The 128,199-nt window shown below is 39.1% G+C and overlaps 5 protein-coding genes, 2 long non-coding RNA genes and 1 other non-coding gene across 11 annotated transcripts; 3 read left to right on the plus strand and 5 right to left on the minus strand.

Annotated features, from left to right (window-relative positions):
- Positions 1–44,528: 44,528 nt before the first annotated feature.
- Positions 44,529–47,870, minus strand: LOC130986811 (uncharacterized). The gene is made up of 2 exons (XR_009089402.1): positions 47,453–47,870; positions 44,529–45,014 (listed from the first exon to the last, which is right to left on the minus strand). It is a non-coding gene; the product is annotated as an uncharacterized LOC130986811 (long non-coding RNA).
- A 14,169-nt stretch (positions 47,871–62,039) lies between these two features.
- LOC130986805 (uncharacterized) lies at positions 62,040–66,143 on the minus strand. The gene is made up of 2 exons (XR_009089398.1): positions 65,662–66,143; positions 62,040–62,397 (listed from the first exon to the last, which is right to left on the minus strand). It is a non-coding gene; the product is annotated as an uncharacterized LOC130986805 (long non-coding RNA).
- A 970-nt stretch (positions 66,144–67,113) lies between these two features.
- LOC130986768 (methionine--tRNA ligase, cytoplasmic) lies at positions 67,114–76,412 on the minus strand. Its single transcript, XM_057910285.1, has 17 exons — positions 76,076–76,412; positions 75,489–75,633; positions 74,068–74,221; positions 73,771–73,926; positions 73,375–73,605; positions 73,070–73,213; positions 72,803–72,893; positions 72,583–72,689; positions 72,322–72,436; positions 71,045–71,163; positions 70,878–70,943; positions 70,600–70,728; positions 70,346–70,489; positions 70,126–70,246; positions 68,202–68,443; positions 67,999–68,100; positions 67,114–67,597 (listed from the first exon to the last, which is right to left on the minus strand). Exons 1-17 carry the CDS (start codon positions 76,200–76,202, stop codon positions 67,367–67,369), a joined length of 2,424 nt encoding a protein of 807 aa, XP_057766268.1. The 5' UTR covers positions 76,203–76,412; the 3' UTR covers positions 67,114–67,366.
- Positions 76,413–91,079: 14,667 nt separating this feature from the next.
- Positions 91,080–91,165, plus strand: TRNAY-GUA (transfer RNA tyrosine (anticodon GUA)). The gene is given in 2 exon segments: positions 91,080–91,116; positions 91,130–91,165. It is a non-coding gene; the product is annotated as a tRNA-Tyr (tRNA).
- LOC130986797 (actin-related protein 2/3 complex subunit 4) lies at positions 91,102–96,675 on the plus strand. Of its 2 annotated transcripts, none has more exons than XM_057910339.1 (8): positions 91,102–91,406; positions 91,541–91,606; positions 91,786–91,838; positions 92,523–92,550; positions 93,682–93,756; positions 94,408–94,512; positions 95,374–95,463; positions 96,423–96,675. In XM_057910339.1, the coding sequence occupies exons 1-8, from the start codon at positions 91,404–91,406 to the stop codon at positions 96,510–96,512; spliced, it is 510 nt and encodes a 169-aa protein (XP_057766322.1). In that variant the 5' UTR covers positions 91,102–91,403; the 3' UTR covers positions 96,513–96,675. The 2 variants fall into 2 exon arrangements, with proteins under 2 accessions (XP_057766322.1, XP_057766323.1); XM_057910340.1 differs by lacking the exon at positions 96,423–96,675 and adding an exon at positions 95,808–95,858 and having other exon boundaries at positions 91,249–91,406.
- Positions 96,676–108,592: 11,917 nt separating this feature from the next.
- LOC130986800 (glycine-rich protein 5-like) lies at positions 108,593–109,799 on the minus strand. 2 transcript variants are annotated; one of them, XM_057910343.1, is made up of 2 exons: positions 109,671–109,799; positions 108,593–109,080 (listed from the first exon to the last, which is right to left on the minus strand). In XM_057910343.1, the coding sequence occupies exons 1-2, from the start codon at positions 109,762–109,764 to the stop codon at positions 108,767–108,769; spliced, it is 408 nt and encodes a 135-aa protein (XP_057766326.1). In that variant the 5' UTR covers positions 109,765–109,799; the 3' UTR covers positions 108,593–108,766. The 2 variants fall into 2 exon arrangements, with proteins under 2 accessions (XP_057766326.1, XP_057766325.1); XM_057910342.1 differs by having other exon boundaries at positions 108,593–109,089.
- A 4,793-nt stretch (positions 109,800–114,592) lies between these two features.
- Positions 114,593–117,116, plus strand: LOC130986796 (stress response protein NST1). Of its 2 annotated transcripts, XM_057910338.1 has the most exons (3): positions 114,604–115,114; positions 116,791–117,024; positions 117,072–117,116. In XM_057910338.1, the coding sequence occupies exons 1-2, from the start codon at positions 114,710–114,712 to the stop codon at positions 116,977–116,979; spliced, it is 594 nt and encodes a 197-aa protein (XP_057766321.1). In that variant the 5' UTR covers positions 114,604–114,709; the 3' UTR covers positions 116,980–117,024; positions 117,072–117,116. The 2 variants fall into 2 exon arrangements, with proteins under 2 accessions (XP_057766320.1, XP_057766321.1); XM_057910337.1 differs by having other exon boundaries at positions 114,593–115,114; positions 116,791–117,116.
- A 321-nt stretch (positions 117,117–117,437) lies between these two features.
- LOC130986791 (alkaline ceramidase-like) lies at positions 117,438–122,630 on the minus strand. Its single transcript, XM_057910329.1, has 3 exons — positions 122,252–122,630; positions 120,196–120,526; positions 117,438–118,248 (listed from the first exon to the last, which is right to left on the minus strand). Exons 2-3 carry the CDS (start codon positions 120,447–120,449, stop codon positions 117,735–117,737), a joined length of 768 nt encoding a protein of 255 aa, XP_057766312.1. The 5' UTR covers positions 120,450–120,526; positions 122,252–122,630; the 3' UTR covers positions 117,438–117,734.
- Positions 122,631–128,199: the final 5,569 nt, after the last annotated feature.

Here is a 128,199-nt window from a genome sequence, read left to right on the forward strand (position 1 = left end):
TATTTATATTTCCAGAATGTTTTTAAAATAAAAGTAAATACGACTCCTAATCAATTCCTTAATCAAATACACTAATGAGGTGGGCCATAATACTTTATCACTTAAACTACCATCCTTAATCTCCGTGCCCAAATGAAATGTGTCTTCATTATTGGGACGAAGGGAGTATTTTTTAAATTAAATACAAAATTTGTTTTTACACTCACTAAGGAGGTGATTGGTATGGTGGAATGGAGGTGAGAATGAAATGGTGATTCCTACCTCCATTCCATTCATTTGCTTGGTATAGTTTTCGTTTAGGAATCACCATTCTTAAAAAAATCATCATTCCTTTACATATGGGAATCACCATTCCTTCCCCCAACATGGTATTAGTCATTCCATTCTATTTCTAATTCACCTAAATTTAAGTTTTGACAAAATTACCCTTATATATTTTGCACCCCCATCCCCACCCACCCCACTCCACCCCCCACCCTACATTTTTTTTTAATTTTTCTCGCCACCCCACCCACCACGCACCCCCACTCCAAGTTTAAAAAAAAAAATTTCTCGCCTCACCCACACCCCCCAAAATTTTTTAAAAATTTTCTTGCCACACCCACACCCCACCCATCCCCTCCCCCTCCCCCTCCCCCCTTCCCCCAATTTTTTTTAAAATCTTTTTTCGTCACTCCCACCCACCTTCCACCCCACCCCCCAATATTTTTTTTTTGTCGAAAAATCATTTTTTTCCAAGCTTTATTGACTCGAGATGCATGGTTCAGTTTTATAATATGCATTATTCTGTTTTGCAATATGCCATGTTTATTGACACAATATGCATGATATTTCTCGCCACCTCCACCCACCCACTCCACCCCTAAACAGGAAAATGAACTATGCATATTGCGAAACAGAACAATGCATATTATAAAAATTTAAAAAAAAAATTGGGGGAGGGGTGGATGGGTGGGGGGGAGGTGGCGAGAACAAAAAATTGTTGGGGAGGGGAGTCGTGGGGGGGGGGGGGTGGGGTGTGGGGGTTGCGAGAAAGTTTTAAAAAAATTGTGTGTGTGTGTAGGGTGGTGGTGTTGAGAAATTTTTGTTAAAATATATATATAAAAAAAAACAAATTTCGTGGGTGGGTGGGTGGGTGGGTGGGTGGGGTGTGGGGTGGCGAGAAAAATAAAATAGAATAAAAATGGGGGAGGAAGGGTGGGTGGGGTGGGAGTGGGGGTGGCAAGAAAAATTAAAAAAAAAAATTAGTCAAGGTTAATTTAGTAAAACAAAATAATGGGTAATTGGTGTATAAATACATGAACTTTACTCACTTTTTGGTTTTTAACATGAACTTGAAAACCTTGGTGTAAATACATGAACTTTGGATTGTATCAATTTTTAACATGCAAATTTTTGAATAATTGTAAATCAACCCCTCAAAAAACACAAATGTTCACAAATACCCAAAACAAAATTTTAAGCCAAAACACCCTGTTGAATTCCTTAAATAATCAGATAATGGCCCAACATGCTTCCGTAACAATTCAAAATTATTCTAAACATAAACCAACATTATACCTTTAGTCGAATGGTCTTCTTTAGGAGTCAGTACTTGTTGCGTTGTACGGACCGTCTGCCCCCAAGGCTCCGTCCAACCACGCGCTCGCAAGGGATGGTTGCAACCTTCCTCCTTCACTAAGTTCCGAAGAATAATATTTTATTGGAAAATGAAAGAATTTTTTTTTACTAAACCGGAAAGTTGAGTAGGACAAAGCGTTTAAAGAGGAATTATAAAATATTTAATTTATTTCATAATATCTCCCTAAGGGAGGAGACAAACTTGTTTAGCTACTCATTGGTAGCTGATACTTGTATACATAAATAAAAGAAACTAAAACTAGAACTTGAAAAACTTTTAAAAATAGAAAATTTAAATACAAATATAATTTCTAGAGAGAGAGTGTGTTTTTGTGTGAAGGTGTTGTGATTTTCGGATGCCCTCTTCTCTCCAAAGCTTGCCCTTTTATAGAGGTCTGATGCCATCCATAATTCTTGGTGGTTGGCCTCGGATTCTTCTCCACCGAAGCCAGCTCATGGATTGTGACTGCCACCTTCTTTTGTCGGCCATGATTGCCGACACTAGTTAGTGCCTTCACATGGAGCTGAACCTTCCTTTTATTATCTTGTGATAATTGTTGGTAGGGGCCAACTGCTTTTTCTTCCACTCAGCCTTGTTTTTTGCCTTTTGGTGAGTGGAGCTTCTATAGGATTACCCACTTCCGTCTTTTCTGTCAGTGGGTAATTAGTCTGCATCCACCCACTTTTGTCGTTTTTCTTTTAGTGGGTGGTCCTCTTGTCTTGAGTTACATGATTCCCTTTTCCTTATCGGGCATCTTACTTTTTTGGTGCCCGAGGTGCTCGTCCTTGTGGAGTCCTATGCTCCTCATACTCGTCGGACCGAAATTTCTTTTTGTTAGGCTTCGGGAGGAAGCCTTTTTCGAACTCTGGTTCCTTCTGCGTAGGACACTCCGCGCAGATGTGATCCACCCAATGGCCTAGATGAGCTATATTGCAAAACTTGCAACGGGTCTCTTTGCTTCCCGCCATCTTGTTGCGCCAGAGTGTTTGCCTTTTATCGTCAAAGGCCTTCTCGGCGAAGCTTGTGGTTGTTCCAGTCATGGTATTCAACAAGAACGATCCAAGTCCTGAATTATGAGAGAACTTGAACTTGTATTTTACTTTGTCCATCTCTGCGAAACAGACCCATAATCCCCATGCACGTCTTGTGGAGATTTGATCCTCCGAAAAAGTGGTGATAATGGAGACTTGGTGCTCTGGTGCCTTAATTCGGTTTAAGGCCTTCGTATCGGGTCTCCGAAGCTTAATGAAATGAAAAGCTTCGTGATTACCCTTTCCTGCGGGCTCTGGTGCTGCACTGAGAAAATACAGTTCCAGAACGTCTCCCCTATTAAGGGATGGGTTGTTCGACCAGGCATCGTAAACGGTCTCTTGGATCCATCTTGGTAGACCCTTGATTTTGCTGAAGGCTGGCGACATAGTATAAACTGAGGCTAGCGCCCCAAATTCATACCACTCCTTGACCTCCTGAGGATTGGCCCCGGTGGTCATCCAAACACGAGGATATTTTCCTCCAATATCAACCCGGCTATATCCCAAATTAATGCCATTCCTGGTATTAAGTTTCTCCCATCTAGACTGGTACACTGCCAAACAGGAGATATTTCAATAGTGTTAGCATCAATCTTTGATTTGCCTGTCAGCGGCCTAAGATTGACCTCTCCCTCTTTTACCTAAGAGGTGGAGGGTTGACATGTTGGTTCGGGCGATAAAGCCTTAGCAACATCTTTTTCTTAAGGATCCGGTTTTGACACCTTAACCTCAGAACTTGTGCTAGGGGTACTTGAATCCCCTGCTACCGGTAATCCAGCCGGTACGGTAATGCCTGCTTCGATTAGGGGAGCCCTGATCCCGCGCAGGAGCGGCTTGTGGATTGCCTCATGAAGATTTATCATCTTCTTAAGACATTCTTGTATGCGGTCAGATACTTTGGCTTCATCAGCCGTCTGCATCCTTCCAGCTTGTTTGGCATGGAGTACACACTCTTGCCATTCTTGTTGTAGCATCTCCATGTTTTCTTGGAGCTGCCTCTGGTTTATGATGATGGCGTCAACCTCACTTGGCTCCATCCCTTGTTAAGAAATCTGCAAGAACATTATCATCAGATTTCAGAATGACAATATCAAAATCATAATATTGGCATTCAGCTTGCCATCTAAGTAATCTAGCCTTTTCAGGTTTAGATTCAATTTTCTTGGTTAAGAAAGCCTTAACGTTAGTATTATCGACTTTCAAAATGAATTTCTTTGCAAGTAAGAATAGCGGCCATTTTTTGAACGCCTTTATAACTGCATAGAACTCCTCGTTGATGTGCCATCGCACAGCCTCATTGTCGGTAAAGAGACCACTACAGTATTTGCATGGTTTCTCACCATAAGGGGTGATTTTTGTGAGCACAACTGCCCACCAGGAATCACTCGCGTCGGTGTATAGGACTAATTCGTCCTCATCTTGTGGTATTGAAAGCTTTAGGAGATTTTTGCAAATCTCTTTTAGTTTTTTCATACCCTCGCGATGCTCCTCCTTCCATATGAATGGAACATCTTTCTTCAGTAGTGGACTGAAGATTTTCCTATGTTCTGCAAGGTTTTTGATGAACATCCCGGCAAAGTTAACAACTTCAAGAAAGCTTTGAAGCTGCTTCTTTTCCTTGAGATCATCTGGAAACTTCTGGACTTTTTCCACTATATGATCTTGCATAATTATTCCAGTTTCATCGATCTCGATTCTCAGGAATTCCATCTTTTGGGTAGCAATGACTGTCTTCTTTTCAGACAGCACTAATCCTTCTTGTTGACAAACATCCGCAAAGATCTCCAGATGCCTGACATGTTCATGAATATTTTTTGATGCAATAAGAATATCATCAATATAAACAAACATGAATGAAGAATAATCTTTGAAAAGATTTTTAAATTTCTCCTCTTAGTTTTCGTTTTCTTTTTTGTCTTTCTTTGGTCCCTTTGCGGGCGTTTTCCACAGTTTTTTGTTTTGCTTTTAGACGGTTCCTTTGTGACCCGGCCCTTTGCTAGCGTCTGTGCTCTCAGGGGTTTTCAGGTCCTTTTTCTCTTTTCTTTTTAATAAAATTTCTATTTCAGCTTTGGAATATCTGAGGCGTGTTGGCTAGCCCCATTGGCATGACATTCCAGACATAATGTCCTTGTGGAGTTGAGAAGGCTGTGAACTTCTTACTTCTTTCCTCCATGCGAATCTGGTAGAATTCCAATTTGCAATCAAACTTTGAGAATACCTTTGCACTTCTAATGCAGTTGATAAGGTGTTCTCTGCTCGGGATGAAATATCCATCAAACTCAAGAATGTCATTAATTCATTTGTAATTAATGACCAGTCTCGGTTTTCCTCGCTTGATCTCCCCATGATTTCTCACCAGAAATCCAGGACTGCTATAAGGCGAGTTCCCTGGTTCGATCAACTTCAAATCAAGGTGTTCCTTGATTATGCTCCTCATATCCTGCTGATCTTGGGTGTTCATCAGGATAGGTCTGAATCTTATGAACTCATGCTCCTTTCCAGTTTTAACTTTCAAGGTAGCTTTGAGTTGGTTCTTGTCCCACCATGCCAAATGAACCTCGTGATAACACTTCTGGATTCTCCTTTTGACGTCGGCTATGGACACCTGTTCTTCCTCCCTAATATCTTTGTGTGATATCAAGAAAACTTTGACGATTTGTGTTTTTTCCTCGGAGAGATCTGGAAATCCCTCGGCTCTGCATTTGAGCAGAACATCTCTGAATCTCCGTTGATCTTTCATTTGTGGTCTCCGGAGTCGGCCATCATCTCCGGAGTCGGCCATCATCACCACGCTTGCTGCGAAAGTTGATTGGCAATGATCGATTAAAAGCTCCTTCGAGCCTTTGTACAATGATTTTGTGGTCACAATTGGTTGTGAACGCCAATCTCCTAGCCTCATTGTCCTGTGTGTACCTCTTGAAGGTTTGCAGAAAATTGTTCCCGAATAATATATCTGCTCCAGTATCATGGAAATAGATTGATGGGGTTTTGACCTTGTACCAAGGTGTTTGGCCTGCTCCACCAATCAAAATCTCCGTCTGTTTTACTCCTGATGGACGCATGCGCCCGTCGCCCGGCCCGCGGTATCAAAATAATTTGTGTATGCCCTAGACGGACAGTACACACTCCTATTGCTCGCAACCAAATAACAGTCTTGGCAGCAAGTATAGGGTCGATCCCACGGAGAGTGAGGAACTACTTTACTCTTCGGGTGCACAAATTGAGTTGTCACGGTCTCAACCTATTTATCTGCACAAGTAAACTTAAACAAAGATCAAATGTAACAAGTAGGGGTGAGCAGTCGGTCCGGACCGGACCGACGAAACCGAGGACCGAATTTTCAAAAAAAATTGGACCGAACCGGACCAACTGAAACCTTAGGACCGAACCGAAACTGGACCGAAATCGCCATCGGTCCTCGGTCCGGTTCGGTCCAGAACCGACCATTTTTAAAATATTAAAAATTAATAAAAATATTAATAATATTAATAAAAATATTAATAAAAACATTATAAATTAATAAAAATATTAATAAAAATATTAGAAATTAATAAAAATATTAATATATTAATGAAAATATTAATAAAAATATTAGAAATTAATATAAATATTAATAATATTAATAAAAATATTAATTATATATTTAAAATATATATATTCGGTTCGGTCCGATTTTTGTCGATTTTGGCCTCCCCGGGACCGGGACCGAACCGAAATATTTTTGGTCCAAGAAAATAGGACCGGACCGGAGCAATACATGGACCAAAACCGACCCGGACCGAAAAAACCGATCGGTTCGGTCCGGTCCGTCGGTTTTGGTCCGGTTTTGCTCACCCCTAGTAACAAGGGGTAAGGTTTACGGTTAGGTCATAACTGTTGTCAATATTTATTTCGGTCATAGGCATACTGATGATCCGTCCATGATCCGTATAGACTCAAGGCGTGGCCCAAAGACATTGGGGCGTTTCAAGAGGCTATACTTCACATTTAGGATGGTTGAGTCCATTGCGATCACTTGGTCCGAAGGTCACACAATCCCCGGTCACAAGGCAGTCCTTCACTCCTCCTTAGATAGTAGTCGTACTCGTTACTCACCAAGTATGACCCTCACCAACCTTCTCTCCCGAGGTCCCCAACTCTACACTTTGAGTGACACATGCCTCCTGGACACAACCATTTCTGGCTTGTTAGCCGACCAGTCATAGCTATGCTACGGCGCAGAAGTTACCTTCCTCGTTTGATAACCATGGCTTGATGCCTCGTCACAGTTGATGGATAGTGTCTAGAGAAGCCCAAGACTGAGGAAGGACAGTGTATCCCATCAATCCTTTCCTCACCTTCCGGATCTACAACTCCTTTTGTTGACGCTGCTCAGCTACTCGGTCGTGGGTTTACCGATTGTCACGCCCTGGTATACCCTGGCCTTTGCTTGACACGGACAGCGTTTTACCGAACAGAGATCACCCGTTAGGCCCCTACTGTCCATGGTTTGGCACAGATCCGTCTGGAACCACAAGACTCAACCGAAAGAACAAATGCCTCACGAATGTTTACATATTGACAACAATTATTTCCACCCCTTAAACCTCACCAAGGGAACTACTCACACATATTGAAAAACGTAAATGCAAAATAAAATAAACACATGAATGAAAGAAAATTTGAAATACTTGATATAAAAAATACCTAAGGCAACAACCTTGGCTTTGTTCGTCACAACGGAATTGAAATACAAAAAGCAACTAAATTGTTTGGTGCGAAAAATATAAAAGAACTAAAAGTAAATTGTTTCTTGGTGAACTAACTAAAATCTAAGTCTAGAAGAGTAATCCTAAACTCTAGAATGTAAATTTTGCTCTCTGAAATTCGTACGACTCCAAAAACTCTCTGTCGCTGCTGTCAAAACTCTGTCAAACTCTATGTAAAATTGCCCTCTGCCAGCCACACATGCTGAAGTTTATATAGCAATTCGGTAAACCCTAGCCGGCAGACCAAATCTAGCAGATTATTTCCTTCCATATTTAGCTTGATCCTTGATTTGATATGATAGATAATGGATCTCCAGCAGATTTGGGGTTGACTCCACATTATTCCACATCCTTCCATTGCTAGAATTCGCCAGAATCTTCCGGGCAATCTCCTCCACACGTCTTTCTATATATAGCTCCAGCTGCTGACTGCTGTTGACGGGAATGGTCTTACTAGCCTCTTTCTTCAGTTGGCCTCATACCAGGTGGTACACTTCGGAGGTTCCCGCGCCTCGAATGGTTCTGAGGGGTACTTCGCCTAGCTCTCTTCCTGGTTCCTATATAGCCCATCTGTGTTGACTGCGACTGCTGTTATGGCCTTACCAACTGCTTCCTTCGGTTAGCCTCACACCAGGTGGTACACTTCGGAGATTCCCGCGCCTCGAATGGTTCTGAGGGGTACTTCGTCGAGCTCTCTTCCTGGTTCATATATAACCCATCTGTGCTGACTGCGACTGCCGTTATGGCCTTACCAACTGCTTCCTTCGGTTAGCTTTCTACTAGGTGGTACACTTCGGAGATTCCCACGCCTCGAATGGTTCTGAGGGGTACTTCGCCGAGCTCTCTTCCTGGTAAGTTTCACCTCTTGAAGCTTGGATAGTTTTATTCCGGTAATGCCCATTCTGACCACATTTCGTGCATATGCCTTTTTTCGAGCTTCCTCCTCCTGAATACCTATTTTCTCCCCAAGACGACTCAAAGTAAACAAAAGAAAGAGAAAAATAGGGCCAAATGGTCCAAAAGTCGAAGACGCATCACACCTACACACTTAAACCATACTTGCCCTCAAGTATGCAAGTGGATTCACAAAAGACGCTGACGAAAAGAGAAGAAAGAAAAGAAATAAAGACTCAAGACACGAAACTGCACAGTTATCAGTTCAGATCAAACATGCATGCATCATTCGTAATGTCATACCGCAAACCATTGAGCAGAAAAATCACATGTAGAGATAGTAGTTTCTCTCACACACTCAAGTGTATGGCTAAGTGTATACTCTCATACTATGCTGCATTAGCTCACCTATAGGCTTGATCACGGATTCATAGCAAGTGTTCAAATTGGTATAATTCATCAAAGGGTCTTTTAAAGGTTGTAGTGGGGCATACGGAGTGGAGGTAAGGATTTCTGGATAAGTAGCTTAAAAGTTAGTTCCAGTCATACCGACCTACCTTCTTTAGTACTAGCACTCCCACTTCATTTTCTCCCTTTATTCTTGGCACAGATTATTTTAACTTCTTCAATTCCAGCAAATTATTTGTATCATCATTTTTTGTGCCCAGACCATCATTTCTCAAGTTATGCTTTTTCACTTAGAACAATAAACTTCCCTTTATCTTTTGCATAGTGTGGAAGTCACACATTTTCATCCATTTCATTTCAAGGGCTTACAAAAGAATTTTATTCGGCTTAAAGTGGTTTAGCAAAAGTTTATCATTTAATGCTCAAGGAGATAAATCTGGGGCTCTAGATTGAAGAAAATTGCCCTAATCATGTAAGTTATACCAACTATTTAAAATCCAGAAATAAGTTCTAGGGTTGCCAAGCAGCATAGTCACACAGAAAGTAAATGCAATTTTGGCTCAGATCTCACAGGTGGGAGTATTCAGTATGCTCACTACTGCTATCATGTGATCATGCTCATCATACCAACAAACCAGTCAAACCAAATAGCATGCCTGAATCACCAACACCAACAACATGTGCAGACAGACTCTAACTCAAGACTCAAAAGAAAAATAAAGACTACTAGGGAGAGAAAACTTATTCATGGAGTGTAAGGACTCGGTGGAATGCATCCCGAATGTCCAACAAAATTTTCTTGACATCAGTATGGCGTTGAGATCATGTGTAGCAGCTATGGAGTGGTGGAGAGTGGGCGAATGAATTTCCCAATCCTTCAAAATGCAAAGGTCTTGCCAGTCGGACAGACCTTGACCAATCATACTGCTGATGTGGTAATCCCTTGACCACCTACTGTATCTCCACTGGCCCCACCTACACACTTTGCTTCGCAAAGTGGGCTTTGATCTTCAGTGCATAGGATCCAGCTCAACTCATCTGCAAGGTTAGTCCTCCAAGAAACACAAAGCACAAGAAAATAAACAAAAATGAAATAAAACAGTAATGGTCATACCAACGAAATTATTCTGGGTTGCCTCCCAGTTAGCGCTCTTGTTTATTGTCTTGAGCTCGACGTTGCCCATCCCTACATGAGTTGGATCAGGTTGGCCTTCAAGTTCAGGTCAGCCGGGTATGCCAGTTGATGTATGGCCTGCGGGGCAGCAGTTGCCATCCCGCGTCTCGCCGTACCGCAACACACAGTAAGCGGAAGATGAAAAGTGAACAGTAAAATTATTGCGCGTCACTATCCGGCAACGGCGCCAATTTGATGGACGCGCGCGCCCGTCGCCCGGCGCGCGGTATCAAAATAATTTGTGTATGCCCTAGACGGACAGTACACGCTCCTATTGCTCACAACCAAATAACAGTCTTAGCAGCAAGTATAGGGTCGATCCCACGGAGAGTGAGGAACTACTTTACTCTTCGGGTGCACAAATTGAGTTGTCACGGTCTCAACCTGTTTATCTGCACAAGTAAACTTAAACAAAGATCAAATGTACCGAGGGGTAAGGTTTACGGTTAGGTCATAACTGTTGTCAATATTTATTTCGGTCATAGGCATACTGATGATCCGTCCATGATCCGTATAGACTCAAGGCGTGGCCCAAAGACATTGGGGCGTTTCAAGAGGCTATACTTCACATTTAGGATGGTTGAGTTCATTGCGATCACTTGGTCCCAAGGTCACACAATCCCCGGTCACAAGGCAGTGCTTCACTCCTCCTTAGATAGTAGTCATACCCGTTACTCACCAAGTATGACCCTCACCAACCTTCTCTCCCGAGGTCCCCAACTCTACACTTTGAGTGACACATACCTCCTGGACACAACCACTTCCGGCTTGTTAGCCGATCAGTCATAGACATGCTACGGCGCAGAAGTTACCTTCCTCGTTTGATAACCATGGCTTGATGCCTCGTCGCAGTTGATGGATAGTGTCTAGAGAAGCCCAAGACTGAGGAAGGACAGTGTATCCCATCAATCCTTTCCTCACCTTCCGAATCTACAATGCCTTTTGTTGACGCTGCTCAGCTACTCGGTCGTGGGTTTACCGATTGTCACGCCCTGGTATACCCTGGCCTTTGCTTGACACGGACAGCGTTTTACCGAACGAAGATCACCCGTTTGGCCCCTACTGTCCATGGTTTGGCACAGATCCGTCTGGAACCACGAGACTCAACCAAAAGAACAAATGCCTCACGAATGTTTACATATTGACAACAATTATTTCCACCCCTTAAACCTCACCAAGGGAACTACTCACACATATTGAAAAACGTAAATGCAAAATAAAATAAACACATGAATGAAAGGAAATTTGAAATACTTGATATAAAAAATACCTAAGGCAACAACCTTGGCTTTGTTCATCACAACGGAATTGAAATACGAAAAGCAACTAAATTGTTTGGTGCGAAAAATATAAAAGAACTAAAAGTAAATTGTTTCTTGGTGAACTAACTAAAATCTAAGTCTAGAAGAGTAATCCTAAACTCTAGAATGTAAATTTTGCTCTCTGAAATTCGTAAGACTCCAAAAACTCTCTGTCGCTGCTGTCAAAACTCTGTCAAACTCTATGTAAAATTTCCCTCTGCCAGCCACACATGCTGAAGTTTATATAGCAATTCGGTAAATCCTAGCCGGCAGACCAAATCTGGCAAATTATTTTCTTCCATATTTAGCTTGATCCTTGATTTGATTTGATAGATAATGGATCTCCAGCAGATTTGGGGTTGACTCCACATTATTCCAGATCCTTCCATTGCTAGAATTCGCCAGAATCTTCCGGGCAATCTCCTCCACACGTCTTTCCATATATAGCTCCAGCTGCTGACTGCTGTTGACGGGAATGGTCTTACTAGCCTCTTTCTTCGGTTGGCCTCATACCAGGTGGTACACTTCGGAGGTTCCCGTGCCTCGAATGGTTTCGAGGGGTACTTCGCCTAGCTCTCTTCCTGGTTCATATATAGCCCATCTGTGTTGACTGCGACTGCTGTTATGGCCTTACCAACTGCTTCCTTCGGTTAGCCTCACACCAGGTGGTACACTTCGGAGATTCCCGTGCCTCGAATGGTTCTGAGGGGTACTTCGTCGAACTCTCTTCCTGGTTCATATATAACCCATCTGTGCTGACTGCGACTGCTGTTATGGCCTTACCAACTGCTTCCTTCGGTTAGCTTCCTACTAGGTGGTACACTTCGGAGATTCCCGCGCCTCGAATGGTTCTGAGGGGTACTTCGCTGAGCTCTCTTCCTGGTAAGTTTCACCTCTTGACTATTGGATAGTTTTATTCCGATAATGCCCATTCTGACCACATTTCGTGCATATGCCCTTTTCCGAGCTTCCTCCTCCTGAATACCTATTTTCTCCCCAAGACGACTCAAACAAAACAAAAGAAATAGAAAAATAGGGCCAAATGGCCCAAAATTCGAAGACGCATCAACTCCCTTGGATAAGAGTAAAATTCTTTTGGAGAAGTCTTGTGCTGCAATTCGAGGCAATTCTTCTTCAACTTCTGCTGGAAAGTCTCCTCGTTTTGCTGTACAAATTCCTGCTCCTGAATCAACATAAGCAGCAAAATATTCTGCTTTGAACTTCTCGTATAACATCCCTACAGAGATGTATATTGAGAATGAACTTGTCATTGGATCAGCAACCTTTTTTCACCGATTGTAATCTCAAACCCACTTGCATTCCTTGACCATGGTTGATAATTGTCAAGGAAATTTCATCATAAAATCAGGACGTCCGCCTCTTGTCCGGCTTTGCCTTCGATCTGGATTTCAAAGCCTCCAATCTCCAGAATTCCAATATATCGATTGCTTTCTGGATTTGCCAAATAATACAACGTGTTGCAAGGAAATTGATTTTTCCTTTCGGTTGTATCAAACTTTATGGAAACACTTCTCCATCCTTCGGGGCACTTCAGTTTTACTCTTATGCCTTGAAGTGCTGCTTCCTGAATTGCTTTTCTTTCGTAGGAATGAGAAAAGCTTCTTTCCAAAGGCCTTGATGTAAGCCTTTCTCCCTGGAATGACAATCTTGGCGCTCTTAATCTGAGACTTTGATCGTAGTTCAGCACCTGCTTGTCTCCAATTTGGATGTCAATTTTCCTTATTTGTGGGATTTCGACTTGGTCAGGGCCAATAGCTTTGGCCACCTCCTTGCATATTTATGGGATTTCAATAAAATCTTTTCCCAAAAATAGATTCGTGTGGTGAGAATTTGATAAGGCATATGAAACTTGATATGTAATCGAATATGGCCTATTTCCCCCTGTTAAAAGCTCATTCCTCTTGAAGTCCTGATATAGTGTCATGGTTCGGCTGAAGGCTGCATCTTGGAGATTATAGGCGATCTGTGGGTATAACTCGGCTATAATCTGCTTAGCATAAAGATTGCCTGAGAAGGCTCCGAGTACTGAATCTCTTGCATTTGTGACTCTCTTATCACAAATCGCAATGTCGATTGGTGTATCTGTTCCTGGATAAAGAGCAGATATGACCACCAACTGAATTGCTCCGATATGAATCCATTTCATCGTATTTGCGACTTCTGGCTTCATTTTAGTGAGATCCCTCCGCACATCTTCGGCTGGAATTAACTGGATCTCTACTTGATTGTTTGTCAATTCTATTGGAAGTGACAACTCTCGACTCGTTGTGCCGAAGTAGACATGATGCCTCCTTTTGAATGGACTTAAGCTCTGTATAACTTGATCCATTCTTCCTCTTGAAAACCCCTGGAATGTTTGTATATCCACGGTTTTATTCTTAATTTTTTCCACGAGTTTATCCACCACCTTTTTCTGTGGGATCAGAGAGTGACTGGTATATCCCTTCTGGTTGTCCTTCTGTAGGTGGGTAACAACCTCGTCTTCTTTAGTCTGACTCGTCTTCGGATGATTGGTCACTAAATTATTAGCATAAAATACCGCAACTAACACGGTGCAGTTGTAGCAAAAATCATAAGTAACCGAATATCGTATCCACAGGGATTGACACAAGGAAACTACTTTATCTACCTCCTAAACAGACTAACAGTAGACAGGCAAACGAAAGTAGAAGGTTTAATTATCTTAAACTAAAACGCAAATAATAAATAAAAGTATGTAGGAGAAAATTCAAAGAGTAAAAGCAACTGATCCTAGGGCAGTAAATTCATTAACTAAATTCATGCAATAAACCTATTAATCCTATGTACCAGTTTAATCCAGTTATGATGAGAGATCACTTAATTAATCAATTACTCTCGCTAGAGCAGCAACGATCGTAGATTAGTAAATTATCTATCTCCGTTAGGTCTCAAGAAAATCTACTAACTCCCAATAGCTCCTAAGAATAGCTCCCTATGATCCACCTATCTCTGCTAGGTCTCAAGGTTAAAATCATATCATACATTCCTGAATCCACTAAACAGTTATCTCCGCTAGGTCTCAAACCGAATAGCTAAACATGTAAACTATTGATCAGATAATTCACAAGAAATTAAGCACCAGGAATTATGAATCAGAAACTAGAAGGCACAAAGGTATTAACAAATAAATCACATAAATTCAATCAACTATTTACAAACCCTAGAATCAGCTAAAGGAAATTAGCTAGACATAGTAAAATAAAGCATAAACATAATTAAAAAGAACGCAATTGTAAAAACTGAATTATATAAAAACCGAATGAAAACTGAAGTAGCGACTTGAATCTTCAATCTTGATCCAAGCCTTGAAAACTAAAAAGCTAAAATATTCTAAAGCTAAAAAAACTGAAAATATGAATGCTAGGGTTTTCGGTTCTGTCACTCGAATAGGTCAAAGGAGGACCTATTTATAAGCTTCAGATTTCCTTCGGATCACCATGGAAGTTGCCATGCAAAGTAGAATTCTAAAGGTAATAGAATTGTGTGAAATAAGGCAACTCTCCAGCTGGATGCGCGCTCCGGAAAAACTCTCCCACTCGTGCCGAATTCGCAGCTCTCGCCAGAGGAATGGATGTCACCCGGGAAACGGGTCGCGCCAGAAAAATGACGATTTCTCTGGTATCGCCAGTGGAATGGTATCGCTAGCGGATTCATGATTTCTCTGGCTATCGCCAGAGGATTCATGATTTCTCTGGCTTCTCGATTCCGCTGTAATGGACTTTTGCTTGGCTGTTCTGACTATTGACTCCTCTGGTGATAACTTCGCTACACTGGCTTCTCGATTTCGCTGACTCCAGAGAAATGGTGATTTCTCTGGCGATTGATTCCTCTGTACTGGTGAGTTGATTCCTCTGACTCTGGCGCTTCTCTGCTCTCGAGATGTCGGTTCCTTTGTTCTGGCATTTTTCGCTACTATGGAGATTGGTTTCTCTGACGCCAGAGGAATGGTGATTTCGCTGCACTAGACTTTGATTTCTCTGGAGACTAGAACACCTAGAAAACGCCAAATTCATCCAAACTTCTCCAAAATTGTATTTTTCCATCTCGAAAGCCTAAATCTCTTGCAAAGCATAAAATACACCATAAACGCACCAACTTCCAGAAGATTATCTTAAAATACGCACATACAAACCCTTAAAAATAGTGTAAATTAAACATAAATCAATGATCCATCAGTCATTTCCAAATCCTCAGAGCTAAAGACTTCTTCTTGCTCGTATATACTCTCATCGGATGATATTTCTTCGAACTGATACACGGGTATCAGTTCCTCATTGTAGAGGGCGTCTTCGATATCCGGTGTGGATTCAAATTTCCTTATCCCTCTTTTCTCGTTGTCTGGGCAATTAGTAGAAATATGCTCTTTTGCACTGCATGTCCAACAGTTGCAATCTTTGAAACTTTCATTGGTTTTGGCTTGGGTACGCCTGAAAGTTTTTCTTGCCGGGATTCGCTTTTGAAATGAAAACTGGCTCCTTGATGGTCCGCTCCGTTGGCCTTATTTGTAGGAGCGAGCCTTTTGTCTGGTCCACATAGTTCTTGGCTTCCAAGAACTCCGCCTTGTTCTTGATCTTCTTTCATAGGGTTGATACCTATGTTTCTTCCTTCTCCTTTGTTGATACAGCAACTCAGCTCCAATCTCTGTTGGAAGGTCAAGATTGTTGCACATTAATAGAGATTCTTTATTGAGTTTTCTCAATTTCTTGAGGTTTCTCTGGTCCGCCGCCTTCTGACACCATTCGGACAGCTTCTTGTGAACATATGACATCCTTCTTGATGCACTATCAAGTGGATATTCTCCTGGTGATACGTACTCGTTGATGAGTATCTCCCTCCATGGACTCGGAAATTTTGTAAAAAAGAGGTCCCTGGCGGTTTGATCATCAACTAACCCCATATGAACATATCGGGCATAAAGGCGCAGAAATTCATCGAGAGCTTTTGGCTCTAGCACTACCAACCTTAGAATGTAAAGTGCCTGTCGATATTTTTTGCGCTTCTCTTCTGCTGATGCTTCAAAGAAACCCATTCCAAGAAAATGGATTTTGATTTGGTGGGCGGCATTTTCAAGGATTTCCAGAGCTGATTCTTTGGTGAACAGCTCATTCTTCGCCTCTGTTGATGCCTTATCCCAGAATTGTTTTACCATGCCGGCAAAACTTGCCTCAAAGATTTTGATGAATTCATTTCTATCACATTCTATCGTGGCAATCACAACCTTCATAGCTGAAGCCCAGTCTTCGATGGGAACTTCCCAGTCTTTGAAGATGGCTTCATCAAGGTTGAGAATCAATCCATATGGGTGGATTGGTTCAAGTGTAGCCTTCCCTACAAGAGTGTCCTGCATCTTGGGCCGGCGTTTTCTGGTTCGTTGATAATGGCTCGAGTCTTCACGAACCCTTCCTCCCCTGAATGATTCTTCTTGTGGGTGCTCTGTTTTAGGCACCTCCCCTCCATGGTTCATCTATAGATCAACCATTTTTAGGTTAGCAAATGATTCTGCTAACTCATGTAGATCTTCTAATCCGATTCGTTCAGGGTTATTCGTGTTTTTTCCCTTTCACGATTCGGATTATGTCCTCCGGCTGCAGTTCCTTGTGATGAGGAGTGAGGATCCCATGAGCCATCCTACCCCAAACAAGGACAGCGGCGCCGACTTAGCCCCGGAACACACTCGACTCAAGAAGCGTGAATACACCACACGATCGTCGAAATAATACAACGGCGACGATTAATGTCGGCGCAGACTAAGAAAGAAGCTGGTTTAAACCCCAGGCCCACTCGGATCGAAAGAGGCAAAGCCATATCATAAAAGATAGCGGCGCCGTCGAATGTCTGCGCAGACTAGAGAGGACAGCGCAGCACTAAAGCGACATACGGAGAAGACCTAGGGAGTGGAAACAACCAGCAGTGAGAGTTGGAAAAGAGCACGTGTTCAACAAAAAGCTGCAAAATAGTTAGAGGGTTTGTTAGTGGAGAGAGAAACGTTCACGTACGCCGCATGTGGAGTACGTGAACGACATGAAAAGCCCCTTTTACCCTTCGCCCTAATGTAATCCTATAAATACGCTTTGTAAACCAATATTTCAGAGATGCAATTTTACCTTAAGAAATCTCATCTACAAGTTTTCAAGCAATTTCTCTCTCACACTGCGATACAGGTTATTCCGACGTCCTTTTCCGACTAGTTTAGATAGGTTTGAACGTTAGACTTCACCAACTGGCGCCGTCTGTGGGAAAACTGGGCTAAGGCGTGAGATTTGAGAGAGTGTCTGAGTGTTCTTATCCATGTTTGGTTTAGATCTGTTCATCCTGGCGTAAATCAAAGGGAAGAAGGGGGGTTTCGTTACCAAGCCTATGTTTATGGCTATATTTTTCACCGCATTTGAGGTTTATACGCAGAAAGGGATGGAATAATCAAGTGATTTGTGCATAAATGTTTAACATGGCTTATTTTGCGTTTATAATTGATGAGATGTATGTTTGTTGTTTGTATCGGCAATCCACTGGGATTTTCGGGATCTTGGTGGCCTCTGTCACCTTGCATGAATGAAGGGGAAATAGCAGGGGAAGGAGACGGTTTATTCAAATATTTTTTGGGAACTGTGCCATTTTTGAATTTTTCTTTGGGAACTATGCTATTTTTGAATTTTTGAACTTTTCTATACATGCCGTGCATTATTGTTACTTGCATAATTTTGATGCATTCCCGGTGCGATACAGAGAGGTAACTCTCTTTCCGTGTTTCTGATGTTTCACTGTTTATCTTGGCTAACCTGTGTGCTTTTCCGAGAGCATTTTCTACCGGAGAGGACCTTCCGTTGCGAAAATGTCCTTTACCTAATTATGAACGACGGAAACTTTGTTTCACCTTTTTTTTGGGTTTATTTCCTAGAAGAGGGGGATGTTCATCTCAGAAGAACTTCAAAGAGGATTTCTATAAATTCCTTTCTATCTATGGATTTCCGTACATTTAATCGAGAATCGTTCCATGGGCCGAAGTTCGTGGGTTTTTCTGGGGCTTATCTTTTATTATTGGAATACTTATAGGCCCACCTACCGCCGATATAACACAGCGACATCTGCGCAGCCCGCCTGCGCTGGTATACTTCTCCAACCTTGACTCATTATTTCTTATTTTACAGTGAACAGGTACTTCACAATGGCAACTCATCAACACTGCAAGGATCTAAACAAGGATTTCGAGGCCGCTGTAGGGAACACATCTGCCAAACCTACTGACGACACATCGACTAAGGGAGTCGACTTGACTGGGCTTACTCCGCCGGGTTTCACTACGATCAACAACATGATCCCTGCTTCCGTACAATCTAATATGGGAACAAATATGCCCGTCGTGGCTACTATCACTACAGCACCAGGGCCAACCAATGTCCCTATCAATGACCAAGTTTTGGCTATGCTCAACTATGCGACTATTCGCTCTTTAATGGGTATTACTCAGCCAGCTGTCTCACCAGAGGGAATCATAACTGCTCAGAAAGCAGCAACCGCGCCTGCGCAGGCAGGGGGAGGAGAGACAGCGATGGCCGCTCAGACAGGAATAGACAGAGGAGAAGAAGGAGGAAAGAACAAGCGGAAGTTTATTACGAACAGTGTCTAGATCGAAGATGTGACTGATTCAACCAGCGGGACCACTCCGCAGCGCAGCTTAGGAGCACACAAGGACAATGACAGGCTGAAGGAAAAAGTATCTTTCCTCCGAGACCAGTTGAAAAGTCTGGAGACAGAACTCAGGGAGCACGATCATAACACGGAGGTGAACAAATTCCCCGACCAACACGGACTGAGACCTGAAGAGCCCCGGAGGGAGCTCCTCAAAAGAAGTCGGTGCAGGCCGAATGATACCATATTCATGAGAGACCGGGAGGGACACCACTCCGACATCCCTATATCTGTAACAGCCCGGCTCCAGAGTTGACGGCTGTCCCCACAGACCAATACGAGTCTTTTCTAGCGTGTTTTGTCCTCACTCGCACGCTCCCTCAGAAACTTCCCAGGGGGTCACCCATCCTGGAATTGCTCCAAGCCAAGCACGCTTAACCTTGGAGTTTTTCCGTGTGGGCACCAGAAAAGAAGATGCATCTTATTGATATGAGTAGCCCAATCAAATCCTTTAAGCTCTCCTCGAATATGCAGTCCCATACCTGCATATTCTCGGAATCCCTCTCGTTCGGGTGTGTTCCGGTTCATCCCTGCGCCCCTCCGCTTGGAAGTCTTAACCGGAGCCGCTCTTTGTCCGTGCCTCTTTTTGCACCGGCGATCACTCCGCACTTCGTCCCCGGGCGTCACAGGCCCACCAGCTTCCGCTTGGTTCGTCCCCGAACCACACCGTACTGGAAGAGGTTCGGCTCTGATACCACCTGTAACAGCCCGGCTCCAGAGTTGACGGCTGTCCCCACAGACCAATACGAGTCTTTTCTAGCGTGTTTTGTCCTCACTCGCACGCTCCCTGAGAAACTTCCTAGGGGGTCACCCATCCTGGAATTGCTCCAAGCCAAGCACGCTTAACCTTGGAGTTTCTTCCGTGTGGGCACCAGAAAAGAAGATGCATCTTATTGATATGAGTAGCCCAATCAAATCCTTTAAGCTCTCCTCGAATATGCAGTCCCATACCTGCATATTCTCGGAATCCCTCTCGTTCGGGTGTGTTTCGGTTCATCCCTGCGCCCCTCCGCTTGGAAGTCTTAACCGGAGCCGCTCTTTGTCCGTGCCTCTTTTTGCACCGGCGATCACTCCGCACTTCGTCCCCGGGCGTCACAATATCAACACCTACTCACAAGAGCCCTTTCTCAGAGGAAATATTGTTGGAACCCCTACCAGCAAATTACCGCCCTATCTCATTGGATTATGATGGCACCACTGATCCGGAGGTGCATATAGCCCGTTTCGAGGGGTTGGCGGCGCTACATCAGTATGGGGAGGGAATCAAATGCAGGATCTTCGCCACGACTCTATCGGGCATGGCCCAGCGATGGTTCCACAATCTGAGAAATAATTCTATATACTCATACGATGATCTTCACCTCATGTTCATGAGACAGTTTGCCAGCGCAAAGCGGGTTGGGAAAACACCCATTTCCTTGATGGACATCAGGCAGGAACCACAAGAAACACTTCGTGAATATGTGGCACGATTCAACACAATCGCGTTAGACATACCAGACGCCGAATCTCAGATTAAGTGGTACGCTTTCGCTAGAGGGTTAAAACAAGGCCCACTCTTTGAGGCACTCCAGATCAAGCCGCCCACCAGTTTCGAAGACATCATGACAATAATACCGGGATACCTTCAACTGGAAGACGCTAAAATGGCAAGAAAGGCAGAGGCCGATAAGCTCAAACCTAAGAAGCAAGACAGCGCAGACGCTGGTGAAAAATACATCCCGAGGAATCCCTACCGAGGTCTACCTCCCAGAATCTCAACGATGGCCATCGAAGCTGGAACAGGTTCATTAATCACGGCGCAGACAGAGAAGAGGGAAGAGCGCGATGGTTACCGAGATGATTTGCAAAATCCAACTCAATGGAATCGTCACATAGACGAAATTTTCCATCAAATCAAAGAAGAGAATTATTTCATAGCTCCAAAAGATTACCAACCCGGAGCCCCAGCCCCAGGCAGGAACAATTTGTTATGTGAATATCACAACCGTTACGGTCATCTCACCCGCGAATGCGGACATTTGAAGCATCAGCTGGAAATTTTGGTCAGGAAGGGGTTCCTGGATCAATACATAGAAAGACCACGAGGCTCATATAGAGAGAACCGTTACGATGAACGTAGGGATGATGAGCGGCGCCGGCGGGATGACACCCGCCGCGACCATGATGACAGGGAAAGAAGACACAGACATGAGGAGAGAAGGAAAAAAAGAAATCATAGACGAGACAGCCAAGATAGACACAACCCCGCAAACCACGCCCAGTATGACAGAGAGGTACACATGATTACAGGAGAAAATAATATACCAACATCTAACAGGGCCAAAAAGCAATTAGCTCGCACGGTCAGGTCTGGATACTATGACAAAGCTGTCATGACAATCAACACAGCGCCCGATGAACCGATAATATCCTTTGGACCAAAGGATGCTAGGTCTCTATTCTATCCTCATGACGACGCCTTGGTATTTTCTGCCAACGTGGCCAACGTATTGGTACACCGCATCTTTGTTGATTCAGGCAGTGCCGTCAACATCTTATATCTAGAGTGCTGGCAGGCAATGGGTTTGGAGGCTAAGCTAGAGCCCGCTATGGCTCCTCTTTATGGGTTTTCAGGGGAATTAGTCCTACCGGTGGGAATAATTGAATTGCCAATGACGATAGGGCAACCATGGGGAAAAAAGACCCGAATGGTCAAGTTCTTGGTCATCGACGCACCGAAACCCTCTTACAACATGATCTTTGGGAGACCGGCGCTGAACTCTTTTAAAGCAATCATCTCTACTCTTTACTTGAAGATGAAGTTCCCCTTGGAAGGAGGCAAAATTGGTGAAGTGTGGGGAGACCAGGCTGTGTCGAAGAAATGCCATGTACAAGTATTAACTCAATACTCCGGACAAAAACGGGAAAGGTCAGTACACCAAGTAGAGGCAAGCAAGAAGGGAAAAATTGGAGTGATCACGGCTTCAGAGCCCGAGCGGAGAGAGATCGCAGAGCTGCAAGGGGGAAATGATAAAATACCCCTCGTCACTACCAATGATACGTGCATGGTTATTGAGCTTTTCAAGGATAAGGAGGGATTTACTACCAAAATCGGGGCACATATGGAGCCAGAATTGCAAAGAAAGGTAATAGCTTGCCTGCGCAGAAACGCTGACGTATTCGCGTTCACTACGACGGACCTGAAAGGAATCGACAGAGAGCTAGCCGAGCATCATTTGAACGTGGATCCCACGATCAAGCCAGTCAAGCAAAAGAGGAGACACTTCGGTACTGAAAAGGATGCTGCTATTCGATAGAAGATACAGGCGTTGTTAGAAGCGGGACATATCATAGAAGTGCAATACCCGGACTGGGTGTCAAACGCTGTTATGGTGGAAAAGAAGGCTAAGACTTGGAGGATGTGTGTGGACTACCGGGACCTCAATGCAGCCTGTCCAAAGGATTGTTACCCATTGCCACGGATTGATCAGTTAGTAGACGCAACGTCAGGATGCGAACTTTTGTCAATGATGGATGCTTACCAAGGGTACCATCAGGTTAAGATGTACATGAACGATGTTATTAAAACAGCATTCGCAGTCTGCGCAGGGATCTTCGCATATGTGAGTATGCCATTTGGACTAAAAAACGCTGGGGCTACTTACCAGAGAATGATGGACAGAATCTTCAAAGATCAATTGAAAGAGAATATGTCGGTCTATGTAGATGACATGCTGGTACGCAGCACTGAAGCACGCACACATGCGGACGACTTGGAGAAAATCTTCTCGGTGATACGAAGACACAAGCTCATGCACAATCCGGCTAAATGTACTTTCGGGGTGCAGTCGGGAAAATTCCTGGGATACAAGGTTACGCCTGAGGGGATAGAAGTGAATGCAGACAAAGTTAGAGCTATTATTGACATGACGGTGCCGCGGAACATCAAAGAGATACAAACACTGAACGGACGAATAACTGCACTAAGTCGGTTCATATCGAGGTCAGCAGAAAGAAGTCTGCCCTTCTTCAAAATTTTGATAAAGGAAAGTCGATTCGAGTGGAGTAGCGAGTGCCAGCAAGCCTTCGAGGACCTCAAGGAATATCTCAAAGGACTACCCGTCCTGACCAAACCGATACCAGGGGAGCCACTATATCTATACACTTCGGTGGGGGTAGAATCTTTGAGCGCTGTGCTAGTGCGGGAGGAAGGGGGTACGCAGAAGCCAGTTTATTTCGTGAGCAAAATCATTCAAGGAGCGGAGATCAGATACACCGCAGCGGAGAAAACAGCTTACGCTATCATGATCACGGCGAGAAAGTTGCGCCCATACTTTTTATCACACAAAGTTATCGTCAGAACAGCGCTGCCTTTTCAACAAATCCTGGGGAGGCCAGACCTCGCATGAAGAATGGTAAAATGGGCCATTGAGCTGGGCGAATATGACGTGGCGTTCGAACCGCGTACAACCATTAAAGCATGGGCCCTAGCTGACTTCATTCAAGAGACCACGAGATGGCCGTTGCGAGGACCATGGACGGCGCAGGTCGACGGTTCTGTCACCAAAGAGGGGTGCGGAGTCGGAATATACATTGAATCGCCAGAGGATGGAACCTACCAGTTTGCGATCAAGTTCGAGGACAAGCTATCAAATAACGAGGCAGAATATGAGGCAGTGGTAAGGGCTGCCCACATCTTGAAGGAGCTCAGAGCATACACAGCAATAATCAAGACCGATTCGCAACTGGTAGCCCAGCAGTTGAGAGGCGAATGTGAGGTTCGCGATGACAGAATGAGAGCTTATTATGATCGGATGCAGCAACTCAAGGAAAAGTTTGAAGAACTGAAAATAGTACAAGTACCCCGAGAAGAAAATCGAAGGGCTGACTTGCTAGCAAGGATGGCCAGCGCCGTTGAACATTCATGGAATGACGAAATCACACTCTTGTTTGAACCAAAGAAGAGCCCAGGGATTCAAGTCTGCGCCGTCGAAGTGGGGGATGATTGGCGAGCCCCAATTATTCATTTCTTACGTACAGGAGAAAGAATGGATGGAGACACAGCAAAATACGCTAGATATGAGAATTTTTGTTTGATCAGTAACCAGCTTTATAAGAGATCTTTCACAAACCCGTTCCTTAAATGTTTATCATCGGAGGAGGCAGAATTCGCTCTAAAGAAAATCCATCAGAGATGCTGTGGAAACCATGCAGGATACAAAGACCTGACCAGAAAAATCATCAGAGCAGGTTTTTACTGGCCTGGCATCGACAGGGATACCAAAGCTTATGTAAAGAAGTGTGAATCTTGCCAAAGACATGCGCCAAGAATTAACATCCCGGGGGAAGAAATGGGGGTGATGTACTCGGCATATCCTTTCGACAAATGGGGAATTGATATCGTGGGTAAACTGCCAACGGCGCCGGGAGGAAAATGTTTCTTGATAGTGGCAGTAGACTATTTCTCGAAATGGGTGGAGGCAGAGGCTGTAACAAGGGTGGATGAGGCCACCGTCGAAAAGTTCATCTGGAAAAACATCTGTTGCAGATATGGGGTGCCCAGAGTTCTAATATCAGATAATGGAGCACAGTTCACTAGTCAAAGAATCGAGGATTTTTGTTCAAGGATGGACATCGAGCAGAGATTCGTCTCAGTAGCCCATCCCCAAGACAATGGTCAAGTTGAGCTGGCTAACCGCACTATCTGTGAGGGAATCAAGAAAAGATTAGAAAGAAGCAGAGGACGATGGGCAGAGGAATTGGACACGGTCCTGTGGGCGCTGCGTACCAGTCCCAAAACAGCCACAGGAGAAGCCCCGTTCACTTTGGTTTATGGCTCAAATGCGGTCATTCCAGCAGAGGTAAGGTTAGAATCACATCGAATTTGTACATATGATCCGGCGCAGAATGAAGAACTGCGCAGGCTTGAGCTGGACCTCATAGATCTAAAGCGAGAAGAAGCCCAGGTCAAGGCTGCCAAGTACAAAAGCATCATTAAAGCAGGGTATGATAAGAAGGTCAAGCAGCGCCGATTCCAGAAGGGCGATCTGGTACTCAAGCGCGCGGATGCTCTGAAAGCTACCGGGAAATTTGAAGCTAACTGGGAAGGACCATATATCATCACCGAAGTCTTAAAAGGCGGAGCCTATCATCTGTCTGATCAAGAGGGGAGAGCTCTCGAGAGGCCGTGGAACATCAATCACCTCAAGAAATTCTATGTGTGAATCTTATTCATGTCCCATCATTATGTAGACCAGATACTCTTTTTCCCCACAGGGGTTTTAATGAGGTCTGGGGCCATGGTCGTCATCAATAATGATCTATGGTTTTAGGGGAAATTCGCCTCTTATGTTTTTCTTCAACATAATTTACAACACAGGTTAAGAAGACGACGCAAGCACAATTCAAGGCATTAATTGCACAAATTCAAGGCATTAATTGCACAAATTCAAGGCATAAATTGCACAATTCAAGGCATAAACTGCACGACGAGGGCATTAATTGCACAAATTCAAGGCATAAATTGCACAATTCAAGGCATAAACTGCACGACGAGGGCATTAATTGCACAAATTCAAGGCATAAACTGCACGACGAGGGCATTAATTGCACAAATTCAAGGCATTAAATTGCAAAATTCGAGGCATTAATTGCACAAATTCACGGCACAAATTCGAGGCATTAACTGCAAGACTTAAAAAATGATGGTCCAGGTCCCCAGTCCACGCAGACCGAGGTCCCGAGTCTGCGCAGACAAACATTTTGTCCAAAGAATCAGCCAAAATTTCCATGGTTGAACCAAGAGTCCGAACATTCTGACGAGCATGGGGGTGTAGAGCATCAATCAAGATTACGGTCCTAGCTGTCATTCGGAGAGTAATCCGATTTGAGAAATATCATTGCGCAATAGCAACAGAGAATTTATAAACAACACACGACATTTACAAAAACAAAACGCGAAATAATGAATGGCTACAAAGAAGAAGAAGATACCAAAAAGGAAAGATTCATACGAGAGCCAAACAAATTACAAATTACACCAGTTCTCGTCAGATGAAAGTCCCATTACAAATATGAAGTTTTCAAAACCAGAAGAGGAAGCGTTCTAGCATCTAAGGGTTGGAAGGTGGAGTTGGGGGTTTCTCCATCTGTATCTCCTCATCCGTGTTGCCACCACTGTCCCCACCGGAAGGTTCGGGCTGCGGAGATTCATGCGCGGAAGAAGCCGGCGCCGCCACGATCACGGGAGCTGGCTCATAGAACACTCCGCCACCTGGGTAGTTACCCCGAACTGATCGGATACGAGAGCGGATCTCGTCCATATAAGGCGTCCTAATAAAGGGCCGAGCAGGCAGAGTAGGCGGAGGGTTAGCACCGCGGCCCATCACAAACAAGTTGATGGCCTTGTCTACAATAGGGAACCACCACTCGGGAGTCGGTGGCGAATCAGCGCGGATACCCAAAATTTTTCCAAGAGCATTGGAATCAATGGCATGCAGCACCGCATCATTTTCGCACAAGGCTCTCTGCTCAAGAGAAGCTTGAGTCAAGTTAAGAGTAATCTGGGTAGACTCCTTGACAAGCCATTTCAACGCTGGGGCAGCAGCAGTCAGCAATTCGGGGGTACAGGTGAATGCGATGATGGTTTCTTGCAACATGATACGCAAGAACGCATGACCCTCCGGGGAAAGAAAATAGCGCAGCCGGTGTTGCTTAATACCATTCTGGAAAGCCGCGTTTTCTTTCGCCACGATCTCCTGCCTGAGGGCAGCCAACTTCTCCGCATGATCTTGGGCGGCTGCTGCAAGTTCTTTTTCCTTCTCATGCTTCACACGCGCTAACTCTCCCTGAACCCGAGCCAACTCCGTATCAACGGACAACCTCTCAGCCTTCAACTTCTCGTTTTCCTCTCGCAAACGGCGAGCTTCCTCCTCAGCAGTAGTACATCGGGCCAGCGCCGCTAGGAACTCCTTATCTTTGGCCTGGACCTCGCCCTCTGCACGGAGAAGACTTCGAACAACGGCCAAACATTCAACCCTAGCCTGCGCAGATGATATAACAAAGGAACTTAGGGAACACACTGATTTATGCTTAATTGTTCTAATTTTAGGGGTTTGCATGTGCATATTTTAAATTAAATCTTCTGGAAATTGGTGCGTTTTATGGTTTGTTTGATGCTTTGCAGGAGATTTAGGTTTATGGATGGAAGAATGCAATTTTGGAGATTTTTGGGCTAAAAATGGTGTTTTTAGCAGACATCGACATAGCAGAGCTAAGTGCCAGAGTCAACTCATAACTGCCAGCGCTGACCATTTTCAACTCAACTCATAACTGCCAGCGCTGACCATTTTCAGCTCCGCCCATTCTTGCCAGCGCTGACCATTTTCAGCTCCACCCATTCTTGCCAACGCTGGCCATTTTCAACTCAGCTCATAACTGCCAGCGCTGACCATTTTCAGCTCCGCCCATTCTTGCCAGCGCTGACCATTTTCAGCTCTTCCCATTCTTGCCAGCGCTGACCATTTCCAGCTCCGCCTATTTCGCCAACACTGACTACCTTTCCCAAGCATAATCATAGGAGTTCACTTTCCATAGCTATGTTTATTCTTTCCAGCTCCGCATATTCTTGCCAGCACCATTACTTTCCAGCTATGTTTATTCTTGCCAGCACCGATTACTTTCTAGCTATGCTTATTTTCATCAGAGCTAGGTCTATAAATAGGGTTTCATTTCTATTGTAAAATCACCTATCTTTTGCTATAAGTTTTAGACTCCATCTTTGAGATCTCTTGGCATCCGAACTTTAGAATTTATTGCTTTCATAGTTCTTTTTCATAGTATTGAAAATTCATTGTTTTTAGTTAGTTTTCGATTAAGTTAAGTTTTTAGTTATTTATTGGATTGTGATTGCGTGACACAATTACACGTTCAAGACATTTACGGTATTTCGTATTTCAATTCAATTTATTTTCGTTTAATCATGTTTATGTTTTTAGTTCATGTTTATGCTTTCTTTTTAATTATGCAATTTAAATTATGCACTTTAGTTTCATGCCTAGATTAGTTTTATTTTTAATTTACAAGTACTTAATTTTTTAAGTTAGATTTTATTTAAGTTGTTTTAATTCTGCCTAGGGTTAATAATTTAATTCGCCTAGTAATTTTACAATTTGGTTTTAATTCAGTTTTAAGTTTCAGTTCTAGATTAATAATCAAACTCTTTACTGCTTTCTTTTATTACTTTTTCCACGATACTACTAGAAGCCCTTTAAGACTTTCCTTGAGAGATGACACTGGTCAACTTACCATCACTAGAATGTCCTTGTTCTATTGCAAGTCAAACTAGAGGTGTTCTAGGTTGAGTCAATTTTTGGCGCCGTTGCCGGGGAAAGTTTTAGGCGTTTTAGTTGTGTCGTTTTTACTTGCTTTATTTAATTTCCAGTTTTTCTCGGTTTTATTTTTACGTTTCTTCCACTCGGTACGCGTAATCTGTTTGTTCAGTGTTATGCATGCAGGGACGCCGTAGTCTTAAAGGCAAATTGGTGTCTCCAACTGACGATTTCTACTCTGGCTCTGAATCTGAACCTGAAATTCCAGAGCACATCGTAGAGACAAAGGAGAAAGAGGCCAGCCCTGCCTTCAAGTTCTTCGCTGCCGAAGTCAACGCTGCCAGCTCTGCCGAAGTCAACGCTGCCAGCCCTGCCTTCAAGGAGGAAGAGGCCAGCCCTGCCTTCAAGTTCTTCGCTGCCGAAGTCAACGCTGCCAGCCCTGCCTTCAAGGAGGAAGAGGCCAGCCCTGCCTTCAAGTTCTTCGCTCCCGAAGTCAACGCTGCCAGCTCTGCCGAAATCAACGCTGGCAGCGGTGCCGAAGTTCGCACTGCCAATTTCAGCACAGACCAAGCCAGCCCTGCCAACTTCCGCACTGAGCAGAAAACCACCAAGGAAGAAACCAGCTCTGAACAGGACAAAGTTGAGCAGAATTTAAACGAGGAGAAGAAGAAGATGGCCCAGAACATAGAATACATGGGAGACTTCACCAGACCTGTGATTGGAGATACCAACACGTCGGCAATCGTGCTCCCCACTGCTGTGAGAAACTACAATCTCAAACCAAATGACTCGAGTTTACTGTCGGTGTTCCACGGGATGCCAAGCGAGGATGCTCTGCAATTCATCCGGGATTTTTGCACCCAAGTGCAAACAATTCCTTTGCTTAGTCTCACGGAGGACCAACTCAAGCTCAAGTGCTTCCCCTATGCACTTAAAGACCGGGCGAGGACGTGGATGCTATCTCTGCCACCCAACTCAATCACTACGTGGGGAGATGCTTGTGAAAAATTCATGCTGAAATACTACCCAAGCCATAAGACACAGGAGCTGAGAACAAAAATAATGGAGTTCACCCAAGGAGCGGACGAGCCTTTGCATGAAGCTTGGGAGAGATATGAAGAACTCCTCCGTCAATGCCCTCAACATCAATTCACTAATGTTATGTTGATGCAGTTCTTTTACGATGGGTTAGTGCAAACTGCCCAATTTATGGTGGATAGCACGGCAGGAGGTAACATAGCTCGGAAGACAGCAACTGAGTTAAAAGGGATTTTCAAAACTTTAGCTGAGAGCTCCCAACAAAAATCCGTCCGTGGAAGAAGAGTTGAAGCCAGCGCAGTGACGAATCAATTTGAAATACAACAACAATTGGCTTCAATCATGCGGGACGTACAACAGCTGAAGATGGGCAAGATGGATACACCTTCCGTTCCGGTGCAGAATTCAGCTCTGCAGAATGTAGCGCTGCCGACGCCAGCTCTGCAGAATGCAGAACTGCCGATGTCAGCTCTACCGAACCCAGCTATGCAGAATATGGAGCCTTGTGGTATTTGTGGAGATTTCAGCCACGGAGCTAATGAGTGCCATAGAATGGGAGAGTTTACTCCGGAAGGACAAGCCGAGGTCTATGCGGCACAAGGATTTCAAAGCTATAATCAAGGGCTAAGTAGACCATATGGGCAGAACATGAATCAAGGGCAACAGAATGTCAATGGAGGATGGAGAAGTCAACCGAATGCTGGATGGGGAAATCAAAATTTTGGGGGGAATCAATACCGTCGACCACCCCAAATGGGCTACCAACAGCAACCACAATATTTCCCTTCGCAGCAAAGCTCCTCTCAACCATATAGACCGCAATACCAACACCAACAATCAGCCCTGCAGCAGAGTGCACAGCCCATTCCACCACAGAAAACATCCCTAGAGGATACCTTGCAAGCTTTCATGGAGATTAGTAAGCAAAATATGGAGATGACTAAGCAGAATATGGAGTCCCAAGCATCTACCATAAAAAGGCTTGAAACAACTGTCGGTCAACTTTCCGGTACTTTGAATCAAATCCAACAACAACAGCAGCCCGGAAAGTTTCATGGCCAACCTGCTCAGCCGCATCAAGCTCTAGCTGTAACTGTTCTTCGTAATGGTAAGATGGTGGATAACAAAGTGGAAGTGCCAGCGCTGCCAAGATCATCCCTGACGAACTCAGCATTACAGAATCTCTCAAAGTCAAAGTCAGCGCTACTGCAGTCAACGCTGCCGAATCCAGCTCCGCCGATGTCAGCACTGCCAAGTCCAGCTCTGCCTAATTCAGCTCTGAATAGCTCTGCCTTCACAAGAGCAGAGCTGCCGAGCTCAGCACAGCCCAGACCAGAAATGCCGAGCTCAGCTCTGACCAGCCCTACCAATGGAGAGAAGGCAGATCAACAAAAAGATGGAGAGATGGAGGAAGAAAAGGAGAATAAACTTCATAAGTCTACCACACCCTATCGACCTCCGATCCCTTTTCCTAGCAGATTGAAGAATGAAAAGCTGGATAAACAGTTCGCCGACTTCTACAACATGCTTGCCAAGGTGAACGTGAATCTTCCTCTCCTTGATGTGATCAGAAAAGTACCGGCGTATGTGAAGTTTTTCAAGGAGTTGGTTTCCAACAAGCGAAAGTTCGGGGACAATGAGAAAATTTTAGTCTCGGAAGTAGCGACCTCAATCATGCAGCAATCCTTACCACCAAAGCAGCGCGATCCAGGTAGCTTTGTGATTAATATTGCTTTGGGAAATGGTAAGAAGGCCACGGGTATGTTAGATCTGGGAGCAGGAATTAATTTGATGCCTTACTCTATTTTTCAACAATTAGAGTTAGGTAATTTGAAATCCACTCGCATGTGTCTACAACTAGCTGATAGGTCTGTTAGGTACCCCCGTGGGATAGTAGAGGATATTCTGGTTAGAGTCGGGGGTTTGATTGTGCCTGTTGATTTCGTAGTGCTTGAGATTGGGGATGTGCATGAGAATGGTAGAGACCACACTCTACTATTAGGAAGACCCTTTATGGCGACCACTAACACTTTGATTGATGTTAAACATGGAACTATTAAAATGACGGTGTTAGGGGAGTCGGTGTCTTTTTCGGTGCATGAAAATCGTGCAATGCCTTCTACGAATTTCATAAATGAATGTTCATATATAGATGCTATTAATGGCTTGGTTGAAAAGGTATTTATTTAGGAACAGGAGTATATGGAAGCTTTTGCTGGATCGGCCGACATGGAGGAATTAGCTAAGGAAGCTGAAGAATCAGCGCTGCCTGAAGAGTCAGCGCTGCCGCAGCCAGCTCTGCCGACTCCCGCGCTGCTACAGTCAACTCTGCCGAGCTCAGCACCCTTCAGCACTGCCCAGCCAGCTCTGCCACCCTTTAGCGCTGACCAGTCCGCTCTATCGAGCTCAGCGCTGTCCAGCCATACCGAGCTGCCCTTTGATGAACAGATGGAAACCAAGAGGTCAGCGCTGGAACTAAAGGAACTCCCTGCCAATCTCAAGTATGTATTTTTAGAAGCAGGTGAGGAGAAGCCAGTGATCATATCTTCCACGCTGACTTGGGAGCAAGAGGCAGCGTTGCTCAAGGTATTGAAGAGAAACAAGGCAGCGTTGGGATGGAGCCTGGCAGACATACGTGGCATAAGTCCAGCCACATGCATGCACAAAATCAACCTAGAGGAGGGAGCAACACCCAAGCGAGACGCCCAGCGACGATTGAATCCTATTCTGATGGATGTCGTGCGCAAGGAGATCCTTAAGCTGCTGGCCGAAGGGATCATCTACTCTGTCGCTGATAGTGAGTGGGTGAGTCCCGTGCATGTCGTGCCAAAGAAAGGAGGAATGACGGTTGTGCGCAATGACAAGATGGAGTTGGTACCGACGCGTCCTACGACGGGGTGGCGGATGTGTGTTGACTGTAGGAAACTCAATACCGTCACCAAGAAGGATCACTTTCCTCTCCCTTTTGTTGATCAAATGTTAGATCGTTTAGCTGGGCATGATTTTTATTGTTTTCTTGATGGTTTGTCAGGATATTACCAGATCGCGATCGCCCCGGAAGATCAACTCAAGACTGCCTTCACCACTCCTTTTGGGACGTTTGCATGGAAGAGGATGCCGTTCGGGTTGTGCAATGCACCCGGGACGTTTCAACGATGCATGATGTCCATATTCTCTGAAATGATTGGTAAATTTGTGGAGGTTTTTATGGATGATTTTTCGATTTTTGGGCAGTCATTTCATGATTGTTTGACGAAGATTGATGTAGTGTTGCAAAGGTGCATTGAAAGTGGCTTAACCTTGAGTTGGGAAAAGAGTCATTTCATGGTTACACGTGGTATTGTCTTGGGTCATGTGGTGTCTAAGCATGGACTAGAGGTCGACAGAGCTAAAGTGGAGGTAATCCAAAAGTTACCACCCCCTATTGATGTTAAAGGAATTAGGAGTTTCTTAGGTCACGCCGGTTTTTACCGACGTTTCATTAAAGATTTCTCTAAAATTAGTCAACCTCTATGCAAACTGCTAGCTCAGGACATTCCGTTTAATTTTGATGACTCTTGCATGAATGCCTTTGAAACATTAAAACTAAAATTGAGCTCTGCCCCGGTGGTGATTGCGCCTGATTGGTCATTGCCCTTTGAAATTATGTGTGATGCGTCTAACTCTGCTGTAGGAGCTGTGCTAGGTCAGCGTGTGGATAAGATGTTACGCGTAATTTACTATGCTAGTTTAACTCTGAACAGTGCACAAGTAAATTACACCACTACTGAAAAAGAGATGCTTGCTGTGGTCTTTGCCTTAGATAAATTTCGTGCCTACATCATTGGGTCTAAGGTTATTGTTCATAGTGACCATGCTGCGCTGCGATATTTGATGACTAAACCTCAAGCTAAAGCTCGTCTGATCCGTTGGGTTTTACTGTTGCAAGAATTTGATGTAGAGATCAGGGATAGGAAAGGGAGCGAGAACCATGTAGCTGACCACCTTTCACGCTTGGATAATCATCGAATAGAGTCGAATCTTAATTGCATCCCTGAATCTTTTCCTTTTGAGCAAACATATGCATTAACCTTTGACAAGTGCAGTGCTGCAGAGTCCAGCTTTACCGAGCCCAGCTCCACCGAATGCAGCGCTGCCCAGCCCAACGCAGCTCAGTTCATCCCTGCGAGCCTTGTCGAAGTCAGCGTTGATAAGCTCAGCGCTGTCCAGCCCAGCACTGCCGAACTCAGCGCTGCTCAGTCCAGCCCTGCGAGCGCCGAGCCCTGGTATGCCGATATTGTCAATTACTTAGTTTGTGGTATTCTACGACCTGAGCTGACATCGCAGGAGAGAAAGAGATTTTTAGCTCAGTGCAGACACTACTATTGGGAGATTCCTCACCTCTTCAAGCTTGGAAAGGATGATGTCATTAGACGGTGTGTGCCGGCAGAGGAGCAACAACAAGTGTTGAAGATGTGCCATGAAGATCATTGTGGTGGACACTTTGGGGGGCAGAAAACAGCACATAAAATTCTTCAATCAGGTTTGTTTTGGCCTTCCATTTTCAAAGATGCACACATTTTCACTCTTGCATGCGATAGGTGCCAGAGAGTAGGAAATATCGGCCGCAGGAATGAGATGCCTCTCCAAAGCATATTAATTGTCGAAATTTTCGATGTGTGGGGCATTGATTTCATGGGGCCATTTCCTACTTCACATGGGTTTCAATATATTTTACTTGCTGTAGATTACGTGTCCAAGTGGGTTGAGGCTATTCCCACGCGAACATGTGATGCTAATGTGGTACTTAAGTTTGTGCAAGAGAACATTCTTTCTAGATTCGGATTTCCTAGAGCCATCATTAGCGATGGAGGCAAGCACTTCTGCAACAAGTTGTTTGCAAAGCTCATGAAGAAGAATGGAATCACGCACAAGGTAGCAACACCTTATCACCCGCAGACCTCTGGCCAAGCCGAGACGAGCAATCGGCAAATCAAGGGAATTTTGGAGAAAACAGTTCAACCCTCGCGCAAGGACTGGTCCGCAAAGTTGAATGATGCTCTTTGGGCGTACAGAACTGCCTTCAAGGGCGTGCTTGGGATGAGTCCGTACCGTCTCGTCTATGGCAAGGCCTGCCATCTGCCGGTGGAAATTGAGCATAAAGCTTATTGGGCGATCAAGGCTGCTAACTATGACTTGGACTCTGCTGTGAAGCAGCGCACGCTACAAATGGAGGAGCTAGATGAGCTACGCAATGAGGCGTATGAGAATGCGAGAATTTACAAAGACAAAGTGAAGCGACTCCACGATCGCCGCATTTGCCACAAGAAGCTTTGCCCTGGAATGAAGGTGCTCTTGTTCAATTCTCGACTTAAGTTATTTCTGGGAAAGCTGAAATCCAGATGGAGCGGTCCATTTTTACTCATAGAGGTGTTCGAGCATGGTGCGGTAGAGCTGTTGAACGAGCACACAAAGGAGAGTTTCCGAGTGAATGGCCATCGAGTGAAGCCGTACTACGAGCACCAGAGCTCGCCTATAGAGGTGGAGTCTCAAGCTCTGCACAACCCTAGCTGAAGTTCAACTCTGAAGTCGGGCTGGAGACTTTAACTCTAGCGCTTAGTGGGAGGCAACCCACCTTTGGTTTGTTTTTAATTTTTATTTTTCTTTTGCTTTCTTTGTTTTCGTTGTTTATTTTGAGTCTTTCCTCAGTTTTGGTTGCCATGTGGATACTTTGATGTTGGCGTTCATGTTTTGACTCCAGCGCTGCCAGCGCCTTAGCTCCAGCCCGCCCATTCGGTTGATTTATGCTGACCAATTCCATCGGCATTGATTTTTGCCACCCGCATAAATCAACCGAATTGGTCAGCGCTGCAAGAACTCCTCCGCCACCAGCTAAGGTCAAGAATTGCCAATAATGGCTAAGGGAGAAAAGACGCCATAAAAGCCAACGCTGGCAAAAGAAAGGAAAATAGCTGAAGGAGTCAGCGTTGGCAAATAAAGGCAAGGCCGATTGAGTGAAGCAGTCAGCGTCGCAAATTTTGGGGGAAAGAGTATCTTCAAAAAAAAAAAAAAAAAAAAAAAAATGGTCAGCGCTGAAAATAAGTGAGCGTTGAAAATGAACGATGGATAAGGTTGCCAACGCCGACAAAGGGAAAAAGGGAGCCAACACTATAAAAAAAAAAAAAAAAAAAAAAAAAAAAAAAAAAAAAATTATTAACTCCTTCGTCAACACCCAACCACCCGCTGACCAGCCCGCCACGGTGAGCCAGCGCTGCCAGCACCTACGCGCAAGCCCGCCCAGCCACGCCCCCGGCAGCGCTGCCACCAGCCAGCGCTGCCACCCGCCAACCGCAGCCCACTCCCGTCAACGCTAGCCCGCTCAGCGTAACAATGCCGCACGCCAGCGCTGCCACCTCGCCACCGCAGCCCACCCCCCGTCAGCGCTGCCAGCACCACCATCCGCACCCGCCCAGCGCTGCCAAGACCGCCCAGCCACGCCCCGGCAGCGCTGCCACCCAGCCAGCGCTGCCAGCCGCCAAGACCGCCAGCCACGCCCCCTGCAGCGCTGCCACCCGCCAGCGCTGCCACCCCGCCAGCCACGCCCCGCCCAGGCGCCCAGCCACACCGCCAAACGCCAGCGCTGCCAGCCACCCCGCCCAGCCACGCCCCGCTCAGCCACCCGCCACATGCCAGTGCTGCGAGCCCCGCCAACCGCACCCGTCAGCGCTGCCTCATGCCCGGCGCTGCCCAGCGCCTTGCTCTCGCACACCACGCCAGCGCTGCCGCATGCCGGGGCTGCCCTCTCCTCGCCCAGCTCTCCACCCAAAAAAAAAAAAAAAAAAAAAAAAAAAAAAAAAACTACAACCCCAATGAATCCCTCTACGCTACCATCATCCACAAGCTCGCCCTCGCCAACAACTTCGACGTCATCGAGTCACTGATGCAGCAAATCAAGGCCGAGCGCAAATGCCGCCTCTCCGACAGCGCTGACCATCTAGCCCGCTGCGCTCTGCTAAATGCCAGCGCCTTCGCTCTCCAAATTCAACACGGTAGAACGTCAGCGCTGCTACATGCAAGCGCTGCCAGCACCTTCACTCTCCATTTTCAGCACGGCATAACGCCAGCGCTGCCAAATGCAAGTGCCTTCGCTCCCAAAGATTCGGCCCTGCTGCCACCCCGCCCTGCTGCGCCCTTCACCGGTCAGCGCTGAACTACCCAAGCGTGGGGGAACTCGTTAGGCGACTTGATTTCGAATTTGGCGATGGCGTTGAAAGGCGGGGCTGACGGCGCGCATTTGGCGATATCCAACTGCTTCGTGGTGTCGCTCTTCAACACGCTGAGTCAGCACTGCCTTTCTATTCTGCAACTATCAATGCTGCCACTCTCCACTTGCAACAGACAAAGCCCTTTCTTAACCGCCTCTCACGATGCTTCAGTTTTTCAATGCCGATAATCAGGGACGTTTTCTAAACTATTCGTATTTCTTTTCTTCCCTGAGGACATGGCATGTTTTTAGTGTGGGGGTGTTTTCTTATGCTTATATTAAATAAATAAAAAAAAAGGAATAAAAAAAAAATGGCGAGATTAGTCTTCTATGCTTAGTTTTTGGTCTTTGTCTCATGCGAATTTTTATGAATTTGTGGAAGAGAAGATGGTTTTCGATGTGCATTTAGGGTTTGTGAATGAATGGTGGTTATTCTTGTTTTATTTTTAATATGCGTCTCTTGATTATGCAAAGAATTATGAGTTTTGTTGCAACATGATTGTAAGTTAGTAAAACGTGATTTGTCCGGTAGATACTAGAAGGAGTATTGTCAGTGTGATTACCTACGATTGTATCTTATCTGTGAAATGTGAAAAATGTTGGACGAATTGCCAACTCTGAAAATTCCAGCTCTGAAACATCTGGCCTGTTCTGAAAACATGACAGCTCTGAGTCTCTGCTCCTCTAGACTAACTATGAGCATGGGAAACCACGTGAAAAGACTTTGGATTACATCCAAATGGTTTTATTTCATGAATTTTGGCTCAACTGTTGAAAATCTTAAGCACAAAAAGTGTGAAAAATGGGGATATTGATTATAAAGGTGATCACATTAGGGAATTCACTTCTAGCGGAGAATCGGGTCTGATCGAATTACTTGCATTACTCTTTTGTTGCGTCTTAAACTTTGAGTTACTTGCATGATCAAGAGATGTGTGTTGTTGATAAAATTTTGAATTGACTTTGTGAATGTTTGGATGGAAATTTGCATTGTTGAAATCAATCTCTTCCTAGGATTCATATGGATTTTGCTTGAGGACAAGCAAAAGGCTAAGTGTGGGGGGGTTGATTTATGCTTAATTGTTCTAATTTTAGGGGTTTGCATGTGCATATTTTAAATTAAATCTTCTGGAAATTGGTGCGTTTTATGGTTTGTTTGATGCTTTGCAGGAGATTTAGGTTTATGGATGGAAGAATGCAATTTTGGAGATTTTTGGGCTAAAAATGGTGTTTTTAGCAGACATCGACATAGCAGAGCTAAGTGCCAGAGTCAACTCATAACTGCCAGCGCTGACCATTTTCAACTCAACTCATAACTGCCAGCGCTGACCATTTTCAGCTCCGCCCATTCTTGCCAGCGCTGACCATTTTCAGCTCCACCCATTCTTGCCAACGCTGGCCATTTTCAACTCAGCTCATAACTGCCAGCGCTGACCATTTTCAGCTCCGCCCATTCTTGCCAGCGCTGACCATTTTCAGCTCTTCCCATTCTTGCCAGCGCTGACCATTTCCAGCTCCGCCTATTTCGCCAACGCTGACTACCTTTCCCAAGCATAATCATAGGAGTTCACTTTCCATAGCTATGTTTATTCTTTCCAGCTCCGCATATTCTTGCCAGCACCATTACTTTCCAGCTATGTTTATTCTTGCCAGCACCGATTACTTTCTAGCTATGCTTATTTTCATCAGAGCTAGGTCTATAAATAGGGTTTCATTTCTATTGTAAAATCACCTATCTTTTGCTATAAGTTTTAGACTCCATCTTTGAGATCTCTTGGCATCCGAACTTTAGAATTTATTGCTTTCATAGTTCTTTTTCATAGTATTGAAAATTCATTGTTTTTAGTTAGTTTTCGATTAAGTTAAGTTTTTAGTTATTTATTGGATTGTGATTGCGTGACACAATTACACGTTCAAGACATTTACGGTATTTCGTATTTCAATTCAATTTATGTTCGTTTAATCATGTTTATGTTTTTAGTTCATGTTTATGCTTTCTTTTTAATTATGCAATTTAAATTATGCACTTTAGTTTCATGCCTAGATTAGTTTTATTTTTAATTTACAAGTACTTAATTTTTTAAGTTAGATTTTATTTAAGTTGTTTTAATTCTGCCTAGGGTTAATAATTTAATTCGCCTAGTAATTTTACAATTTGGTTTTAATTCAGTTTTAAGTTTCAGTTCTAGATTAATAATCAAACTCTTTACTGCTTTCTTTTATTACTTTTTCCACGATACTACTAGAAGCCCTTTAAGACTTTCCTTGAGAGATGACACTGGGTCAACTTACCATCACTAGAATGTCCTTGTTCTATTGCAAGTCAAACTAGAGGTGTTCTAGGTTGAGTCACACACATCTAAAAAAGCGAAAATAGAATAAACGAAAATAAGCCCACCGTCTCAATCGTCATCACAAGGCCATCTGCCATTTGCTGGCGGTTCAAGGACTCCCGAGCTTGAAGATCAGCCGGAGCAATCTGGGCGATCATTTGAGATCGACATTCTTCACCAGTTAGATCTCCAAGAACACGAGGGGCGATCCCCGTTCCAAAGGACACCCCAACATCGCGGGAACGGTGAGGAGAAACAGGCATCTGAGTAGAGGAGGTAGCATCCTCTGAATATAATACGATGGTTTTCGGCTGCGCCGCAGGCGTCGTGGTTTTCTTTTTCTTCTGCTGCAACTGCTTCTTAGTCGAAGCGCCTTTTCGTTTCTTCAGAACTGGAGGATCATCCTCTTCCACATTTCTGGTATCCGCATCGCGAAGCCGGAGGGGATTAACTAGGGGGCGTCGAGAGCCGGAAGACCCCGCGGCAATGGCTTGCGCGGCGCCGCCTACAGTCTGCGCAGCTGGAGATGGTTCAACAGCACCACTCTGAGAAAAGTTGAAACTATCAATGACACCGACCGACGGGGTTTTCCACGTATCCATACCTAACACAGAGCAAACAAAATGGAAAGCACATCAGAAACACAATCCAAAGAACAAATCAGACATTCACAAGAAATAGGAGCGGACGTAAAAGCAAAACATGACAAGTATTAATGTTAAAACACATTTAATACCCTCGGGAGATAGGGGATAGCGGGAGAATAAGCCCGCACCGGCCAAGACAGAGGGTCTAGTCACCAGCACCTTCACATCCAAAACTTCCTTGACCCGGGCCTCGGCCAATCGCGTCAGAAGAATATGTTCAATATCAGTGACGCGCGCAGAACTAGAAGGGGTGAGATGCTTAGTTTCATGCCATTGAAGTTGGGCATCGGCGCCGATAATGTCTGGCCAAGTGCCATTTCGGGTTTGGACAAAGAAATATTTATCTTGAAAATCTTTGTCTAAAGAGGTCATTTTTTTCATAAAAGCCATATAACCCCCAGCCTTGGAGGTGAAGTTATAATGGGACCCTGTTCGTTTCAGAACATGGGTCTTATGGAATAGGGCAGCGCTGTAAGGATAATTGTTAGCGGCGCAGACTATATGTAGCACATGGGCTCGACGAATAGAAGAAGGAGAAAGTTGAAAAAAGGGAATGCCATACAAATTACATAGTTCAATCAAAAAAGGAGAAGGAGGAATGCGCAGTCCAGCATCAACTTGATCGACCCAAATCGGAATAACATCAGGATTAATGCCCCGGAAAGTATTAGGCATATCGGAATCAGGGTTAGCGGGATTCTGGATCCGGATTTTGTAATCCGAATCACCAACATCGATACGAAGGGCATCCCTTATCATCTTCATGGACCGGGTAGACAGAGTGGATTGGGGGAGTGCAGACGAAGCGGCCATGGATAATGCAAAGTTGCGAACAAGAAAACAGCACGGAGCGAGAAAGGGGAAGGAAGGGGGATGATGAAGCCGTTAAAAGGAAAAAGTAAAATATCGCAAAGCTAGAGGAAGGAGAGAAGAGATACCTGGTTAAACCTAGCGACAGGGAGGGCGAGAAGAGAAAGGGGAACGACCGGCGGGGGGAAAGGAGAAACCGAAACAGAAAAAAAATAGCAACAGAAAAGTGAAGGAAGAAAGAGAAGAAGGAAAAGGAGAGAGAACGAACATTTATAGAGGAGGTGGATTCGAAAAGACCGAAAAGGAGGGAAATCATTAGGGTTAAAAACTTTAAGGGTCCAGATTTAATCACGAAAATGGCGGTTGAAAAGGGAGGGTGTAGATCGAGTCTGGGGCTGTGAAAAGACGGGTACAGGGAATAGCAAAGGTGTCAGTCATTAAATGACAAGATGTCATAGACAGAGGAAAAAACCATACGAAGACAAGAAAGCACCAAACGCTCAATACAATTACAAAAAGAAATTCAAAAACTTCTCATCCCAGAAATACCAGGGAAGCGGTGCCAACTGAAGCCTGCGCCGTTTAGAGGAAACCCGAAGAACCAGTGTAGCCACGAAAATTCAAAGCTCTCTTACGGATTCCACCAGGGGGGAGTAGCTGACGAGGAACAAGGATCCCATCAGCCATCTTACGGATCAGCGGCGCCGACTTGGGGCCCTCAACATACTCGGCTCAGAAGACATATTTGACAAGAAAGCAGCGCAGATCTAAGGCATCATTGATTGAGAAAGAAACTGAACCAAGCTCTAAGCATACCTGACTCAGAAGAGCAGAATCGCGTCACACAACGATCAAGGCAAAGTAGCAATACCGATACAAGTCGGCGCAGACTAGAATAGGGGAAACCTGATTTCAAGCACAGCTACGAAAATTCAAAGCTCTCATTTTCGTAGACTAGGGGGGAGCAGCTGATGAGGAGTGAGGATCCCATCAGCCATCCTACCCCAAACAAGGACAGCGGCGCCGACTTAGCCCCGGAACACACTCGACTCAAGAAGCGTGAATACACCACACGATCGTCGAAATAATACAACGGCGACAATTAATGTCGGCGCAGACTAAGAAAGAAGCTGGTTTAAACCCTAGGCCCACTCGGATCGAAAGAGGCAAAGCCATATCATAAAAGATAGCGGCGCCGTCGAATGTCTGCGCAGACTAGAGAGGACAGCGCAGCACTAAAGCGACATACGGAGAAGACCTAGGGAGTGGAAACAACCAGCAGTGAGAGCTGGAAAAGAGCACATGTTCAACAAAAAGCTGCAAAATAGTTAGAGAGTTTGTTAGTGGAGAGAGAAACGTTCACGTACGCCGCATGTGGAGTACGTGAACGACATGAAAAGCCCCTTTTACCCTTCGCCCTAATGTAATCCTATAAATACGCTTTGTAAACCAATATTTCAGAGATGCAATTTTACCTTAAGAAATCTCATCTACAAGTTTTCAAGCAATTTCTCTCTCACACTGCGATACAGGTGATTCCGACGTCCTTTTCCGACTAGTTTAGATAGGTTTGAACGTTAGACTTCACCACCTTGGGCGCTGCATCAAGTGGTAGTGGATAGGTTGGATCTTTGGACCATGTATTCCGAATTTTTCCGGAACATGGCTTCCGTCTTTCAATATCCTCCACCTTCTTCTGAATATCATGCAAGAGTTTTAAGATTTCCTCTTGTTTGAGTGATATTTGGCTTATCTCCATCGGTAGATTATACAGCTTGATGCCATAATATTCCACCGTTCTTTAGATCTCCCGCAAGTTGATATTGTCGGAAGAGTTTGGCTCGATCTTTTGATAAGCTGGAAAGGTTGTTCCAGCTTTGTCCTTCTGCTCCATTAGTCGTGGGACTGATGGGCTTCGTCTTTTGTTCGTTCAATCGTCGTTCTGATCCCGACGATCCCCATTAGAGTTTCATGGTAAGATTGAATACCCGTGATGATATCATGAATAATCTCTTCATTTTCTTCGCGACGAATGTTCGTCACGAGGGCCCGATTATTTCAGTTGAGATCGTCCAAAAGACGAGTAGTTTCTCTCTCCAAGTTTCGAAGAGAATTCCTGTATACAATACATCTCGGACACTCGTCCGGATCCATAAATATTTAATGGAGTCTCCTCCCACATAGGTTAATTATAAAATAAATTAAATATAATATAATTCCTTAATAAAAACCCGCTCTGATACCATTTTAACGGCCCGTCTCTTATCGACGGGTGATTTATGCTTAATTGTGATAAATTTTGGGGTTTGTATGAGCTTTATTTTAAGATAATCTTCTGGAAATTGGTACGTTTTATGTGTTGTTTTATGCTTTGCAGGAGATTTAGGTTTTATAGATGGAAGAATGCAATTTTGGAGATTTTTGGGCTAAGAATGGCATTTTTAGCATAGCTCTGTCGACAGAGCTGAGCTGCGAGCATAGCTCTGTCGCCAGAGCTGAGCTGCGAGCATAGCTCTGTCACCAGAGCTGAGCTGCGAGTATAGCTCTGTCGCCAGAGCTAGCCAGAGCTGAAGGCCCGCGCCAGAGCTAAAAGCCCGCGCTGCAGAGCAGAGCAGAGACGCTCGACAGAGCAGAGCTGCGAAGATAGCTCTGTAGCAGAGCAAAGCCAACATCTCCAGAGCAGAGCGGGAATTTCCAGAGTTGACATCTCCAGAGCAGAACAAGTGTTACAGAGGAGAGTTAAAATATGCACCAGAGTAAACCCGGAAGAGCAGAGCTAAGTGCCAGAGTCAACTGCCAGAGCTGACTTTTCAGCTCTGCCCATCTCGCCAGAGCTGACTTTTAAGCTCTGCCCATCTCGCCAGAGCTGACTTCCAGCTCTGCCATGACCGCCAAAGCTGACTTCCAGCTCTGCCATGACCGCCAGAGCTGACTTTCAGCGCTGCCACGATCGCCAAAGTAATTTGACAGCGCAGAGCTAAAGTTCGACGGAGTCAATGTTTGCAGAGCTGACTTTTCAGCTCTGCACTTTTTTAGAGCTGACTTTTAGCTCTGCCTTGCCGCGGCAGAGCTGCGAATTCGGCAAGAGTAGGAGTGTTATCCAGAGCGCGCATCCAGCTGGAGAGTTGCCTTATCTTGCATGATTTTATTGCCTTTAGAGTTCTACTTTGTAAGGCAACTTCCATGGTGATCTAGGGAAATTTGAGGTCTATAAATAGGGTTTAGTTTTTATTGTAAAGACGAATCTTTTGCCCTAGTTTTTGTCGCCTTTGAGAATTGCTCTTTCCTTGGCAGCCGAAACTTAGGATTTACTTGTTTTCTTAGTGCTTTCATAGTTGTCGACTTTCATTGTTTTTAGTTAGGTTTCGATTTAGTTTTGTTTAGTTTTTATTCTTGGCTTGTGATTGCGTGATACAATTACACGTTCAAGACGTTTACGGTATTTCGTAATTCAATTCAATTTATTTTGTTTAATCATGTTTATGTTTTTCGTTCATGTTTATGCTTTCTTTTTAATTATGCAATTTAGATTATGCACTTTAGTTTCACGCCTAGATTAGTTGGTTTTTAATTTACAAGTATTTAATTTCTTAAGTTAGGTTTAAATTAAGTTGTTTAAATTCTTGCCTAGATTAAGTTTAAATTCGAATCAAGTTAATTTATGTTTAAGTTTAGGTTTAAGTTCCAGTTTTTAAAATCAAACTCTTTACTGCTTTCTTTATTGCTTTTTCCTGCGATACAATTAGAAGCCCTTAAAGATCTTCCTTGTGAGACGACTTGGGTTAACTTACACGTTACAATAGATCTCGTACTATTGCGAGTCAATCTAGAGGTGTTTAGGTTGAGTCAACAGGTTCCCATCAAAAGGCACCTATCAGTTTGCCACCCCAATGCACCAACCTAGAGCACGAGTGTTTTGCACAAGTGATAAGCTCGACAGGTCGATTTGGGTGACTTACAATGGACACCTCCTACGGAGAGCTGCGCTTCGGGAACGACCTCACGCAGTAGAGGCTCGGAGTTTTTTATAGGCTCTGATACCATTTCTGGTGAGCGTGGGTGTAAAGGATCCAAAACAAGGCATTTAGCAATTTTGAAGAACAAAGTGGGGTATTTGTATAATAAATTTAAAAATGGGGTCATCTTTTGAATATTCAAAATTTAGATGATGTCAAATTTTGACAAACTTTAAAGTTCATGTATTTATACCAATATTTCAAAGTTCATGTTAAAAACCAAAATTGATCCAAAGTTGGTGTATTTAGGCACCAATAACCTCAAAATAATTACATTCCATTTCTAGAATTTATTTTTTAGCTACCAATTATAGGAATGGAATCAAACAAGGAATTACAATTCCATTTCATTTGTATTCCTTATGCATACCAAGTAAATGAATCACCAAGGTTTGTCATTCATTTTCTCCCTTCATTTCATTCCATCGTACCAATCACCTCCTAAGTGCTCACATTTTGAGTGAATTGTTTAGGCTTTTTGAAGATACCCCGACTTTCCTTTCCTTTCTTTGAACGCCTTATTAGATGAAGGATAAGACGACACAAGTTATTATACAAATTAAAGAAAAAGGCATGAAACAGTCTAGGTAAGTGGCTTGGTGGAAGTGTGAGTGTTGGGGTAAGGGCAGCATCGACAATATGGGGCAAAACCACAGCACCCATAACGGCAATGAAAACGTCCGTCACTTTCCATCTTTTCACCTTCTTTACCTGAAATCAAAGTCATTAAACATTAGTCAATTATTATGAAGTGAGTCCAATGAGATTTAGTGTTTCGTAATTTTGTGTACCAGTGTACCACTGTGCCCCATTATTATACTTCATCCCTTCCATGAAATTAATACATTTTTCCATTTTGAAATGTCCCTAAAAGATAGTTCACTTTTTTAATTAATATTATATAAAAATATTATTTTATTAAATTAACCTTATTTAGTGTTTAACTTAAATGTGAAAATGTAAAAAGTAAAAATACATATAAATTAGTATTTTTTTTTAAAGAACATTAAATGCATTTTCTTAATATGTGTAAAAAGTGAAAGAGGACTAAATTGGTTGAACGGATGGAGTATTTATTATTTTTATAATATATTTTATAAAAATAATTTTATTATAATATTATGAATTATATTTAATTTTATATTCAAATATTAGAATTAAAAAATTATGCCCTAACTTTAGATTTATCAACTTTAATAATAAATTATCAAATAATAAAAATAAAAATAATTATATATCCTAACTGGATGGAATAAATCATAAATAATAACAAAACATTAAACTAAAGGATACAAATTTTGAAACTTAACAAAAAACTAAGATGAAAGAAAATAAAATAAAATAACAAAAATAACGTAAAATGAGACATCAAATATAGTACACTAGATTTCAAGTATATTACAACCCTATATATCTCAATTTCATAAGAGTTCTTTATTAATTCAAACAAGACAGCTATAATACAAAAGTGTCTAATATACATTTAGTAATGATCTACATTGGAATATTTGTGACAACCTATAAAAATCGACGTCTCTCTCTCTCCAATCATACGGATAATATATGAAACACCGATTTGAATACATTTGAATAAAATAATTTTACATTTAGCAAGCTGTCTTTCATCATAAGGCGAAGCCTCACTTCAATGTTTTTGTTAACCTCGGGCACAAAGAAGACGTCATGTTCTTAACAGCAGTTTGGATCTGTGTTGTTTGGTGCGTTTGGAAGAAGAGAAACGAATGCATTTTCAACCAAGGCTCTTGGATTAAGGAGAGAATAGTTTCTGAAATCAAGACAAGAATTTGGGATTGGAGCTTGGCTTTCAATCTGAAACTGAACACCTCTGATTTCTGCAGATGGAATGCAGCGGTCTGTTTACATGGTTGAGTTTAGTTCAGTGGTGTCTTGCTTTCCCATGTTTCTTCCTCCTCTTCTCCTTTTGTTTCTTGCTGTCTGTTCTGTATCTGGTACTGCTTGTACCTTCTCTTTAATAAAGCTTTTTCCCTTATCAAAAAAAAATATAAAATTATTTCATTAAATACATTCTCCGTATTATTTGTGACTCGTCTTTTGATACAGAGATTTAAAAAATGTGTAAATTAAACAAAATAAATTTTTTGTTCATAAAAAATAGCCATAACGAAGGACGACACGAACTTTAATAAAAATAATTATATTTACTATCAATGGCGAAAGGATTCTGTATATTAAAATATAGTATTAATAATAATAATTAATTTTATTGTAAATGAAGAAAATGGTTTACCATGTGATAAAAAAAAATTAAAAATAAAAATATACTAATTTTTGTGAACGTCTCAAGATAGTAAAAATGGATTATTATTTTTTTTATGGACAAAAAGAGTAGTAGAATTTATAGGTTACTTTCTGTAGGATTTTAAAGGATTTCGAAAGTTTGGGTGTATTCAATCCAGACTTTTAAAAGTCTTTTAAAATCTAGAGGTATTCAATCTAAGTTTTTTAAAGTCTTTTAAAATCCAAAGGTATTCAAATCAGACTTTTTAAAGTCTTTTAAAATTAGGTGATATTCAACATTTCATGAATTTTAATAATCCATGGATTCTGATGGATTTGTCAAAAAAAATACAAAGAACGAAATCCGAGCTTCAGACTTGAGATTTCGATGAATTCCTCTAAACTCCACACCTACCTCCTCTGTCATCCATGTCTACCCCTACCTCCTCCCACCTCTTTTTCCATATAATTTATTTTAATAATTGTCTTTAGGAATAATTTATAGTTATATGTTAAGTCGAAAGAGTTATAATATCTACCTGTTAAACTTTAAAATAAAAAGTATATTGTGTATTGGAACTATTATTAAAACTTTAAACATCGAAATTAAACAAGTTATTAAAAATTTATCAGAAGATCATTGAAGATTATATAACTTACGCTAATTTCAATAGTTAACTATTGAAAAAGAAAAGATCAAACGAGATAATTCCAAGTATAGCAGTTAAATTAAGTATAATAACTATAAATTGTTCCATCAAATTAGTTGAAAGAACCTAAAAATAAGTCTTATACAAAGCAAATAAAGAAAAGAAAAAAGATACTATGTTTACTTGAGCTGAGAAAATCATGTTATTAAAAATTATGGAGAGTTTGAAGAAAGTGCTTACTTGGCAGTCTATTGAGTTGTCGAGCGTCTGTAACTTGTGAGGAACTGAGAAGACCCATTAATAAGAAAAGAGCCATAATTATAATTCTTGTGGAAGCCATTTGTGGAGAAGACCATCAAAGTATTTGTCACAAAACTCAATTGGGATTTAATTAATTTATTATGAGCAAGCAGGTTTATATATACAAGCAGGTTTATATGTCACAAAAGAAAGTGCTTTTGTGTGCTTTGTCATATGTAGCTCGGGAATTTATTTATTTATTTATTTTGATTTTTGTGTTTATGGAAATTTTAATTTAGATTTTATCATCTATACTTTCAGTTTCGTTTCTTCTTAGGGCGTGCCTCTAATTATGAAAGTTTTTGTCATCTTCTTCTGCGTAAGATTTATTTTGTGCGGCAATTGTTGGACAAATGGAATCCATATGCAGATATAATTGAAAGATATTTTTTCAATTGCTGGAAAATAGTGTGAAGGGCTTCCAATTCCATACAAGTGTTAGGCCTATTTTCCACAAAAACAAAAGAAATTTCCACACAATTCAAAATGAAGTTTGGGCAACGAGAGATTTCGGGAAGATTCTGATCCAACGAGTTGTAGGCAGCTGGATTAATGGTGTTTTAGATTATTTCTTCTTTTAGACTATATCATTAATGACAAAAACTTGTGTTTTTTCTCTAGTGCATCATACGAATGACAGCTGTTTTGAATACGAATGACAGCTGAGTAAGATTTATTAGTTATTTTTCCTAATTAAAATTGCCACATTAATGGTGGGCACGTTATACTTGCCCACGGTGGGTAGGTGATCGGTTCTGTAAGTACTATTGGGTTCTAAGTACTATTGGGTTCCACTGGGTATCTAAATTGGTATATTGGGGGAGGAATATATCAATAGGCTATTTTCGAATCTGAAAATTGAAGTGAATTGTGCAGTAAAGATCAATTTGAAAGAGGGTTAAGACTAACACTGATAATAAGTCAGTAGGGTAACTTTAGTTTGAGGAACTGGTCAACAAACTGAAGTTCAGATGACGTATCAGTCTTATCAGTTTTCATAATTAGAGTAGTGTTAGAAATCCTACTGATTGTCCTTAGACTGATCAGTTGGACTGATAACACTAATGCGGAAGCAATTTAAGAAATAACCTTTAGTGAATCAGATTATCAGTTTTAAGGTTTATCCTTTAATTTATCAGTTTCAGTATGAATAGGGTTTGTGTACAACTATAAACAGAAATACTGAAAGCAGTAAACAACACAAGGATTTTTACGTGGTTCGGAATAACGATTCACACCGACAATCGATTCAGCTCGTGCTTACGGGTGCACAACAAACCTTAGCTTCCTGGTGCTAAGTAAATCACACGTCTAGCTTACGGGTGCTAAACAACCTAGAACAACTAAGATAATTTATGTTATCAGTAAAGACTGATAGTTACAACAAGGGTTATTCTCTTCTTCGATTCAAACTTAGAATGCAGTGAGATTAGCTTGACTCTTGAGTTCGACAGAGCTTCGGCTTTATGCGTTGAATCGGTGAAGAATGAGGTTGATCCTTGAGTTCTATTTATAGGCAGCGTCTGGAGAAAAGATCCATTGGAGGAGGTTTTTCTTCATTTTCTGCCGTTGTGACTCAGATTTGAAGTCTGGCTCAGGTTCTCAGACTTCGGTCTCCTTAAACTGAAAGTAGGTACCGCCCTTGCTTTCATAGGAGATGGTGTTGCAGAATAAAGCAACATCAAATGGGAAACTCTGCACTCTGAATGACGATTTTGCATATATCCGGATTAAATGCAATTTGTAATGGCAGTCAGCAGCTTACTTTCGACGTGGCTATGATTAAACTGAGCGAAACATTCTTAGACTGAAGAATCAGTCCGGATCAACAATCAGTCCGAGGTTTCTTCTGTTATTCTACTTCAGCATCAGTCGGTGCTTTAACCAACATGGCGTAAATCAGTGTTTTTCAATCACTAGTACTTCAGTGATAGTCCTTCAGCTGAGTCAGTAGTCTTGATTCTGTTGGTCTTGAGTCTTCAGTCTTCAGAAATTCAGTCTTCAGTCTTCCTGGTGAAGCATGAAATCTTACCCTAATTAAGAAACGATAAACGAGACAAGATGTACGTGGTTCGATCATAAATGATCTACGTCCACGGGAGTTCTTCGTTGGTTTCACTATACTTTGAGATAGTATTTACATATTACAAGTGTTGCTCAGAAATAAATCATCCTCCCTAATGCTAATGCTAACCTTCTATTTATAGATGTGATAGTAAACCCTAAAGGCCTTAGGCCCATGAGCTTTGATAATTGGGTTTAGGCCCTTTAAGACCTTAATACACTTTAGTACTGATTTGACCCATCTGCGCTGTCCTTCGTTGCCCGTGTTGAGTAGTTCCTTGAGCTGCGCAGGCGAGTCTGCACCGCTAGGTCCCTTCGTCTACGCTGCCAAGTTCGTTTCTTCGTCTACGCTGCCAAGTCCGTTTCTTTGTCTACGCTGCCGAGTCCGGCTCTTCGTCTATGCTGTCAAGTCCGGCTCTTCGTCTACGCTGCCAAGTCCGGCTCTTCGTCTACGCCGCCAAGTTCTGGCTGTGTAGCTCTTTGTCTATGCTGCCAAGTCTGGTTCTTTGTCTACGCTGCCAAGTTCTGGCTGCGCAGCTCTTTGTCTACGCTGCCAAGTCCTGGCTGCGCAGCTCTGCTCTGGCCACGCAGCTTTGCTGCCCTGTTCTGGTCTGCGCCGCTCTAGCTGCGCAGCTCTGCACTTTGGCCAAGACTGATTGACTCTTCGTATTCATTTGTTAGTAAGTCTTTTTAATTAGACCTGCGCTCGTTAGTTCCTTTGATAATAATAACAATAATCAGGTAAAGTAGATTTAAACTACTAAGCACAGCGCTGATGAGTATTCCAGTCCTCATCAGCTACTCCCCCCTAGTCTGGTTGAACTGTGTCTTCTTTGTTCAACCAGTGATGCGTGATATAGAGTCGGCGATGTGCTGCTCACCCGAGTAGGGTCCAAGTGTTTTTTAGCCCTGTAATTCATCCCGAATCGAGTACTTGTAAGCTTGCAAAATAATCAATGATAGAATAGTACATCCCTGCCAATTTGTCAACACAAAAATATCCCAACTCGGTCAAAATATTTAGAATAACAACAAGAATAATAAGAGTGAAGCAACTCCCTTTCGAACGTGCTCGTTGAGCCGTTTTTTGATTATTATCATTGTGCTCATGCTAAGGCAGCTCCGGGAGCTTTGTACATAGGCAGAGGCGGCGAAATTCCCCGAACTTCTCAAACTTCAAAGCATAATCCCCTAATTCATCAAGAATTAACATAATGAAAGTAGATAACTTAGCTTCCTCTTGTATTAGTGTTTATCAACGCCGGAAATTCAGCGCAGGCGATGAGATGGACCGGTATATGGCATTGACCTGGTGAAGAACAAAGAATGCGCCGCAGCGCTGGTGAAGAGCAAAGCATAACATCACAGCGCTGGGAACTTTGTTGTATCAAGATCAATAAATCCCATAGAGTTGAGACGCTAGAGTAATTTGTTTGGCTTGGTGATCATAAAAACTGAGACTTTGTCATCCCAGCTAGTTCACCTCAGTGGTGGGTGTGAGTTGCCGACGACGTGATTTAGATTTCGAAAGGCGACATCTTCGTATGTCAAGGAGCTCTGAAGCTGAGAGTGCATCTTCAATAATATCAGCTCATCTTCATCACGAGCGGCGACAAAGGAGAGAGGCGGCGCTGGCTTCGTTGCCGAGCAGCAACAAGCGAGGAAGGCGGCGCTGCCGAGCAGCATCAAGCGAAAGAGGCGGCGCTGCCGAGCAGCAACAAGCGAGAGAACAAGTTAGAGAGGCAGCGCTGCCGAGCAGCGACAAGCGAGAGAGGCGGCGCTGCCGAGCAGCACCAAGCGAGAGAACAAGTGAGAGAGGCGGCGCTGCCGAGCAGCGACAAGCGAGAGAGGCGGCGCTGCCGAGCAGCACCAAGCGAGAGAACAAGTGAGAGAGGCGGCGCTGCCGAGCAGCGACAAGCGAGAGAGGCGGCGCTGCCGAGCAGCACCAAGCGAGAGAACAAGCACGAGCCCCTTTCCCTTAGGTTTTGAATTTTTTTATCCCTAAAAAATAGGATACAAGACGTGATGGGGGTATACACCCCCTTTTCCCCCCTAGTGTCGTGCGCGTACTTTAGAAGTCAAGCACGATTGTCGCAGACCTGGAAGAGCTGAGAATGCACCCGAGTAGAGCTGAAAGGCTGGTGCCGAGGAGTAACCCAAGAGAGCGGTTGAGTTGTCATTTAAGGCTCGTCCCCTGTCGATTAGGCATACATGATTTCCTGCACTCGTTAGGTAAGAACTTGACAATCTTTGTAAAAATAGTAAAGACAAAGTATTTCAGCGCTGCAAATGAACCAAGATAAAATAGAGTAATTTTTCCTTCGAATTGTTTGGATGTCATCAATGATGACTAACTTAAGGCTCAAATATCCGCAGAGCGGCTGAGTTGCCACTTAAGGTTCATCCCCAGTCTAACTTTTGCGGCTTACGATGTTTCTGCGCGGAGCATAAACATTGAGGCCTTCGTCGCGCAATTTATGCCTTGAATTTTGCAATTAATGCCTTGTATATTGCAATTAATGCCCCTGTCGTGCAATTAATGCCTTGAATTTTGCAATTAATGCCCCGAAGTTTTGCAATTAATGCTCCGAAGTTTTGCAATTAATGCCTTGAATTTTTGCAATTAATGCCCCGAAGTTTTGCAATTAATGCCCCGAAGTTTTGCAATTAATGCCTTGAATTTTGCAATTAATGCCCCTGTCTAACTTTCGCGGCTTACAATATTTTTGCGCGGAGCATAGACACTGTGAACTGACAACGACTCGGACATTCTGCGCCGACCGAGATAACTGAGATAACTGTTTTCCCTATACTTGAAATAGCTGCTCTGACTGCGCTGAGATAGTCACACTGGTTGCGCTGATACAATCGCACTGACTGCGCTGATATGATCACTCTGACTGTACTAAGATAGCCACACTGGCTGTACTGGGATAGCCGCACTGGCTGCGCTGATATGATCATTCTGACTGTACTAAGATAGCCACACTGGCTGCACTAGGATAGCCGCACTGGCTGCGCTGATATGATCACTCTGACTGTACTAAGATAGCCACACTGGCTGCACTGGGATAGCCGCACTGGCTACGCTGATATGATCATTCTGATTGTACTAAGATAGCCACACTGGCTGCACTGGGATAGCTGCACTGGCTGCGCTGATATGATCACTCTGACTGTACTAAGATAGTCACACTGGCTAAGATAACTGAAATATCCGCTACGCGGCTGAGTTGAGATAGCCGCACTGGCTGTGCTGAGATAGCCGTACGGGCTGAGAGATAGCCGCACTGGCTGTGCTGAACTGAGATAAATGCCGAGCTGGCAGTCCCCAGAAATTCCGGTCAGCGCTGTCGCGTACCGCCCACTAATTCGAGAGTTCTCGTGAATAAATATAAGTGTGGAAATACCCATTTTGATGGCCCTTGTAAAGAACAAAGTAAAACTAGAGCAAAATTAGTTCAAAGACAGATTCGAAACCAAAGATTATAACCAAAGCAAGTAGACGAAGATAAGGATGAGCCAGAGTTGGCTGCGCTGCTGAACCGCGACGAGAGGGAAAGGCAGCGCTGGCTGCGCCGCTGAACCACGACGAGGGAAAGGGCAGAAGTAGTTGGCAGAGCTTCCTTCTTTAGTTGATGCATTGACTTGGTATTTTCTCTTTGATTTGCTTCCTACGCTTCCTTCTTTTCAAATGACTACGAAGCTTGCGATCAGCATTTGCATCGTCTTCCTGAACCGCGGCGAGGGGAAGAGGCAGTGTTGACGTGCTGTCGAACCGCGATGAGGGAGAGAAGGCAGATGCGCTGCCGTGCTGAACCGTGGTGAGGGAAAAGAGGCAGCTGCGCTGCTGAATCGTGGCGAGAAAAAGAGGCAACTTTGACATGCTGCCGAACCGCGACGAGGGAGAGAGGCCGCTGCGCCGCTGAACCGCGACGAGGGAGAGAGGCAGCTGCGCCGCTGAACCGCGATGAGGGAGAGGGCAGCGCTGTTGAACCACAGCGAGGGAGAAGGCAGCGCTGACTACGCTGAACCACGGCGAGGGAGAAGGCAGCGCTGGCTGCGCTGAACCACGGCGAGGGAGAAGGCAGCGCTGGCTGCGCTGAACCACGGCGAGGGAGAAGGCAGCGCTGGCTGCGCTGAACCATGGCGAGGGAGAGGGCAGCGCTGGCTGCGCTGAACCACGGCGAGGGAGAGGGCAGCGCTGGCTGCGCTGAACCACGGCGAGGGAGAAGGCAGCGCTGGCTGCGCTGAACCACGACGAGGGAGAAGGCAGCGCTGGCTGCGCTGAACCACGGCGAGGGAGAGGGCAGCGCTGGCTGCGCTGAACCACGGTGATTGAGAAGGCAGCGCCGACTGCACTGAACCACGGCGAGGGAGAAGGCAGCGCTGGCTGCGCTGAACCACGGCGAGGGAGAGGGCAGCGCTGGCTGCGCTGAACCACGGCAAGGGAGAAGGCAGCGCTGGCTGCGCTGAACCACGGTGATTGAGAGGTGCGGCTGCGCCGCTGAACCGCGGCGAGGAAAAGGACAGCGCTGGCTGTTCCAGCTGGCCTCCGACGACGCCGTGGGTGTGGCGTGGAACGAGCGGGTCTTGAAATTCTGGCCGCCATATCCATCCGTAGAGGAGACCGACGAGAGCGTATCATGCGGCATGGGCTGCTTCTTGATCATCTCTTTGGGGTCTGAAGTCTCGCTGAAATACTTCTGCACGTCGAAGATGCTTATCTCCGTGTCGTCGACGACGGCAAGGATCTTTTGTTGGGATTTATGCTCGTTGGATTTGAGGTATGAGGAGAAAAATGCATCTTGGAAAGAGGTGGCGTTGTGTGGGGATGAAGAGGAGCTTCCAAGACACCAAACATGGGCTACAGCCTACAGCTGCTGTGTGGAGCTGTACTTGAAATTTTTGACCATTGATGCTGGACCCATTGCTGCTGAACCGCGGCGAGGAAGAGAAGCAGCTGCGCTGCTGAACCACGGCGGGGGAAAGAGGCAGCTGCACTGCTGAACCATGGCGAGGGAAAGTGGCAGCGCTGGCTGCGCCGCTGAACCGTGGCGAGGGAAAGTGGCAGCTGCGCTGCCCTGCCGAGCGGCAACAAGAGAAAGAGGCAGCCAGAGCTGGCTGCGCTGCCGAACTTCTATTGCTTGATTCCGATAGGAGGAATTTGACATTTCTTGTAATGAAAGCTCAAGAGCGGCGGCGGTGCTCGCCGGACTTCGATCATAGCAAAATACTGGTGATCTGCTTTGAAACACAGAGAAGTACAAAGAAATATTAAGCTTTATCAAGATTTGTATGAAATTATTGAGGAATACATATGAGTAAGAAATTTGGGGATTTTCCCCTATTCCAAACAAATCGAGAGAGTCAGCCCAGAATCACAGGTGTTTATCGATCCCTAGTTTGGGATCTTTGTTGCCGATCGAATCGACAAAACTCAGGAAATAACGTTAGTAATCGTCGATTTGCTGTGAGAGATTTAGGATTCTCGATCTGGGCATGGCGGTAATCGCCGATTTGAAGAGATTTGAAGAGATCTGGGTATTGACCAATTGGTGTATGACGATGAACAGTAACCCTCTCGATGAATAATGATGAACAGTAACCCCTCCGATGAACAGTAACCCCTCCGATGAACAGTGCTCCCGAATTCCCATTTTTAGAGGCTCGTCGGAACTCACGACGTTGCCCCCTTTCCCACAGACGGCGCCAGTTGGTGAAGCATGAAATCTTACCCTAATTAAGAAACGATAAACGAGACAAGATGTACGTGGTTCGATCATAAATGATCTACGTCCACGGGAGTTCTTCGTTGGTTTCACTATACTTTGAGATAGTATTTACATATTACAAGTGTTGCTCGGAAATAAATCATCCTCCCTAATGCTAATGCTAACCTTCTATTTATAGATGTGATAGTAAACCCTAAAGGCCTTAGGCCCATGAGCTTTGATAATTGGGTTTAGGCCCTTTAAGGCCTTAATACACTTTAGTCCTGATTTGACCCATCTGCGCTGTCCTTCGTTGCCCGTGTTGAGTAGTTCCTTGAGCTGCGCAGGCGAGTCTGCACCGCTAGGTCCCTTCGTCTACGCTGCCAAGTTCGTTTCTTTGTCTACGCTGCCGAGTCCGGCTCTTCGTCTACGCTGTCAAGTCCGGCTCTTCATCTACGCTGCCAAGTCCGGCTCTTCGTCTACGCCGCCAAGTTCTGGCTGTGTAGCTCTTTGTCTACGCTGCCAAGTCTGGTTCTTTGTCTACGCTGTCAAGTTCTGGCTGCGCAGCTCTTTGTCTACGCTGCCAAGTCCTGGCTGCGCAGCTCTGCTCTGGCCACGCAGCTTTGCTGCCCTATTCTGGTCTGCGCCGCTCTAGCTGCGCAGCTCTGCAGACTGATTGACTATTCGTATTCATTTGTTAGTAAGTCTTTTTAATTAGACCTGCGCTCGTTAGTTCCTTTGATAATAATAACAATAATCAGGTAAAGTAGATTTAAACTACTAAGCACAGCGCTGATGAGTATTACAGTCCTCATCACTTCCGATCTTCAGCCTTCAGTCTTCCGGTCTTCAGTCTTTAGTCTTCAGATCTTCAGTCTTTCTATCTTCTGTCTTCAGTCTTCCGATCTTCAGTCTTCCAATCTACAGTACATTGGCCATCGCCTTTTCACTCTTCAGTCTAACTAGCAAAATGAACTCTAATACTTGAGTTCAGTGAAATTCTAGTCTAGAAAATATAATCTAAGTGTTCAGGCGAGTTCTACGCTGCCAAGTCCGGCTGAAGATCATCAAAACCAATAGTATGATATTTCAATTAATTTTCCAACAAGTTCAGTTATTTTAAGTAAAAATTATTGTTGTCACGACCGAAAAGACATAGTTATTTGGGAAAATGTCAATTTATGTCCCATCGTTTGATCGAATTATCGATTATGTCTCAACTTTCCGATATTATCAAATTGGTATCTAACCTTTTAACATTTTTTTAATTGTGTCCTGTAAAAAAAATTCAACGCCCGGGAATTGACGTGGAATGCCGGAGTTTGATTACGTGGAATTAAAAATATATATATGTAATTCAATAGTATCGTCTTCTCAAATGTGTCTTCATCGTTCTGGGATGCCATTTGTGAGAAAATCTTAAAACCCTAGTTTGAGAAATTGAAAATCACATAAATTGTTCATGCACAAACTAAATTGTTCTAGAAAATATAATCTAAGTGTTTTGGGATCATCAAAACCAATAGTATGATATTTCAATTAATTTTCCAACAAGTTCAGTTATTTTAAGTAAAAATTATTGTTGTCACGACCGAAAAGACATAGTTATTTGGGAAAATGTCAATTTATGTCCCATCGTTTGATCGAATTATCGATTATGTCTCAACTTTCCGATATTATCAAATTGGTATCTAACCTTTTAACATTTTTTTAATTGTGTCCTGTAAAAAAAATTCAACGCCCGGGAATTGACGTGGAATGCTGGAGTTTGATTACGTGGAATTAAAAAAATATATATGTAATTCAATAGTATCGTCTTCTCAAATGTGTCTTCATCGTTCTGGGATGCCATTTGTGAGAAAATCTTAAAACCCTAGTTTGAGAAATTGAAAATCACATAAATTGTTCATGCACAAACTGAAGAAGAAGGACGTCGTCGTAGTTCATCTCGTTGGCAGCAAAGAATGGAGAATTCTTATAGTGAGGAGTTCGTGAATTCATGTCACAAAGAATATTGCATTCATGGAGAATGTAACCTTATTAGGTCGTTTAGTGCAGCTAATCCTAGTAAAAGATTTTGGAGGTGTCCTCTTGCAAGCTTGGTGAGTTTTGTTCCTCCTGTGATTGAGGTTTAATTGAGTTTGTATTAAATTGTTCCAAAAATTTAGTTTTTTGGTAATTAGTCGGGTGATTGCAAATATTTCAGTGGTACGATGATCCATTTAATGGAAGAGCAAGATCGGCTCTTCTCCATTGCATACGAAAAAGTAATGTAATGGTAGAAAAAGAGCAAAAACTTGTTGCCCAAAAGCTTCAAGATTTGAAGGAGGATCTTGAGATGAAGATGCAAACATACCGTGTTGAGAATAGGTCGTTGAAGAAATCTTTGAAGGCAACGAAGGGTGGGTAGACTTCAAGCATCGTTCTTTGTTCTCATTGTTACCTATGTGGTATTGTTCGTTTGGATATTTGTAGGTCATGTAGAGTTTGTCTCGTCACCAAGACTTCGTCTTCCTAAGTAAAACTATGTATAATATGAATTATGTTTATTGGTGTATCATGTGTGAGACTCTATGTTGTTTTTGAAATTTGGTAATAGAGTACTTAATGTTTTGTAGATATTGTTGCTTATCATCATTGTATATGTTTATGCATTATCACAATACATAATTGGAATAATTGATTAACAATAGGTTCGTCTGGGGATCGACTCGAATAATTTATTCGAATTTCACCTAAGTTCTCCAACCTTTCTTCTTTCGACTAGAATGAGGGAAAGAGTACCCGATTTCTGGATTGATTTCGGATTTTTGTTGAAAACTTGAGACGACGTCGTTTTAGATGCCACATAAGTATTATGTTGATTTTTTTTGTTAAGTATAATAATATTGCCACTTCCAAGTGGATTAATAATTCCATGTAATCAACCTCCGGCGTTCCGCGTCAATTCCCGGGCGCCGGAAAATTTTAACGGGACACAATTAAAAAAATATTGATAGATTGGGTACCAATTTGATAATATCGGAAAGTTTGGACATAATCGATAATTCGGCCAAACGATGAGACAAAAGTGACATTTACCTAGTTATTTCGGATTAAAATTAAAATTGATAGTTATTTTTAATATAAGGGAAAATTGCACATAAATACACAAACTTTGCCAAAAATCCATATTTGACGCGAAGTTAGGATTTTACATTTTAATACACCAACTTTCGTTGTTGTCCAAATTTGACACGACTTAATTCTTAAAAATTCAAAAAACATCTTTTGTAAATAATTATACAAAGACCCACTTATGTTATAATTTGGGACATTTAAACCAAAACAAGATATTTCCTTATGATGTTTTCTTTTAAACCATTTTAGGCGCGGATCAAAGATTAAAAGAAAACATCATAAGGAAATATCTTGTTTTGGTTTAAATGTCCCAAATAATAACATAAGTGGGTCTTTGTATAATTATTTACAAAAAGGGGTTGTTTTTTGAATTTTTAAGAATTAAGTCGTGTCAAATTTGGACAACAACGAAAATTGGTGTATTAAAATGTAAAATCTTAACTTCGTGTCAAATATGGATTTTTGGCAAAGTTTGTGTATTTTCACGCAATTATCCCTTAATATAAATAACAATTATTCTTATGTACTACTCCCTCCGTCTCACGAATCTTGAGTCACTTCTTTTCGGCACGAGAATTAAGAAGTTGAAGATTAGTGTTTTAAATGTGTAGATAATAAAGTAGAAAAGTGATTAGGTAAGTGTGTAGGTAATAAAGTAGAAAAGTGATAAAGTAGAAAAATACACAATTAGTTAAGATAAGTTTAATTATAATCCCTTATTTTTTTCCTGATTCTTACTATATATATAAATGACTCGAGATTCGTGGGACAGCCGAAAACGGAAATTGACTCAAGATTCATGAGACAGAGTGAGTATATAAATGAAAGTTGTTATGAGTAAAAGTGATAATTGTTGTACTTCTTCCGTCCCAACTAACTTGATCAATATTTTTTTTTAGTCATCCCAACTAAGTTGATTTGTTTTCTATATGGAATAAATATAAGCAAAAAAATATCTAATAACTTATTCACTTAAAAGCATCCACTGTGGTGCTACCTCATAATGGTGTCACTTTAGCGGTTACCTCAATTTTCAACTACCTTATATTTTCTTCACTATAGCACTACCTCATATTTAACTATTCATAGACTCACTATCATTATTACTACTTTTACCACAATACATATTAGGGGTGTTCACGGGCCGAAAACCGCCGGTTCCGAGTTGGAATCAGCGGTTACAGTTCACCGTGCCCATTTGTTCTCATAGGCGGGCCAGTTTTCGGCCCTGAACCGGCAGTTTCGGGGCCAAACCGACAGTTTTTATTTTTTATTTTTTTTATATTTTTTATGTATTCTTTTTTAAGAAATTACATGACTTGCATTGAAATTTTCTGATTTACAGTTCCTGGTGCCTGTTTCTTATGGATTATCTGACCAATAATTTGCATGTTCAGTTATTCGGTTTTAGACCTAGCGCAGATATAATTGTTTAACCGATTCAGGAATGTGTGATATGATTTTAACCTTGAGACCTAGCGAAGATAGGTGGATCATATGTAGCTATTCTTATGTGCTTTGGCCATTAGTAGATTTTTTTAGACCTAGCGGAGATGGAGTAGATAATTTACTTCAACTATCATAAACTGCTCTAGCGAGAGTGTGTGATTATTAATGTGATCTCTCATCGGGACTGGATTAAACTGATAATTTGAATTAATAGGTCAATTGTGTAGATTTAATTAACGTAATTGCATTCCTTAGGATCAGTAACTTTATTCTTGAAAATTTTTTATCTAATTTTTTTTTCATTGCTTTAGTCTAGCTATAGTTCATCACCATCTTTTGTTTCGTTTGCCTGAATATTGAGTGAGGGCTTGTGTTGAATTACTCATTATGTTTTTCATCATATCAGTCTTTGTGGATACGACACTCGCTTTACTATATATTCTACATTTTCACTGTGCTAGTTGCGATACTAATGCTAGGATTTTAGTGATTAATAATATCTTTATTTAGCTTGGAATATAATAAAATTTAAGATTAAATAAGATATATATTTTATTCATAAAGATACTGTCATATCTAAAAGATATAGATCAATTTCTTTGGTAGTAAATCAAATCTTGATATTGATATATATGAATCTTCAAAGGGTTAATTGCCGGAAAATCCACATACTTTTTCATTTTTTGGTTTTTTCCCATGACAAAAAATTTTTACCTGACAATACATGAATTGAAAAATTAAAAGGAAATTTCCCATGTCTACAATTTTCGATCACCGTCGAAATGACACGGATCCAACGTGTCAAATTTTAATCCAGGTGTCAAATTTAAATATTACATGTACACCACATAAGATTTATTTTCCACCTGTGTATCAAACTTAAAATCTTGAGACCCCTAATTTTTGAAATAGGATTCTCTAACCATCGAATTCGCCTTGGGAATCGCATTGCACAAAACGCAGTGCCACACGTGTCTCTGATTCGCTCTCTGATCTGGCCGGCCCGATGCGTCGCCGAATTGTCGGAAGCTCCTCCATCCAGTCACTGATTCACTGGGCCACCGAAGACCACTTTGTCCGCAACCAAGAATCGCCGCCTGCCACTGCTATTTCACTATCGTGCGAAAAGCAGACCACCATCGGCTCCCTCCTCGTCGTTCGGTCGTCGAGCAGGCAGGGATTGTCAGAGCAACCCCAACCCCCAACGTCGACAAACGAGACACGACGGTGGTACGATCGGCTTAGAAGAAACGATGACTATCCAGGCCGCCTGGAGTGCTCGTGCCGAAGGTGAGATGGAACCTGCTCGCGCCATGTATGAATCCATGGTTTTGCTCTTAGAACCCTATATTGCGAATAGAAAGGGTAAATTGCAGAAAACCCTAATTTTGAACTAAAAATTAATTTTTGATCATCAACACGTAAAATGGCGTCGTTTTATGTTAATGTCAAACGACGTCGTTTAAGTCATCAGATGACATATCCACGATGGCTTTCCGACTGCCAGCTCGGATTTAATTTGGGGGAAAAATTATAGGCGGGGGAAATTTTCTTTTAATTTTTCAATTCATGTATTGTTAGGCAAAAAAAAAATTGTCATGGGAAAAAACCAAAATATGAAAAAGTATGTGAATTTTCCGACAATTAACACATCTTCAAAAACCAATGAAATTGCACCATATAGCCATAGGCCCATAATCCTCTGGGCTCAAGCCCAAAGCCTGACTCTCCCTACAACTATAAATAGTGGCCTTTATATAAATTTTAAACACATCAAATCATAATTCAAGAGCTCAAGAATTGGAGGAGAATTTATCTACAGTGAAATTCTCTCCAATATTTAAAGTATCACATCGAGATTCAAGGCGATATTCGTAGAAGCAGCACAAAGTTCAAACCAAGTTCAACGTTCGATTTAGGAACAAGGCTTAAGGCTCTCTGCATCACCGCTAGATAGCCCAAAGCTTATGTGAAGCTCAAAGCTCAAGTCAACCCCAACATTAGATCCAGGAATAAGACGAAGGCCCTCCGCATCAATATTATAAAACTCGAGATCAGTTCTAAGAAGATCGAAGACATATTTCTCCAACAAATCTCAAGAACTACTCAAAATCTATTCAAAAATCAACTTGAAGAGAAAAATCAAAGGATCAAATAAAGATACCAACCAGCACAAATACTTTTCAATTTAAAAATATTAAAATTGTATGTAATTTTATTATTTATTAAATTAAATATATATTTTGTCTTTACACTCAAAGATGCTCACATTTTGAGTGAATCATCTAAATTTTCTGAAGATACACACTTTCCTTTCCTTTCTTTGAACACCTTATTAGATGAAGGATTAGACAGAGGATACAAGTTATACAAAGAAAAAAAAATAAAAAAACATGAAGCAGTCTAGCTAGATAAGTGGCTTGGTGGAAGAGTGAGTGTTGGGGTAAGGACAGCATCGACAATATGGGCTGGCTATACCACAGCACCCATTCGGGCACTCAAAACGTGCATCACTTCCCATCTTTTCACCTTCTTTAGCTGAAATCAAACCCACATTGTCTTTAGATAGTAGTCAATTAATAATCTTATTACTAAGTGAGTCCAATGAGATTTACTATTCCATAATTTTGTGTATCATTGTGTCGCACTATTATATTTATTATTTTTATAATATATTTTATAAAAATAATTTTATTATAATATTATGAATTATAATTAATTTTATATTCAAATATTAGAACTAAAAAATTATATACCCTAACTTTAGATTTATCAACTTCAATAATAAATTATTAATAAATGAAAATAAATGATAAAAATAATTATATTTCCTAACTGGATGGAATATATCATAGTTAATAATAACAAAATTAATTAAAGTATACAAATTTTGAAACTTAACAAAAAAAAATAAGATGAAATAAAATAAAATAAAACAAAAAACAAAAATAATGGTACAAAATAGGGCATCAAATATAGTACACTAGATTTCAAATATGAATGAACCTTTTATATATATATATATATGGAAAGCAGGGAACTCAGTTCAGTTAAGCTTCTAAAACCAACTCCTAGTGATATTTCTGAGGCGAGTGCCCTTGTTTCAACCACTGGTGGCCTTCCTTCTCTAAAGCACAAAGGAAGAGGAAGCCTTACTCCCTGTACCCAACACTTCCATAGGCAAATTAGCCTCTACCTCTCTTTGTTTACGGCATAACCATGGATTAGAAAGCAATTATTTTTATACAAATCGGTAGCTGTCAATATATATATATATATATTAATATATTTCCCTCCAAAAAAAGAAGGTATATAAATATGTAACATATATATACAAGGAGCTGAGGAAAGCTGATAGAATTTTATATATAACTATAACTTGCTGAGAGGGTATGTATTACACATAATTCATAAACTTCAAATTAATAAATTATTGAAGTTCAATAATTATAATAAGTTTCATAATATATAGTAATTAATAGTATAAAAAATCGAAGATAGTTTTCTTTATTAATTTAGAGTTGCAAGATAAAATTATAGTATAATTTTAATATATATATATATATATATATATATATAGGGTGTGGTTCTAGAGAGAACTACATTATTTGTGAGAACGGGAGAACCATCAAATCTAATGCATTCATTGTAAAAATTAATGCATTCGCTGTTAAAATTAATGCACTCAAAAAAATAAAAAAAAAATTGCTCCCTTCAGGATTCGAACCCAGGATCTGCATTCATCCAACAAGATGATATATCCACCGTAGATCTTGATGATCGAATGGCTGAAAATGGTTCTCCGTTCTTTTTTTATTTATGGTTCTTTCATGAACCTCTCCCTATATATATATATATAGAGAGAGAGAGAGAGAGAGAGAGCAAGGTTCAAATGGAAACTGAGATTTAAAATGAGAACAGAGAACCATCCTCAATCTGTGGATCATGAATATCAACGGTGGATGCATCATTTTGATGGATGGATGCATCATGTGGGTTCGAATCCTGAAGGGAATATTTTTTCCGAATGCAGTTAATTGTACATCAAATGCAATAACTTTATACGCCAGTGCAGTGTCTCAATTCTCATTTTAAATTGCGGTTTTCACTATAACCAACCCCTATATATATATATATATATTTGAGTTTTCAATTTTAAATTGATTTCAAATCAATTTTAAAATTAAGTGGCAATTTTGTAGTTAAAATAAAATTGAAGGTTTATTTATAAGCTACACATCTTTTTTTTCTTTTTCTTTAACTTCTTTCTTTTTATATTTTATTTCTTTTTTAAAATTGTGAAATTTGACTAATTATAAAATATTTGATATGCATATCAAATTAAAGATCATGACAAGAGCTTTAATTTGATATATGTTATGTAAATATTTAATTTAAAATATAAAAATTATATTTGTTTAAAGATTAAAACTAAAGAAAATTCTCTCTCCTCTTTTTTTTGAATAAATCTATTTTTTTTTAAAATTATCTTTTAACTTATATTATTTCCTTTATTCGCAATATCATTTTTATTAATATGAATTATTCTTTATTATTTTTATTTAAACTAAAATATATTTATCTTAAATTATAGTATTTTTAATTATATTTAGAATTTTTATATAATAATCAAATGATAATCAATTTTATATATTATAAAATATAAAAATATTTTTCGTGTGTTGCACGCACGAGTGCAAATGCTAGTATATATATATATATCAATTTCACAAGAGTTCTTTTTAATTAAAATTGCATATAAAAAAAATCAAGACAGCCATAATACAAAAGTGTCTAATATACATTTGAGCCAAAAATATATATCGAGTTCTTTTTAATTCAAATTGCATATAAAAAAAAATCAAGACAGCCATAATACAAAAGTGTCTAATATACATTTGAGCCAAAAATATATATCAATTTCACAAGAGTTCTTTTTAATTCAAATTGCATATAAAAAAAAATCAAGACAGCCATAATACAAAAGTATCTAATATACATTTGAGCCAAAAATATATATCAATTTCACAAGAGTTCTTTTTAATTCAAATTGCATATAAAAAAAAATCAAGACAGCCATAATACAAAAGTGTCTAATATACATTTGAGCCAAAAATAATAACAAGAACCAAAATAAAAATGAGCCAAAAATAATAACAAGAACCAAAATAAAAAAAATGTTTATAAATAGTGAAACAGGAAGAATATACATTAAAATTCTAATTATTAATGTCTAGTTCATAAATCATATACAAGCACACACTCTTTATTACTGTCATATAAAGGATAAACTCACAAACACTACATCTGTCATCCATGTCTACCCCCACCTCTTTTTCCATATAATTTATTTTAATAATTGTCTTTTAGGAATGTTTATAGTTATCTGTTAAGTTGAAAGAGTCATAATATCTACCTGTTATAATTTATTGTGTCTTGGAACTATTATTAAAACTTTAACATCTAAATTAGACAAGTTATTGAAAATTTAACAGAAGATCATTCAAGAATATATATAACTTATGAAATTGTGGATTACTTATCCTCTACCCCGTTGCTCCTAATTTCAATAGTTAATTATTGAAAGGAAAAAAAAAAAGAAAGATCAAACGAGATAATTCCAAGTATCATAGTTAAATTAAGTAGTATAATAACTATAAATTGTTCCATCAAATTAGTTGAAAGAACCTAAAAATAAGTCTTATACAAAGCCAATAAAGAAAAGAAAAAAGATATGTTTAGTTGAGCTGAGAAAATCATGTTAGTATTAAAAATTATGGAGAGTTTGAAGAAAGTGCTTACATGGCAGTGTATTGAGTTGTCGAGCGTCTGTAACTTGTGAGGAATTGAGAAGACCCATTAATAAGAAAAGAGCCATAATTATAATTCTTGTGGAAGCCATTTGTGGAGAAGACAATGAAAGTATTTGTCACAAAACTCAATTGGGATTTAATTAATTTATTATGAGCAAGCAGGTTTATATATACAAGCTGAAGAGACAGTGCTTTTGTGTGCTTTGTCATATGTGGCTCGGGAATTTATTTATTTATTTATTTTGATTTTTTTGTTTATGGAAATTTTAATTTAGATTTCATTATGTATACCTTTCATGTCGTTTGTGCTTAGGGCTGGACTAAGTGTCTCTAATTATGAAAGTTTTTGTCATCTTCTTCTGCGTAGTGCTAAAATTAAAGATTTATTTTGTGCGGCAATTGTTGGACAAGGGAAACATATGCAGATATAATTGAAAGATATTTTTTATCAGTGGATACTACCGACCTGAGGAAAATAGTGCGAAGGCCTCCATACAAGTGTTAGGCCTATTTTCCACGAAAACAAAAGAAATTTTCTAAGTTTTTAGGTCCACACAATTCAAAACGAAGTTTCTACAATTAGGGATGACAATAATACCCGAGGTTCGGGTATCCGCGAATATTCGTCCCTAATGGGTTCGGGTATGAAAGTGAAATTTCAGGGACGGGTATGAAACTTATACCCGAGTTGGGTTCGAGGTATAGGTACCCACCTCAAACCCGCCCCAATTATATTTTTATATGTTCGATATAATTTTGTTAGAAGATATATTTGAGTTTTAATTGTGAAATTTATGGTTTGTTTGTAATGTTGAATAATACTATTATATGTTTGATGAAATGGACAAAAATGCTTTTTGTATAAGAAAATCTTACAAAATAAATAAATTGATTAGTACCCAACAAATACCGTTCCTCTGTTGGGTAATCTCCGGCCCGATTTAAATGGGTATGCAGGCGGGTATGTGAGTTATGTTTTGAGACGGGTATGGGAGTGGAAAAGCAATCCCCGGTGCCCGGTTGCCATCCCTATCATGAAAGATTTCGGGAAGATTTTGATCCAACGAATTGTAGGCTGGATTAGTGGTGATTTAGATTATTTCTTCTTTTTTTGGCTCAACTTCGTATATGGACCAAATCAATAAAGTTATCTGCCCAAATCTATTTATGATATAGAGTGCAATGCGAGTTTTGGACATTACTAGATGGTGTTATCAATTGAAGATGCATACATTTCTAATCACCAAGTCGCATTGCCAAATATTGAAATTGAAAGGAAATTTTTGAATTGAAACTCAATATCGTATGTTATATATTCATGGTAAATTTTGTTGATTGATGGGTGTGGATGATAGGATAGAGCCACCAAATCTTGAAATCGTGCTCTTTTACCTCGAAATTTGCCGGTGCAATGTAACTATGTAAGGCTGAATTCTACATATAGAACAAATCTGTGTCTTCATATATTTCTTTCAGAACAGAACATCATCAAATGCCACTAAACTTAGCATCCAGCAAAATCCCATGGTGACATAGGTAGCCAAATATTATAACACGTACACAAAGAAATTTGTAAGATCCTATTCACTTTAATCAGACAACAAACAATTAATTCTGGTCTTCAGCAATTGAACATTTTTCAGTATCGGACAGGTCAAAATCTCAGAAAATCTAAAAAGATCTGGCACGTTGATCTATCGGATCGAACCTTCACTGATTGATGAAACCTTGCAGACACCTGCTGAGGTTGTAAGTGGCAAATCTTTAAAGCAAGCCACCAACTCCTTATCAGTATGCAAATCCACTTGGAGTGTTTCCCAGACCTTCTTCTTTGGATTTAGGACATCATCTGGCGAGCCTTCGATCCCTGGGAACGTCACTCTTTCACCAATGACAGCTCCTGCGGGAGGTTCAACCAACTCCACCTGGCAAAGTGAAATCCACAATTTCAAGTCTGGTAATACTTTTGCACCCCTTTCATATTTACTACCAGTGAAATACTTCCCAAGTATTGTCACTCGTACATAATCATTAATCAGTCCCAACCACAAAAAAAAAAAAATGATGAAAACTATCAGCTAGAGCTTACACGACAAAAGTTGAAAAGCTGGAGCTCAATTCAAGAAAACAGGGACAACGGTTAACCATCTTAAGTTATTCATGTGAATTAAATATGATTTATTACGCGTAGTCGAAAGGAGGCACCTATAACAAGTAAAGCATTTTGGACCAGATTATCAGGTGCTGACCTCTTACTCTAGCTGTTCACTCTTTCCATGAAAACAGATATGCAGATAACAGATACACAACATAAATGGTTGCTCACCTTAGTGTGATCATTATTAGAAGCTGCAAGGACCATTGCTTGAGACTTTATGCCCCTCATCGCTGCTGGCTTCAGGTTACAGAGAACGCAAACCTTTCGATTCTAGTGCAGAAGACATTGTCAGCAAGAGTATTTCCACTTGAAGTGGATTAATAACATATAAAAACATGCACACGAAGCTAGAAAGCAAAAGTCAGGGGTACCTGCATTTCTTCAAGGGGTATATACTTGACAAGGCCACTGACGACCGTGCGAGGCTGTGGCTCACCAACATCAATCTCTTCAACGTATAAAGAATCAGCATCAGGATGTTTCTGAGCCTTTGTAATGAGACCAACTCGAATATCTAGTCTACTAATGGAGATTTCAGCATCAGCAGGAGCCGAGACCTTAGGCTTGGCTGCTGCAGATTTTTTGGTTTTATCCTTCTTTGCAGTTTTACCATCTACACGAAAATAAAAATAAGTACAATAAGAAATTGTGCTTGCATGCTTTCCAGAATGCTCTGTATCTCTAAAAAATTTCAATAGGTCTGTGACTGTGACTGATGCAGGAGATATCCACTCCCATTCCAGACACAGTTTCTGTGTAATTTGGACATGATACAACTCTTGTACACAAAATTCTTTCATATGTAACAATCACATGTTGCAGGTTATTTAATAAGGAACATACAAAATGCAATCTTGGCTAAAAAGGGATCTAATTGTTCTTTTCAATAAGAAACAGAAAAGGTGAATTCATAATTAAACACTTAAAACTGTTCATTTGAAGCAAAAAAGAATATTTTAGAACTTTTGGGTTAGGTCCTTACTTTTGGATTATGCTGCTATATTAAAAGTTACAGATCCAAGGCTTATTTACAGAGAACTGAACTAATTCCCACCCCCATCCCAAAGAAGAATAATGGAGGGATCCTGTCAATTAATTAAGAAAATCGCTCCTTTATTTTTCAATAAATCAATCTCACGGGCACAAAGACAATCCTTATCACCCAATAGTCTAGCTTATAATTTTTCAAATAGACACTAAGCCTTACTAAACTGTCTTATCCCATCTCGAGAAAAAGAGTATCGTTCTAGGAACTTCTTAATGTTGAAATCCACCAACTGTATCACTCGCATTAGACAAGTTAACCAAATAAGAACATCTTATTACTATTTTGAGCTCAGTATGCACTGGTGGAGATTAACGCTGAAAAGCTTCTGCACAGAAGTGGCAAAGTTATGAAATGAAACTAACAAGAATGGTTTATCATGATCCAAATATTATCTATGATATATATATTATATATCATATAGCAATATGCCGATATAATCAAAAATGTTCACTGGCATAGGGTATCTTCTTAGTCGGGATGCATTAGTTCTCACAGAGTAACAGAGAACTAGGAAGAGGAGTTGGAGCAAAGGCTTAGAGCAGATCGTCAGTACCATAAGAAACTAAAATATGGATTTATCCACATACTCTTGTTCCATCAAACTTCTAAAACTGAACTTGTGAAACTGGCATACACTTACGACACATAGCACTAGTAGTCTAGTGCACAAGAATCTGTGTCTGGAGATATAATTGGCAACAATAATTTTACTTCCACTTGTCTTATTAAGACACACTCACACGAGATGCAACATAAGGCACAAATAATGCCCATTTAATCCTTAGCATGATACAGATCAGCATTTAGTTATAGTTAATTAATTATATATTGTTTCTTTAATTTATTTAGTTATTTAGGGCTAGAATAAAGTCATGGGTCAGGCTTTTGTATGGGCTTTAAGATATTTCTTGGGCCTCAAGTTTCTGTAGGTCTTTAAATAGTTATTAGTGAGTTAGGGTTAGGATTATCGTTGCAGTATTATTCTGGACAGCTTCTGCTGTAGGCCTCACAAGAGGAGTTCGGGACAGCGTTCTCGCTGTAGGCCTCGCAAGAGGAGGGTTACTCTCTGTTTTCCTTGTTCAGTATTTATTTCAATTTATTTCTCTTTCAGTTCTCCTGTTTCCTGTTTATCTCAATCCCTTTACTCTATCATAGCATGACAGGGTTGATAAAAGAATAGCAAAGAAATAAATTCACTGTAACATACTCATGCGCGCACACACAGACAAGAGAGTGAGAAGAATAACCTGATATTTTGGCTTCTGTAAGTTGCTCGCTGATTTTCTTTGCTTCGGCTTCAGCTTTCACAATCCTATCAGCTTGACTTCCAGCAAATTTTTCTTTGTAGAATTCAACTTCCTCATCTTTCTGCATATCATTAGGTGCACAAGAATGATAAATTATCATTTTAAGCAGCCCTGGAAATTGATAGGAAACAAAATAAACAGCTGAACGAGGAAGAAATACCAGTTCTTTGAACAATGGTGCCGGAGTTCCAATTCTATGGTGAGCGGGAATGATCTCCCAAGGTCTTTTAGCCCTTTCAACATCACCTTTTTCATCAGAAAAAGAAATTTGTGCTTCAAGTGGCAAGTTGAGCTGCTTAAGTACCTGCACAGCTAAGGGCATAGATTAATCACCAGATAAAAATGAGCTATGGTGCTACTTAGTAGCATCATACCCTTGAAATTAAAGTTGCAGGACTCAATATTTGAAATTACCTCAAGGGTGAACGAGGGCATAAAAGGTTCTAAGAGGCATGCAAGAAGATACACTAGTCCAGTTGATGTTTTCATGACCACGGAACAAGAAGGTCGATCCTCCTTGTAAAGCTTCCAAAATTGGCTTTCCTAAACGGTTAAACATGAAACAATAAGTCTTACCTTCTCTTTCTGATAGCATGTTCTAACATGCTATGGCCTAGTAAGTACCAAGAAAAGTAAACACCAAAACTGAGAAAATAAATGAAAAGAGTGCAAAAGGACTATAGGCTTCATACTTGCAAATAAGCATTGCCTTCACCAGATATACTCATAGCAATCTTCAAACCTTGCTTTAGTTTCACCTACATTTAATTCCATTTGGAAAGTTATTCATAGCAACCCTAGTTTTGATCCGAGGATAAATTGTACTGTTAAGAACACAGGCAATGCATGGACTGGTTACCTTCTCCATTGCTTCTATGTACTGTTCTACATAACTGCCAACTTTGTCTCCCAGTGCTTTAGTCAATGAATGAGAATCTGCACCCGGAGCATCAGGAATGACAGAACCATATCCTGAAGCTGAAAATGATGAAGAAAAAAAATATTAAGCATCTTACTGAAACTGAACTTAAAATTGATTACCACCCTTATACTTAGAGATAGAACCAAAGAACTTAACTTAACTATATGCATATTTTTTAAAAACTGAACAAGAGACTGACAATAACTAGGATCGTGTTACTTAAGTTGATAAACCAGAACATACTAAGATACAATGTTATTGTTTGGGAATATCTATTTTCTCCCTCCTAAATCATGTAAAGAATATGAGCTTCTTTGGTTCACAATCTTTCCTTGGCTACAAGGTTCACCAAAGCTCTTTCAAAGAAACTTCAGATTAACTTTATCAGGGTCCTACAAACGGATTATCAGTACTGAATAATAATCGTAGCTATTTGTAACCAGATATTATTGAGCTGGACTAGCATGAGAATTTCAGAGAAGTCATCATAAAGAATTCAAAAGGACAAACCACAGCTAAATGATTTTGAGTTTGTGCTTTGTGATGGCATGCAATTCCATAGGCCTAGAAGAAGACTTTTGAATGAAGACTGCATGGAAGTAGCGAACTAACTAAATAAAATAACCAATTATAGACCCCAAGGGGAATAGGATTTACTACAGAAACAATTACGACTAAAATGAAGTTGAGCAATGAATGGACGATAACAATGACATTTTTTGCTATCTTGATTTTTCGTTCACACTCTTTATTATTTAGTATTTAGTAGCAATCTATTAAGAAACTTTCAATGGAAGAATCATTGAGAGGTCAACAGAGTCGAAGTACACATATACACACATTATTTATAACTATATCATTGTCACCTTTCTTTCCTCTTCCATGGAACTAAGAAGTTAAATTGAGCGTACCATAACTAAAGCTAATTCAACAACTTCCATGTTTTGTACATCAGAGGCAATGAGTAGAGACATGTTTCTATCCTTTTGACTGAAGTGGTGAGAATGAAAGAATTAACAGTAGAAACTGAAATGACAGTGGGTTTTCTGGGCCTCCGCATCATTATAAGCCTTAATTTGCTTTTTTGTTCAGCCTTGATATGCTTTGAACCTTGTTCAAAGATCACTCTTAACATGTATATGGTGACATGTGGGGTATGGTATGCAATAGTGAAATATTATCTTAAAGATCCATAACATGATAACTTAACAAACCTGGGTCTTTTGCGATAAAACTCAAGACTCGGTTGACAAAATTTCCTAGATTGCTCAGTAGCTCGCTGTTCAACTTTGCTTGCAAGTCCGACCATGTGAATAAAGTGTCTGATACCTGAAATTATGAATTTGTACTAATTATAATTAATGTTAAAGTAAGCATTTGGTCAGTCACTGCAAAAGGGCATGGGAGATGAGGTGGGGATGGAAGTGATCCAAAGGATTAAAAACATAAAGGGAAGCATATTATAGAGCACTTGCCTCTGGTCTATTTGTCAGAAGATAGTATCTCCACACCTCCACAGGAATATTAGTGTCCTTTGCATCATTTCCAAAGACTCCAACACCCTTGCTCTTTGAGAACTTCCCTGATTGCCAAGGGAAGATTTCCAAAATTGAATTTCAACCCATAAATGATATAGAAAGGATAGGTGACCCTCCCCGTCGCAAGCAATTAATAGGTCTGTTCATATCTCCTAACCTGCTTCATAGTTCAAGTATTCTGTAACACTGATGGTTTTCATCATAGTCCAGTTTTCACCAGTTCCAAGAAGAGTGGAAGGGAATATCACCTGAATAAAGTAGATAACAAACAAAATTAGGCTTAAATATCCAATTAGCACACCACTGTCATGAAAGAAAAATGGGGAGTAAACAGCACCATATGTTTCAGCAATCTATATTACCCTACAGGTCCGCAATAATATTAATAAAATGCAAATAATTCGATTTTATTTTATTGACTCACAGTATGAAAAGGAACATTATCCTTGCCCATGAACTGGTACAGCTCCACATTTTCAGGATTCTTCCACCACTTTTCCCATTCTGGCGTGTGGCAGGATGTGATTGAGACATATCCAATAGGTGCATCAAACCATACATAGAACACCTAACAAAGAAATTGCGAGCAGAACATATTATGTTGTTAGAAACTATGATCAATCAGCAGTAAGCCAGTAACTATGTCATTGAACCATAAACATTGTTCCTACCAAGTGAAAGAAAGAACTCCATGGCTTATATCTTCAAAACATGAGTGTATCGATTTACCTTGTCCTTAAATTTCTCATGTGGGACAGGAACTCCCCACTTCAAATCTCTAGTTATACATCGTTGTTTCAGCCCTTCTCTAAGCCAAGCATATGTTGCTTGGATAGCATTCTGACTCCACCCTCCAGCCACTGACATGCGGCTTACATACTCCTCTAATTTATCCTTCAGCAGAGGAAGTTCAAGGAACAGGTGATCTGTATCACGGATGCGCGGCGTATTGCGACAAACCTGTAGTTAAGCAATACCACTGTTCACACAATTTGTGATATCCATCTTCATATTATTTAATGCCTTCTGACTTGGTCTTTCTTCAGAGATTAAACACATAATACTACCACATGAGCAGATATTTAATTAAATATTAAAAACAAGACTATATATAAGTTTGTATACCTTGCATTTTGGATCCAATAGTTCCGTGGGGTTCAAGAGCTTCCCACACTTTTCACATTGATCACCACGTGCAGAGTCATAATTACAACCAGGTGTTGGACAATTACCCTCTACAAGCCGATCAGCCAAAAATCTTTTACATGTATCGCAATAAAGCTGCATAAAGGATATTATCAATGAACCTCACAAGTCACAATCGTATCGTACACATCACAATTAATTATATAAAAAAGAGGGGAGAAAGGAGAACACACTCTAAAACTACAGGGTTGAAGAAAGTGAGGAAGCAAATGGCACCTGTTGCATTGTGTTCTCTACAAGCCAATTATTGTCCCAAAGTTTCTTGAAAATTGCTTGGCAAACTTCAGTCTGCTGTGGACTTGACGTACGACCAAACTCATCAAAGCTTATGTTGAACCACTCATATACCTCTTTGTGGATAGCATGATATCTGCAAAACAAAGAATAGCATTGGTCAAGGTACATCAGTCCTTGAATCACTGTTTGAGATGTTGACAATGAACATAGAATGCCCTTAATTTTAGCAAAACCCGCAGCTAAAAAGGAATGGAAATGTAGATTTGTGTCAAATCATCACTACAAAAGTAACCGACACCAATATTATATCACATTTCTTAAGGCCTATCCGCCCAAGAAAAAATAAGGATGAATTCAGCCAGCAAAGAAATTTACTTTGCCTCACAAGACTATCAACAGGGCAATACTTTTGGTAGTGGCAATTATGAGATGGATAAATATAAGTTAGTCAACTTGTGCCAATGGAGCTACAGGAGATTAAAACAGAGTAGGGCTAAAACAAGTTCGTCAATAGTGAGGATCTAGCGTACCAAATTGATGTGGGCGCAAGACCCAAGAGAATGGGCAAGAAGCTGTTAGTAATTTATAAATATTACGCTTCTATCTAAGTCTAAGAAAATAAAATATCATTATTTTATTTTTGAGCACTTTTTTGAATTGATAAAAATCAAGTATACATGCTTCATTTTTCTTTAAAGTGAAAATGCAAACAGATTAATGGAACATTCTTAATGAGTCATACTAGAAAGAAAAAGCATTTCATATCTCACACATATACATAGATAACTAACTGCATGTATGCATAAATATCTACTCGAGTGCAACTTAGTTAGGCTGAGAACATTAATTCTCAAAACCCATTTATCTCAAACTCCCTACTCCAAGAGAAAATTGGTGTGGCTCTTTTCTTCATCCACAGGAAAAAAAACTACCATTGTAAACTCAATAGCCTTCCTCCAGCTTCAGAAAGTATATAAAAGAAACCTTAATCCACTATATTCAGATGCAAAGGCTTCTAGAAAAAAATCAGCAAGCTTCTAGCTTTCTAGTTAAACTCTAAAACCCATTACTAAGAATTGATCTCTTTCAGAAAGTACATAGCAGATTCAAGATTTTAAGAATGACAATGCCTTGTAGATCAGCTCATGGCATGCCAAGGCCAAAAATCAGCCATTTCAAAAGGTACAAAACATGTTCAAGACTTGTGATCCATTACTATTCACATTCATTCACCCATTCAAACGGCAATCACACCATCGAAAGAGAAAAAGGAATATATTCTTAGCAAGTTAGAACAAGGACTCTTTATCACCTCAATGACAATTGACAAAGATATTTCAGTGAATCAAGACTTGATGTAAAGAAGTCCTTATACATCTACAGAAAATGAAGTAAAGTACTTGTCACAAATTTCCTTCGGGGAGCACCCTTCCTCCAACGCCTTGGTCTCAGTTGCGGTCCCATATTCATCCGTTCCACAAATATACAGCGTATTATATCCTCTCATTCGGCAGTACCTTGCGAATACATCAGCGCTAAGCACACCTATCCATAACGAGAAAAAAAAAGTTCAAAAAAAAAAATTAACTTCATTTGTAACAAACGGCAACACTTAGGGGGTGTTTACTTTGCATGATTGATAAAATGGATGATTGAGTATTTTTATCCTCAAGAGTAGGATTACTCCAATCCCACTCATTTGATGAGATAAGAATTAAGCAAAACTAGCTTGGAGGATAAAAATAATCAAGGGCTTGGGATATCCCAAAGTTGCAATCCATCAAAGTAAACAAGGGATTAGTCTTACTATTTTTATCAATCAAGGCTTATCCACCAAAGTAAACACCCCCTTAGAGCAACAAATCGCGCATCATTACAAACATGCAAACGGAAATATAACTCCCTCAAACACAATCCACAACCACTTGCCCGCAATCACAAACATGCAACTGAAATGAATTGAAAAATGTAAACTTGGAAGAATTACATCCTATGATGTTTCCGAGATGAGGAACGTTATTGACATAAGGCAAAGCACTGGTGATGAGGACATTCCGCTTCCCGGGAATCGGGAGCTTGGCGGCGGTGGCGGCGGCGGCGCTGAGATCACCCATCTCAGAATCTCCGAAATTTCTTTAACACGAAATGATTTCAAGGGTTTTGGTCAGAGCGAGAGAGAGAGAAAGTGGAGTCTGCCGTCTGCAAAAGCGGACCAATGTGTGTGTGTGTGTGTGTGAAGCTTTGGGGGTTTTGAGGGTTCCAAATAGGGTTCAATATAGGAAACGGTTTTAGTCATAACTAATCAAAATTTCTCCATTTTTTCGAGTTCTTCTTGCACTGTTTCACGTAGATATATATATTGGCTTAACAAATCGTGCGTGTCGGATTGTTATCGGATCGATTTGATATCGACACGGCCTGATAAGGTCAAATCTGAACACGATCTTTTAAGAAAGTGCTCGACACGAACACGAACCCCACACGATTCACTCAAACCCGAACACGACACGAATACGAGAACAACACGATTCAAATCGTGTTAACACGATACGATAACGACACGATCTGATTAAAACCTGATTCAACACGAAATTCTAAAGGCTAAAGTGTACAAAGAATTAAAATTTTAAAATAAATATTTAATAAAAATAATAATATTAACTCTATTAGGTGACATGAACCCGACCCGAAATTATCAGGTCGACACGATAAGGGCACGAACCCGATATGGCTTAACACTAATTCATTAATTTCGTGCGATTTCGTATCGTGCTTTGGTGTCGTGTCGAAAATTGTTAGTCATTATATATATGAAAACGTTTTTACCTTAGCTAATCAATTCATTCGCCAACTTTTTTCTTACACTAGCTGACTAGCATATTTATATGCCACATTCCTCAAATTTTATAATTGAATTTTTATTTTCCTTCCCCTTTCTTCATTAGATTACACTGTTTATAAAATGGAAAAAGTTTACTTCAAATATATAGAGAATAATAGTTTTACTCATTTTCAAAATCAAAAGATAAAAAATATTCACTATAAAAGAAAATTATAAAAACTATTTATTTTTAATATGAAAGGATAAAATTGCATTTACTTAATTTAAAGTTTTATCTCATTCTTCTATATTACTCAAGTAGCCAACTTTACTCAATATGTTCGACCAATATGAATCGAGCATGCCGAACATTAGTGGTAAATATACTAATGCTTGACGTGTTTGACCTCTGCAAATTGAACATGTCGAGCATTTGTTGAAAAATGCATTAAAGCTCGATATACTCGACCACAACGAGTCCAGCAATCTAACATTAGTGAAAAATGCAATAATGTTCGACATAAGGATTTTTTTTTTTTAAAGGTCTTAAATAATACTCCATATGCCCACTACAAGGTCTTGTTTCTTTTGGACTTAATTTTTTTCATAAAAAAATAGAATATTTGAAGTGGGACAACTCAAAAAGAAAAACAAGACACTTAAATTGAAATAGATGAAGTATAATTTATATATATTTTATAAAAAATATTATTTTTTAGCATTAATGGTGTGAAATATCAATTTGGCTGAAATAGAAATTTTATTGAAAAAAAGTTCGAAACCCTTGAAAGTACAAGCGCAGACTAAGGGACGAGCCTCAAGAAAGAGAGCCCAAACAAAAACAAACAAACAACGAAAAAGTACCAAAAGAGAACAAAACGGGAAGGGGCGGAAAGTCAGTCTCAGAGACTTCGGCCGAACTATTGCCCCTAGGATAACCGGTCCCCAAAACCCGAAACAAAAACCCAAACAAAAATCACAAAAAAAACTAACAGCCAGACCGGTTGAAGCAAGGAAATGCCTGAAGCAGCAGAAGCAGACGCCCAAAAGCACATGAAGACCACTAGAAGAGCCACAGAAGCAGGATCCCGAAACAGAAGCACCGAGTCCAGAGCACCCCTAAAACCAACAGCCCAACGGAAGAAACATGAGTGGAGCAGAAACCATCGCACCTAGAGGTCCATGTGAAGGACCGCGCAGCAACCAGGACCCAGCAACCACCTGCAACAACAAAGCACCGGAGAGCAAGCCAGAAGAAAGCTAAGAAAAGCACAAACAAACCCAACCATGCAAAAACACCGAAGCGCGAGGAAAAAACCCCCACAAGCCTAACCAAAAGTCAGTTAACAAGCAATTTCCACAAAATCTAGGACGGGACACTGACTACTCTCCACTCATAACACCATCTCATCCAGGTCTCACAAGATATGTACCGACCTCTGGAGGTGCGCAAAGCTAAAGCTTTGATGTGCAACAACAAACTGATACAACGCAAACTGCTCAGACCCAATTCTCCGTTATGGGTGAGTTTCCTAATGCATTGGCCTTTACAATCAGTCTCAACCCATGCTCATGATGTCACTGAACATCAAATGAGCAGAGACCCAGAGCCAACGGAACTCAACACAACCATATTTTATATACCAGAGAAAGATATTAGGCAATGCAATGAAAACACTCCCCATAACATCAACTGGACAAATCACGACAAGAAGTTGCTCACCAAGGTGTTGCACCCAAAACCTTAGACTAATAACACTACCAAGGCAGCAAATACCAAGAAAGACATGAACAACATCCGAAACAAAACACAACTCCAGAATCAGCCAGTGAACCGTCCCTAGCAAAAGTGGAGCACTCGTCAACCAACAATCAATCCAGCAAGGGGGAACAAACGCCCCACACCACAAACAAGCAAGCAAAAAGCAAAGATAAACAAACACAAAAAGAAAAGAGTAGAAAATCTTCCTTGAAAAGAATAGCGCCCCTCCAAGAAAGCGGCTATTAAGAAACAATCTGAACATAAGGAAGACCACGCTTGTCATCCCGAACCAACTGCAAGATATCAGGAATGGTAAAAAACCAGAAACCTTCCTCAGACACCGAGGAAGCCATGAAGTCAGCAACCCGGTTTCCCTCACGAAAGATGTGGGAGATCGTAATATGTAAGCCGCCAATGTCCTGAATAATCTTCCTCCACCTGCTGAAGAACCGCTAAGGGACAGTAGTAGAGCGAGCCCGGAAGATATCCACCAGATACATGCAGTCCGTCTCAATCCAAATGTAATCCCAACCTTGGGAAACAACCTGCTCCAAAGCAATGATAAGAGCGAAAAGCTCAGCCTCAAAAGCCCAGCCACGGCCACCAGAGAAGTGAAAGCACCCAATCACCGAGCTGGAGTCGCGAATAATGCCACCAACATGAATACAGAGCGGGGAGCCATGAATTGAGCCATCGATATTGATCTTTCGCCAAGGAGGCGGAGAAGGCAGCCAGAACACATAAAAATAAGAGGTAGGGCGACTGGGACAACCCGACACCCCAAGGCCATGAAGAACGAGCAGCTCCTCCACCGAATTCGCCATCTCCCCAAGGCTAAAATGGAAATCCTCCAAGCCTTGATCTGCACCGTCAAAGCCACTGCAGAGATAGGAGCATCATCAAACATAAATTTGTTCCGGTGATGCCAGATGCTCCGGATAGTAGTCATAACCCCGACTCTCTAGAGATTCGCCACCTGCCGACTGGCCTGAACCTGCATAGCCTAAATAATAAAGCTCCCCACATCCAGGTTCAGGGTGCCATCGAACCGGAACCAGGCAAAAATAGAACTCTAAACCTGTCTAGCAACCAGGCAATCCCAAAAAGGTGATCAATGTCCTCCTCAGCCGCTCTACAGAACGGGCACCAGTTGGGGCCCTGAAAACCATGGCGACGGAGGAGACTGGCTGTTGGAAGACGGCCCAAAATAACACTCCAAGTAACAATGGATCTGCGAACAGGGATGAAAGGAGCCCAGATCCACTTGCCCCAATTCACAGGCGGAAAGCTAGGGCGCAGGTGATCAAGAGCAAGAGCACTAGTAACCTCCCCAAAGTGAGAATGAGTCCAGGCTCATCTATCTCCCACACCCGAAATGGGTACAGAGATAATGTCGAAGGCAATGTCCAGGAAGGCCACTAAGAAATCCAGAGTGAAATGCCAAGAGCCCTAAAAAAAGTAGTCCGAGAGGGGCTGCTGGAGATGTCGAAGGGCGGAACCCGGGATCCCAATCCTGTCAATAAGTCTGTAGCCAAGCCAATTATCGATCCAAAAAGGGATCGAAGAGCCCTGACCAACACTGCAGAAAGAATTAGAGATTAGATCCGAGATAGTCTTTCTAGTGCCCAGCCAGATAGAAGAAGAAAACCAGGGAGATCGGGGCCTCAGACAAGAATCCAGATAGCGCTGTCGAAAAAAATGAAAACCCATTGAATCCTCAGAAATAATCTGCCAACCCAGACAAAGCATAAACCTCTGGTTTATATGAGTAAAGGACTTGACATTCAAACCACCTTAGGGCTTGGAGGCACAGACCTTGTTCCAGGACGCAGAGGAGTGACGTTTGGAAGTTGTACAACCCATCCAAATGAAGGAACGACAGGCCCTATCCAAGTCATGTAAGAGCTTCGCAGGCCACTTGTAGAACAACATACTGTGCAGCGCCACGATGTGTATAATAGACGAGATTAGACAAATCCTGCCTACCATAAATAACTGCATCCCCTGCCACCTAGGAAAACGAGCAATAATACTGTCTCGAATGCAGGTCATCCGGGCAGCCGAAACCCTCCACGCAAAGATAGGGACCCCCAGGTAAATAAAGGGGAGGGAGCCCATCGAGAAACCCAGAGCCCGCTTGAGGCGCCGACGTAGCTGTAACGGAACACCTCTGCCAAAGTAAACCGTGGACTTAGCCTTATTACAGGCATGTCCAGAAACAACAGCATAGATCTGAAGAATCGACTCAATCATAACACAGTTGCGCCTGTCCGCCTTGCAGAAAAGAAGAACATCATCTGCATAAAGAAGTTGAGACGGAAAGAGGGCAGAACGAGACATATGCATCCGGGAAATATAGCCTCTCTCCGCCGCATCCAAAAAGAGGCGGCTCAACACCTCCTCAGCAATTCTGAATAAAATGGGTGACAGAGGATCACCTTGGCGCACCCCCTCGAACAACTGAAATAACCATGTTGTTCTCCGTTGAGGAGAACAGAAATTTGGGCCGAACAAAAGATGGTCTGAATCCACTGTCTAAACCGAACGGGGAAGCCAAAACAGTCAAGCATAGTGTCAACAAAATCCCAATTGAAAGTGTCAAAGGCTTTCCTAATGTCAATCTTCAGAGCTAAATTCTTCCCGCGAAGAGACCGCTCCATACAATTGACCCCTTCCGAGGCCAGAAGAATGCACTCATAAATAAAGCACCCCGAGATGAACCCAAACTGATGCTCTAAGACAATAGTAGCAGCCACCAAATTCAGATGAGAGGCAAGAATCTTAGTGATAATCTTGAAGAAAAAATTACCCAAGACGATGGGACGGAAATCAGAGATAACCAACGCATCCGACTTCTTGGGCAAAAGACAGAGAAGGTTGGCATTGAGGCCATTGGGGATATAACCACGGGTAAAGAAGTGAGAGACCGCAGCAATCATATCTTCCCCAACAACCTCCCAAGCACACTGAAAGAAAGCTCCAGAGAAACTATCAGGACCCGGTGCGCTGTCCTTATCCATAGAAAAAACAGTGTCTCTGATCTCCATAGTAAGCATCTCAGCAGAGGCCGAAAAGATCGAAGTGGGAATATACTGAGAAATCTAAGATCTGTCAACCGGATCAGAAGTCGGCTCAGCAAATAAGTCACTATAGAACTCGATCACGTGAGCAGCCATCGTAGGGGGGGGTCATTAGAAAGCACACCATTAATGCTGAGCTGTTTGATCTTGTGAGAAGAGCGCCACCACTTGACCATAGAGTGGAAGAAACGGGTATTCCTGTCCCCATCTGAAAGCCAAGTAATTCTGCTCTGTTGCCTAAGATGATTCGACTTGCGCATCAGAAGAGTCCCAATCTTAGCCTGCAGATCCACCTCCTAATCGAAAAGCAAATCCGAGTAACCCTCCTTGTCAATACTCTGTTGGAGATAACTAAGATCATGCTGAAGATCGGCCAGAACAGTGTTGTAGTTACTAAAAGTATCCATATTCCAGGACTTGAGAACAGGTCTAAGACGTTTCAGCTTCTTCATAACCCGGACCATGGGACAAAGAGTATCCAAAGAGAGGGACCAAGAAGCCCTAACTTGGTCCAAAAAACCCTCATGGCAGCACCACATAGTGAGAAAACGGAACCGCCGGCCAGAAGGATGAATATCTGAATCCAGACAGCGAAGCAGGATAGGAGAATGATCATACTCCAACCTGGGAAGCACCAAGACCGAAGAAGAAGTCCAAATATCACAGAAGTCTTGGGAAAAAAGAGCCTTATCCAAAATCGACTCGATCGGCGAGGGATACCGTTTGCGGTCAGTCCAAGTGAAAAAAGGCCCAGACGACTCTGGCTGAATCAAGCTATGCTCATCAATGAACTTTCTGAATTCCCTGCAGGGAGTAGTTGCCGGAATCCGCCGGCCCCGGCGCTCATGAGCTCCCAAAACAGCATTGAAATCACCAATCATAAGGAAGTTCCCCACCACAAATATGCCAACCGATAACCAAAGATGCCGACGCTCAATATAATCGCAGGCCGCGTGAGTAAAAGCAACAATGAACGCCGAACCCATGAAAGAGAACTGCAGAACAACCACCTGAGCAGAAGAAAAAACCACAGTCGAAGCCAAAGAGAAATCCGCAAACACCCAGATATTAGAACGTCTCCTACCCCGACTGTTTTGATGAATCGGAACAAGACCCATAGAATGCCAATAAGAGGTGGGAATGTTGGAAAACCGAGACTTAGGCTTCATAATACCAATAAACTTGTCCCTCTGTCCCAATAAACTTGTCCCCTTTCTTTTAAGCACTGAGATTAAGGAGTGTTAAATTAGTGTTGTAAAGTAAAAGGGCCCACATGTTTAACAAAAAGTAAGTATATCTTAAAGGGTTAATAGCCAGAAAATACACGAACTTTCATCGGAATTGCACATTGCACACGACCTTCAAAAATAGCCCCATAATACACCACCTTTTAATTTAGTCGCAAATTGCACCCGGATTAGGTCAGATGATGATGCAATTTGCGACTAAATTAAAAGGTGGTGTATTATGGGGCTATTTTTGAAGGTCGTGTGCAATATGCAATTCCGATGAAAGTTCGTGTATTTTCTGGCTATTAACCCTATCTTAATTATTCTTGTGTTTGACTTAAATAAAATGTTGACTGAATTTTTTAAAATTAAAAATTCAATTTAATTTTAAATTCATATTTTAATTTTAATTCAATTTTAGTGTCTACCGAAAATTAAAATGCAACACTTCCATTCTTTAAGTTACTAGGCGATAGAATTTAAGGACTCCAAAAGTTGGAGTGTTAGTAAAAACTGAACCGAAAAAAGAGGAGGGAAAAGAGGACTCACATTAAAGATAGTGATCCGAATTTTAGACAGGCTGCCAATTCAAATGGGTTTGACATAAAGATTGTTCATCAACAACCCAATTCACCAGATACCAACATTATGATTTTGGTTGGTTTAGGGCCATTCAAAGCTTACAAACTGTATCAGTTTGTACCACCGTAGATACATTAGTGGAGGCGGTGAAGAGTTCATTTGATGAACTATCTCCTACAACACTCAACAAGGTATTCTTAAGCCTTCAAGGTTTTTTGACTGAAATTCTAAAGGTAAAAGGCCACAATTGCTACAAAATCTCTCATATGAGGAAAGGATCACTTATTAGACAGGAAGAACTACCAATCAACTTACAAGTTCCCCATAATTTAGTTAAGGAGACAATTAACTATCTCATGGAGAATGAAATTGTAAGTGGCACGGATCATCTAAGGAATGCACTTGGAATAAGTTCAATTTCCTTAGATGAAATAGAATACCAAATGAATGGTTTAGGTATTCAAGTTGCATGAATAGGAGTGGCATGAAGGCTGCCAAATATTGGAATACCTTTTGTAAGTGGTTTAGAGTAAATTTTTTGTAAAGAAAATGATTTAATGCAGGCTGTATTTTGGAAGAATAGGAGGTCATAGAGGCTGCCACATATTGGAATACCTTTTGTAAATGGTTTAGAGTAAGTTTTTGTAAGGAAAATGATGTAATGCACTCTACCTTCTTATTGAAATGCATTTTCAGTTTTGTTTTAACCTTAGACATTGTACATATGGGCACACACCAACGTATTACACTACACATGGGTACACACCAACATATGTAAGCCTAAACTTAGCCACACATGAACACACACCATCATATGCAAGCAAAAAGGAAAGTGGGACAAGTTTATTGGGACGGAAGGAGTAGTATAAAAAATAAGAATGGAGAGAGAAAAGGAAATAACAACAACGTAAAACAAATAAGAAAAGAGAATGGAGGAAAACAATTAGTTACATTTAATCATACGCAAAAACTTGTGTGCGGTCACCCGCCTATTAAAGCTATATATATATTGTTTGAGAGGAAATATACAAAATTATAAAGTGGCGCAGCGGTGGCGCCCCTTTACTTATTGAAAGTCACGGGTTTCAAGCTCCTAACCCCCATTTTGTGTTTTTCTTCTTCTTCTTTTTTATTTTATATATTTTCTTCACGTTTTTTTGGAGGTTTTTTTTACAGGTTTTTTTTAATGTTTTCTTTTTCATTTTCCTATTTTTTTGTATTTTTTTATATATTTTCTTTTTTTTTTCTTTTCAGTATTTTCTTTTTTTTGCACTTTTTAATTTTATTGTTTTTTGCATTTTTTAATATATTTTGATTTTTTTATCATTTCGGTATTTTCTTTATTTTTCATTTATTTTTATTTATTGTTTTTCTTTTGTATTTTTTTTATATTTTAGTGAAAATGTACTTTTTTATTTATTGTTTTTTTTTTGTATTTTTTTATATACTTTCGTGAAAATGCAATATTTTAAAATATTACATTTCTTCAAAAACGTTAAATTTCTTAATGTCAATAATTTATTTGATGAAGTAAATATTATCATAATAAAAAGTAATTATTGATAACCATAAATGTAATATTTTAAAATTATTACATTTGTTCACAATAACTATTACTTTTATGAATGAGAATTTGTATTTTTCTTTATTTGATGAAGTAAATATTATCATAATAGAAAGTAATTATTGATATGCACAAATATAATTTTTTAAAATTATTACATTTGTTGTAATTATTGTTGTAATAAAAAGTAATAATTATTATAAAGAAATGTAATGTTTTTGAAATATTACATTTCTTCACAACAATGTCTATTTTTATTCATGCGAACTTTTACTTTTAGTTATTTGCTCAAGTAATAATTTTTGTAAGTAAAAGTAATTATTGATGTGAAGAAAAGTAATGTTATTTTCATTTGCTTGTACTTTTATTTTTAACTATTTGGCCAAGTAATTATCGTCGTATAAAAAGTAATTATTATTACATAAAATGTAATGTTTCTAGATTATTACATTTGTTTACAATAATTGTTACTATTTTTATTAATGAGAATTTATACTTTTAGTTATTTAATCAAATAATTATTATTGTAAGAAAAAATAATCATTGATATGTATAAAAGTAATACTATTATTTTTACTCGTTAGAACTTGTAATTTTGTATATTTGGTCAAGTAATGTCACGACCGGCCTTAATTAGAGATAATTAATCCGGGAAATCGTGACTAGGGAAGGGATTTAAGAAGCGGGGTTTAGAAAGGGCATATTTGACTCATTCATAACTCGATTATAGACATTAATATCTAGCATTAATTCTTGAAATAAGATTTAAGACATTGAAGCATTGACGCATATAATAAAAAAAAAATACTCGATGAACCCGAGTAAGCATTAGATATTTCTTTGAAGAGTAATTGGCATATAGTTATAGACTTGACTAAATCATAATCAGTGTTTGCAGCGGAAGGCAAGACTGAGATACATGTATGCAGACACATATCCTTTCTGAGCCTATTCTAAGTTCGACAAAAGCTCCACTCAGCAACACTTCATCGTTCATCACAGCTCAACCTGCACATTCATAAACATATGCAGGGCTAAGTACAAAAGTACTTAGTGGGCAGTTGCCAAAAACTAAATTATAAGCTTAACATTTTATCATCAACCACAGCATCATATAAGCGACATGAATCTTCTTTCAAGTTCTTTGCATACTATCATTTTCAAATTCATAAATAGCGTAAGTGCATTCCTCATCATCAAAAGTCATATCAATAAGCATCGTGTCGTGAGGAAGATCCTCAACGAACACAGGCATCGCGCCGTGAGGGAGGCCTCCCTCAGCGGACACGGCATCGTACTGTTGAGGGAGGCCTCCCCCAACAGACGCTAGCATCGTACCGTTGAGAGAGGCCTCCCTCAACGGACGTTTGACCGGCCAACCCTCTCATTGACTCACGGTCGCGTTGCATATATAAATATATATCCTGACAAGATAGCTATCCGCTCAGGAATCGATTTCGTTAACATCATCACATAAGCATTAGATAATAAGCGTAAAGCATTAAAGCGTAACAAAGCGTGAACCACATAGGCGCGTAACAAAGCGTAACTCACTTAAGCGTAAATCACTTAAAAGCGTAACAAAGCATAAATAATAAATAATAAAAATTTAAGTCGTAATTAAGCGTAAATAGCATAGCGTATATTATTAAAGCGTGACAAGCGTAGATAATAAAGAGAAATAAAGTTTTAACTCATTTAAGCATAATAAAGTAAATAGCATAGTGTAAATTATTAAAGCGTAACAAAGCATAAATTACATAGGCGTAAATAGTATAAACAGCATAGCGTAAATCATTTAGCGTGAAGCATAATAAAGCTTAACTCATTTAGGCATAATAAAGCATAAAACTTGCATAGTTCTTTACTAGCATTTTATCTTACACGTAAGAAATTGCCCACCTGAATAGCAGACTCACGGTTTAGCTCTAACTCTGGTGCTTGACCTTTAATCCGAGAAAATAAAATAAGATTCTAATTCTCGAAAAATCTCAATAAATGAGGATGCGTGAAATGATTATGCATGACTCATATTCCTTTAATTAAATTATGAGATGCTAATCATATTTAAGGAATTAAAGCTCGTCTTATGAGGTCGGATTATTAATCTTTAATAATCTACTCATCTTAAAATAATCTAATTCACTTACTAATTAATAATTAGTAAGTCTTAAAATTTTCTCTAATTAAACTTAATAGAATAATTATGAAGGCCCAATAAAATAATCAAGGCCCAATAGGAATTTAATTCGAGCCCAAATGAATAAATTCAAAGCCCAATGCATAAATAACATTAGGCCCAACAAATTAAATGAACTAGGCCCAATTGAGAAAGCCCAAAATCCTCCCCATAAGTCCTCACTCTCGGTTCTCTCTCTATCATCTCTCACGCCTCTCTATCTCTCTTTCTCTCTACCGACAATTCTCCTCTTTCTCTCCCTTTTATCTTTATTAAAGTTAATCTCTTTCTATATCTTTATTAAAGCAAAACCTTCATTCTCTTTTTTTATTATCAAACCGCACGCTCCCTCTAAATTATCGAGAAAAGAATGAACGCTGCTCATCTCTCTCTCTCGCTCAACAGCCGCTCGGCTCTCTTTCTCAAATCAAGACATCGCCGTCCGCGTCTTGGCCCTTCCAGTCGCCGGCGAGGTTGCCGCCGAATCTCCCTCGACAAACTCTCTTCCTCCTCTCGCCTATCACGCTTCCTTCGGTTCTCTCTCTCTCGATCTGTATCCAAGCCGAGGAGTCCACCGCCGCTGCAACTGGATTCCGGCGACTGTAGACATCGTTCGAGCCACGCCGTTGCTGTCGTTCTCGGGCTCCGATGAGGCCGTAGGAGGTTGCCGTTTCCAGCGTTTCTCCGGGTTTTGAAGCCGAAGAGAGCTCCATCGTCGCTGTCATCTCTTCGAAGCCGAGCGCGTTTTGCTGAGGTTGGGCGGATGAAGGTAAGTCGCCGTTGCTTAATTTGGAGTCCGGCGAGCGGTCGCCGCCTCCCTCCACGATGCCGCTGCTGTTATTTCTCAGATTCTGCCGAGGTAGCAAGAGCGTCATCATCGTCGTCTCGGTTCGACCGAACAGGGCCGTGTCCCTTCTTCCTAAAAACTAAATTCGAAGCTTGTCTACTTGAAGTTTCAGTTCTCTATATTGTTTATGCAAGGCTAGTGGCGTGTTCTTTTGGTTCTCATGCTATTTAGTATATCTTGATGCATTTGCCTTGTTTAAGGATTCTAGTCTGATGATTCTATAGTAGAAATATGCCATTAATTAATATCTCAGTACTTCTTATACTAAAACATAGATTTTGTTGGGATGTGAATGCGAAGCATGTAAATGGAGAGAGTAAACTGGGATAATAATTACCTTGAATGATGCTTGGTTGATGTTCTGCTATGTTATGAATGGTGATCTTGCTTCGTTTAAAATCCTTTGCAGCTGCTAAGGATTTTAGGTAAGTGAGGATGCCTTTTAAAGGGAGTAAATACTGAACTTAAGGAGAGGCTGATAGTGTGAAAAGATGGTGAATAGTGCGGCTAAATTGAGGCGTGGTTGAAGAATTTAAGTGATGAGATTTTCTGCTGACAATAGAGATTTGTCTGTTGAAATTTTTCTTTGACTATGTAGAGTGGAAAAATAAAAGCTAAGCACAAGTGAGAATAGAGTGGCTGAGGGAGCACAACGTGCTAAATTTAATATACGGAAAAATATCTAAATTAATAACGTGGATTTAATTCTTCACAAGCCGGAATAAATTCACGACTCGAGAAATAAAAATAGAAAAATAATTCTATTGTGATTAATAAATAACATGACTTACCTAAGTCAGTTATGAATCTGAAATGAATAATTATTGGTTTACTCAATAATTCTCATCGCGGTTTTACTCACGCGAAGCTAACTGGCTTAGTGAAAAAAAATAATAATAATAATCCTGCTTCAATTAGAATATAATCCAGTGTCATAAGTTGAATTTAAATCATAAATAATTACTGGGCTTGATTTACTGAAAGATTAAATAATAATTATCGTATTATTGAATTTAAATATAATAAAAGAGCGGGCTACTACAAGTAATCATTGTCGTAATAAAAAGTAACTATTGATGTGATGAAAAGTAATGTTTCTAAATTATTATATTTATTCATGATAATCGAAACTTTTATTTTTGAGAGTTTGTACTTTTAGTTATTTCCTCAAATAAATATTTTGTAAGTAAAAGTAGTTATTGATGTGAAGAAAAGTAATCTTATTTTCACTCGCTAGAACTTTTATTCTTAGTTATTTGGTCAAGTAATTATTGTCGTTATAAAAAGTAATTATTGTTACAACAAAATATAATATTTCTAAATTATTCCATTTGTTCACGATAATTGTTACTTTTGTTCATTAGAATTTATACTTCTAGTTATTTGATCAAATAATTATTATTATTATAAGAAAAAAAATTATTAATATTTATAAAAGTAAAAATTGAAACAAAGCAAAAGTGAAAAAGAAACAAAAAGTAAAAAAAGAGGAAAATAAAGTAACAAAAAAAGAAGAAGAAAACGGAAAAGCACAAAAATCGAAGAAAAAAAAGGAACAAAAATAAAAAGAACACAAAAAAAGGGGAAAAAAAAAAGAAAAGAAAAAAAAAAGGAAAAAAACGGTAATGCAAAACAAATGGAGGAAGGGGTTTCAATCCTTGTACCTTTCGGACGTGTTTGATATTGGTTAATACACTGTATTAACTAATTTAGTACAGATCAGTCTAGTGTTTGGTATTATTTAGTAATAATGCGGATGACCCAATTTAATTCCACGATCCAGTATTATTAATCCAAAATTCTGTATTTAGCCATAATAGCAAACACCAACTCAGTATTAATAATATGTCATTATCCACGCTAAATATTCTGGTTACAAATTATCCTACATAATCATTTACTGAAAACCAAACGAGCCTTCGGATATAGGGAGCAATAGGGCTGGGAATCGGGTCGGGTTCGGGTACCCTACCCGAAAAAATCGGGTACCCGAACCCGAAAATCCCCTAAACCCTATACCCGACCCCGAACCCGAAATTGAAATCGGGTACCCTAATACCCGACTCGGGTACCCGAGTCGGGTATTCGGGTACCCTAAATTACCCGAGTCGACTCAGTTTCCCCTTTCCAGTTTCCATCGAAGAAATCATCAAAACTCACAACAAAATTCCACCAAAATTCAACCCCCACCTTCGATTTTCCCTCAGCCGCGCCGCCAATCGCCGATGCGCCGTCGCCGGAGCTCGCACAGCTCCCTTCTTTCATCCCATTTCCTCGGCCGCACATCCTTAATCACACAGTGCGAGGAATAGAACAGGGCGGAGCAGGAAGAAGAAGAAGAAGAAGAAGAACGGCGAGGCGAGGGTCGCGGTGGGAGTTGCTGCGGCGGCGAACGGCGGGGCGGCCGGGCGAGGGAGTTGCTGGAGACGGGAGACTCACGATTCACGAAGACGAAGTCGATTCTCGGAAATGGGAATTAGACCCTCTGACTTTAACTTTAACTTTAACTTTAACTTTAACTTTAACTTTTGATTTTAAAAATTAAATTTAATTATATAATTTAAAATACATTTAATTAAAAATTCGGGTATTTCGGGTATACCCGATACCCGATCGGGTATACCCGATACCCGATTTTTTCACAGTCTAAATACCCGACCCCGACCCCGACCCCGATTTTTTCGGGTATAGGGTACCCGATACCCGATTTTTTCGGGTCGGGTATCGGGTACCCGATTACCCGATCCCGAAATTCCCAGCCCTAGGGAGCAAAGGGAGCGGACATTACCAATGCACAAAAAATTACTTTTGGTCTCATTTACTAAAATATTTTATATACATGTTTGATCCGGGTCGGGGCACCCGCACCCAATACCAACCCTTAATGATATGATATTATGAAATCTGGTGATCTTAAATCTCAGCGGCCGACCTTAGCTCAGTTGGTAGAGCGGAGGACTGTAGTCGTTCAGCTGTTATCCTTAGGTCGCTGGTTCGAATCCGGCAGGTCGGATATTTTTTCAACTTTTTTTATTTAATTTTTTTAGCTTTTAAAAAAACTATGCATATTCCATATAAAAAAAAAACACATTATGTGTATATATTAGTAATATTACTTATTTTATTTTTGATAAAAAGTTTACCAAACAAAGACGAATATTGAGCAAACAAACTCAAAATTTATTCAACAATCATCAGCCGAAAAATCCAAGATCCGTCATTACATTGACCCTTTTTCAGATCGCGCGATTATGGTAAGATTTTCTTTGGATATTTTCCCACACAATTTCACACATATAGCTCTTTCCACGAAGATGTATGTTTTACTGAATTACAACAAGGTTGTTTCTTTTTTATTCTGGAAATTAGTGTGCTTGTATAACTGTAGGCGAACTCATTGCGATTGTACCTAACATGCATTCGGAACACTCTAGAGGCCGCCTTGTGCTTGCAGGTGTGCATTTATTCATTTTCAGCATTTTTTATTTTGGGATAAGCCAAATTTCTTTTGGATTGCGAAATTGCGTAAATTGTTGTTGTTGTTGTTGTTGTTTTTCCCCTAAACATGTATCTTAGTTTTTTTTTTCTTTCTTATTTTTTGATTTGATCATACTGTAACTTTCTGTCTGTTAGAATTTTCCCTGTCAAGAAGTGGAAAGGCACAATAAACCAGAAGTTGAACTCAAGTATGTATTATCTATTACTAAATACCAAATTAATGATTGTTACTTTCATTTGTTGTATGAACGAAATAAGCTTTAATTTTGGAATGTGGTGCATTAAGTTAGTGAAATTGGAGGGAGTTAGTTGATGGAATTACTGATTTTTAGGGGATAATTAGTTAATAGAGGAAATGCTGTCCAACTGGATGTACATTATGAGCCATACTAAAATTGTCTTGGGCAAAATGGAGAGATATATATGTGTTCTGGGATTTGACTGAAAATCAGTGTGAAGGAATCAGGTGGCTAGGCATAATTTGTCTTTTTCTTTTCTTTTCTTTTTTGTTGAGGGAACATGTAAATTTGGGAAATTTGTGCTAGGAATCTGTATGTGAGACTTTGACACACCACTCCTGCCTTTGAAGCGCTGGGAAAATCTCTCAGTTGTACCAATTTTGGCACAGACTTCATGAGAAACTACATTAGCAGATTGGGATGTAATTGGAACTTTGAACTCACTCCTCAATGTTGGAGAATGCACTATCTATAACTATAAAAAATGCCTGCTTTAATAGCTCCTGTTCGCTCTTTAATATGCTACGACCGGTATCAGGATGTCTAATTGTTATGAGTCAATATAAGATCTAGCGTCATCTAAATATATAATTTATTACATGGAAGATTTTAATGCTTGCTTTGTGGTTTCAGGACCAGTCCAGAGCTTCTACTGAATCCAGTAAGAATTCTTATTTCCTTATTATGCTGTTCCACTTGTCATTGCATTTGATCGGTCTAAACTTTACTTCAAAATTAAGAAGGGTTGTGTCTCTGTACTGGTCCCTATGGTCCTCTAGTAAGTAAAAGAAAATTTGAATCAGTGGAAGAAGGAACTTGGGGAGGGGGATCTTTGTAAGTTTTCACTTGCTAAGTCTATGTTCGTATAAAATATTTATGTATGAGCATCATTCATTAACATTTTCAAAGTGGGTTAGAGCTGGCAGACTAAGTACAAGCCCTAAAGCAAGAGCTTTTTAACAAATTAACTGGACTTTTTTGGACCATAATTATAGATCCATCAGATTTAATGTACTTTGAAGCCCTTTCGATGAGTGTCACTTTTCTTTCACTTTCTTCATTGTGTTGAATATATTAAACTTGATCGGTAACTTAAAATGTAAAAGGCAAAAGCTGATTATTTACATAGTCTGATGCACTCTTAGAGTTCTTGTGTGTATGCTCAGTTTTAGTTAGTAGTAATTTTCTGCAATTTCTAACAATTTGTTGCCAACATCTGTATTTCATATTTGACTGCTATTGCTATATGCATTTGATAGCTTTTGATCTGAATCATCTGATTGGTATTCATGCCAATTGCTAACTCTTACTCTGTTCTTTGTAAATTTATTTTGAGGTCACCCACCTTATTCATTGATTCTGAACTTTTGTAACTATTTTAAAGCTACAAGATGATAACTCTCTTCATGTTGTATCCGCTAAATTTGGTTGGTGTATCAATTTTCTTTGTGGAGTAGATATTAGATATGATGAAATTAATAAACACGTCCCATTTATACTACATGGGATAAATCATACCCTATTTCTTTGGGGTGGATACTAATTATCCATTTAGTCATTCAAAGTCAATTTAATAACGAATCTTGGGTTATCATCCATTTAAAATCAAGAAAAGGTAAGATTTTACATAGTTTGGCAATTTCTAGCAATCCACTTGTATCGACCAAAGTTAAAAAGGCTTAAGAGTTTAACATCGGATAGTTCTTTTTTTTTTGTATTAAAGTATGATTATTTTATTCTATCTTTGAGCTTTTTGCTGGATTATGTTGACTTTGTGTGTCTTCGTCTCCAGGTTCTGATATGTAGAAATGAAGCCGAGAAATGTTTGATAGAAACATCTATAAATTCGTTGCGTATAAGCCTTAAGGTAAATTCCGGTAAGCTTCATATATTTAATTTTTCTACTTCTGAGTTTATTGGAAATGTATAGACTATCTTTGCTCTTTGGTAGGCTAATCATCTCAATTAGTTGTTTATTGTAATAGCTTTACCTTTTCAAGATTTGAGCAAGAGTGCTAACCATAATATCCATCGACTGGTGAAGACTCTGCTTTTTAATGACAGATGTTGCTATATAGTTATATCTGTATCCTGTGTTCCAACTGGTCCATACTTGTATGAGTCCTGTTGAATTTCTTCAAAGTTCAAGATGGTTATATGCTCAGTTCAAATTGTTTGGTTTAATGTGCATACTTTATATGGAAGGAGTGTCTTTTGTTTTGTTAAGAGGAGGGATGAGGCAACAGAGATGATAATGGTGATTATTGAAATATATGGTTGCCGAAGCTGTTACAATCGTGATTTTTCAGTGTGGGAAGGATGGCTTGTGACTGTTGTAGGGCTGGACTTTTTGATTTTTGGTTGCTAGTTGGTATGGGAGTGATCGACTATTTTCAGTTGTAGATTGACTAGGTCTTTGGCTAATGCTTTCTAGTTGACTATATTTCTTAACACAGACTATTTGGATATCTCAAAAAATGAGAAGCTTGACATTCTTATTATCATTGTTGTAATATAGGTTAAGCAAGCAGATGAACTTGAGAACATACTGACAAAGAAGTTTCTTAGATTTTTGTCCATGAGAGCAGAAGCATTTCAAGTATTAAGGAGAAAACCTGTGCAGGTTTGTGCTTTTGTTGTACTATTAGTTCGTAGTTGTTGTCAAGCATCGGAACCAATTAACTGATTATATATTCTGGCATTCTATTTTTGCACTAAACACTCAGTGGTTTGACAAGTACATGACCGCTGTGTTTCTAACAATGATGGACAAAATATTGCTTTTGCAAGTAAACTACACTTGCAACTGAACTTCAGGAAACCAAAAGCTTAATCTCAAGTTCGCTCACTTGTATGAGCTTTATGCTATTACCAAAATGATCATGTAATTGTGAATAAATAACTGTAGAACACTCAGAGGGCTTGGTGAGAAGTGCATTAGAAAGCAATCGTAAGCTTATGCTTGGTAGAGTAAAGATTGAGATGACGCAAAACTGATTTGAATTAACTGAACGAAAGAAATTCCTCCACAGAGGCCTACAACAAACATGCTGTTAACAACTCGAACTGATCAATGAATGACCGACTGCTACCACTACTATAAATAACTGAGAAATAAACCCTAATCTAATAAATGCTATCGATGCTATAGATCTTGGAGTTTTTGGAAGTGAGACCACTATCTTCCGTTGTTTTCTTATTTTGAGTTTCCACGTGTTCATAATGGTTTTTGGTTACTCAACAGTTTTTTACACTTTGAGGTATTGGAAGGATATCTATGCATTCATGTTGAGCTGCACTTATTCATGCATTCTTTGGAAAACAATTCTTAGGATCCTTTGCCATGTGAAGAGCTTTAACCTTCAGAAATATGAATATATCATCTCAAGGCCACCTTACTGATATATTCTCAGTTTTTCTAATCTTATTTTACCAAGACATGCCCTCGTGATCTGTATTCCTTTCGATTTGTTTGGTTCATCAGGGGTATGACATCAGTTTTCTCATTACCAATTATCACTGCGAGGACATGCAGAAGCAGAAACTGATAGAATTTATAGTTCAATTCATGGAGGTAAATTATCTCATGTGATGAAGCATCTAACATTATATCTAATATAAGTATAAAATGGATGTTTTCTCTTATGCTTCTAATGCCACGTAATGATATTGGTAACAAACCATAAATAAATTATGACATGACTCTTTTGATTGATTGAAGAGAAACTTGTTCGGCTGTGTTTGGTTGTTTGGATTTGTTAATTATTTGGCTTATCAGAATGTCATATTTCTGTCTTACCTGAGATATTATTAAAGAATATGCCAAGAAAAATTAACTGACAGTATCTCTAGTTTTAGTCTGTCTTTATTATTGCAAGATCTGTAAACTATGCTGATTGGATGAATTACACATAGCAAGAAAACTGGCTGGGAATATGCGCATTCTTGTTTTGGCTTCACAGAACTTAGGTATTTCTCTAGCGAAGAAAACGATAAATACACCTCTCTTATTTAAACCTTGGAAATATTTTATTTTCCTTAATACTATTAATAGTTACAAGCTCTTTGACACCTATTGGAGTAATTGATGCATGTTAACTAACTGTCCAAATAGTGGCAAAGAAACTATATATCAGGAACGATCACCAGATACATTGACTAAGAGGTTAGAGGTGCTTACTTTGGGTGATAGCTTAGATATAAATAAAATAGATACTAGTCCATTCTTTGATTGATTGATCATGTAAACCTTCAAATATTCGATCATATGTATGATAAATTTAATCACCCAAAATAAACACCCTAAAAGTAGGAGGGAGGTGGATCAGCAGGATATATACTGATAGATGCAGTGTAAGTAGTGATTGTACATTGTAGCTAATAGAGTTATAAGTCACCATTTGGTGCAGATCTATTTCCCGTTTATGTTTAGTTTCACACCAACTATCTATCTTATAAACCTTTGTGCCAAATCCCGAAAAAAGTGGGCGAAATGAAGGCTTCTAACTCCTCATTTGCATCTCTGTACTGCAGGACATCGATAAAGAGATTAGTGAACTGAAATTGTCTGTGAATACACGAGGGAGGCTCGTTGCTACGGAGTTCCTGAAGCAATTCATCTGATTACTTCCCATTTGCTGAGTCGAAACCTCATCTTGTAGCATATGAAAAGTTGTAGAACATTTTGGGAAATGCAGTTCCAGAGGTTTTAGCAACGTTGAATGGTGGATTGTTATTACTTGTGTAAATTCAAGAAAAATCTTGATGCGTAACCTCATTGCATTCAGCTGAAGCTTTACCATTAAGCCCACGTTTGATTGGGTGTTTTTAGAGGTTGGAAAGGGAATCAAGTAATTGAATTCATTACTTGTTGTTTGGTTTGGGTAATGAGATAATCATTACCCTTACTTGAGGGTAATCCAATCACTTAATTTGTTACCCCTCAAAATAGAGAGGAAACAAAAGAAAGGGAATCTCTTACTAATGATTTATTTCCATTGTTAAATCAAACACTCAATAAAAGTAATGGTTATTGTTACCATTCCACTCTTTTATTTGATTTCATTCTCTTTCCATTTCTCTACTTGAACCAAACGAACACTAAATCACAGTAAATTGGATGTATTTGATCGAGTTTATGATTTAGATGGAATTACATGTTCGGCCGGAGCATATTTTTGGGAGGCGCGGGAGTGATATCACAAAATCTTGGATGCACCCGGGTGTACCGTACAACTGGGTTGACTCGTACTCAAAATAGTGTTATTTATATGATTTGGATCTGAATATGGGTTCAAATTAGGGTACGGATCAAAATTTAAATGAAGATGCAACTCAGTTGTACGGTACACCTAGGTGTACCCAAGACCACCTCTTTTGATATAATTCACTGCTATTCATTCCCTTTTATAAGGCTGAGAGATCATACCATCCTAATCCTTCCATCCCCTAACTCAACAAAGAGAATAAAAAAAACAAGGCAATTTGAGGAAAGTTTAAATGATAATCTTGTGTTTCCGTAATATTAAATATTACTAACATTTATAGGGAAAGCATTTACCAAGATAAGACAATGGAAAAAATTGAACTTTTATTAATATAGAAGTGTGTACTTTAAGGGGTTGTTCGGTACTATTAGTTATGATTAGTCTTATAATATCCTGCTCAATTGGATAAATACCATCAGGTACTTAGTGCTAGCTTGATTCAAATAGAGAATTGAAAAAGGAATGTAATCAAATAAAGAGATGGAATAATAACAAAGTACTTTTAATGAATGTTTGGTTTAATAATGAAAATGAATCACTAGTAAATGATTCTCTTTCTTTTATTTTCCTTTTATTTTGAGGGATAACAAATTGGGTGATTAAGTTACCTTCAGGTAAGAATAATGATTAACTCAGTTACCCAAATCAAACAACAAATAATTGATTCAATTAATTGATTTTTTTTTTCAACCTCTAAAAGCACTCAACCAAAAATTGGCTTAATCTCGAGATATTATCAGGATTAGTCATACCTTATGAGTCTTGGTCTATCCCTATAAAATTAATCTCAAATAATTTCGGACCAAATTCAATCTTGTGTAATCTCAAAGTTTGGGGCTTATAAGTTAGATGTAGTCTTCCAAATCTCAGAGTTCAAAAATCATATTTTCAGAGGTCAGATCTACCACATCGTCAATGGCCTTCGGTCTTTGTGTCACGATTTGTACTTTCTTTTTCTTTGTTGAAGTTTTTGTATATTTAGACCATAACTTTCTTTTCGTCAGTCCATGTTTTAATAGGCTTTTGCTTTAAGAGGTTTTAATAAGATTCCGTCTTTGATTGAGTAAGCTATGATCTACATGGATTTCCTTTGTTTTCTCTTTCTTTATATCATATTCAAGGAAGTTTAGTAATTTAATATACTAAGGTCTTATTTATTTGATATAAGATAAAAAAAATTATTATTATTATTATTCAAAATTAATTGTAATAAAAATAGTCGTATAATGCAATTCTAATTCTAATAAGTTTTGATTTACATATAATATCTCGAAGAGATATTGATCTAAGTAAGGATGTCAAAAAAGTTCGAAACCGACGGATCGGCCCCAATAGACCGATAACAAAGGAGAGTTAGGGCTGGAAAAAAATTTAGCTCGAAAAAAATTTAGCCTGAATAGCCAGAGCCCGATAGGGTTGGTCCGAAAATTGAGTGGGTTGGCCCGATTAACCGAAATTTTTCTTAATAATTGATTTTTAAACTTTAATACTTTACTTTTTAATTCGATAATAATATTTTGATGCTTGTATAATGTGTTTTTATTTTTTCCAACGATTAATAACAAACATTTATGATATAAAAGTAAAATGAAGATAGTCATTTATGTTAAATGTATATCAAATTCTTATCGAAAACGAAGTTAACATTAGATATTATGTAAACTTTCGTTAAATAACACTAATTTTTGTATCTAAAACATGGCGAAATGTCTTGATTTAAAAAAACACGACAATTTTTTTTTATTATAAGAATATGATTATTTATTAAAAAAAATTAAACATGTAAAAAATTATAAATTTGCGGGCCTGAACGGGGCTAGCCCGAAACCGAGTGGATTAGGGTTAGGGTCGAAAATTTTTAACCCGAAAAAATGAAAAAATCGAGTAGTCCGAACCGAAATATAACTCAAAATCGAATGACCTGGCTTGATACCAAGTGACAGAGTGGACTAGTCCAATTGACATCCCTAGATCTAAGGGGGCAATAACATAACTATGAGATGTTTAATTATTTAATAATTTTATTTACGTTAATAATTTTGATCTTTTTGTGTAATAATCAAATTAGAATCACACATTTTAGGTTTGTTCAAAAAATTAAATATTACTTTACTTACATAATGAAAAATGGTTATGATTTGAAATAGTAGAATAATTCGTACATATCTTCTATAAAAGAAGATTTAAAGCTGTTTTCTTTATTCAAATAAATTTTTCTTGTTATTTTTCGTGAAAAGTGAGACTAATGAATAGGGAAGTAGTATATAGTGATGACTAAGGCAGTATAGAGTGTTGAATAATGATATTCAAAAAATTAGTAAAATTTTCGAGCTCAGGTAAAAAAAATTCCCCTAAAGATAAATATCAGCCATAAAATATATTAAATCAAAGGGAATAGTTCCAATAAGATTCCTCATATATGATTAAATCTTAAATTATTTTAAATTTGTTGATTTAATGTAGTCCTTCTCAACAAACACTCATTTTCAAAAAAGAAAATAGAGAATATATGAAACCTAACCTTATTGCATTGCAGGACCGTCAGTTACATATTCAAACCAATTAAGTTAAAGGGTACTCATTGGACATTCATTCGCATTCACTTCCAAGTAGAGGCATGCAAAACTCGAATCGAATCGAAAAAATTGACAAACCGAGCATTTTCGGTCTAGTTCGGTTGAAAAAATGGGCATTTATCAGTTTTCGGTTTGGTTTTTATAGGAAAGAACCGATTAAGTATCGACTCAGTTTCGGTTCCCTTAAATTTTGTCGGTTATGAACCGAACCGAATAGAATATATATATAATATTATATTCCCTCCGTTCACGATATTATTTCCACTTTTGTTATTTTAGGAAATGATTTTCATTTGTAGCACTAGGATCCACATAACATTTTATTTCCCTCCACACATTTATAGTGAAACTCAAACTCCACTTATACCAGTACTACCCACTATTATCAATTATTATTCACCATTTTCTTAAAATTGGTGTCGTCCACAATGTGAAAATGATACCACTACCCAGTATATATTAAAAGCCATAATTCTCCGAACTTCCATCACCATACCTCTCACGCCTCACATTTCTCTCTCTCCCTCTTTGGAGAGCCTTGGATTAGGCGTGAATGGAGCTACTATGTTCATATCTTACCACCCCCCGAGATGGATCATTCGAGGCACGAGAGATGTTGTCCTAACCAGGTGGGGAAGATAAATTGATTACTCGGTCAGGTCGGCGTATCAGATTACCATCAAAAGAAAGGTTGTCAAGTCGAGGGGTAGGGAATGGATGGAAAATTTGTGTGATGAGTTGTCGATTTACATCAAGCATGTATGAGCAACAACGTGCAAAGAGATGATATTGTGGCAAGTATGGACACAAAGTCACAGAGGCAAGGGTTGGTTGGGAAGAGTGGTATACAGCGAGGCTGAAATTGGACAAGAGTAGGAATTGTGCTACGAAATGAGGGCGGACTTCGGGTGCAAACTAGTTTTCATGGCTGCATGCGTGTTAATGGAGGGGATAAAAAGTTTAGGCCTTGGTCAAGTGGTGTTTCGGATAGATAGCAAGATCGTCCTCGGATATGAACCCGTCGGAGTTTGGATAAATAATAGAAACATGTAAGATCCCTGTTTCGTGAGAATCACTACAAAAAAACGCCGAAATACCGGCGGAATTACCAGTGGCGGAGCTACCGCCGGCAATTACCGGCGGCCCAACGACGGCAAACAAGGCGGGTCATTTTTAGACATTTACCGGCGGCATTTTCGCCGCCGGTATTTATGAAATACTTTAATTTAAGTTTAAATTTAACTAAATATACACATTACCGGCGGCATTGCCGTCGATAATTAGCGGCGGCATTTTGCCGCCGGTAACTGTGTAATTAAATAAACCCAGATCCACTTTTCACGCACAGCCCTTTCCCCTCACCCCCTCCCTGCCGCGCCTCCCACCCCCAGTCGCTGCCTCGCCCCACCCCTAGCCGCCACCGCCGCCGGCCAGCCACCCCTGCAGGTCTTATTTCTCTCTCTTTCTCTATATCTCTCAATTTCACATCTCATTTTCTTTCTTTAACATTTCATTTCAACGACGCCGCTGCCGCCACCGCCATCGCCACCGCTCCGCCACCGACCACTACCGTACGCTTTCGTTCTCGCTATTTTATTTATTTATTAATTATTTTGTTAGATTAAAATTAATATTAATTAGATTAATTTTAATTAATTTATAATATTTGAAGTATGATTAATTTTTTTTAAAAAAATTACTATTACTTTGTTAGAATCTAATTAATGTTAATTTGATTAATTTTAATTAATTTATAATATCTGAAGTATGATTAATTTTAATTAGTTAGATTAATTTTAAATTTGTTTTTACTATTATTTTGTTAATTAGAATCTAATTAATAATTGTTGGAGTTTGATTAATTTTAAATTAAAGTTTGATTAATTATAAAGCATGATTAATTTTAAGTATGAATTTGTTAGAGATTTATTTATGTTAGATAATTTTGTTAAATGAAGTATGATTAATTGAATTTTAAGTATACTAGTATGTGTTTATCATGAAATGATGGTTGATAAGGCAGGGCTGAATCTGCCGCAAGTTTCCAATAATTTCTCTAGTCATAGCCATGGAGAATGCAACGACAAAGAGAAAATTGCTGTTGAATATTCAAAGGGTGTGGCTGACGAATCTACGCCGACGTCTTTTGTTGACAATACTAAGAAGGCCTCGGCGACGGAGTTTCACCGGCCAAGCACCCCTTCTTTTGCTTCACTTCTGAGGAGACCCCGACAAATTGAACGTACACCGGATGTGCTTGTTCATCGATTCACTTCGCTGCAACCGGATTTCTCTGGTGAAATACCCACGCTTAGGGTGCCAAAAGAGCATCTGCTGCCCAAAATAAATCAATTTGAGCATGCTTTAATTGGTCGTCTTCTTCTTAGGAAAGGAGAGAAGCCGCGTCTTCTCACGGATCTTAAACGTGATCTTCAGGTGGCTTGGAATATTGACAATGATTGGCAGATCATCCCCATGGGAAAGAGCTTCTACACTATTAAATTTAATAGCGGTGAAGACAAGACGTTAGTTCAGAAAAGCACTTCTTGGGAGTTACCTTTCGGAACCATGAGGTTACGCGAATGGGTGAGATTCTTCGACCCCTATAAAGAAATTTCATCACTTTGTGAAGTTTGGATGCGCATTTATTATTTGCCCTTAGAATTTTGGACTCTGGATGTCATTACGGGTATTGGAAGGGCGATGGGATCGCCTATTAAAGTTGATGGGGCTTCTGCACGTGGTGCTGCTGGTCATTATGCTAGAATTTTGTTGGAAATTGATCTATCGCGTCCTATACCGGAGGCTTTGCTGGTTGACGGGGAAGAACGTTCCTTTCACGTCGAATTTGAATTCGAACAACTCCCAGCCTTCTGCTCTAAGTGTAAGATCACTGGACATTCTATTGATAACTGCAATAGAATGAAGAACAAAGCCAAGGAGGACAGCAAGAATGGGAAGGCCAAAGATATGTCGCTGGGTAAAGACAAGGAAATAATTAATAAGGGAGCTGCCAAGGAGGTTAGGGCACCTAACTGGAAGCCAAAATCTTGGGACCAGAATAGGACTGCACAAGCTCACAGACCGCAGATTATCACTGAAAATCAGTTTGGGGTTTTGGAACAGGTGGCTGTCGAAGAAGAGCAGATTCTAAATCAGTTGGGGGTTTTGGAACAGATGGCTGTTGAACAAGAGCAGATTCAAACACCGCGGGGAACAATGAACCACAATCAGTCGTTGGCTTTAACTGATCGGAATGTTGATTTTGAGGATGTCAATGAAGATAGATTGACGTCGGGTCCGGATATCTTACAGGCGATCACTGTGCAGGTTACGGAAGAGATAGATTCGGGAGAGGAGTCTGATGGGCAGTCGGATGGTGGCAATACACAGGCTGAAGCAGATTCACAACAGATCATCATTTTTGAAAGTTCGGTCAATCGGGATAAAAATTGTGAGAAACAGGAAAGGATGATGGAAAGCGCTATCAAAGCTCAGCGGATAGTGGAAACTTTCAGGAATTCTGAGGCGGAGGCGCAGGTGAAAAAAAGGGGGAGACCGCCGAAAGATTTGGCGGCAAAGAAACCGATGATTCGTGGGGAAGATAGTATCAAGAGTCGTCTCCGGAAGTTGGTGGAGCAGCAACCTAACCAGCAACCTAATCAACAGGCTGAAGATTTCATCAAAAACAAACTTTACAAAGCTTGGGAAGCAGGAGATAAACCTAGAGATTTCATTATTACGCAGATATAATGGCTAACCAACAACGTTCGGAAGGGTGGTGGACGCACGAGATTGAGGAGATTAGGGCTGCGGTTCGCCTTGACATGGCTTCGCATAGCCATCTGCGTCAGAAACGGTAGTTGGGGCTATGTTTTTTTCGGGGACTTTTTCTTTAGGGGACTCAGTTGTTTTTTTTTTTTCTCGTTGAAATTCTGAATCTCAGAGTTGATTCTCCTTCAGCTCTTCCCTACTTTCGTCTTGTGTTTAGACGAGTACTCTTTTTCCTTTTCACGGTTTTTCCCAATGGGTTTTCCGTGAAAAGGTTTTAATGAGGCTCCGCCCTTAGTCTGCTCCTCCTGTGCTTTCAAGGGTTTTTTTTTTTTGTTTTTTTCTTTTCTTTTTTATATAAAATCGTCATTTAATAAAAAAAATCATGAAATGATATGATATTATATATTGTGGGATAGATTTAATCAATTTCTTAAGGATCTTCTCCCTTTGGGATAGAAATTGATTATTTCTTAAGGATCTTCTCCCAACAAATGATTGTTTTAAATTTAATTACTTTATTTTTTTATTGTTTTATATGTATTGTATTATTACTTCGACATTGGGGGGCCGGGTAGACCTAGTATAGGCTTAGTAAATTAGGATTATGACCACTATGGTCACTATAGCTGCTGGTAGAGTCGAGCACTTGGTAGTTAGGATAGTGGGGTTATGTTGTCGAAATTTCGTTTGATTCAAGTAATTTATGATCTTTTATTTATTTTTTTCAATTAGAATTTGCAAGAATGAGTGATAATCGCATGTGGATGTACGCGAGATACAATGATCGTTCTGCATTTGAAACGGGGCTTGAGAGTTTCCTTGATTATGCGATAAATCAAACGGCGTATACAGATGGAGTAGGTAACATTAGGTGCCCGTGTAAGAAGTGTAACAATGAAGCCTTTTTATCTGTACCTACAGTCAGAAAACATGTTACTAGGCGTGGATTTGTCCACAATTACACAACCTGGGTTTATCACGGGGAAGCACCGATGTGTATGGCGACAGAACATGCTGGACCTAGTAATTACCAAGTAATGGATGAGGATGATGGGTCATACAATAACTACGAAATGATGTGCATGATCATGCTGGATCTAGTAATTACCAAGATATTTCAAATCTGGAGAAGCCGCCCAATCCTGACGCTCAACAGATTTATGACATGTTGAACGCGGGCGATAATCCATTGTACCCATCATGTGACACTTACTCACAATTATCCTAGATAACTCAATTCATGAGCATCAAGGCTGAAAGCCACATGTCAGAGAGAACTTACAATCAGTTGTCTTCGATGTTTCGAAATGCTTTACCGAAGGATAACAACTGTCCAGAAGACTTCTATAGTACGAAGAGAAATCTGCGCGGTTTGGGTTTGCCGGTGGAGAAAATCGATTGTTGTGTTAATAATTGCATACTGTTTTGGGGGGATGATAGTGATTTGCATAGATGTAACTTCTGTGGTGAGTCACGATATAAGGAGACACGACGTGCATCTGGACGTTTGCGAAAGAAACCTGTTCCCGCTAAACAGATGCACTACTTTCCTTTGACGCCCTGACTGCAGAGGTTGTTTGCATCTGCAGCAACAGCCGAGAATATGCATTGGCTTGCGACTTCAACAGACGATGGGGTTATGCGCCACCCGGCAGACTCTCCGGCTTGGAAACACTTGAATTCAGTTTATCCTGAATTTGCTCATGAGACCAGAAAATGTGAGATTAGGTCTCTCTACAGATGGTTTTGCCCCCTTTGCACAATCAGGACGTCAATATTCATCTTGGTCGGTCATTGTCACACCATATAACTTGCCTCCATGGTTGTGCATGAAAGAACAATTCATGTTCCTCACAGTTCTCGTGCCTGGGCCATCTAATCCAAAGATGAAGTCGGACGTATTCTTGCAGCCACTGATACAAGAGTTGAAATATTTGTGGAATGTAGGTGCGAACACTTACGACGTATCTGTGAAGTAAAATTTCCACATGCGGGCAGCTCTTATTTGGACTATCAGTGATTTTGCAGCGTACGCTATGTTGTCTGGGTGGGGTACAGCTGGGAGATTGACATGTCCACATTGTATGGAGAATACAGAAGCATTCACTATAACGAAGAGTGGAAAACAATCGTGGTTTAACAATCATCGGAAGTTCTTACCTCGTAACCATGTGTTTAGAAGAAATAGAACATCATTCTTGAAGAATAAGACTTGCAATGTGGATCCACCAGAACAGAGATCGGGAACAGAAATCTTGAATCAAATAGAGCAGTTGGGCTTCGTGAAGGTTACAGAAGACTTTGATGGGAGAAACGCTCAACTCGCAAAACATCAAAATATAGGGTGGAAGAAGAAAAGCATATTTTTGGGATCTTCCCTATTGGAAGGATCTTTTGATTCGACATAATTTGGATGTCATGCACATTGAAAAAAATGTGTTTGATAACGTGTTCAACACTGTCCTCATCTGATGAGCAGCCGACTGATGACACATCTGATGGGTCCGGTCCGCACATTTCTGCGACTCCTGAGACTCTCCAGGCCTCTAGTAGTTCACGGGCTAGAAGGCCCATAGGCCCATCAGCTGCCCACATCAGGGCCAACTCGACTAGGGAAGCTGGAAAGATTGTCTTTCAGAGGACGCCTAATGGATAAGTATTTTAATTTAAATCATTATTTTTCGCATAGCAAACAATTCCTTAAATTAGTTTTACACAGTACTTTGATGGATCCAGTGGGTCTGGCCAAAGCCTGCACTAAAGCATTTAAGAGGGTTGATAACCCAGGCGGGTACACTTGGAGGTTGACTCCCCCGGATGTGAAGGATTCGTACTTTGACGAATTACGGGTATGATTGAATTTATAGTACATATAAATTTATCATTATCTATTGTAAAATGTTATATATTAAATTAACTATTTCTTTCAACAGAAAGAGTTTGCTTGGTCGCCTGGGGAAGAGCTTGAGGTAAGGGCGATGTAGGAGCAGAAAGCCAGCAAGAGGTACAGTGACATGATGAGCGACTACAAGAGGAAGCTCAGGGCTAGTATCGATGCAGGTCTGCTGATGGATAGACCCCTCTGGATGTCTGCCGAATTCTGGACAGGACTCCAGGCATACTGGAGTCAGGAGGCTGTTCAGGCTGTTTCCCAGCGAGCACGTGCGAACCGGATGTCTGAGCCCGATGCACCCGGTACAGGGATCAGCAGGCACGTGGGAGGGTTTCAGTCCACTCGTATCCTGCAGTAGAGTCTGGTTAGTAATTATCAAATAAATTCATAAGTAATATATATCTATATATATATAAATATAATATCGCAAATAATAACTTATTTATCATATATGCATGCATGGACAGAGCTTGGAGACTGGACTCCCCCCGGCTGCACAGAACTATAGCACCTTCCTCCGCTTCCACATGCGCGAGGATGGAACTTTTCTGTCAGCGAGGGATGAGAGACTAGATGTAAGCATTTAAGTTCAATCAAATATTAATAATACATAGTGAAATGTATTTATTTTAATACAATTTTGCATTGTTATGTCTGAATTAGGCGGAGATTCGTCGCATTGCTGTTGAGACTGGGCGAGAGGACCGGCTGCCTGAGATCTACTTGGAGGTCATACAGCCCGACAGGTCCCGGCTCTACGGCACTGGAAGTGTCGGTCGGAGCCAGGTTAGTAGGGGGTCTACTCAAAGCACATGCACTTCCGCGATGTCTCAGCAGCTGTATGAGACACGGATCTCCACGCTGGAAGAGCGCCTTCAGGCCGAACAAGCAGCACGTGAGGCTGAACGAGCAGCACGTGAGGCCCTCGAGCAGCGTATGGCTCAATTCGAAGAGTTCATGAGGCGGTCGGGTCAGCAACCTTGAGCAGCACTTCATGTTTTGGAACTATTAATTTCATGTTTTGGACTATTTAATTCATGTTTTGGAACTATTTGTTTGAACTATGTTTTGGAACTAAATTACACTTGCACTTTCTTTTTACATTTATGTTATGTTGAGCAACTATTAATTTCATATTTTCAAACAACATTACACTTACTTCGTAACAAAGTAATAAATTCAAAATAACGACGTATGGAAATAAATTCAAAATACGTTACAATTATCAAATTAAAATACTTATGGTGTATAAACTAGATTGATAAATATATATATATATATATATAATAATAATAATTATTATTATTATAATAATAATAATAAATTAATAAATAAATACTTTTGCGACATAAAAATAAAGACAAAAACGAGCTCGATCCACAATTAACAGCATCTCATGGATACCATCTCGACATATTATAAGGTTATGAATATATGATTTTGTATATTGAATTAGACTTTAAATGAATTAATAGGTACATATATATCAATAATACATGTGTTCTGCACTGATGACCATTCGAAAGGAACTTCAAAGTTAAGCGTGCTTGACTTAGAACACAACTAAGATGGGTGACCGACTGGGAAGTTCGTCTAACTTATGAAATAAATAAATAAAATAAATAAATAAAAATATAAATAAATAAATAAATAAATTTCAAAAAGTGTGCCGCCGGTAATTGCCGGCGGCGTTTTGCCGCCGGTAACGGCCACAGACTCCGGCGGAAAACACCGCCGCCCTCCGGTGAAGATTGCCGACGGCAAAATCGCCGTCGGTAATTACCGACGGCAACTTGCCGCTGGTAATATGCTGGCCGTTCTCCGCTGTTCACCGACGAATTATAACGGCGGTACCGCCGCCGATAATTACCGGCGGTGTGTTTTGCCGCCGGTAATTGTGTTACCGACAAGAAATTTACCGGCGGCGTATCGCCGCCGGTAGTTCGTTTTCCGGCGGCCGCCTCGAAATTACCGACGGCAAACGCCGCCGGTAATCATTTGTTTTTTTGTAGTGAATAACTCTTTTCGGATTACACATATCAGTAGAGAAGTTAATGTTTTAGCTCATTCTATTGCTCGTAATGCTTTACATCACATTATCTCTTATGTGTGGATTGAGCCACCTCCTTTAATTTGTGGTTGGTCGTCTTCCGCTTCTCGGGTGTTTTTGTGAGATTCATCAATAAAGTTCTCTTAAATTCAAAAAAATATATATTTTATTATTTTTAGATGTTATTACACAAGGAAATAGTACATAGGAGTATTTTTATAATATACTGTTACAAGTGGTTTTGAAATTTGAACACAGAGAAAAAAAAAGGCAAAAGAAAAAAGAAAAATAAATTACTTATGACACGACTTATTTAATTAGGGCTTTGCGTGAGGTTGAACATCTGCCTTCTCACCAGCATAGGTGCAGCAACGACAACAGCCATGATGGCAGTGGCCACCGCCGCCACCGAAGCCGCCACCGTATCCGCCGCCGTTTCCGCCTCCGTTTCCGCCTCCGTATCCGCCTCCATGACCATAACCTCCGCCTCCGCCTCCATTACCATAACCTCCGCCAGAACCTCCGCCGCCATTACCATAACCTCCGCCAGAACCTCCCCCTCCGTAGCCACCACCGCCTCCGCCACCACCACCACCTCCACCGCCACCACCTCCGTATTTGGCATTATTAACTGCATCGTCTGAAAATCAGCATGCACAATCATAGATTATCCGATGAATCAGTAATATCTTGATCATGTTCGATTAATACACGATTTTTGTTTATCAAGGCAGATATCCTATTGCATGTATGTACATATGATATGATTATTACGTGTCAATGAAATTTTAAAAATATATTTATTTCTTCTACTAATTTTCTTTTAAATCTACTGACTGCTATATTTTGTTTGTAAAAATCACCTTATGCTAGCATGCATGTCTAGAATTTCTATAATAAAAATTTCGTATGTTTTTAAATTTAATTAACACGCAGCGATCATTTATGCATGAAATAGGTAGATGTTGCACACACTTATGTAAGTAGATTGTTTGATATTTTCACAATGATATGATAAATGATTCGGCTTTATTTTCAAGCCTTGGAATCATCACTTCTGAGTTCTGACATAAAATCAAGTTTGATATATGGTGGAATAACTGACCAACATATATATTAAACCAATTTTCCATAGTTAGAAATTAAATTACACTAACTAATTAAATGGCCAAATATGATCATCAATAACAATATATAGTATATATATTGGGAAGAACTTACGAGGTTTAATGGATGCTGCGGCTTGTGATGAGGAAATGAAAAGAAGCACAACTAAGAAAAAACTTATCCAAACGATCGCTTTGGAAGCCATCATCTCTCGTAAAACCAACAAATTTCTTAAACTAATTGGATGATGATTTTGTAGCATTTGCATTCTCTATTTATTGATGGATGTAAGCAATAGAGGTTCTATGCATAGTGTAGAGGAGGACCAAAATTAGTTGGCGCTGTTAAAAATTAAAACTCATTAATGACAATTTAACAATCTTATCTTGACTAAAATTATAGTTTCAACTGCATAGTATATTAATTTACACATTTTGTGAACATAGATATGCACACACCGTTTTTAATTTTCTAGAGTTTCTTTCATAGAGATATATAGCTTGCAAGAAATATAAATACTCTTATAGAGATGAGTTTTAGTAGAAACAATTTTTAGGGTTTGGGATTCTCTATTCTATCTTTGGTGTCCTATTTTGTGCTTTATTTTAATTTTATATATTTTTAAATATTTTTTCTTTTATATTATTCGTTTATGTTTTAGTGTAAATAATTTTCTTTTATATTATTTTATAACCAATATTTACTCCCTCCGTCCCACTAAAATTGGCATGTATTCTACTTTGGGCCGTCCCACTATAAGTGGCCTATTTCCACAAATGGCAAAGTTTAATCCTTAAAAAAGGTGTGGCCCTACCACTTTTAACACATTTACACCTTCTTCTTAATTCCCGTGCCAACAAATTTTGAGCCACTGATAGTGAGACGGAGGGACTATTATTTATTTTTTAAATAATGAACGATTTTTAGGGTTAATAAATCCATATTTAGGGTATATCATTTTTGTAAATTCAATTTATAGTGATAAATAACTATGATTAATTATATAGTAATACCTCCTAGTTTCATAATAAATTATTACAAAACAATTAAATTAATGGTGGGACGACATGGTAGAACACTAGAAATTAACAGTGGAACATAGTTATTTTACAAAATTTAATTGACTTGCCTAATTTATCCATGTATACACACACATATATATATATAGGGTGTGGTTTTAGAGAGAACTACATTATTTGTGAGAACGTGAGAACCATCAAATCTAATGCATCCATTGTAAAAATTAATACATTCGTTGTTAAAATTAATGCACTCAAAAAAATAAAAAAAATATTGCTCCCTTCAGGATTCGAACCCAAGATTTACATTCATCCAACAAGATGATACATCCACCGTAGATCTTGATGATCGAATGACTGAAAATGGTTCTCCGTTCTTCTTTTATTTAGTGGTTTTTTCTTGAACCTCTCCCTACATGCGCACACACACACATATAGGGTGAGATCATGTAGTATCCACTCCCCCCATAGTATATAAGTCCAAATTCTGGACACACAATGAGGACACGTGGCGCGCGCGCCACATGGCAGCAGCCTCCCAAGGGCTTCCAAAGCCTTCCAAGGCCAAAAACACGGAGGGGTAAAATGGTCATTTCGATTTTTTTTTAATTTTGATTTTTTTTACCGAAAATCCATTTTTTTCCCGTGGCCGTCGTCAAAATTATGCATATGATTGTACACCAATATGCATAAAGATAAAGCCAGATATGCATGACGCTGGATAGAAATATGCATGAGAAAGTATCAGTATGCAAATCATCTGGTGTCTCTCGCTGTCGAAAAATGTTATGCATATTTGTGTGTAATATTATGCATATTTATGTTTTTCTTTATTCATATTTGTGTTGAACTATATGCATAATATTATGCGACACCGTCAGGTAGCTCTCGCCGTTGGTCACTTGACGGGTCACACGCTGATACTTTCTCATGCATATTTCTATCCAGCTTCATGCATATTTGTGTTTACATTTATACATATTGGTGTTCAATTATATGCATAATTTTGACGACGGCACAGAAAAAAAAAATGAATTTTCGGTATTAAAAAAAAAATTAAAAAATTGAAACGATCATTTTACCCCTCCGCGTTTTTGGCCTGGAAGGCCTTGGAAGCGCGACACATGGTAGCAGCCTTCCAAAGTGTGTGGAGAAGCACTAGGAACTATATACTATTATAAGGGGGTGGATCTACATGATCCACTCCCTATATATATATATATATATATATATATATATATATATATATATATATAAAGCCAAAAATTATAGTGAAGTCAAACAGAAAAACTACAGTTGAAAACTGTAATATATATATTCATGTACATCGTCGAAAAGGTCATAAATACACTACATTTGAAAATTACTTCCTCCGTTCCACAAAGGTTGAGCAGCTTTCCTTTTCGAATTGTCCCGCGAAACTTGAGCAGTTTCCTTATATGGCAAAAAATTTACTATTTATTCACATTTTCACATTTTCACCTACCACACTTAACACACAAAATATCAATTTCTTAAAATACATGCCGAAAAGAAGTTACTCAAGTTTCGTGGAACGGAGAGAGTATTAACTACGTACAAAAACTGTAAAAGCCTACGATTCTTAACCATTATGTATACACAAAAAACTATAGTCTTTGCATGTAAGTACTACGATGTTTGATAAAAATTGTAGAGAAAAAAGGCTATACACTACGGTTAGAATTTAAATAATATACTAAAACAATGTAGTCTATGGTTGACAAGAAACTACATATATGCGTGCCCAACCATAGTCTATCCGTAGACATAAATGGAGGCTCTACACCACTTGTCTCTACAGTTGGGCACGCACATACAGTATGATTTAAAAGCGTAGAAAAGTCAAAATTTATAGTAGTGTACATACGAGATGTTTTTATGTATCGAAGAGTTGACTTGGTAGGTTAAGAAAATATTGAATTAATGGGGATTAAGATATGACACAGTTATTTATTGTACAAACAGATCCTATCGTGTATGTTGATCACGAAAATATTAAATTGGGTCAGGTGGTCTACTTCCTTTCATTTGAATGCCCTCCATCTTCAGAATATTGATATGATTCACAATCTTCACAGTAGGTTGATGATGGATTGGAAACAATTTAAAAATATGTCGGTTTGAATTGATTAGTTGATGACGATCAAGGTGGGTGGAATACTGCTTCTTAGGATCGTCATCAGCTAATCAATTCAAATCGACATATTTTGAACACCTTTCACCTTGAGATCAACAACAAATTCTTGCAAGTGGTCAAGATTGGCAACACACTGTGTCCCAATCCTCGGAATATTGGGATCAGCCACAAACTACGGTGCATGATGAAGAGTGGTCATGGTCAGTGAAAAAAATTGGACGATCATTAAATTACTCTCTCTGTCCCACGAAGCATGACACGTTTCTAAAAATAACAAAAAAATTACTCTCTCCGTCCACGAAAAAGTGCCCCATTTGGGTGCTGGCACGGGTTTTAAGAAAGCTGAAAAAGGTGGTGTAAAGGTGGTGTAAAAGACTAAAAGGGTAGTGTTAATGTATTGTGATTACTTTTATTAATCTTGCACTAACTATTTGGCATTATTTTATTAGGTGAATTAAATGAAAGCATTTAAATGAGAAAATAAATAAACTGAAAATTCAAAAATAAATAAATAACTAAACTTGAAATTCAGAAAATAAATAAATAAAATGGAAATAAATAAATAAATAAACTGGAAATAAATTAACTGAAAATTCAGAAAAAAAATAAATAAATAAACTGGAAAATAAATAAACTGAAAATTCGAAAATAAATAAATAAATAAACTGAAAATTCAGAAAATAAATATATAAATAAAATGGAAAATAAATAAACTGGAAATAAATAAATAAATAAATAAAGAAACTGAAAATTCAGAAAATAAATAAATAAACTGGAAATAAATAAACTAAAAAATCGAAAATAAATAAATAAATAAACTGAAAATTGAGAAAATAAATAAATAAACTGGAAATAAATAAATAAATAAGTAAATAAACTGGAAAATAAATAAATAACTAAACTTGAAGCTCAGAAAATAAATAAATAAAATGGAAATAAATAAACTGGAAATAAATTAACTGAAAATTCAGAAAAAAAATAAATAAATAAACTGAAAATTCGAAAATAAATAAATAAATAAACTGAAAATTCAAAAATAAATAAACTTGAAATTCAGAAAATAAATAAATAAATAAACTGAAAATTCAGAAAATAAATAAATAAATAAACTGGAAAATAAATAAACTGGAAATAAATAAATAAATAAGTAAATAAACTGGAAATAAATAAACTGAAAATTCAAAAATAAATAAATAAATAAACTTGAAATTCAGAAAATAAATAAATAAATAAACTGAAAAATTCAGAAAATAAATATATAAATAAAATGGAAAATAAATAAACTGGAAATAAATAAATAAATAAATAAACTGAAAATTCAGAAAATAAATAAATAAACTGGAAATAAATAAATAAATAAATAAACTGGAAATAAATAAATTGGAAATAAATAAATAAATAAATAAATTGGAAATAAATAAACTAAAAATTAAAAAATAAATAAACTTGAAATTCAGAAAATAAATAAATAAATAAACTGAAAATTAAGAAAATAAATAAATAAACTGAAAATTAAGAAAATAAATAAATAAATGGGATTGATTAGGCGTGGGGGAGTTGGTTTCGTAGTTTTAATTAGTGAGTTAATTGTGTGGGTTAATTGCATAGATTAAATAAAAGTGTGGATTTATAAATGACATAAGTTGTAAATAAATTGAAAAGTAAAGGGTATGAATGTACAAAAAGGTAAACAGGGCACTTTTTCGTGGACAAAAAAAAAAGGGGTAAGTAGGGCACTTTTTCGTGGACAGAGGGAGTACTATTTATTCACATTTTCACTTTTTCACCTATCACACTTAACACACAAAATATCAATTTCTTAATTCTCCTGCAGAAAAGAAAAGAATTGTACATGCTTCATGGCAGTGGAGAAATACAAAAATTGGGCAAAACCACCGGAAGAGACCCCAAACCCTTTCAACTGAAACCCCCTCTCTCTCTCTCTCACACACACACACACACACACACTCACTCAAATGTCGCTCTCTCGTCACCTATTCCGGCGAGGCCCCTCCGAATCCGCCGTCTTCCGTCACTTCTCCACCGCCCACACATCGGGATCCTCACTCGCCCACCGCCACCAGCATGAATTCGACCCTCCAAGCTCCTACATAAACTCCTGGAAGCCGCCGCGAAACCCCAAGGAAGCCGCCAGGCAGTTGGCCTTGCTCCGCCGCGATTACGACCGCAAAGTGAAAGAAATCCGCAAGGAGTACATCAATGAAATGGAGCTCCAGAGATTCGAGAAATTGCGGAAGGACGAGGCTAGAAAAGAGGCGCTGCGCATCGCCAACGAAGAGAGGAGACTGGCGAAGGATGCGAAGAAGAAGGCAGAGGCCATCGAGAGACAGGCCGCTGAGGAAGAGTTCCGGCAGATGTTGGTATGTCAAATTTCATTCATTTTCGCGTCATTGCTTTCGATCTCTCTAAAATTGGGTTTCATTGATGTTATTGCCTGTCTTCGATCCATATTCTATCTAATTTATGAGGCATAACATCTCTGGGACTGTAAAATATTGCCTAATTATATACAGGACTGCAAAATATAGCAGCTTTCCTTTTTGTCGGTAAAATTTGCAAAATTCTTTGAGCTCATACAGATTCTATTAATTCTTTTGAAAAAATATTCAACTTTTCTGTATTGCGTTTGAAAATGTAGTTTTGCCTGCACTACTGAGTGGACTTACATATGTTTGTTTGCCCATTAGTATAATTTTTAAGGCTTTGATATGTAGTGTGGTATAATGGAATGTAGTTTTTTCTTAAATTTGTTCGAGAAAAATAATATTTTTCGAGCTGAAATGCTGTAATTTTTAACTTTTAAGACTGCAACTTGAATTACTTTCATTACAAACATTAAACTGAACTTTTGCTAACCTTACAGACTGCAACCTATAATAAATTTTCTGCTCTTTATTCACCAGAAGGTCACTTTAAGGTTAATTTCGGCATCAAGCTTGTTGTGCAAGGACTAAATAGTCATTCTAATCTTAATTTTCCACTCCCAACTGAATTTGTAATGGATAAAACCGTATATACTGTTAAATTTTTTAAATGATACCGCTCTGTTTCAGAAGAGTATGCTCACTTTCCTTTTTTGTCTGTTCCACAAGAGTATGCATAACTCATTTTTGGATATGACCTCACCACTAACCCGTTTATTTTTATCCTCACTTTTAACACTTATTTAGACTTTACCAATATGATTCACCATTATTTCTTCACTCCACTCACAAAAGTAGATCCCTTTCTCCACTCACCTAACATTTATTAAAATGCATGCTGATCAAACTAAGCATACTCTTCCGGGATGGAAGAAGTATGTTTAGAGTGATTTGGGCAAAATATAGTTTTTACTCCACCAAATATGAGTTGAAGTGATTGTTTAGTCCTTGAAAACGAGCTAAAATGTTCAAAACAACCTCTTAAAATGGTCATCTGGTTAGGAAAATTGCCAGAAATCAAGTATGGGGGTTGCAACTTGTAAAATTTGCAAAGTTTGGTTCTTATAACCAAAAGAATTTTAGGTTGCAAAGTCCAAAGACAGGCGTATTTAGGTAGTTTCTTGAATGGTATGTGCTGTGCTGCAGTTATTGGTAGTAATGTTTGTTGTCATGCTATAAACTACTTTTCACATTTTTTATTTTCAGTGTACAGAGTTTATTGAAATGTATACTAATCAAAATTTGGATTCCAGATTTTTTTTTATCTTATGATAAATTAGTAAGCGTCATAACTTGATTATGGTTTTTCTGGTAATGAATAAAGAATGGGCCGCCATTCGGGACAGCACTGAACGAGGCTGAACTGACCACAGCCACAGGCAGAGCTGGGCTAAGAACTTTTACAGCACCGCAATTTGTCTGTTTCTAGTGTCAAATAGGATCCCGAATCTGAAATATATTCATCCGTTCATCTGTTTCGTCTCCTTTTTACAAGGAATGTGCACATTCAAACAGATGACCTTGATTATGTGGAAAAACAGGATTCTAGCATGATAACTATTTCTGAAGGCAAAAAGTAGTTAGATGTGCTTTAATTTTATGATTTGATGCAGATGAAAGAAAGAGCAGAGAAGCTTGAGTATTGGAGGATGAGAGAGAAGAAGATTGAGGAGCTAAAGAAAGAGAAGAAAGATCTTTTGCGTAAGCAAAGTTCAAAGTGGATTGATGAAGCTGAACTAGTGAAGACGGCGATGAATAGTGTGATTACCGATGTTCCAATCGGATTCCCATTTATGAAGTAGTGGAGAAATCATGCATTAGTACTAGGGAAGTCTTCTGAATTTTCATTTTGGATTTAATCCTTAAATCATAACAAGCATAATTGCTCTGTGTGTTTATGCAACCATTTATATTTTGGCATTGATGCAGTATTTTCCTAGATGTGTCTTTTATAATTAAGCACTGCCATGGATGTTGACCAACAATTATAGGCTAGCCGATCGTTGCTCAGCCCATTTTTTCAATTTTGATTTCTTATGCCAATTTCTAATAAATTTTATCATCTATATTTGTGCTATATTCTTAATGGTTACTTGTTAACCAAGCTTAAATATAATTATTAAAGAAGACGAATTAATGTGCTTTATTGTATAAATATCATACTATACTATATAATAATGAAAATCCAATTAGTTAACAATATTTTATTTAAAATTTTGAAAACATTAAAACAAAAAACAAAAAAGGGGGCCAGTGGCAATTAACTGAAATTTGGTTAACCTCAGAAAGCATATGAAAGCGTAACGCCTATTTTCATTTCCGCCAATTGTCTGGTAAAAACACTATGCGAAAAGATTAGTAATTCTGTTGGTTGTAATTAGGTCATTTAGTTGATAAATATGGTACAACCACCAAACTGCAGTCTGAAACTTGACCACCAACCAACTAAGATTACTCTCAGCTATCATTTACATTGCATTCTTCAACTCGGAGAGACAAAAATGAAGTGTGATAACTTGCCTTCGCCAGCCAACGCACAACGAGCTGCAGTTGCCTCCTATTGAGCCTTCGCTTTCTGAATCTTCACATACGGGAAAACTCCCAACAAATAGTTTACCTTCGGATCCCATCCCCTTTGCTGAGCACGGCAGTACATCAAGAACGCATTGGCAAAATATGAGTTGAACCCCATGCAAATGTGCCACATTGCATGGCCCTGGGGATTGAAGTACCAACGAGAAATGTCCTTGCAGAACAGACGGTCGACTAGCCAGCACAGACTCCCAACAAGAAGAGTGGCAACATACAACTTTGCAAGTCGCTTAGCTGATCTGTCTTCTGTGAGGATATAATACTTGTACATCCTCGGAACGCAAAGAAGACAAAGAAGCACATAGTGCACTTTAAAGCCAATGTGGAAACGAACGAGTGAATGAGCAACTGCAAACACTGCTCCATATAGGAACAAAAAAGTGGGCATTGTACTCCGGTAGTGCCAATCTGGTGAATAGAGGATGTAAATATAAAGGAGCATTTCCCACACCATAGGTGTTTCGTCACCTTGCTGCTGCCTGAAAAATGAGTTCCAAATGTTCGTCAATACAAGATTGCAGGGTAGCACTTTCATGATAGTAAATCATACAGATAAATCATAAACCTAGACAACGGTAGCACTTTCATGATAGTAAATCATACAGATAAATCATAAATCTAGACAATTTAATTCAATAATAACTCATGAAGCATGTTATTTGGCCGTGTTAGTGTTACACCATGATCACAGAACAAGAACCAAGAAGCCCCATCACATAAAGTATCACTGGCACACCATGTATTGCCTCACCCATGCTATACAAATTTCAATCAATTTAGCATCCACAAATAGTTGTGATCAAATCGCTACTGGATTAGACTATAATAAGGATATACATAAATTATAATTTATTAGCAGGCATTCACTTTCTAGTTCATTGGATAACAAAAACCATTCTAATGCAACCAATGTTGAAGAACATTTTTTTATGATATGTCCCCCTTCCAATGAATTAAAACAAGTAATGTAAAGCCACATCATATCCATGAAAGTGAAAAGTTTTGCTTTAAGGATCTCTAGAAAGAACAAACGGGTGGAGCAACTTAATTTGTCTGAATTAACTATACGTATCAGCAGAAGCCAAAATCAAATTAAGAGGCAATATTCCATTCGACATTTTCTCAACAACATATTTATGAGTTGGCCTAACTAATCTATACATAAATTTAATAGATACTGAATTCCACCTACATATAATCAACTTCCACCAAACAACACTGAACACTTCCACATCCCAATGCCGCAAATCTCCCCAAAAAATATAGTCATCATACTTTCATATAACACTAGTTTCTATACTAGCAATCTAGCATTACCAATTTACCATACAAGAACTCAAGCATGAAAAATTCTGTAGTAAAAATCTTAGATTGCTTATAAACCTTTTTAATTACATTAACATAAAGCCTGATATTGCTTCTGTCTAGACGGGCAGGTATATATAATATGCCAAAGGTTTAGTAGCATAAAAACTTATGGGAGTCTTGATTGAAGGATGTATCATCCATGCATAAAATCCATCATAACAAGTACATTATGCTTCTTGTCGTATTTCTAACTAGCTGTCTGCTTCAGTTTACACTTTACATAATTATGAGCTGTTAAGTGTTATCCTTCAGTTAACACTTTACATAAATATGAGCTGTTAAGTGTTATCCCTATCATCATAAGTATTTGAAATCCATATAACTGTAACATCAAGCTTTAGCTCCATCAAATATAAACAAAACCCTAAATCGTAACTAATCTACTGTCCAGCAGAGCCACCAGAACAGGCAAAAGCACTGATAGCTTGACCTTTTTTCAGTAAAATCTTTTCCCTTCTGGAAAAGAAGAGCACCAGTAACTCAATTTGTAGACAGCTTTTAGAGATTTGTGAGAGTAAGCCACCTAGTTTGTACGGTAAAATGGAAACAGGCAAGCTATGGAAGGGTCTTATATGCCCAACAGAAATAGTTAAAGCAAATTCCATTAGCTATTAGATTCGAAGAATTATAACTAAAAATATTAGACGGGAATATACCATTCCTTTAGAAATTCTTTTACTACTTATGTCAAATTAATTAAATAAAAAATCTGCAGAAAATAGTGGTCACATTTCTCGGTCCATTGTTGGAACAGCATATATAGAAGCACATAGCATATTACGTGCTGGTATCTTATGTGCTAGCATATTATGGCATAATTAATTTGACTAGGTGTACATGATTCCTTCAGTGCTTTCTGTAAGACCCAACAGTCCTCAGTAGCATTAGATCACAAGTACTCTTTACAAACTTTTCTCATCTGACTCTGCCATGTTCATCTTTCATGTCTCATTCCACCACCCAAAGAAAATATTATGCACACTACAAGACACTAATATTGTGCACATTACAAAATGGAACTTGATCAGAAAAAAAAGAAGGGAGAGATAAGAACTTACAGTCGCTGTAATGTAGCGTGATATAGCATGCTGCCAATAGAAAGTATCATATTTGATATGTGAAGTACACAGAACCTATTCTCGAAACGCTGTCTTAATGAATTCACAAGACCAATGAGTGCTAAAAGGATGCCTGGAGCAATAGAGATGGTATTGAAGAACTCTGCGATATAAGATGAATAGACGTAATTAGGCTCACACCACTCATGTGTAGATGTGACAGGGCCCCAAAAACTTGAAAAAGCATCTGCCATATCTCGATATATAGGCCCAGATGAGATTGTCCTTTTCGAAGAATGCCTCAAGACTTGAATAATTTCCACAAACCCTACTGAGAAAATGCAAGCAGAAACCATGTAAGAATACAAGCAATAATATTTATTTGAACATTGCTTTTCTTCTTACACCACAAACTAATTAAATGATCCAACAACCATTTTCAGGAAGCTGAAAAGGATCAATACAAATCAATCAACAAGATACTCATAGTGAAGGTGAATGGTTCTGCTAAGTAAAAGGTCGTTGGCATTCTTTGGACAGGAAATGCATTATAGACTTGATAAAACACAGAGACACATACTTCTCCGTTAACCATCAAGTTTCAAATATAGATTATCCATAAATATTTTTGTTGACAATTCAAAATTTTCAAATTGATACAATAGCAGGAGTTTCTCACTTGCTCAATGATCGGCCTAGACAATAATATAAAACTTTTATTTTAGTGTAGAATTCTACACACAGTTGGGCATAAGGTGGTCAAAAAAGCCCTATAACAGCAACCTCTGATCAACTGTAAATATTCACAAGCTTTACCAGACACTGAAACACTAATAAATCAGTTAATTATGTGCAAAAAGCTTATACTGTGCCATAGAGGGGTTTTATTCAAGAAACTGGTTGCCAAAAAGATTTGGATTTTTTACATCTCTGGGATTTTTCTTGTCACAAAGTAGCTGATTTACCATACAACCTTACAAATCGTACTCCTAGTAGAAATTTGATACTAGGAAGAGTATTTTGAGCATGCAGAGGAAGCTGTGCAGTTTATCTAATTTGTTTTTCTTTCTTCTCCTATTTTATTGATGAGTCTCAGTAGATTTATAGTTTTCTCCAGAATAGTTTAGTTAGTTGCCAAGTCAAGTAGGACGCTTCTTGGGTTGAGGGCTACTGCTGTAAAAATAAGAGGTTGGCCGGATAGGAGTAGACGAATTGAGTTAGGAATTTTAGTCGAAGGGGGTAGGCTAGGAAGAGCATCTCCTGGGAGTAGTGAAAAATATTATCCTGGGAGAAACTTCACCACCAACCAACAAAAGTTCTTGGAAACCTCACGACCAACCAACACAAGAATAAGAATATAAAGCCATCGGGCATAGAGGAAAAACAATCAACACTATAACACAGGACTAAAAATATATTTACAAGCACTACTGCTTTACTTGACCACAAGAGGTAATCAAGTAAAACTAAACATCGTCCAACTTTTAAGAGGACTGCATTTGCTAGTTATTATACTTAACAACGATTACAGAATATTTCATTTTTCTGGAGAATGAAATTGTTAGAATTTAGAACCCCTCATGAACTCAAGTACATGTTTACACACACACAAAACCTCACACTACACTGCACATGCATTATAGTGTTGATCCGATTCAGTACTTTATATGAAACAATAAATATTTCACAATATAATATGCATTCTCCAAATCACTAGGGGAAATTAAGGAGAAACAACAAAGAGCGAGCAAACAGATGGAGGAAAGGCATAAAATCATGAGTTCCGCTACATATCTGCCTTTGAATCCATCTTATTAGCACTATATGCTTAACATAAAGAACCAAAAGATAGGCTCAGATAAGTCCAAAAAGTTACAAAAAATACAGGAACTCAATAGATTCTGCAAGCAGAGTATCGATTAATTTCTACACATTACATACCACCACCAGATAACCACACGCAAACAGAAACAAAAAAGATAAAAGAAACCGTCACTTTCACACATCAAAATGCAATTCCAGGATAACCAATTGTGCGTGTACAAACAGGATTCACCTTTCGACACAGATCTGAACGGCGTCGCCCGGAAAACTTCAAATTTCGGGGGATGGATGCACTTTTACCGCTTTATGCGTACATATCAATCTGCATTCCCATGCTCAATTCAAAAACAGCATTCGATGATCTTCTCTCTCCCTGCGGAAAAGAGATGTGTAGTATTTTTTGTTTTTATTTTGTTTTGTTGTGTTAATTATGTGGGAACATTTTTTAAGTTTTTTGAGTTTCCAAAATAGTATTCAATTAATTTTGATAACATATGATTACTTTACATCCCACGCGCGGAAATTCATGTTTGGACGGCGGGTGACAAATTAATACTCGCCAATATTCCTACGAATTCAATTAAATCTGAAGCGGTGGGATTAGGTTTCGATATTTAATTCCACGCTCTTCTATGAAATAAACGGCGCCGATTTAAATAAAGACTGGCATTTACACCTTGTAGGTAATAAAGATTAATTTACTTATCATATAAAATATTATAAATATAATAAAAATATAATTGTAACTATATATATTTGAATAGAATATAAAAAAAGTCGTAATAATAAAAAAATAATATTATGAAAAAGTTAAAAAAATAAATTAAAGAAAAATAAAATAAAAAATAGTTGAAAATAGACTTATTCAAAGTAAGAGGAAATACGATTTTTAAAGTTTTAATCTTTAAATAAATATAATTTTTACAATTTAAATTCAATATTTTCATAAAATATTTTATAATTAATCGAATTTTATAATTTTTAAATAAATATAAAATAGAAAAATAAGAAGATAAAGAGAAAAAGAAAAAATACATTATACAAATAAATAATTTTATTATAATCATAAAATTGTAATTCAATTTTAAAATTGATTGTAAATTAAAAAGTATACTATTTCTTTAATATTTTATAGATTATAGATATTCTCATGTCCCTTATATACTTTTCATATAATCGTTGATCTTTTTTCTTTCTTTTTTTCTCTTGTTATTGTGATATGTATGGCAGTATGTGTGTCTTAAAATAATACTCCAATCACAAATTTTTCGATATGTCCCATAAAATGCAAATCTCATTTTTAACACCATTCAATTACAAATTTTTATATATTCTTATTCTTTAATTTATTCAGAACTAGTTTGTCGCACGTCGAAATTCGACGAGAATTAATTATTATATATAAATTTTGTTAATAATATTAACTTTTAACTTTAAAGTATAAATTTGATAATTATATAATCTGTGAACTATGAAATTTGTTTATATGCCCGTACTCATCTCAAACTCAATTAAAAATGATTTTAGTATCCGTTCTTATTTCGAATTCATAATAGTAATATTAGCTAATTATTCGACTATATTTAAATTTATTAAATATCTAAATAATTAGTTATCCATCTCAATAAAAACTCATAATATTTCAAAATAAACATTAATAATAGTAAATAGTAAATATTAATTAATAGAAAAAAATTCACATAAGCATGCATATAATCTTTTATTTAGATTCTACAATTAGTAAAATCTCCCGAAAAAAATAAATGTGAATTTATGAACATCTATATGTGTGTGTTAATAATGGATAGTACGGTGTGCGTGTGTTGGCCGAGCGGTAAGGGGTTAATTCTTAAGGCCAAGGTCTTGGATTCGAGTTCTCTGTGGTGCGGCCTTTAAATTTCTTTATTTAATATGGTTAGTTTATTAAAAAAAATAGATAGTACAAATAATAAAAAATATATATACAATCTATACACTCATTTAAAATTTCTATACTTTTACCTGTGTCAAACCCGGTTAAAAAGTAATAGTAATTTTTATTATTCGTTCCCGTCCAAACTGACAAACATATGAAAAAGAGAGTAACTCTCTTTTCAAACCTATACAATAATATTTGTTAATTATCCGAAAATATTTAAATTTTATAAAATATCTCAATAAACAATATAAATTGTTATAATTATTGATTATCTAACTCAATAAAAGCTTACAATCAATATGCTCCTTTCTGGACATTACAAAGTATACATTTCAAATAAATATATAAATTATAAAAGATAAAAATTAATTTGTAGTAAATGTAGAAATTATATATTATACGAAATATTTTCAGAATTTATAGGAAAAATTGCATGTAAATACACAAATTTTGCTCAAAATCAATATTTAACGTGAAGTTAGGATTTTACAATTAAATACACCAATTTTGTAAGTTGTTCAATTTTTCGCCGGACAAATAACAAAACGAAATGAAATGAAATCCTAACTTCACGTCATTTTTTCCGATCATCGGAAATGAAATCGGTGTCAAAATTGAACAACTTACAAAGTTGGTGTATTTAATTGTAAAATCCTAACAAACCAGGGGGCTTAGCCCACTGGCCACCGGGTCCTCACTTAAGTGAAGTGACCCGGGTTCGATCCCTCTTGGGAGCGAATTTGGAGATTGGAGATATAAGGTGGATTTTGGTGAATGGAGAGATAAGGTGGTTCTTGGAGTGGATGGGGAACTAATTACTAACATCTAACATGACTTTGCCCGATCAAAAAAAAAAATTGTAAAATCCTAACTTCACGTCAAATATGGATTTTGAGCAAAGTTTGTGTATTTATATGCAATTTTCTCGAATTTATATAACAGTCATGTCGCAAACCCAATTCATAAGTGTTTATACTACCAGTTCCTGTCCAAACAAATATATAGTAGTATCCGCTAATTTCTCGAACTCATATAAGCTTATAAATATCCAAAAAATCAAATATAGTAAGTTGCTACAACATTACAAAGTAAATATTAATAATATCTAGTATAAATAATAAACGATTTAAAAATTAATTTCAAGTTTAAATTTAAATATTACACAATTTACAAAAACTGTTTAGAATTTATACATCCGCACCAATCTATAACTTGATTATAAGTCTTAAACTCGTATAAGAATACTAACTAATTATCTGAACCTGTTCAAATGAATAAAATATCTAAATAATCAAATATTAGTTGCTATAACACAAAATTTTCTATAACTTAATTTTCAATACATAAAATTGCCAAACCTTTAGCATTTAAAATTATTTTTTTCTTTATAACTTATATTTTTAACAATATATATATAGTATATATATATATAGGGGTGCGCTCCAGTGAGACCCCCTATTTTTCGTGTAACATGAGGACAATGAATAAGACATATAATACTAATGACCAAGATGTATATCTAACGAACAAGATGTATATACTGATGAAAAGCAAAACTTAAAAAAATTGGTAATGAATAAGACATATATACTGATGAACAAGGAAGTATATATTGATGAAGAATGCAGTATATACTGATGAATAACAAAATTTAAAATATTATGCTCCCTCCAGGATTCGAACCCTGCGAAAAAAAATCTCCCTCCAGATACAATATCAGCCATATGATTGATAAAATAAATGCACCAAATCATGCCCTAGGTCTCATTAAAATTAGGGGGTCTCATTGGAGCGGCCCCCTACACACACACATATATGACATGAGGCAATCTTGAGATTGAGATTTAGTTGTGTTAACCGTTAACTAATGGTGTAAATCACTGTATGTGGAAAGCTTTAATATACTTAATTGAATAATTGTAGAAAACGGAAAATATTGGCAAGAAAATTATTTACACGTTTCAAATGTGAAGATTCATAGGCCGTAGAGGATACATGTAGCTCTAACCAGGGGGCTTAGCCCACTGGCCACCGGGTCCTCACTTAAGTGAAGTGACCTGGGTTCGATCCCTCTTGGGAGCGAATTTGGAGATTGGAGATATAAGGTGGATTTTGGTGAATGGAGAGATAAGGTGGTTCTTGGAGTGGATGGAGAACTAATTACTAACATCTAACATGACTTTGTCCGATCAAAAAAAAAAAAAAAAAAAAAAAAAGAGGATACATGTAGCTCTTAATTATTGAGTGTTTTGTATAGTTTCGAATTTTTCAAAAAGAAGAATGGTTGAGTTGGAGTTCTGGCATATATATTATTTATTAGATATCGAAATTTGTTGATTAATAATTTTAAAAAAATAAGAATGAATGAGAATTGAGGAAAATTGGAATGGAGTGATTATACGACGCCACGTAGGATAGAGTTTATTTTGCTTATATATATATATATATTAATAATTTACAAAAAAAATAAGAATAAATGAGAATTAAGGAAAATTTGAATGAAGTGATTATACGACGTCACGTAGGATAGAGTTTATTTTGCTTTTATAGATATATAGAATTTACCGTGCATGCTCACCGTAAATATGTTCTTTTTTATTTTCACTATTATAGCACTATAAATAAAGTGAATTTTTTTCTTCACTTACAACATATTCACCTATTATTTATTAAAAATCATATCAGAGTTTTGTGTGCACACTATTTCGAAAGAGAACGTTTTTGAAATAGCTATTTTGAATAAAGAAACACAATATTTGGCCACTAATTGAAAAAACACAAAATATGATCATTTTTTATGTTTTAAGACTGTTTTGCCCTTAATTATGAAGGACTGGTTTCGGATTTGCGCTGGTTATGTATATATGGCACTATTTTTGTGTGTATTGAATGGACTAGTGATAAAGTGATCAATATTTGAAGTAAAAAGTTTTAGGTTTAAATCTACTGGCCTATAATCTTTAAATTATTTCTTTATCCTATTAAAATTATCTTAAATTATCTTTTTATTCTCAATAAAAAGAACATGTATAATATATTAAAAAAGAAAAATTCAATTTAAAATCGATTTTAATTTATTATCGATGTGATTGATTATCTTTCTCTCTCTAATTTTTATAAGATGAAGGAACTACAACTATTATTCGTAGATAAATTTAGTTAAATTTATTTCAATTGTGTTATAACATCCATATTGGTGAGGCTCATCTGTCGGCTTGAGTCAACAATGACGATGAGCCTCCCAATGCAACCCCCCTGACTCGAGGCGAGACTCGTTCCAATGAGTCGAGCTTAACGGTTCAAAAAAAAAGGCACGTGTATCACACGCGCTGAATAAAAAAATTTAAAATAAAAATAAAAAGGCATATGAAAATGACTTTAGTATAAATCCAAAAACATTTTCTCACAAATACCTTATTCACATTCCCCTTCCCCCACCCCCTGCCCACCACCATCTCTTTCGCTAGCCCCCTGCCTACTGCCATCTCCTTAGCCGCCCCACGCCTAAGAATCAAGCACCGTGAACAAGTGCATTCACTCAGCCCTCTTCAGCCATCTACCTCTTTCTTAGCGCTCACTCAACACTGTGAACAAGCACTACCACCTCCTCAGCACCGCGAACAAGCTTGTTATGCTGATGTATGTTCTTGAATAATATTAGATCTGCCTCTATTATTGCTCCTCATTGCGATTTTAATTATTTGGGTTTGAAAAAGTTTCGCTAATCGTATTTTGTGATTGATTGCGTGTTACATTAGATTTCATTGATTTTATTGTTTATGATTTAGTGTAAGGGAAAATTGCATGTAAATACACAAACTTTGCCAAAAATCCATATTTGACGCGAAGTTAGGATTTTACAATTTAATACACCAATTTAATAAGTTGTCCAATTTTAACACAATTTTAATTTCCGATGACCGGGAAATCTGATGTGTCGATTACGTGTCAACTACTTATCCAGCGTGGCATTGAAGAAGAAAAAACGGTGTCGTCTCAGCCCACTGTTTAAGCCCCCTTTATCTCTTTTTTCTCTCTCCATCTCAAATCACGTTCTCTCTCTCTCAATATCCTCAAAGAGCGGAAAACCCCACTTATCTGACCTCCTCATCCCCCGCCGCAGCCGGCGGAGGAGAGATTGAGGGCGGCGGCGGCGGCGCGGTGGCTTGAAATTGGGGATCTTGCTCTATACTGTGTTTGTGCATGACATCTTATAAAGTTCCCCTCATTGTTCATTATAGAGAATGTCAACTATCGCCATT

This window comes from Salvia miltiorrhiza, chromosome 5, assembly GCF_028751815.1.
Source record: "Salvia miltiorrhiza cultivar Shanhuang (shh) chromosome 5, IMPLAD_Smil_shh, whole genome shotgun sequence".
In the NCBI taxonomy this organism is placed as follows: domain Eukaryota; kingdom Viridiplantae; phylum Streptophyta; class Magnoliopsida; order Lamiales; family Lamiaceae; genus Salvia; species Salvia miltiorrhiza.

Excerpts from the sequence above, each read along its gene's own strand:
- LOC130986768 (XM_057910285.1), bottom strand. The coding sequence starts at position 76,202 with ATGGGTGATCTCAGCGCCGCCGCCGCCACCGCCGCCAAGCTCCCGATT. Across the intron at positions 73,214-73,374 it reads ATGAGAAATTTAAGGACAAG|GTGTTCTATGTATGGTTTGA; the intron begins GTAAATCGATAC and ends TTTCTTTGTTAG. Across the intron at positions 72,690-72,802 it reads ATACTTGAACTATGAAGCAG|GGAAGTTCTCAAAGAGCAAG; the intron begins GTTAGGAGATAT and ends CTTGGCAATCAG.
- LOC130986797 (XM_057910339.1), top strand. Across the intron at positions 93,757-94,407 it reads CGTTGCGTATAAGCCTTAAG|GTTAAGCAAGCAGATGAACT; the intron begins GTAAATTCCGGT and ends GTTGTAATATAG. Across the intron at positions 95,464-96,422 it reads TTATAGTTCAATTCATGGAG|GACATCGATAAAGAGATTAG; the intron begins GTAAATTATCTC and ends TCTGTACTGCAG.
- LOC130986800 (XM_057910342.1), bottom strand. The coding sequence starts at position 109,764 with ATGATGGCTTCCAAAGCGATCGTTTGGATAAGTTTTTTCTTAGTTGTG. Across the intron at positions 109,090-109,670 it reads CGCAGCATCCATTAAACCTC|ACGATGCAGTTAATAATGCC; the intron begins GTAAGTTCTTCC and ends GCTGATTTTCAG.
- LOC130986796 (XM_057910337.1), top strand. The coding sequence starts at position 114,710 with ATGTCGCTCTCTCGTCACCTATTCCGGCGAGGCCCCTCCGAATCCGCC. Across the intron at positions 115,115-116,790 it reads AAGAGTTCCGGCAGATGTTG|ATGAAAGAAAGAGCAGAGAA; the intron begins GTATGTCAAATT and ends GATTTGATGCAG.
- LOC130986791 (XM_057910329.1), bottom strand. The coding sequence starts at position 120,449 with ATGGCAGATGCTTTTTCAAGTTTTTGGGGCCCTGTCACATCTACACAT. Across the intron at positions 118,249-120,195 it reads CACGCTACATTACAGCGACT|GCAGCAGCAAGGTGACGAAA; the intron begins GTAAGTTCTTAT and ends CTCATTTTTCAG.